The sequence below is a fragment of the Ranitomeya imitator genome, chromosome 7 (assembly GCF_032444005.1).
Source record: "Ranitomeya imitator isolate aRanImi1 chromosome 7, aRanImi1.pri, whole genome shotgun sequence".
Lineage (NCBI taxonomy): Eukaryota > Metazoa > Chordata > Amphibia > Anura > Dendrobatidae > Ranitomeya > Ranitomeya imitator.
Genome location: NC_091288.1, coordinates 207,801,543 through 207,907,108, shown reverse-complemented (window position 1 = coordinate 207,907,108; position 105,566 = coordinate 207,801,543). Strand labels below are relative to the sequence as shown.

General features: G+C 43.4%; 1 protein-coding gene across 1 annotated transcript; it reads right to left on the bottom strand.

The window, feature by feature from the left end:
- Positions 1–47,329: 47,329 nt before the first annotated feature.
- On the bottom strand, positions 47,330–102,985 carry HS3ST6 (heparan sulfate-glucosamine 3-sulfotransferase 6). Its single transcript, XM_069734614.1, has 2 exons — positions 102,179–102,985; positions 47,330–48,236 (listed from the first exon to the last, which is right to left on the bottom strand). The coding sequence occupies exons 1-2, from the start codon at positions 102,934–102,936 to the stop codon at positions 47,618–47,620; spliced, it is 1,377 nt and encodes a 458-aa protein (XP_069590715.1). The 5' UTR covers positions 102,937–102,985; the 3' UTR covers positions 47,330–47,617.
- Positions 102,986–105,566: the final 2,581 nt, after the last annotated feature.

Genomic DNA, 105,566 nt, shown 5'->3' with positions numbered 1-105,566 from the left:
GTTAACTGAAGAGAAACAATGATACCAAGCACCAGCCTCCTTTTAAAGTGTTCAGTGATGTCATTCTTACTTAATCATGACTGATTGATCGCCAGCCCTGTCCTCATCAACACCCACACCTGTGTTAATGGATCAATCACTAAAACGATGTTAGCTGCTCCTTTTAAGGCAGGACTGCAATGATGTTGAAATGTGTTTTGGGGGTTAAAGTTCATTTTCTGGGCAAATATTGACTTTGCAAGTACAGTAATTGCTGTTAAGCTGATCACTCTGACATTCAGGAGTATATGCAAATTGCCATTAGAAAAAATGAAGCAGTAGACTTTGGAAACATTAATATTTGTCTCATTCTCAAAATTTTTGTCCATGACTGTATAGTGTGTGTCCAGAGTGGGGATCTCTCCTTTACTATATGTTCCACATTCTGGACTTCATGTTAGACCTTTTTACCTGAGGATCCTATTGGCGGATTTGGAAGTAATATCGGATCCTGAAAATTACAGTGGATAGAATAATTCAGAAAAAAAATTAAATGCAAACTTTGACATTTATGGTTGTAGTGATCAAATTAGACACAAGAGGGCACTGTAATTGTCAAATAAAAGCAAAACTATATAGTCAGCCCCTTTACACGGCAGAGCTGTCTAAATATATCAGTTATGGAAATCTATCTCCTGCACTATTGCTTTGCTACAATGTGTTGGTACAGGTCAAAAGTATTCACGTGGAGCCCCGGGCGCTTAGATCACAGAGGATTATCTAGATCAGGAAACAATTGTAACAAAGTCTCAGCTCTGAGTAGTATTAGGTCTGTGCAGGATTTCATGCTTCCAGTGTAAATTAAGTTTCCTTTAAAGGGGTTGTCCCCTTTCACAAAATGTTATGCCAAACGCTGAGTTAGTTATTCAAACACAGACTGATTCTTACTCCCCCTCCCCAGGTCCAGCCTCGGCTCTCTGCTGCTGCTCCAGTTTCTGTTGTTTCGTTGCAGTGGTGATTGATTCAGCCAATCACTGAGATCAGCTGCTCATGCCGTCTACATAGGTAGAGCCACTGAGCCAAGTGATTGGCTGCAGTGCTATTGACATGACTTCACCGCTGCAAAAGACCAACAGCCAGATGTGATGTCAGCCAGCACAGTAAAGTGCATACAAAATGTCTCCATGTCCGAATTCCAAGACGTCATCTTCACTAACCCAAAAGTACAAGAAAAATTGCCTCCAATATGCTCAAAGCCTAATAAATAAGTCACAGAAGTTCTGGAATTTGGTTCTGGGGATGGAATGATGAAACAAAACTGGAACTTTTTGGCCCTATGGATTAGCAGAATGTCTGAAGGACTAAGAATTAAGTATACACTAAAAAGAACACCCTGCCTACAGTGAAGAATGTAGGGCTTTCTGAGTTGCCTACAGTGACTCATGGTGGCTTGGTGATGATTACAATGAAGCATGGTGGCGGCTCAGTGATGCCTACAGTGAAGCATGGAGATGGCTTGGTGATGCCTACAGTGAAGAATGGCATTAGCTTAGTGATGCCTACAGTGAAGCATAGTGGTGACTTTGTGTTGTCTACAGTGAAACATGTCGGTGGCTCGGGGATGCCTACATTATAGAATGGCAGTGCCTTGGTGTTGCCTACAGTGAAGAATGGTGGTGGCTCAGTGATGCCTACAGTGAAGGATAGTGATGACTCGGCGTTGTCTACAGTGATGCATGGCGGTGGCTTGAGGATGCCTACAATGAAGCATGGCAGTGGCTTGATGATGCCAACAGTGAAGAACAGCTGTGGCTCGGTGATGCTTATAGTGAAGCATGGTGGTGGCTGAATGATGTCTAAAGCAAAGCATGGTGTTGACTCAGTGATGCCTACTGTGAAGCATGGTGGTGGCTTGGTTATGCCTACAGTGGAGCATGGTGGTGACTCAGTGATGCCTACAGTGGAGCATGGTGGTGACTCGTTGATGCCTACAGTGACGAATGGTGCTCTGGGACTGCTTTGCTTCCTCTGGCACTGGAAACCTGCAGTGTTGGAAGGTCAAGATGCGTTCAATCAAGTGTCAGGAGATCCTAGGAGAAAGCATCATGTCTTCTGTGAAGAAGGTGAAGCTTTTGCATTATTTAACCTTTCAAAAGAACAATGATCCCAAGTATATATCACAGTCCATTAAGGCATACCATTAGGAAAAGTCCTGGGAAATTCTGGAATGATTGTCACAGTCTTCTGACTTGAACCCCAGAGAAAATCTTTGATGGGATTTGAAGAAGGTGGTTGCAGCAGCAAACCAAGAACATTAATGACCCTGGGGCCATTGTCCATGAGGACTTTTCTAGGATTCCTCAGGAATGCTGCCAGAAGCTGGTGTCTGGCTATACATCATGTTTGCAGCAGGTATCCACAATGGAGGTTGAATCATTTTGATTGCAGCTTGATTGTCTATATGTGGTGTAGTATAGATGATGCTTGGCTACTGGATATGTGCAATATAGAGGTTTACTGGAGTTTTGTTGCAAACATTGAGATCTTAATCACTATTGGGCACTTGGCAATGTTACTGTGACTTGTAGTACTCATTTTCCAGATATGACTCCATGTGTTTCTGTATTCATCACTTTGAAGCTAAAGATTATAATAAATATACATTACGGCACACATCTGGAGATGGAGCAGACATGTTTAACATTGTATCACTGGGGACTTGTGATCTCTTACAGGGCTGCTGAGTGATGGCAGCGGGGCCGTGAGGGACATCAGGACATCAGAGTAAAGAAAATAAATGGATGACGTAAGACTTTTTGTAGTTTGCCTCAATATGCAGATTCTGGTCTAGATCCATATGTTTCTTAATTTAGAATGTGAAGTGAACCATATCCCATAGGTCAATGTATGCACTGTATATAGTATGACATGGTATCCATATGACATTGCCTACAAGAAGAAATAAAGCAATGGAGTCACTGTAGAACTACAACATCACAAGATTTATAAAGAATGACCGCATTCTATACCAATTGTCAGGATCTTGCTTTCAGGTGTAACTAGCAGTAAACAAATGTACACAAGTACAAATGATATTGTTCTATTAAATTGTCTAGTTAGGGTCTCGAAGATCCCAATTGAAGTTAATGAAGATATTTAGTGCTGGCAGAAAGGAAATGGCAGGTCCCACCATCAACCTACCACCCATCCATAAAAATCCAGGACCCCCAAAAAAGACCAGAAGCCCCATAAAACTGTGCTTTAGATAGATAGATAGATAGATAGATAGATAGATAGATAGATAGATAGATAGAACACAAGTGTTACTGATGGTTACTGAACACATTGGCTCCGGTGGGATCGGGGAACGCTCTTCAGTGATGTCTCCCAATAAGTGGAGTCTTTATGGGTAAAAAATTGCACTTACTAACTTGCCCGCATCTTCCACCAATTGTATTGGGAGTCTTGAGTAATTGTTGACATACATAGTAACATAGTAACATAGTTAGTAAGGCCGAAAAAAGACATTTGTCCATCCAGTTCAGCCTATATTCCATTATAATAAATACCCAGATCTACGTCCTTCTACAGAACCTAATAATTGTATGATACAATATTGTTCTGCTCCAGGAAGACATCCAGGCCTCTCTTGAACCCCTCGACTGAGTTCGCCATCACCACCTCCTCAGGCAAGCAATTCCAGATTCTCACTGCCCTAACAGTAAAGAATCCTCTTCTATGTTGGTGGAAAAACCTTCTCTCCTCCAGACGCAAAGAATGCCCCCTTGTGCCCGTCACCTTCCTTGGTATAAACAGATCCTCAGCGAGATATTTGTATTGTCCCCTTATATACTTATACATGGTTATTAGATCGCCCCTCAGTCGTCTTTTTTCTAGACTAAATAATCCTAATTTCGCTAATCTATCTGGGTATTGTAGTTCTCCCATCCCCTTTATTAATTTTGTTGCCCTCCTTTGTACTCTCTCTAGTTCCATTATATCCTTCCTGAGCACCGGTGCCCAAAACTGGACACAGTACTCCATGTGCGGTCTAACTAGGGATTTGTACAGAGGCAGTATAATGCTCTCATCATAAAGTCATATCTATGTCTATAAAGTAGATAGACAGACAGATAGATAAAATAACGAAAAGTGTTGAAACTGACATAAATTCTGATCCTGGACCCTAAATGCACTGGATTTAGATGACGTCAGCACTGGTGTCACCATACCATGAAGCAATTAATCAATAGAGAAGGGGCATTTTCATGAAGGACTCAGGGTAATTGTTTTACACACAAGGAAACATGTCTTTAATTCATAACTTAGCATAAATTATACAGTTTAGCTACAAACACAATAGTTATTATCATGTAATTGCCTGCAGGTGCGTGGGGTCCGGTCAATATGCGATTTGTTGATGTCAGGTTCAATTTCTTTCAAATTGTCACTATAAAAACTAAAGCAGTACATTTTGTGAAATGCATAATTTGTGTTTTAAAACTTTTGACCATGACTGTAGATAGATAAATAGACCCGTCTTTTATGGGGGAAAAAATTACACCTAACAACTTGCCCGCATTTTCCACCAATTGTGGAGTGTCGTATAATTATTGACCTTGATAAAATAGATAGATGTGTTAACACAAATTATCATCTCTCAGAAGTGGCTTTTGCACATAATTGACAGTGATAAAACAGAATGATTGTAATTTGCAGACAATACTGGCTGTGTTGGGGGATCTCCAAGTATCTCTCCCGTTCATCACTTCTTCAGGAAGATAAAAGGCAGTGACAATAATGGCCGTAGCTTGTATATGAGCGTGACATTGGAGTAGACAAACTAGAGGGCTCGTGCTGGGAGAGAAGCTTTGTCAGGATGGGGCGGTGGGGTGCTCTAACGTTGTGAATAACACCAGGTGCCCCCAAACTCTCACCCACCCGAGCCAATCTTCAAAATTCCTTCCATCAATGAAACTGTTAAAAAGAAACATTTCACTTGATTTGGCGTTACTATTGTGACTGCCCCAGTGTGACGCCTGTATAATATAGAGGTAAAAGTCACGTATTTCTACAACTCCACGTTTTTTGTACATTCCAAAGAAAAGGAGCTACCGTTGTGACAAAAACATTCCGAAACTTGTCGGTGACCCCGGTTTAAATCCTGTTGACGGCTCTTTGTAAAAGCAGTTGGTAAATTTGCATCTCGTGGAATGTAGAAACTTTTTGTTACTACTCACTGCCAAATAACAGAATAACTCACAGTTTTGAGAGTAACCACCATTTCATTTTTTTTTAATAAATCAACAGAACATGTGCAAATAAGAAATTTTGTCACCTATGATATCAGAGAAATCCACTTCTTTCATCTCCTGAGCTGATCATTCTTTTTCAGAAAGATCAATCAAAGAGGAGAAAAAAGCAACTTTCTCTGACCACTGAGAGAATTTTGGCAGCCACCACTAGGTGGAGCTCAAAAGCTTACTGCAGACATTATATACATTAGCCTCAATGAGAAAACAGTATGCAGTGAGCGCCCTCTAGTGGTGTCTGCAGGAAACTAGAATGTTATAATTTTACTTTGTGTTTGTGTAAAATATTTGGAGTTGTGTAACAGATAAATGAAAGGGCTATTTCTATATTTTGAAGTTATTATTTATTGACAGGATAGTTAATAACTTGCTGATCACTGTGGGTTCTGTCCTTTAAACCACCACTGGTCATGAGAGTGAAGCTCTGAAATGCACCACTCTTACTCTTGTGGCCGTGCCTGGTACTGCAGGCCATTGTAGATCAGGTTTATTGGGTCCCAGCTGCAATATCAGGAACATCTGCATCCACATCCACATGTATGGTGCGTGGGTGGACAGAACTTTGTTGCTAGCTGATTATTGGAGTGCAGTGAGTCGGACCTCCAGATGCCATGCATTTTTGACATATCCCAAAAATTACCTTTAGGCCGGGATCACACATACGCGAGATACGGCCGAGTCTTGCAGATGAAAACCCAGCTCTGGCACCGGCACTCCGGAGCGGAGCGTGTAGCTCCATGTATTGCTGTGCGGCTGCACGCTCCGCTCCAGAGTGCCGGCGCCAGAACTGGGTTTTCACCTGCGAGACTCGGACGTATCTCGCGTATGTGTGATCCCGGCCTTATTAATAAAGTTGCCTCGGTTTTTGTGGTCAGGGAGCTCCCAACTTTCACCTTTACAAGCAGATTTTCCACTTTAGTCTGGCCATGGAATCTGATTTGTTCACCCGAGCTATTCCCAGAAGGGGCAAAAACATTTACTAAAATATCAATGTGTAGAAATCACCTTTAAAAAAAAAAAAAAAACACGCATTAGCCGTCGCACAAGGCCCATTAAAGCCGCCATATGTCTTTACTGGTCAGTAAGCATCCTGACATTTGGAAATGAGGCAGTGACCTTTCATAAATCTACCGCCACGCCATACATTTTTATTTTCTGAAAATGACCTTGTCCTGCGGATAATCGGAATAAATTGCCATCGAATTGTTTAAATTCGCTTTTGTGTATTTCTTCGGTGCTGCGCCGCCGAGACAAGGTTGTGTAAAACAAGAGAAAAAAAACACAAGAAGAAAACAAAATGAGGATAAAATAAAAAAAAAAACAAGTGTATAATGTGATGACATCTCCTTTGTCCTCTCTGTATTGTGTTCCTATATGGTTCCAATATTATAGCAGTACGTGGCTGTTTTTTCCCCTTTAAACTTTTTTTTTAAAGGGGTTGTTTAAAGGGGCTCCAAAAAAAGAACATGGGCTTATAATGGTGACAGTTTCAAAAATAAATAAATGAAGCACAAAACCACCCTTCTTTTTTTTATGGCCCTATATTTAGTTTTCATTGGTAGAATTTGGGGATAGACGTAATTTTTTGATCACTTTTCAATCCATTTTTAATAATTTTTCGCATTTTTTTATCCTTTCAATAAAGGTATTTAGAGTTAAGGGATAAATAATGTTTTCGTTTTATTTTACAGGTTGGACTAGAGATAGTGTGAAACGATTCGCAGGTGGCAGTCCGTCAGCCACGTCAGTAATCTGTAACCATTAGACGAGAACCCTCAGAGCCGCATCCTACATAATGGCATCTGCGGCGCCTCTTTTGATGAAATGATGAGATGTCATTGTTGCGGACATTTAGGTGCCATTGGTGGACCTAATGTCCGCCTAGATATTACACCTCAATGTTTCTGTATTTCGGTGTATTCTGTTGCTCTGTCGAGCCTACGAGGCCTTGCGTCATGGAAGGCCTGGAGACCACGGTGAGGCCTCTGGCTGCCATAGCAACGTATCAACTCTGCAGTGCTGAAAACATAGGGCCTGTATGGTGGCACATCATGTCTATATACGTACATATTAAGGAGCATGACGCCAAATGGTGCCCATGTTTTCTCCCTTATACTTCCATAATATGATTTGACACCTATAATTGGAGATTCATGAGTATACAGTACAATCCTACAGTAGGGAAGCCGAGTGGCAAAGCATTTTGGCCATCTTTGTTTTCACCCTCTGTTCCTAGACACTCTTTAACAAAGAATTGTACTGCTTCTTGCACGTTCCGCCATCCCGTTTAATCAAAGAGGCGAATAAAGTGAAGGGAGAGGAGATGTCCCCTATTCATCATCACAGAGCCATTCGTAAGGTTCCCTATAATTACCATGGAGGATCACCAAGCAATGACCTTTCCAGAACCACTCAGTCGCTAATCATGGCTGATTGCCTGGAACAGATGGTGGAGGACACTATGTTCCCGTTAGATGTTTGCATTAAGAACAGTAATGTAAATTCCCATAATTCATTGCACGGCGACCATATTTATCATCATGTTTATTTTCCTTCTTCGGCGGTGGGGGCAGATCGTGTATGTAGGAGATACGATGTTTGGCTCTGGCTCTCGTCACCAGCTTTATGACCTGGTTTTAGTTATATTTTTACATACATGTACATGGATTAGTTGCAAAAAAGTAAGCGCCCATGATTAGTTAGCACTCAAGATGGTCAGGCTGGACTAGTAAGGATGTCCCAGATGCTTATCTTGTATGTGGCACTATGAGGAAGACATAGACTTAGTTGTTGGCCAGAAGTTATGATTATGACTGCTTGGTGCATGACCATATTGGATATGCCACAGTAACAATGTCCCAAAATGATAGCCATATAGCGCCTCTATAACAGTGTGTGGAGGTAGCCCCAGTGCCCCATGAAATCAGCTACAAAGCCCTGATCCCAGTCCTCATAAGGCAGTCACAGCGCTCCAAGAAGACGGCGTCAATTCCCCCGTTAAAGTGCTTGAACGGGATAGCCACAATGTACCATTAGCAATGCTCCATGAAGTCAAACACAATGTCCCTATACCAGTCTCCATAAGGCAGCCACAATGCCCTTTACCATTGCCCTATGAAGAAAGCCACAATGCCCCTATAAATGTACTTGTGGAAGATAGCCACCAGGCCCCTTTAACAGTGACCAATGAAATCAACAACAATCACACTTTAATTACCACCTTATATGACAGCCACAATACCCTTTTATCTGTGCCCCATGACAACTGCTACAGTGCCCCCATTAAAGTACTTATAGAGGATATCCACCATTCCCCATTAACAGTGAACAATGAAATCAGCAACAATCCCCCTTTTAATTGCCCCCATAAGACAACCACAATGTCCCTAAACAGTGCCATATGAAGATGACCATGATACCCCTTACCATTGCCCTCTGAAGAAGGCCATAGTGCTCCCATGAATGTACTTATGGAAGATAGCCATCAGGCCCCAATTACAGTGACCGATGAAATCGGCAACAATCCCCCTTTAATTGCTCCAATATGACAGCCACAATGCCTCTTATCAGTGCCCAAAGAAAATTGCTACAGTGCTGCCAAAAAAGTTCTTATGGGGGATAGCCATAATGCCCTATTAACAGTGCAAAATTAAATCAGCCAAAATGTCCAAGAGAGGTAACCATAAGACAATTACAGTACCCCATAAAGGCCCCTTAAATCAGCCACAGTTCCCCAAGAACGCAGCTGCAGTATCTAACAAAGATAGCCACAATGGCAATTACCAGTGTCCTATGACATAACCAACAATTGTCCCATAAGGCTAGCATAAGGCAATTTCGGTACTTTAAGAGGTTACCCAATGTATCTAATACGGACAACCACAGTGCCCTATTAGAGTGCACAAATAAGATTTCCAAAATAGCCCTATAAGCAGGGCTGGCGTTAGGGGCAGGCAGACCAGGCAGCTGCCTAGGGCCCCCACACCTCCAGAGGCCCCCAGCTGAGTCAGTGGTGTGCTGCTAATAGCCGCACACCATATGGCTGCTGAGGGGCCCGATGCCGCCCCCCCATCGCTGATTCAACTTATCGGCATCATAGACGCTGATACAGTTTAAAGCAGTGATGGAGGAGAGATGGTTAGCTGACGCTCCCGCTACGATCACTCCCCCTGCCTGTTACTCAGCAGGCACGCAATGATGTCACTTCATCGTGTGCGATGCTGTGCCAGCAGTAGAGGTGATGAGACCGGAGCAGCAGAGCCTAGAGAAGCGTGCAAAACAAGGAAAGCGGTGAGTATTGTGAGAGTGTGTGTATGCATTATTGTGTGTGTGAGAGTGTGGGGCCTGCATTATAGTGTGTGTGTCTGCACTATACTGTGTGTTGGGGAGGGAGCTGCACTGAACTGTTTGTTTATGGGAGGGAGCTGCACTGTACTGTGTGTGTGTTGGGGAGGGAGCTGCAGTGTACTGTGTGTTGGGGAGGGAGCTGCAGTGTATTATGTGTTGGGGAGGGAGCTGCACTGTACTGTGTGTTGGGGAGGGAGCTGCACTGTACTGTGTGTTGGGGAGGTAGCTGCACTGTACTGTTTGTTTATGGGAGGTAGCTGCACTGTACTGTTTGTTTATGGGAGGGAGCTGCACTGTACTGTGTGTTGGGGGAGCGAGCTGCACTGTAGTGTGTGTTGGGGATGGAGCTGCACTGTTCTGTGTGTTGGGGAGGGAGCTGCACTGTACTAAATGTTGGGGGAGCTGCACTATAATGTGTGTTGGGGGCTGTACTGTGTGTTGGGGAGGAGCTGCACTGTACTGTGTGCTGGGAGGGAGCTGCACTGAACTGTGTGTTGGGGGGAGCCTGTTATGAACAGGTGATTCAGAACCACAATGGACCTAGTGGTTAAGAGCACACAAAGTGACCTGATAGTTACTAACATAGGACAAGCTCTGAGACGTGGGAACTCTGCTGACCGCAATCCCTAATCCTATCATACCACACTAGAGGTAGCCGTGGAGCGCTCCTGACCAGACCTAGGCACCTCGGGCACAGCCTGAGAAACTAGCTAGCCCTGAAGATAGAAAAATAAGCCTACCTTGCCTCAGAGAAATTCCCCAAAGGAAAAGGCAGCCCCCCACATATAATGACTGTGAGTTAAGATGAAAATACAAACACAGAGATGAAATAGATTTTAGCAAAGTGAGGCCCGACTTACTGAATAGACCGAGGATAGGAAAGATAGCTTTGCGGTCAGCACAAAAACCTACAAACAACCACGCAGAGGGGGCAAAAAAGACCCTCCGCACCGACTAACGGTACGGAGGTGCTCCCTCTGCGTCTCAGAGCTTCCAGCAAGCAAGAAAAACCAATATAGCAAGCTGGACAGAAAATATAGCAAACAAAAGTAACACAAGCAAAACTTAGCTTATGCAGGGCAGACAGGCCACAAGAAAGATCCAGGAGAGAGCAAGACCAATACTGGAACATTGACTGAAGGCCAGGAACAAAGAACTAGGTGGAGTTAAATAGAGCAGCACCTAACGACTTAACCTCGTCACCTGAGGAAGGAAACTCAGAAGCCGCAGCCCCACTCACATCCACCAGAGGAAGCTCATAGACAGAACCAGCCGAAGTACCACTCATGACCACAGGAGGGAGCTTGACCACAGAATTCACAACAGGAGCCGCACTGTGTGTACTGTGTGCTGGGAGGGAGCCGCACTGTACTGTGCGCTGGGAGGGAGCCGCACTGTACTGTGTGTTGGGAGGGAGCCGCACTGTACTGTGTGTTGGGAGGGCGCTGCACTGTACTGTGTGTTGGGAGGGTGCTGCACTGTACTGTGTGTTGGGAGGGAGATGCACTGTACTGTGTGTTGGGAGGGCGCTGCACTGTACTGTGTGTTGGGAGGGAGCTGCACTGTACTGTGTGTTGGGGGGAGCCGCACTGTACTGTGTGCTGGGAGGGAGCCGCACTGTACTGTGTGTTGGGAGGGAGATGCACTGTACTGTGTGCTAGGAGGGAGATTATTATTATTATAATACATTTTTATAGCACCATTAATTCCATGGCGCTTTACATGTGAAAAAGGGGGCAAATATAGACAAATACAATAAACATGAGCAAAATACAACGTACTAACAGGTACAGAAGGAGGGAGGACCCTGCCCGCGAGGGCTCAAAGTCTGCAGGGGATGGGTGAGGATACACTAGGAGAGGATAGAACTGGTTGTGCGGCGGTTCAGTAGGTTGAGGATCACTGCAGGCTGTAGGCTTGTCGGAAGAGGTGAGTCTTCAGGTTCCTTTTGAAGGTTTCTATGATAGGCGAGAGTCTGATGTGTTGGGGTAGAGAGTTCCAGAGTATGGGGGAGGCACGAGAGAAGTTTTGGATGCGGTTGTGGGAAGAAGAGATAAGAGGGGAGTAGAGAAGGAGATCTTGTGAGGATCGAAGGTTGCGTGTAGGTAAGTACCGGGAGACCATGTCACAGATGTATGGAGGAGACTGGTTGTGGATGGCTTTATAGGTCAGTGTGAGGGTTTTGAACTGGAGTCTCTGGACGATAGGATGCCAGTGAAGGGCTTGGCATAGGGGAGAGGATGGGGAATAGCGGGGAGACAGGTAGATTAGTCGGGCAGCAGAGTGTAGGATGGATTGAAGTGGTGCCAGAGTGCTAGAGAGGAGGCCAGAGAATAGGAGGTTGCAGTAGTCAAGGCGGGAGATGATATGGGCATGCACTAGTGTTTTTGTGGTTTCGTGATCAAGGAATGCGTGGATCTGGGAAATATTTTTGAGTTTGAGATGGCAGGAGGAGGCAAGGGCTTGGATATGTGGCTTGAAAGAGAGGACAGAGTCGAGGATCACCCCGAGACACAGGGCGTGTGGGACTGGGGAAAGTGAGCAGCCATTGACATTGATGGATAGGTCTGGTGGAGGGGTAGAGTGAGATGGGGAAAGATGATGAATTCTGTTTTGTCCATGTTTAGTTTTAGAAAGCGAGCAGAAAAGAAGGCCGAGATAGCAGACAGTCTGGGATTTTGGTGAGTAAGGAGGTGAGGTCAGGTCCGGATAGGTAGATCTGCGTGTCATTGGCGTAGAGATGCTACTGAAAACCGTGGGATTGTATGAGCTGTTCCAGGCCAAAGGTGTAGATGGAGAAGAGTAGGGGTCCTAGAACTGAGCCTTGAGGAACACCGACAGACAGGGGGTGAGATGAGGAGGTGGTGTGTGAGTGGGAGACACTGAATGTTCGGTCTGTTAGATATGACGAGATCCAGGATAGGGCCAAATCTGTGATGCCAAGGGATGAGAGGATCTGTAGTAGGAGGGAGTGGTCCACAGTGTCAAAGGCAGAATACAAGTCCAGGAGGAGGACAGAATAGTGTCTTTTGCACTGTACTGTGTGCTGGGAAGGAACTGCACGTGCTGGGAAGGAACTGCACTGTACAATGTGTTTGGGAGGGGGCTGCACTATACTGTGTGGGGGGAGCTGCACTATACTATGTGTGTGGAGGGGGCTGTACTATACTGTGTGTGGGGAGCTGCACTATACTATGTGTTTGGGGGGAGCTGCACTATAATGTCTGTGGAGGGGGCTGCATTATGCTGTGTGCTTGGAGGGGGTTGTGTTATACTGTGTGTAGGAGAGATCTACTATACTGTGTGTGTGTGGGGCTGCATTATAGTGTGTGTGTGTGTGTTTTGACGCGTTTTTTTTGGACACTTCCCAATGCATTTTGTAGTGGGAAATCCGCAAAAAAAAACGCAAAATTAATGAACATGCTGCGGTTTTTACCGCGATGCGTTTTTTTCACAGAAAAAAATGCATCATGTGCATAAAACATGCGGAATTCATTCTAAATGATGGGATGCTTATTGTATGCGTTTTTTTTGCGGTTTTATAGCGTTTTTATCAGGAAAAAACGCAAAAAAAACGCAACGTGTGCACACAGCCTAAATAAACTTGGGAACAGGTGTCTAACAACTTCAATGCCGTCGATCACGCTTGTTTAATGGACTGAACTCTGCACCTGTAAATACAGCCGAAATGTTTGTGTGATGTGGAATATGTGAGCATTTAGGGCCCCACTTTAAACTTTTGCCCAGGGCCCCACTTTCTCTAAATCCGGCCCTCCCTATAAGGGCCCTCATACAACAGTCACAGAGCAACTAGAAATAGCCTCGGTGTCTGGTAAGGATAGCCACAGTGCCTCTTAAAAGCACAACATGAAAACTGCTACAATACTCCCCAAAAATGACAAAGGATTACATCAAAGAGTTATAACACACCAGGCAAGACAACAACAGTGCGAATAATGACTGCCACTGTACCTCCATAATAGTACCGCATGAAGACAGCAACACTGCCAATAATGACTATAACAGTATCTCCATAACAGTACCACATGAAGTCAACAACAGTGACGATAATGACTATAACAGTATCCCCATAATAGTACCACATGAAGTCAACAACAGTGACGATAATGACTATAACAGTATCCCCATAATAGTACCACATGAAGTCAGCAACAGTGCCAATAGTGTCTGCCACTGTATCACCGTAATAGTACCGCATGAAGACAGCAATGGTGCCTGGAGAAATATTACTCATAATACAGATAAGACTGCCACAAAGCCCCATTGCCTCATAACAGTGCCCTTTTAAAATAGCCACAATTTCCCCTCAACAGCTTTACATATAGACAGCGGCAGGGCTGGCACCCTATAGCAGTGCCACAAAAGGAAAGGTGGTGGACTCCTGCGGACTCTGACCGTCCTCTGTAGATACCAGTCTCCTCTTATATAAGGTCTCATATTCTAGCCCTAATGAAGCCTGTATTGGGAGCCAGAAAAATACTGTAGTTGAGGAAAAATTGGATATAAAAACATATGGGGAGTAAATAGGATGTTCTAATTTCTATATTTCCAGATTTACCTTTGTAACTTATTTGGATCAGCTGATAGAGATTTTAATGGGGTCATCCTGATCATCATTTCCTCAGATCATAGGCTCATATTGTAAATTAGGAGAATTTCCATCCAGTTGCTTCAATAACAGCGCAATACACAGCTGCCTTTGTACTGTGCCTCAGTAGTAGTAGCGCCACGTAAAGTCTGATTAAAAACCACCATATGGTGCAAAAATACCATGGAGTAACAAAATTCAAGCTCTGTACATAAATTTAATAAAGGGAAAAAGCTTCTATTTTCATATACTGTAAAAAAAAACAACTTTTTGATGTCAAAGTAGGAGTGAAACATACTGTCTGAGCAAATACTGCTATATAGTGCATCATATCCTCCGATTACAGTCTCATCGTGTTTGGGTCAATTGGACGATATCTCTACAGTTGACAGAAAAACAAATCCAATACACTACTTTTCGCCGACAATAACTGAAAAAAATACTGTATTGTGTAGCAATGCCACATAATAACACTACCATAAAGTACTCACATAACAGCTACATATATGAATGATATAATAACATTACTATAAAAAAAACTGCCTCCACCATACACTGCGAAATACAGTATGGCAATGATGCATAATGTCTGAGTGAATGCCGCCATATACTGCAAAAATACTTCCATACAGTCCAAAAATAGCAGTTCTACGCAAAAAAAGTAATTTAATAACCATCCTCTAAAAAGCTGCCCTATCACTGACTGTAAAATACCAAACAATGTGTCAGTAAATAACAGTGCTATTTAATGCATTCTTAAAATATTACCATATACTGCGAAAATATTCCATACAGTACCCAAATAGCAGTTCTATAAAGTAATTTATGGTAATAATGCTCTACAAAGCGGCCTCTTAACTGTAAAAATACTGCACAGTGCATAAAAAACTGTGCCATTTAATATCTGAATAAAATACCGCCATATACAGCAAACAAAAAAAAACAGTACCTGAAAAACAGTTATATACATAAATTAATGAAATAATCGTGCTCTACAAAGCTGACACAATAAACTGTAAAAATACTGAATAGTGTGTAAATAACAGTGCCATTTGACATTGGAATAAAATACCGCCATATACTGCAAAAAAAGCTATTATCCAGTATCCAAAAAAACAGTTCTACACATAAAGTAATTTAATAACACTGCTATAGAAAACTACCACCACTACACACTGTAAAAGTACAAAACTGTGCCAAATATCGCCATATGGTGTCGAAATACCGCAATACCGCAACCAAACAAAGGCAAAATAAGTCAAATCTTTCTGGAAAAAATGTATTAAATGTCTAAAAAAGACTGGGGGTGGTGACAAGCCTTAGGTGGAAGACCCTCTATGGCGTCCCAGTTGTGGCCGAACAAGACGCGTACCCCATAGGCGATGCGTGTTATTGGATGTGACATCTGCATTGTTGCATTTTAATTTATTTTCTAATTTTATCTTTACAACCGGTGACAGATGTGCAGCGTGCCCGAAGGCCGCCGTCAGCTGTGATCCCCGCAGATGTTCCGCACGTGTGGCGAAACGAAGACACGTTAGCACTATTTACACTGGGAGAACAATAATTAAGGAAGGCTGCGCATGTGAAGCACGCGGGGCGTCCTGTGCCATCCTCTGCCATCCTCCCACCTTTGAAGTGACAAGAGTCTGTAAACAGGAGAGAGGGGCACAGACCGGGGGGAGGAAGCACTTTCCTAATAAAGCTGTTTGTTTCACTCCATCTACATCCAGACAACACACACGTCAGACTCTTGTGATAGAGACTGGATCCGGCGCCAACAATTAAAAAAGAGACATCTGTCAGAAACATCGAGAATCTACCTTCCATATTAACTCTTTATGATATTTAGCCCCTTTAAAATTATCATGGTATATTGGGTGACAACTCCTGCCACTAGATTTCCCATGGAGGTTCTCAAAACTCCATAATGACATATCAACATATGCAGAGTGATAATATCTATCCTCTTTTCTTCTCCATTGGTGTAAAGGATAAATGAGTTACCTCCTGTATTATACCCCAGAGCTGCACTCACTATACTGCTGGTGCAGTCACTGTGTACATACATTACTAATCCTGAGTTACATCCTGTATTATACCCCAGAGCTGCACTCACTATTCTGCTGGTGCAGTCACTGTGTACATACATTACTAATCCTGAGTTACATCCTGTATTATACCCCAGAGCTGCACTCACTATTCTGCTGGTGCAGTCACTGTGTACATACATTACATTACTGATCCTGAGTTACATCCTGTATTATACCCCAGAGCTGCACTCACTATTCTGTTGGTGCAGTCACTGTGCACATACATTACATTACTGATCCTGAGTTACATCCTGTATTATACCCCAGAGCTGCACTCACTATTCTGCTGGTGTAGTCACTGTGTACATACATTACATTACTGATCCTGAGTTACATCCTGTATTATACCCCAGAGCTGCACTCACTATTCTGCTGGTGCAGTCACTGTGTACATACATTACATTACTGATCCTGAGTTACATCCTGTATTATACTCCAGAGCTACACTCACTATTTTGCTGGTGCAGTCACTGTGTCCATACATTACATTACTGATCCTGAGTTACCTCCTGTATTATACCCCAGAGCTGCACTCACTATTCTGCTGGTGCAGTCACTCTGTACATACATTACATTACTGATCCTGAGTTACATCCTGTATTATACCCCAGATCTGTGCTCACTATTCTGCTGTTGCAGTCACTGTGTACATACATTACATTACTGATCCTGAGTTACATCCTGTATTATACTCCAGAGCTGCACTCGCTATTCTGCTGTTGCAGTCACTGTGTACATACATTACATTACTGATCCTGAATTACATCCTGTATTATACTCCAGAGCTGCACTCGCTATTCTGCTGGTGCAGTCACTGTGTACATACATTACATTACTGATCCTGAGTTACATCCTGTATTATACTCCAGAGCTGCACTCGCTATTCTGCTGGTGCAGTCACTGTATACATACATTACATTACTGATCCTGAGTTATATCCTGTATTATACCCCACAGCTGCACTCACTATTCTGCTGGTGCAGTCACTGTGTACATACATTACATTACTGATCCTGAGTTACATCCTGTATTATACCCCAGAGCTGCACTCACTATTCTGCTGGTGCAGTCACTGTGTACATACATTACATTACTGATCCTGAGTTACATCCTGTATTATACCCCAGAGCTGCACTCACTATTCTGATGGTGCAGTCACTGTGTACATGCATTACTGCTCCTGAGTTATATCCTGTATTATACCCCAGAGCTGCACTCACTAATCTGCTGGTGCAGTCACTGTGTACATACATTACATTACTGATCCTGAGTTACATCCTGTATTATACTCCAGAGCTGCACTCACTATTCTGTTGGTGCAGTCACTGTGTACATACATTACATTACTGATCCTGAGTTACATCCTGTATTATACCCCAGAGCTGCACTCACTATTCTGCTGGTGCAGTCACTGTGTACATGCATTACTGCTCCTGAGTTACATCCTGTATTATACCCCAGAGCTGCACTCACTATTCTGCTGGTGCAGTCACTGTGTACATACATTACATTACTGATCCTGAGTTACATCCTGTATTATACTCCAGAGCTGCATGCACTATTCTGCTGGTGCAGTCACTGTGTACATACATTACATTACTGATCCTGAGTTACATCCTGTATTATACCTCAGAGCTGCACTCACTATTCTGCTGATGCAGTCACTGTGTACATACATTACATTACTGATCCTGAGTTACATCCTGTATTATACCCCAGAGCTGCACTCACTATTCTGCTGGTGCAGTCACTGTGTACATACATTACATTACTGATCCTGAGTTACATCCTGTATTATACCCCAGAGCTGCACTCACTATTCTGCTGGTGCAGTCACTGTGTACATACATTACATTACTGATCCTGAGTTACCTCCTGTATTATACCCCAGAGCTGCACTCACTATTCTGCTGGTGCAGTCACTGTGTACATACATTACATTACTGATCCTGAGTTACCTCCTGTATTATACCCCAGAGCTGCACTCACTATTCTGCTGGTGCAGTCACTGTGTACATACATTACATTACTGACCCTGATTTACCTCCTATATTATACCCCAGAGCTGCACTCACTATTCTGCTGGTGCAGTCACTGTGTACATACATTACATTACTGATCCTGAGTTACATCCTGTATTATACTCCAGAGCTGCACTCACTATTCTGCTGGTGCAGTCACTGTGTACATACATTACATTACTGATCCTGAGTTACATCCGGTATTATACCCCAGAGCTGCACTCGCTATTCTGCTGGTGCAGTCACTATGTACATACATTACATTACTGATCCTGAGTTACATCCTGTATTATACCCCAGAGCTGCACTCGCTATACTGCTGGTGCAGTCACTGTGTACACACATTACATTACTGATCCTGAGTTACATCCTGTATTATACCCCAGAGCTGCACTCACTATTCTGCTGGTGCAGTCACTGTGTACATACATTACATTACTAATCCTGAGTTACATCCTGTATTATACCCCAGAGCTGCACTCGCTATTCTGCTGGTGCAGTCACTGTGTACACACATTACATTACTGATCCTGAGTTACATCCTGTATTATACCCCAGAGCTGCACTCGCTATTCTGCTGGTGCAGTCACTGTGTACATACATTACATTACTAATCCTGAGTTACATCCTGTATTATACCCCAGAGCTGCACTCGCTATTCTGCTGGTGCAGTCACTGTGTACATACATTACATTACTGATCCTGAGTTGCATCCTGTATTATACTCCAGAGCTGCACTCATTATTCTGCTGGTGCAGTCACTATGTACATACATTACTGATCCTGGGTTACATCCTGTATTATACTCCAGAGCTGCACTCACTATTCTGCTGGTGCAGTCACTGTGCACATACATTACTGATCCTGAGTTGCATCCTGTATTATACTCCAGAGCTGCACTCACTATTCTGCTGGTGCAGTCACTATGTACATACATTACATTACTGATCCTGAGTTACCTCCTGTATTATACCCCAGAGCTGCACTCACTATTCTGCTGGTGCAGTCACTATGTACATACATTACTGATCCTGAGTTACCTCCTGTATTATACCCCAGAGCTGCACTCACTATTCTGCTGGTGCAGTCACTGTGTACATACATTACTGATCCTGAGTTGCATCCTGTATTATACTCCAGAGCTGCACTCACTATTCTGCTGGTGCAGTGACTATGTACATACATTACTTACTGTACAGGGATGTCTGCCCTGTGTTACCGTGGCCTATTAATGCACCACAGAATCATGAACACGTCCTCACATTTGGAACAGCACCTGATAATTTGGTTTCAGTCTTCACTTTTGGATGAGATCAGCTTTTAAAAAATGAAGTTGGAGAGGAAGAAATGTCATTATCATCCACTTAACCCGATGTCAGATTTTCAGTTTTAAATGAACCAAGAATATAAAGAAAATCAACATCTCCTTATTATGTGTATGATATGATTGTTGGCGACGACCTAAGAAAAATCCATATGGCTATGTCAACAGAAAAGTAAAAAAAAAAAAGGCGTGGCAGAAATAAAAAATAAAAAACTAAAATGAGTGTTAGCTTGGTTGTTAAGGTCCGAGCTAGCCGCATTCTTAAAGGGTTAAAGATATTTGCGAATTGTGATTTCCAAAAATGAGAAATCGTCTTGGTTTAAACAATGTCTGGGCCCTTCCTTGCGATTATGAAGGATGAGCTAGTAATAAATGACCCTGTAACGCCCCTGATGACCAGTGGCCAGTATTGGTTTTAATAAATGGCTCGTAATGGGCGCTATGGTGGTTAAAAGGTGTCGGGGGGATCATTGACTACCTGACCCCATCAATACTTTATTATACATGCTTATAGGTCAGTATTGATCTTCCTGCGGTGCCTGCTCACCCTGTGTACGGCGTCTAAACATTACTCATAACCTGTCCCCTAGAATTGTGCCGGATCAATCTCAATATGGTGTGAACATGATTAAAGGGAACCCGTCAGGATGATTTTACTACTGAAACTACTGCTGCGGCTGTAAAGGTCCTAGTACACCAAGAAAAATGGTGCCTGTCTTGCAGAAATCCGATGAGCCAGCGCTGAGAAATCAAGCTTCAAAGCACCATGCAAATTAGCTTGGAAGTTGATTGGGGAGGGGCATGCTGACGGAATCCGAGTGCACGGACACGCCCCCAATGCACTTCTAGACCAATTAGCATGTGGTTTTAAAGTTTGATTTCTCAGCACTGACACATCAGATTACTACAAGACAGGTATCACTTTCCTTGTTGTTTTAAGACCTATACAGCCATACCAGGAGTTTTAGTAAGTAGTTTAAGTTGTAAAATTGTCCAGAAGTGTTCTCTTTAATCAAAATTAGGATGTTGAATCATTTTTTTACTTTTAGCGGAGTCAATAAATGTATAGAAATGTAATCATATAATAATAAATAATAATAATAATTTTTATTTATATAGCGCCAACATATTCCGCAGCGCTTTACAAATTATAGAGGGGACTTGTACAGACAATAGACATTACAGCATAACAGAAATACAGTTCAAAACAGATACCAGGAGGAGTGAGGGCCCTGCTCGCAAGCTTACAAACTATGGGGAAAAGGGGAGACACGAGAGGTGGATGGTAACAATTGCTTTAGTTATTCGGACCAGCTATAGTGTAAGGCTCAGGTGTTCATGTAAAGCTGCATGAACCAGTTATCTGCCTAAGTATGTAGCAGTACAGACACAGAGGGCTAATACTGCATAAAGTGTATGAGAACATGATGCGAGGAACCTTTTTTTTTTTTTTTTTTATTATAAATAGGCCACACAGGGATCGTTAGGTTAATGCATTGAGGCGGTAGGCCAGTCTGAACAAATGAGTTTTTAGGGTACGCTTAAAACTGTGGGGATTGGGGATTAATCGTATTAACCTAGGTAGTGCATTCCAAAGAATCGGCGCAGCACGTGTAAAGTCTTGGAGACGGGAGTGGGAGGTTCTGATTATTGAGGATGCTAACCTGAGGTCATTAGCGGAGCGGAGGGCACGGGTAGGGTGGTAGACTGATACCAGGGAGGAGATGTAGGGTGGTGCTGAGCCATGGAGTGCTTTGTGGATGAGGGTAGTAGTTTTGTACTGGATTCTGGAGTGGATGGGTAGCCAGTGTAATGACTGGCACAAGGTAGAGGCATCGGTGTAACGGTTGGTGAGGAATATGATCCTGGCTGCAGCATTCAGGACAGATTGGAGCGGGGAGAGTTTTGCAAGAGGGAGGCCGATTAGTAGAGAGTTACAATAGTCCAGACGAGAATGAATAAGTGAAACAGTAAGAGTTTTTGCAGAGTCGAAAGTAAGAAAAGGGCGAATTCTAGAAATGTTTTTGAGATGCAGGTAAGAAGAGCGAGCCAGTGATCGGATGTAGGGGGTGAATGAAAGGTCAGAATCAAGTAGGACCCCAAGGCAGCGGGCATGTTGCTTTGGAGTAATGGTGGAACCGCACACGGAGATGGCAATGTCAGGCAAAGGTAGGTTAGTAGAGGGAGAAAACACGAGGAGTTCAGTTTTTGACAGGTTTAGTTTCAGATAGAGGGAGGACATGATGTTAGAGACAGCGGTAAGACAATCACTGGTGTTTTCTAAAAAGGTCGGTGTGATATCAGGAGCAGAAGTTTATAATTGGGTGTCGTCAGCATAGAGATGGTACTGGAAACCAAATCTACTGATTGTTTGTCCAATAGGGGCAGTATACAACGAGAAGAGTAGGGGGCCTAGGACTGATCCTTGAGGAACCCCAACAGTAAGGGGAAGGTGAGAGGAGGAGGAACCAGCAAAACATACAGTGAAGGATCGGTCAGAGAGATAGGAGGAGAACCAGGAGAGAACGGTGTCCTTGAGGCCGATGGAGTGGAGCATAGTGAGGAGGAGCTGATGATCCACAGTATCGAATGCTGCAGAGAGATCCAAGAGAATTAGCATGGAGTAGTGACCATTAGATTTAGCTGTTAGTAGGTCATTAGAGACTTTAATGAGGGCAGTTTCAGTAGAGTGTAAAGAGCGGAAGCCAGATTGAAGAGGGTCGAGAAGAGAGTTATCTGAGAGATAGCGGGTAAGACGGGAGTGGACCAGGCGTTCGAGGAGTTTAGAGATGAAGGGAAGATTAGAGACAGGTCTATAATTAGCGGCACAGTTTTGATCGAGGGATGGTTTTTTAAGTAATGGATGTATGATGGCATGCTTAAATGAGGAGGGAAAAATACCGGAAGTGAGGGAAAGGTTGAATATTTTTGTTAGGTGAGAGGTGACAGCCGGGGAAAGGGACTGGAGGAGATGTGATGGAATGGGGTCACTGGTGCAAGTGGTCGGGCGAGAAGATGCAAGGAGCCTGCTTACTTCTTCTTCTGTAACTGCTTCAAAGTCAGAGAGTGAACTAGATGCAGTGGGGGAGGGAGGACAGTGCATGGTATGAAGAGATTGGGAGGTGATTTCCTGTCGAATGTGGTCAATTTTTTCTTTGAAGTAATTGGCCAGATCGTCAGCACGGAGATCCGTGGTTGGGGCCTGCTCTCTTGGGTTGAGTAGGGACTGGAACGTGTCAAAGAGACGTTTAGGGTTATTGGACAGGGAGGTGATGAGGGTGTTGAAGTAGGTTTGTTTGGACATATTAATGTCATGTTTAATAGCGCCATATAGTGCACCATTAATAAGCACGGTATATTCATACAGTACAGCTTCCCGTCCTGATAAAGCAGACAGAGGCTGTATTTATGAAACTATCCCTTTAATTCCTTTGTGACCCATGATCTACCTTCAAATAATGGGAAGGAGCCCATTACCAAAAATTAAAATAAAGGTACGTCGAGGTGACCACATGCACAGGAGCGAATCCCTATCCGCCATCTCCCCCCCAAAAAAACAACATGTGTTTAAAGAGGTTGTCCAATAAATAACGTCCTATTCACAGGACAGGTAATAAATATATGATTGCTGGAATCTGGCTACTGAGATTCCCACGGACCCAGAAAACAGGGGGCCTAAACCACTCTGTGTGAACGAAGCTTTACTGAGCATGTGCAGTCAGACCACCTCTCCTATAGACAGTGTACGGGTCAGTGCTTGCACATGCTCAGTAGTGCTCCATTTACACAGGGAGCTTTGGGACCCTCAGTCTTAATATCAGTGGAGGTCCCGGCAATCAGACCTCCAGCTTCCATACATTTATACATACAATAGGTTATATATGCTGTTAACCCCCTTAAAGGAGAACTGTCATTTACAATAAATCTGTATTTATTCTACCTGGTGTAAATGGCGCTGTTCTTTTCCTTTTCCTCCTGCGCCTCTCCGTTCCTGAGATATGGCCTTTTCCTCCCTGTATGTAAATCTATCCTTTTCATTTAAGTGGGGGTGGGCCTCAACTTTTCCCTGCGGGATTCTTCTTGAGGGCCACACCCACTTGGCTAACAAGGGTAGATTTACATAGCGGGAAGAAGGGAACATATCTCAGGACTGGAGAGGCGCAGGATCAAAAGAAAAATATCGCCGGATTCAGGATAACAGCGGCATTTACACCAGGTAAAAATGTACATATTCATGGCGAGTCACAGGTCCTCTTTAAGGGAGAAATAGGGCTGAGCTGCAATACCAGAAGAAACCTACGAACAATGGTGGCGCTGTTTTCTAGACTTTTTCCTATAACCCCTCATTGGACATGATTGCCTTGCCCATTTTCAGCCTATGTTGGTCATTATTATCGCTGGGAAATGAGGGCATATAATGCACCACTTCTAAGGCTTCCCCCACCACTTTCTCTACTTTCTATCATACTCTCCATTTTCTCTACTTTCTATCATACTCTCCATTTTCTCTACTTTCTATCATACTCTCCATTTTCTCTACTTTCTATCATACTCTCCATTTTCTCTACTTTCTATCATACTCTCCATTTTCTCTACTTTCTATCATACTCTCCATTTTCTCTACTTTCTATCATACTCTCCATTTTCTCGGACCTGTAAATTTACTTGTGAAACGCGGTAATGAGCGAGACCGCAGTTTCCTCTGGGAACTAGGGCCTGGCATGCATTCTGTGCGACTGTATTCTTTTTTCTTCTTTTTTTTTTCGTGAGTAATGAATTTGTGTTCTTCTATGTGAAATGCTGAGTTCTTGACCTTCGCCAGAAACATAAAAGAATGGACTGATTAAAACAGTCTGCGCTGAATGTGGGAATGAAACGCGCGGAGCAGCGCATGGAACCTGCCGAAAACCAGACTCCCTTCATCTACTTTTATTTTTTAATATCCTGGGTAATTTTAGCTACTTCCTTACATACTGTAAAAATAGAAGAAATGGGTGGTCGGTCATGTGGCCGACGCGGCATCTGCTCGGCTGCGTTACTAGCTCCAGACAGCAGCCCCCCCTGCGATTTCTCATAGTAGGAGCCCCCTGGCTATTTGCTCAGTGGTCAGGCTATAAAAAAATGATATTAAAGCTTCTACCAATAGGGGATTGCACAGTAATGGTGATAGGCTTGATGGGATGAAAACATGTATTATCATTCTTACAGGGGATGTCCATCTTTGAAAATTCTGTGCTGATTATTATTATTTGTTCTGGTACAGAGCTCCAAATTCTCTACATAGTCAATAGGTCTTGTTTGTTAAAAATATCTATCACTAAAGTTGTCTTTGTTGCCTATAGCAACTAATCAGAATTCAGCTTTAATTTTTAAACTGCTCTTGGATGCTATGGAAAACAAAGCTTTTTCCTCTTTTCCTCCTGCTGCCTGATGACTTTCTCTGTTTTTCGACACATCTGTTTGTGCACTTCTCTGATCTCATGCCCCCAGAGCTAACAAGCCTATTCAGGTGGGTTCGGGTACAGGGTTCCTGCACCAGCTCTACCTTGAACTCTCAGACAAGTCCAGCTCTGCCTCTGAATAAACTCAGCTGTAATGCCATGCCAGCTCTGCACTGAACTGTCTGACAAAGTCAGCTCTGCCACTGAGTGAACTTTGCTTTATCAGGAAGTCAGCGCTGCACTCGTCTCTCTGACAAACTCAGCTCTGCCACTGAGTCGTCTTGGCTATATCATTAGGCCAGTTCTGCCTTGGCTGTCTGACAAACTCAGCGCTGCTGCGTACTAAAAATTGCTATATTGCTGAGCTAGTTCTTCCTGGACTCTGTGACAAACGCAGCTCAAACCTCTGAGATTATTTTGCTATACTTCTGCGCAAGTTCTGACTTGACTCAAACTACTGCTGTGCTAGTTCTGGATTAGGGTACTTTCACACTAGCGTCGTGTGACGTACGTCGCAATGCGTCGTTTTGGAGAAAAAAACGCATCCTGCAAATTTGCCCGCAGGATGCGTTTTTTCTCCATAGACTTGCATTAGCGACGCATTGCGACGTATGGCCACATGTCGCATCCGTCGTGCGACGGATGCGTCATGTTTTGGCAGACCATCAGCACAAAAAAAGTTCCATGTAACTTTTTTTGTGCGTCGCGTCCGCCACTTTCGACCGCGCAAGCGCCGCCGAAACTCCGCCCCCTCCTCCCCGGACATTACAATGGGGCAGCGGATGCGTTGAAAAACTGCATCCGCTGCCCCCGTTTTGCTTTTCTTTTCACAACATGCATCTACTGGAATGTCGACGAGGCTTCAGGGAAAAGGGAAAACTTTGGTACTTCCTAAAGCGTTAGCAGATCTTCAAGGCCCAGCGAAAAAAAAGCCCAACACCTCACAGAAACCAGCAGAGGGGCAGGGAATAGGTAAAGGTTTTAGGTTACCTGATACACAAGAAGACACAAGTGTAGGGTTTTGAACTTACCAATTTTTAGAAAATACCCTTTTGCAGAATTGTGAGTTTTGCACGCGAAATGAGCCACCAATTTTTTTTTTATAATAAATACACTTCTTGATGAAATCTATGCTCATTTCCTTTTTCTGTCCCCACCCTTTTAGTGCTTGAGTCTGATGGTCATTGCTTTTGGGAAGGCTTCATTAACATCCTTGTTATTTGCCCACTCCTCTGGGAGTCCAGGAGGGTTCCATGATTTCCGAGACAGTTGAATGCAGATTTTGCCTTGATGCTTTGGAGCTTCATGTGAGGCCCCTGCGTCCACGTATGTTCATATAGCCAATCCCCTCTGGTGAACGAACATCAACACTCCCAAGCTTCCAAACTGTCTTGGATTCGGAGGGATAGTCCTGTTGTCCTGAGAGGTCGGTGGCACGTCGCACTTTCATCCGAATCTCCATCATTAAGATACAAATATTTAGACAAGCTTTATTTTTTTTAATTGGCAGTGGTATGGAGTGCAGGAGCACCATTCTGGGGGATAGGGGAACCTTGCCTGTTTTTAGGGAACTCTGTAGAGACAACACATGTCAACACAGATGGGCATCATACTGCGTGTGAGGGAATGTGCTGTGGGAGAAATCATACTGTGTGGGCCACTATGGGAGCATCATACTAAGTGGGGCGCTCTGGGGGCTTCAAACTGTTTGCGGTGACTGTTGGGGTATTATACTGTGTGGGGGACTTTGGGAGCATCATACTATATGGGGCACTGTGGGGACTTCAAACTGTGTAGGGGGACTGGTATCACACTGTATTCAGTGTGGGGTGAGCTGTGGGGGCAAAATACCGTGTGGGGGGGCTGTTGGTGCATCATACTGCGTGGGGAATCTGCGGGACATCATGTGAGGGATTGTATTGTGAGTGTGAGGCACATTGGGTATCATTGTGTGAGGAAATGTACCGTTGGGTCATTATTCTGTGTGTGGGATGCTGTGGAGGTATCAAAATTGGGTAACATAGTGTGTGGTGGTGGGGGGGATTCCATGGGCGTCATAGTGTGTAAGAGGAACTATAGGGGCATGATAATTTTGTGGGGTGCATCACTGTCTAGGGGCAGCATACTGTGTGGGGGCACTGGAGACATCATAATTTGTGTGCGGTGCAGCACATGTGGACATAATAATGTTTTTGTGTGGCACTGGGGGGCATTATTGTGTGTCGGGGCAGTATGGGGGCTTCATAAGTTTAAAGGTAGCATTATACTGTGTGAGGGGCACTGTGTAGGCATTATACTGTGTGTCAGGAGCACTGTGGAGGCATCATACTGTGTGTCAGGAGCACTGTGGGGTATCATACTGTGTGAGGGGCACTGTGGGGCATCATACTGTGTGAGGGGCACTGTGGGGCATCATAGTGTATGTCAGGGGCACTGTGGGGGCATCCTACTGTGTGAGGGGTACTGTGCAGGCATTATACTGTGTGAGGGGCACTGTGGGGCATCATACTGTATGTCAGGGGCATTGTGGGTTGTCATGCATGAGTGCAGGGCGTTGTGGTGGAGTAATAGTGCATGGAGGGCATAAAAGCATTATTAACCTGTGTGGGCTTCACTAGGGGCATTATTTTTGTGAATGGGTTCATGCAATACACTTATTATCACCACACACCAGAATGTGGAAAATTGAAAAAATATATATAGATATTTGTAGAAAAGTGAGTAAAACAGATGAAACCCTCTCCATTTCTGATGATGTGAAGAGAGCGACTTCTGCTCCGTAATCTGCCCGCATCCTCCACCACAGAAGAGCCCGAGTGGTTTCCTGCCAGGCTGGAGGCCGCCGTTGTGTGCGTCCCTTAGGTACACCATCGCTTCTGATGTCTATATAGAAGTTTGACAAGGTCAAATGTCCAGAAATTCAGAGGAAAGTAATGGTTTCTGAGGTGGACATGGCTGTATGACCCTGCAGCAAAGTGTGACTGTAATTGGCAGCTTAGAGCGAAGTAATGCCCTCATCTACCAGAGCTCTGCCGCTATATCATGTATAGGAGGTGGGGAGTAGTAGTGCTGGAAATGTACTGTAATATAATCTACTATATAATTATCTAAGGGTCACTTCCGTCTGTCTGTCTGTCTGTCCTTCTGTCACGGTTATTCATTCGCTGATTGGTCTCGCCAGCTGCCTGTCATAGCTGCAACGACCAATCAGCGACGGCACAGTCCGGAAGAAAATGGCCGCTCCTTACTCCCCGCTGTCAATGCCTGTCGCCCGCATACTCCCCTCCGGTCACCACTAACACAGGGTTAATGCCGGTGGTAACGGACCGCGTTATGCCGTGGGTAACGCACTCCATTACCGCCGCTATTAACCCTGTGTGTTCTCAACCTTTTACCATTGATGCTGCCTATGCGGCGTTAATAGTAAAAAAAGTAATGTTAAAAATAATTAAAAAAAGCAAAAAACCTGCTATACTCACCCTCCGTTGTACGCTGAGCCGCTCGTGCCTGCCGCCATCTTCCTTTCCCAGAGATGCATTGCGAAATTACCCAGAAGACCTAGCGGTCTCGCGAGACCGCTAAGTCATCTGGGTAATTTTGCAATGCATCCTGGGAACGCAAGATGGCGGCAGCCGCGCGCCCATCGGCACAGCGCCGTTGGATCCCAGGAGGCGGAGAGACAGGACGCTGAGGAGCAGCGACCAGAATGGTGAGTATGTTCAACTACAAGGGGCCCTCGGATCGTTAGGTGAGTATATGTTTATTTGTTATTTTTTAACCTGTGACATACGTGGCTGGGTAATATACTACGTGGCTCTGTGCGGTGCTGTATATTATGTCGCTGTGCAATATACTACGTGGCTGGGCAATATACTACGTGACTGGGCAATATACTACGTCACTGGACAATATACTACGTGACTGGGCAATATAATACGTGGTTGGGCAATATACTACGTCACTGGGCAATATACTACGTCACTGGGCAATATACTACGTCACTGGGCAATATACTACGTCACTGGGCAATATACTACGTCACTGGGCAATATACTACGTGGTTGGGCAATATACTACGTCACTGGGCAATATACTACGTCACTGGGCAATATACTACGTCACTGGGCAATATACTACGTGACTGGGCAATATACTACGTCACTGGGCAATATACTACATGGCTGGGCAATATACTACATCACTGGGCAATATACTACGTGGCTGGGCAATATACTATGTAGCTGGGCAATATACTACGTGGCTGGGCAATATACTACGTGGCTGGGCTATATACTACGTGGCTGAGCAATATACTACGTGGCTGGGCAATATACTACATGGCTGGGCAATATACTACGTGGCTGGGCAATATACTATGTCGCTGGGCAATATACTACGTGGGCTGGGCAATATACTACGTGGCTGGGCAATATACTACGTGGCTGGGCTATATACTACGTGGCTGGGCAATATACTACGTGACTGGGCTATATACTACGTGACTGGGCAATATACTACGTGGCTGGGCAATATACTACGTGGCTGGGCAATATACTACGTGACTGGGCTATATACTACGTGACTGGGCAATATACTACGTGGCTGGGCAATATACTACGTGGCTGGGCAATATACTACGTGACTAGGCAATATACTACGTGGCTGGGCAATATACTATGTGGCTGGGCAATATACTACGTGGCTGGGCAATATACTACGTGGACATGCATATTCTAGAATACCCAATACGTTAGAATCGGGCCACCATCTAGTCTACTATATAATTGTCTAAGGGTCACTTCCGTCTTTCTGTCTGTCCTTCTGTCAGGGATATTCATTGGTCGCGGCCTCTGTCTGTCATGGAAATCCAAGTCGCTGATTGGTCGCGGCAAAACAGCCACGACCAATCAGCGACGGGTACAGTCCGGCAGAAAAATGGCCGCTCCTTTCTCCCCGCAGTCAGTGCCCGGCGCCCGCTCCATACTCCCCTCCAGTCACCGCTCACACAGGGTTAATGGCAGCGGTAACGAACCGCGTTATGCCGCGGGTAACGCACTCTGTTACCGCCGCTATTAACCCTGTGTGACCAAGTTTTTACTATTGATGCTGCTTATGCAGCATCAATAGTAAAAAGATCTAATGTTAAAAATAATAAAAAAACAAAAAACCTGCTATTCTCACCTTCCGTAGTACGACAATGCGCGCGCGGCTGCCGCCAGCTTCCGGTCCCAGAGATGCATTGCAAAATTACCCAGAAGACTTAGCGGTCTCGCGAGACCGCTAAGTGATCTGAGTAATTTCGCAATGCATCCTGGGAACGCAAGATGGCGGCAGCCGCGCGCGCATTGCCAGAGGTTTGCTGGATCTACACTGGATCCCGCCGGCGGGTGAGTATATAACTATTTTTTATTTTAATTATTTTTTTTAACAGGGATATGGTGCCCACACTGCTAAATACTACGTGGGCTGTGTTATATACCGCGCGGCTGCTATATACTACCTGGCCAGTGTTAGATACTATGTGGGCTGTGTTCTATACTGCGTGGGCTGTGCTATATACTACGTGGGCAGTGTTATATACTACGTGGCTGTGCTATATACTACGTGAGCAGTGTTATATACTACGTGGCTGTGTTCTGTACTGCATGCTATATACTACGTGGCCACTGTTAGATACTATGTGGGCTGTGCTATATATTACGTGGCCAGTGTTACATACTATGTGAGCTGTGTTATACACTGTGTGGCTGCTATATACTGCATGCCTGCTATATACTGTGTGGGCTGTGTTATATACTACGTGGGCTGTGTTATATACTACGTGGGCTGTGTTATTTACTGCATGGCCTTTATTAACGCATCGGATATTCTACAATATGTATGCATGTATATAGCAGCCACATGGTGTATACCACAGGCCACGTAGTACTCCTATATACTACGTGGCCTGTGCTATATACTATGTCGCTGCTATATACATACATACATATTCTAGAATATCCGATGCGTTAGAATCGGGCCACCATCTAGTACTATTATAGACTCCATAATCTAATGTCACAACATAAAGGAATACAAAGATCAGCGGTGATACCTGGACGCTGCTTATCTCACCCCACAGGCGCAAATCACCAAGTTATTATTATAGGAAGTTCCTTGTGCTGTGCAAACTCCTGATTGGTTGATATACAGTGTCCACTCACTTATTTAAAGAGGTGTATTATACAGTACTGTTACTCAGCTGCTGCAGAACCTCATAATACACACCTCAGTTGCAGCAGGAGATCATGATACACACTACAGCTGCTGCAGCACCTCATAATAAACATCAGCTGCTGCAGAAGCTCATAGTAAACATCTCAGCTGCTGCAGAACACCATGATATTTAACCAATCTGTTGATCAATAATAGATAGAAAGGCCTCTTTTAGTCTTTAACAAGTGGTTTTGCAGCAGTCAATGTGTGTGTTATGAGGTTCTGCAGCACCTGAGCTGTGTATTATGATGTCCTACATCAGCTGATGTGTGTATTATGATGTTGTGCAGCAGCTGAGGTGTCTATTATGAGGTTCTGCAGCAGCTGAGGCCTGTATTATGAGGTTTTGCAGCGGCTGAGGTATGTATTATGAGGATGTTCAGCAGCTGAGGTCTGTATTATGAGGTTGCGCAGCAGCTGAAGTGTGTATTAGGAGGTTCTGGAGCACCTGATGTATGTGTTATGAGGTTCTGCAGCAGTTGAGGTCTGTATTATGAGGTTCTGCAGCAGCTGAGGTCTGTATTATGAGGTTGCGCAGCAGCTGAGGTGTGTATTATGAGGTTCTGGAGCAGCTGAGGTGTGTATTGGAAGGTTCTGCAGCAGCTGAGGTGTATGTTATGAGTTTGTGCAGCAGCTGAACTGTGTATTTGGAGGTTCTGCTGCAGTTTAGGTGTGTATTAGGAGGTTCTGCAGCAGCTCAGGTGTATATTATGAGGTTCTGGAGCAGCTGAGCTGTGCTTTAGGAGGTTCTGCAGCAGCTGAGGTGTGTATTAAGAGGTTCTGTAATAGCTGAGGTTTGTATTATGAGGTTCTGGAGCAGCTGAAGTGTGTATTATGAGGTTCTGTAGCAGCTGAGGTGTATATTATGAGGTTGTGCAGCAGCTGAACTGTGTATTTGGAGGTTCTGCTGCAGCTGAGGTGTGTATTAGAAGGTTCTGCAGCAGCTGAGGTGTATATTATGAGGTTGTGCAGCAGCTGAAATGTGTATTTGGAGGTTCTGCTGCAGCTGAGGTGTGTATTGGAAGGTTCTGCAGCAGCTGAGGTGTATGTTATGAGGTTGTGCAGCAGCTGAGATTTGTATTTGGAGGTTCTGCAGCAGTTTAGGTGTGTATTAGGAGGTTCTGCAGCAGCTGAGGTGTGTATTATGAGGTTCTGGAGCAGCTGAGGTGTATATTATGAGGTTGTGCAGCAGCTGAGCTGTGTATTAGGAGGTTCTGCAGCAGCTGAGGTGTGTATTAGGAGGTTCTGCAGCAGCTGAGGTGTATATTAGAAGGTTCTGCAGCAGCTGAGGTGTAAATTTTGAGGTTGTGCAGCAGCTGAGGTGTGTATTTGAAGGATCTGCAGCAGCTGAGGTGTGTATTATGAGGTTCTGGAGCAGCAGAGGTGTATATTATGAGGTTCTGGAGCAGCTGAGGTGTGTATTAGGAGGTTCTGGAGCAGCTGAGGTGTGTATTATGAGGTTCTGGAGCAGCTGAGGTGTGTATTAGGAGGTTCTGGAGCAGCTGAGGTGTGTATTTGGAGGTTCTGCAGCAGCTTAGGTGTGTATTATGAGGTTCTGGAGCAGCTGAGGTGTACATTATGAGGTTGTGCAGCAGCTCAGGTGTGTATTTGAAGGATCTGCAGCAGCTGAGGTGTGTATTATGAGGTTCTGGAGCAGCTGAGGTGTATATTATGAGGTTGTGCAGCAGCTGAGGTGTGTATTATATCCTATATATTACAATTATTTCCATTATTACTGCAGATTCTCCGTCCCTTGTAGATGCGATGGCTGCAGCGATACCGTATTTCTTAGAATAGCAGTTCCCTCCTTCCTCGGTCTCGTACTTCCATCCATCAGTAGCGGGCTGTGAGCGCTGCAGCCTTTGTGCCCGGCTAATGAAGTGGGCATTTACCCCCGGACAATACAATAAGTGGCTTCTCACTCCTGTAATGAATAGAAATACTTGACTGTCCTGAATTGAGGGCAGCAATTAGTTTTGTTTCTTGTATTTCTTTGTAGGTGAAGGGTTTGTGTAACCCTTGAGAAGTCTTAATCCCCTCCGCCATACATCCCCCCGCTCCGGGCTGGATCCTATTGAGGCCTATTGATGGCAGAGTAATGGGGCCCTTTCTGTTGGCGCGGAGGCCGGTTCACATGGCATAGTCTACATAGAATGGTGTCGCTACAGACGGCTTCCCTGGTGGAATACTAGTGGAGCGCTCATTCATGAGCTGGATGGGACCGCGGCCCGGACGCTTTCCATATGAATGGAGCTGTCTCTGAATGTGGCCGCTCAGCTGATAAATAGGATCTGTTTCACCATTTCCACAGTGATACTGGCACTTGGGAAAGTCTGAAATAAAAAAAAATAAAAACCTCCGGCGGGGGGTGAGAATATTACGGTCGGATGTCTTACTAGGAGACAAAAGAGAGAGCAAGAGAGCGCAGTCCGTTACTTGGGGGAGAACAACAAACCCCTGTGAGCCTGTGACAGCGCACATCGAGGGGGTCGTAGGACACAGAGCTCAGTGACTTTACAGGGGTAATCAATGGGAAGCAATAAGAGACCCTAACATGCATCCGTTAAAGGGGAGATCCGTAATGGTGGTCCTTTTGAGTGCAAAATTCAATGTTGATCATAGTTTGGTGCTCTGATTTTCTGATACAGAAATCCAAAGCTCCTGCATATATAAACTTACATGATAAAGGTCTGCTGCCTGCAGTCACCACTAGGGGGAGCTCACTGCATACTGTGTATACATGGAACTCAATGATACCACAGTACCAGGTACGGACTGGGGATGAAATTCAGCCCTGCCATTTGAAATCACACAGGCCCATGTTGTCCCCATCCCCAAGAACTAGATGGGATATATTACTAATATTAGCCCGGATGGAGGAAAACAAGATTTACTGCAAGACCAATATTTCTAATGAAACCCATGGCCTGCTGGGGTAAGTGACGGAGTCAGCAACTTTGTGCTCCATCACAACTCTTAACAGTGTGGGTGTCTTGACAACACCGATTCTGTTAACAACATAGCAAACAAGGCTGCCCACGACCAAACAGGCCCTTCTGGCATTTGCCAGAATTGCCAGATGGCCAGTCCGGCCCTGCACAGTACACTGGAAGCTGGGACTACACAAGGAATACTAAGCTGCTCAACACCAGTAACAAGATCCCTCAAAGAGTAGACACCCGTGATTAGGACACCTAACCACTGGATGCCAGGGATTAGGACACCAAACTAATAGCCATCAGGGACTAGGACTTCTGTGATCATGGCACCAAACTACTAGACATCATAGTCAAGGATATCAAACCACTAGACACCAGGGATTAGACACATCACTAGACACTGGATAATAAGGTTCCAAGTCACTAGATGACCAACATTTGGCATTGAACAGGGTCAATCAACTTCCGCTAGACACCTGGGATGGACAATAGGGACCGCAAGCTACTGACAGCAGGGGCTGGGGCACCAAACCACTACCTACCAGGGATGATGGACATCAAGTCACTAGACAACAGGGATTGGGGCACCATCAGTGGAGACCACGCAACTCTTCCAGAGAGAAGATAATGCGGATCACATAACACCGTATCATTATATTATAAATGCACACATTCTCCGGTGAGGACCTAACATATCTGGGACGTCATCACTGCTCTTTTTCCCTCTCTTGGCAACGATCCCCCATCATCGGCCTTTCACCAGTGACCTTAAAATAGCTCAGTACTGTTATCAGGACCCTGCTTCATGCGTGCAGCTCGGGACTACAATTGATTTCATGTCATTTGCGCCCTTTATGTTGCTGTAAACACACCGGCCCCCTCTGTCAAACTGAGATAGATTCTCAGGGATCATGCATGATGCGCACCCATTGTTAGAGAGCAGCTGCAGTAGATGTATATGTGGATGGAAATATAACACCTGTCCTGTAATAAGAAGGCAAACTGTTGGAGAACTAGAGGTGTCAGCAAGTCTTCCTGATGTATGCTTGAGGGTGCTCTGCTAGGCGTTGTCACTTTAAGGATCACACAGCATACTAGGAGCATATGTGTCTTATAAGAAACAGGGCAGTGACTGGCTCAGGAAGCTGAGATATGAGGAGCTGTTGGCCAGGTTCTTGCGTTGTTGAGCTACTATGGATGCTGAGACATGAGGAACCATTTAATGGGGTCCTCCACCCACTATACAGCTGCTTCAGCTCGTATTTTTCAGAGTGGTCACCAGCTGAAGAAGCTGGGATATGAGGAATTGTTTGGTGGGGTCCTCCACCCACTATACAGCTGCTTCAACTCGTATTCCTTAGAGTGGTTTACAAGCTCAGAAAGCCGAGATATGAGGCGCTGTTTGGCCAAGTCCTTGTACTGTTGAGCTACTAAGGAAGCTGAAATATGAGTTGTTTGGTGGGGTATTTCACCCACCATACAACTGCTTCAACTCTTCTTCAGAGTGGTCTCCAGCTCAAGCTGAGATATGAGGAATTGTTTGGTGGGGTTCTCCACCCACCATACAGCTTCTTCAACCCTTCTTCTTCAGACTGGTCACCAGCTGAAGAAGCTGAGAAATGAGGAATTGATTGGTGAGCTATTGCACCTACCATTCAGCTATGTCAACTCTTCTTTTTCAGGGTGGTCACTTGGTAAGAAAGCTGAGCTACAAGGAGTGTTTGACCAGGTCCTTGCACTGTAGAACTACTAAGGATTGTTTGGTGGGGTACTCCTCCCACTATACAGCTGCTTCAACTCATCTTCTTTAGAGTGGTCATTGGCTCAAGAAGCTCAGATAAGAAGAGCTATCTTGGAGGGATCTCCATACAGTACATATGCTTCACTTTTTTTCTTTATGTCTTCAATGGTCATGGGCCAAGAAAGCTGAGCTATGAGGAGCTCTTTGGTGGGATTGTCCTTTAGAGTTGCTTTAGCTTGTGGTCTTCTTTCCTTGAGTAACTTGACCCAACAGGTGCGGACTTTTAGGACAAAAATCCCTGGAGACCCTAAGAAAGCTCCAACACTGTCAACAATAAACTGTTCCTCATATCTCAGCTTCCTAGATCGAAGGAATGGAAATTGGGCAGAAATAAATGTTCTCCTAAATATTTTAGGTTCTGAGTGTAGTTAGGCTTTAATGTATGTTTTATTCTGACATCTAGACTCACGCACAAAATACATTGTTAGCGTTAATCCATAATGAGGGAAATTCAATAGCTCTGTCTTGTTCGGGAGATTTCCTGAGATGGATAATTGGCTAATGGAAATTTCCAAGGTGCTAATCATCTGCAGATCATTAGAGGTTAATGAGGTGTTCCTCCATTCATTACACAAATCAGGCTCATTAGGGGCAGAGCTACTAGCTCCTGACTTTACAGATCTATGGTAGCCCCGTGCAGGCGTATAGGTGGCACATTGATAAGGAAACTCAGCACACCTTTAGAGACAGCTTAGAGCATTGGGACAACTAGTGGCTACATGAGATTGTCATTTATGAGTGGCTCTATTGGATTTATTTGCGATTTCCCCACCTTGGTTTTTAGCTTAGGGAACTTTGATCCCAATGTTTGTGCAGTATTCCCAGCGGAGCACATTTTTGTAATAAAAGAATAAAAAGTCAGATCTAGTCGGCACAGTGGTACCCATTCCTGACAGTAGAACCTTTTTTCTGGTGGCACCATTCCCAGACAATAGAATTCTTCCCTGGTGGCTCTCTTCCCTGACAGTAGCATCATCTCTTGGTGGTACCCTTGACAATAGCACCATTTCCTGGCTTCACCCTTCCCTGACAGTAGAGTGCTTTCCTTGTGGCACCTTACCTGAAAGTAGCAACTTTTTCTTGTGGTAACTTTCCCTGAGAGTAGCATTCGTCCTTGGTGGCACCTTCCCTGAAGGTAGCACCCTCTCCTGGTGGCACCCTTCCCTGAAAGTAGAACCCGCTTCTGGTGGTAAGCTTCCCTGACAGTAGCACCCTCTCCTGGTGGTACTCTTCACTGACAGTAGCACCCTCTCCTGGTGGTACCCTTCACTGACAGTAGCACCCTCTCCTGGTGGTACCCTTCACTGACAGTAGCACCCTTTCCTGGCTACATCCTTCCTTGACAGTAGCACCTTTTTCTGGTGGCACCTTTACTTGACAGTAGCACCCTCTCCTGATGGTACCCTTCAGTGACAGTAGCACCCTCTCTTGGTGGTACCCTTCACTGACAGTAGCACCCTCACCTGGTGGTACCCTTCACTGACAGTAGCACCCTCTCCTGGTGGTACCCTTCACTGACTGTAGCACCTGTTGTGAATTCTGTGGCAGAGCTCCCTCCTGTGGTCACAAGTGGTACTTCGGCTGATTCTCTCTGGGAGCTTCCGTTTGTGGAGGAAACTGGTACTGCTGCTTCTGAGTTTCCTCCCTCAGGTGATCTGGTGAGGTCGTTAGGTGCTTCTCTACTTAACCCCACCTAATGCTTTGATTCATGCTTCCTGTCAATGTTCCAGTGTTGGACTTGTGTTTCTCTGGATCATTCCTGTGGCCTGCTGCTCTGCATAGCTATGTGCTTCTTTGCTATTTGTTGCTATTTTTTCTGTCCAGCTTGTCTATTTGTTTTGCTGGAAGCTCTGGGACCCAAAGGGTGTACCTCCGTGCCGTTAGTTCGGTACGGAGGGTCTTTTTGCCCCTTTGCGTGGATAACCGCAAAGTTATCTTTCCTATCCTCGTTCTGTCTAGAATATCGGGCCTCACTTTGCTGAATCTATTTCATCCCTACGTTTGTCTTTTCATCTTACTCACAGTCATTATATGTGGGGGGCTGCCTTTTCCTTTGGGGTATTTCTCTGAGGCAAGGTAGGCTTATTTTTCTTTCTTCAGGCTAGTTAGTTTCTCAGGCTGTGCCGAGTTGCATAGGGAGCGTTAGGTGCAATCCACGGCTGCCTCTAGTTGTGTTTGGAGAGGATCAGGGATTGCGGTCTGCAGAGTTCCTACGTCTCAGAGCTCGTTCTGTTATTTTGGGTTATTGTCAGATCACTGTGTGTGCTCTGACCTCCATGTCCATTGTTATACTGAATTGCCTTTTGTAACAGTACAGGAAGCCAAAAGTACTAATGATTCTCAATAGAGGGAAAAAAGAAGTTCTGAGACCATTTTTTTTTCTTGGCATTGTGTTTTGTCTTTTTTTTCCCCTAGACATTTGGGTGGTTCAGTACACAGGTGTAGCGATGGACAATAGAAGTCTGTCTTCATTTGTGGATCAGCTCTTGGCAAGAGTACAAAAGATTCAAGACACTATTGATCAGAAATCTATGTTAGAAGCAAGAATTCCTATTCCTGATTTGTTTTTTGGAGATAGAACTAAGTTTCTGAGTTTCAAAAATAATTGTAAGTTATTTCTGGCCTTGAAACCTCGTTCCTCTGGTGATCCAGTTCAACAGGTTTTGATTATTATTTCTTTTTTGCGCGGCGACCCTCAGGACTGGGCATTTTCTCTTGCGCCAGGAGATCCTGCATTAAGTAATATCAATGCGTTTTTCCTGGCGCTCGGATTGCTGTACGATGAGCCTAATTCAGTGGATCAGGCAGAAAAGAATTTGCTGGCTCTGTGTCAGGGTCAGGATGAGATAGAGGTATATTGCCAGAAATTTAGAAAATGGTCAGTGCTCACTCAATGGAATGAATCTGCGCTGGCAGCTATGTTCAGAAAGGGTCTCTCTGAAGCCCTTAAGGATGTCATGGTGGGATTTCCTATGCCTGCTGGTTTGAATGAGTCTATGTCTTTGGCTATTCAGATCGGTCGACGCTTGCGTGAGCGTAAATCTGTGCACCATTTGGCGGTATTACCTGAGCTTAAACCTGAGCCTATGCAGTGCGATAGGACTTTGACCAGAGTTGAACGGCAAGAACACAGACGTCTGAATGGGCTGTGTTTCTACTGTGGTGATTCCACTCATGCTATCTCTGATTGTCCTAAGCGCACTAAGCGGTTCGCTAGGTCTGCCACCATTGGTACGGTACAGTCAAAATTTCTTCTGTCCGTTACCTTGATCTGCTCTTTGTCATCATATTCTGTCATGGCGTTTGTGGATTCAGGCGCTGCTCTGAATTTGATGGACTTGGAAACACCGCTATGCGCAGTTATGTGAAGGAATCCCTGGAGAAGGGGCATATTCGCCCGTCATCGTCGCCATTAGGAGCAGGGTTCTTTTTTGTAGCCAAAAAGGATGGTTCGCTGAGACCTTGTATAGATTATCGCCTTCTTAATAAGATCACTGTTAAATTTCAGTACCCCTTGCCTTTGTTGTCTGATTTGTTTGCTCGGATTAAGGGGGCTAGTTGGTTCACCAAGATTGATCTTCGTGGTGCGTATAATCTGGTGCGAATCAGGCGAGGCGATGAATGGAAAACTGCATTTAATACGCCCGAGGGTCATTTTGAGTATCTAGTGATGCCATTCGGACTTGCCGATGCTCCATCAGTGTTTCAGTCCTTTATGCATGACATCTTCCGAGAGTACCTGGATGAATTCCTGATTGTGTACTTGGATGACATTTTGATCTTCTCGGATGATTGGGAGTCTCATGTGAAACAGGTCAGAATGGTTTTTCAGGTCCTGCGTGCTAATTCTTTGTTTGTGAAGGGATCAAAGTGTCTCTTTGGTGTGCAGAAGGTTTCATTTTTGGGGTTCATCTTTTCCCCTTCTACTATCGAGATGGATCCTGTTAAGGTCCAAGCCATCCATGATTGGACTCAGCCGACATCTCTGAAAAGTCTGCAAAAGTTCCTGGGCTTTGCTAATTTTTATCGTCGCTTCATCTGCAATTTTTCTAGTATTGCCAAACCATTGACCGATTTGACCAAGAAGGGTGCTGATTTGGTCAATTGGTCTTCTGCTGCTGTGGAAGCTTTTCAAGAGTTGAAGCGTCGTTTTTCTTCTGCCCCTGTGTTGTGTCAACCAGATGTTTCTCTTCCGTTCCAGGTCGAGGTTGATGCTTCTGAGATTGGAGCAGGGGCTGTTTTGTCGCAGAGAGGTTCTGATTGTTCAGTGATGAAACCATGCGCTTTTTTTTCCAGGAAGTTTTCGCCTGCTGAGCGGAATTATGATGTGGGCAACCGAGAGTTGCTGGCCATGAAGTGGGCATTTGAGGAGTGGCGTCATTGGCTTGAAGGAGCTAAGCATCGCGTGGTGGTATTGACTGATCATAAGAACCTGACTTATCTCGAGTCTGCTAAGCGTTTGAATCCTAGACAGGCTCGTTGGTCGCTGTTTTTCGCCCGTTTTGACTTTGTGATTTCGTACCTTCCGGGCTCTAAAAATGTGAAGGCGGATGCTCTGTCTAGGAGTTTTGTGCCCGACTCTCCGGGTTTATCTGAGCTGGCGGGTATCCTCAAGGAAGGAGTAATTGTGTCTGCCATCTCCCCTGATTTGCGGCGGGTGCTGCAAAAATTTCAGGCTAATAAACCTGATCGTTGTCCAGTGGAGAAACTGTTTGTCCCGGATAGGTGGACAAATAAAGTGATCTCTGAGGTTCATTGTTCGGTGTTGGCTGGTCATCCTGGAATCTTTGGTACCAGAGAGTTAGTGGCTAGATCCTTTTGGTGGCCATCTCTGTCGCGGGATGTGCGTTCTTTTGTGCAGTCCTGTGGGATTTGTGCTCGGGCTAAGTGGGTTGCTTTTGCCCTTGCCGGTCTCGAAGAGACCTTGGACACATATCTCTATGGATTTTATTTCAGATCTTCCCGTCTCTCAAAGGATGTCAGTCATTTGGGTGGTCTGTGATCGCTTTTCTAAGATGTTCCATCTGGTACCCTTGTCCAAGTTGCCTTCCTCCTCTGATTTGGTGCCATTGTTCTTCCAGCATGTGGTTCGTTTGCATGGCATTCCAGAGAATATCGTTTCTGACAGAGGTTCCCAGTTTGTTTCGAGGTTTTGGCGAGCCTTTTGTGGTAGGATGGGCATTGACTTGTCTTTTTCCTCGGCTTTTCATCCTCAGACTAATGGCCAGACCGAACGAACCAATCAGACCTTGGAAACCTATCTGAGATGCTTTGTTTCTGCCGATCAGGATGACTGGGTGTCCTTTTTGCCTTTGGCTGAGTTCGCCCTTAATAATCGGGCCAGCTCGGCTACCTTGGTTTCGCCATTTTTCTGCAATTCTGGGTTCCATCCTCATTTCTCTTCAGGACAGGTTGAGTCTTCGGACTGTCCTGGTGTGGATACTGTGGTGGACAGGTTGCAGCAGATTTGGACTCATGTAGTGGACAATTTGACCTTGTCCCAGGAGAAGGCTCAACGTTTCGCTAATCGCAGACGCCGTGTGGGTCCCCGACTTCGTGTTGGGGATCTGGTTTGGTTATCTTCTAGTCATATTCCTATGAAGGTTTTCTCTCCGAAGTTTAAACCTCGTTTCATTGGTCCTTATAGGATTTCTGAGGTTATTAATCCTGTGTCTTTCCGTCTGATTTCGGTGCTCAGGAAGGATATAATGGAACTAGAGAGAGTACAAAGGAGGGCAACAAAATTAATAAAGGGGATGGGAGAACTACAATACCCAGATAGATTAGCGAAATTAGGATTATTTAGTCTAGAAAAAAGACGACTGAGGGGCGATCTAATAACCATGTATAAGTATATAAGGGGACAATACAAATATCTCGCTGAGGATCTGTTTATACCAAGGAAGGTGACGGGCACAAGGGGGCATTCTTTGCGTCTGGAGGAGAGAAGGTTTTTCCACCAACATAGAAGAGGATTCTTTACTGTTAGGGCAGTGAGAATCTGGAATTGCTTGCCTGAGGAGGTGGTGATGGCGAACTCAGTCGAGGGGTTCAAGAGAGGCCTGGATGTCTTCCTGGAGCAGAACAATATTGTATCATACAATTATTAGGTTCTGTAGAAGGACGTAGATCTGGGTATTTATTATGATGGAATATAGGCTGAACTGGATGGACAAATGTCTTTTTTCGGCCTTACTAACTATGTTACTATGTTACTATGTTACTCTCCCAGATTCTTTTTTCATACATAACGTCTTCCATAGGTCATTGTTGCGGAGATACGTGGCACCTATGGTTCCATCTGTTGACCCTCCTGCCCCGGTTTTGGTGGAGGGGGAATTGGAGTATATTGTGGAGAAGATTTTGGATTCTCGTGTTTCAAGACGGAAACTCCAGTATCCAGGTTAAATGGAAGGGTTATGCTCAGGAGGATAATTCCTGGGTTTTTGCCTCTGATGTCCATGCTCCCGATCTTGTTCGTGCCTTTCATGTGGCTCATCCTGGTCGGCCTGGGGGCTCTGGTGAGGGTTCGGTGACCCCTCCTCAAGGGGGGGGGGGGTACTGTTGTGAATTCTGTGGCAGAGCTCCCTCCTGTGGTCACAAGTGGTACTTCGGCTGATTCTCTCTGGGAGCTTCCGTTTGTGGAGGAAACTGGTACTGCTGCTTCTGAGTTTCCTCCCTCAGGTGATCTGGTGAGGTCGTTAGGTGCTTCTCTACTTAACCCCACCTAATGCTTTGATTCATGCTTCCTGTCAATGTTCCAGTGTTGGACTTGTGTTTCTCTGGATCATTCCTGTGGCCTGCTGCTCTGCATAGCTAAGTGCTTCTTTGCTATTTGTTGCTATTTTTTCTGTCCAGCTTGTCTATTTGTTTTGCTGGAAGCTCTGGGACCCAAAGGGTGTACCTCCGTGCCGTTAGTTCGGTACGGAGGGTCTTTTTGCCCCTTTGCGTGGTTTTCTTTAGGGTTTTGTGTAGACCGCAAAGTTATCTTTCCTATCCTCGTTCTGTCTAGAATATCGGGCCTCACTTTGCTGAATCTATTTCATCCCTACGTTTGTCTTTTCATCTTACTCACAGTCATTATATGTGGGGGGCTGCCTTTTCCTTTGGGGTATTTCTCTGAGGCAAGGTAGGCTTATTTTTCTTTCTTCAGGCTAGTTAGTTTCTCAGGCTGTGCCGAGTTGCATAGGGAGCGTTAGGCGCAATCCACGGCTGCCTCTAGTTGTGTTTGGAGAGGATCAGGGATTGCGGTCTGCAGAGTTCCCACGTCTCAGAGCTCGTTCTGTTATTTTGGGTTATTGTCAGATCACTGTGTGTGCTCTGACCTCCATGTCCATTGTTATACTGAATTGCCTTTTGTAACAAGCACCCTCTCCTGGTGGTACCCTTCACTGACAGTAGCACCCTCTCCTGGTGGTACCCTTCCCTGACAGTAGCACCCTCTCCTGGTGGTACCCTTCCCTGACAGTAGCACCCTCTCCTGGTGGTACCCTTCACTGACAGTAGCACCCTTTCCTCGCTACATCCTTCCTTGACAGTAGCACCTTTTTCTGGTGGCACCTTTCCCTGACAGTAGCTTTCTTCCTGGTGGCACCCTTCTCTGACTGTACAGGGGGATCATTTTGACATATTTACTCTACCCCTGAACTTTCCCATATCCAAGTTGGAGACAGGGTAGCACCAATTAACATTTTTCTTCAGGCAACAAAAATCCCAAGAGCTTTTCTATTCCTGATGCCAGCAATGACAACTTCCAACGTGTCCTCCAAGTGATGTGAAATCCACAAATGAAATTCAAACTGGAATGATGAATTCCTTTATCTTTACATACTTTAATTCCCAGCATGCCCTGGCAGCCTGAGCAATGCTGAGAGCTGTAGCTCCGCTGTTGCGAGAGAGCATCATACGGTGGGCTACCTCCCCACCCTCTATAGCTACACCCCTGATGATGAACATGAGAGGGCATGTATCCTACTGAATATATGTAATATTTTGCAGCTATCCCATTACCTTTCATGTGTCCTGTGTACAGTGCGGCCACCCATCTCCGCTTTCACTGACTCTCATCTGTGATAATATTTCAAAGTGTGGTGATTGAGCAGATGACAGCCATTGTTTTCTGCTCTGGGCCCAGCACTAAATGGCAGCTGGTAATAGTATTGGCCCAGGGTGCAAGAATCAGCGTAAGGTAAGACGGAAGGAATGTGTTCACAGAGATACTGATGTGTTCTAGTTTCTGCAGGTCGCACAGAAGTGGAAATAGGTCAAAAACAGCTGCGGGAGCCTCCGATAATCAGCGGCAATGTCAAGGGTGACCAAATCAAGAAACATGGGAAGATTATTACTAATGAGGACTCCTGTGAGTTTATAGCATTTTTTTTTTCTCATGCGATGGTTTCTCGCTGTAGTACACTGCTCAAAAAAATAAAGGGAACACTTAAACAACATAATATAACTCCAAGTAAATCAAACTTCTGTGAAATCAAACTGTCCACTTAGGAACAACACTGATTGACAATCAATTTCACATGCTGTTGTGCAACTGGAATAGACAACAGATGGAAATTATTGGCAATTATCAAGACCCCCTCAATAAAGGAATGGTTCTGCAGGTGGGGACCACAGACCACGTCTCAGTACCAATGCTTTCTGGCTGATTTTTTGGTCACTTTTGAAAGTTGGATTTACTTTCACACTCGTGGTAGCATGAGATGGATTCTACAACCCACACAAGTGGCTCAGGTAGTGCAGCTCATCCAGGATGGCACATCAATGCGAGCTGTGGCAAGAAGGTTTGCTGTGTCTGTCAGCGTAGTGTCCAGAGGCTGGAGGCGCCACCAGAAGACAGGCCATTACATCGGGAGACGTGGAGGGGACCGTAGGAGGGCAACAACCCAGCAGCAGGACCGCTACCTCAGGCTTTGTGCAAGGAGGAACAGGAGGAGCACTGCCTGAGCCCTGCAAAATGACCTCCAGCAGGCCACAAATGTGCATATGTCTGCACAAACAGTTAGAAACCGACTCCATGAGGATGATCTGAGTGCCCGATGTCCACAGATGGGGGTTGTGCTCACAGCCCAACACCGTGCAGGACACTTGGCATTTGCCACAGAACACCAGGATTGGCAAATTCACCACTAGCGCCCTGTGCTCTTCACAGATGAAAGCAGGTTCTCACTGAGCACATGTGACAGACGTGACAGAGTCTGGAGACGCCGTGGAGAGCGATCTGCTGCCTGCAACATCCTTCAGCATGACCGGTTTGGCAGTGGGTCAGTAATGGTGTGGGATGACATTTCTTTGGAGGGCCGCACAGCCCTCCATGTGCTCGCCAGGTACCGAGATGAGATTCTCAGACCCTTGTGAGACCATATGCTGGTGCGGTTGGCCCTGGGTTCCTCCTAATGCAAGACAATGCAAGACCTCATGTGGCTGGAGTGTGTCAGCAGTTCCTGCAAGATGAAGGCATTGAAGCTATGGAGTGGCCCGCCCGTTCCCCAGACCTGAATCCGATTGAGCACATCTGGGACATCATGTCTCGCACCATCCACCAACATCACGTTGCACCACAGACTGCACAGGAGTTGGCTGATGCTTTAGTCCAGGTCTGGGAGGAGATCCCTCAGCATTACAGAATGCTGTAGATAAGCCCCTGATGCCGGTGGGCTTAGCTCACCTTCCATTTTGGGGGTGACAGGTTCCCTTTAAGGGGGAATTTACCACAATATCCACCCAGGTGACCACAACTTTTTGAGGATCTACCACCCTAACCCACTGCGTGACCTCACACGTTTTCATAGGAATCTTCCACCCCTGTGGAAGGGCATGCTGGGTTAGGCTATGGGTTGAACTAGATGGACTTATAGTCTTCCTTCAACCTTAATAACTATGTAACTATGTAACTGTGTGGCCGCAACTTTTTTCAGGATTTACCACATTAACCCACTGTATAACTTCAATTATTGAGGAGTCTACCACATGATCCCACTGTGTGTTCTCAATTTTTAGGAGATCCACTAAATTATGTGACCTCAACTTTTTGTGAGTCCAACACACTTTCCCATGGAACCTGAACTTTTCAACTTTTGTCAAGAATTCATCATACTATGATATTAGTGACTTTAAAGGTAATCCACCATGCTATAAACCAGTGTGGCCGAAACGTTTGGAGAGGATCTACCATCACACTATCACATTGACTGAGTGCCCTCACGTTTAAGGGGGGATGATTTACATTTTCACCTTCTATGATCTCAGATTGTTAGGGAATTCACCACACGTCCATGCAATCTCACTTTTTGAGGATCTACCATAAACTTGCGGGATCTTAACTTTTCAAAGGAATCTATAATGCAATCCTCTTGAGTAACTTACATTTTATGGAACCCTTGAAGCCTTCCTCTTGTGTGATATCAACGTTTTAGGGAGGGGTGAGCTATCAAACTATACTTTTGTGCAACCTCAACCTCTCTGTGGGATCCATCATGCTATTCACCTGTGAGACCTCAACTTGCAGGGGAATTATCACATTATCCATCTATGTGACTTCAACACTATCTGTCTAAGTAACCTCAACATTTTAGGGGAAAGTGCCATACTATAGTATGTATATATGTCTGTGTGGCCTTAACTTTTTAGGGATCCACTAAATTGCACCTCTAAATAACCTCAATGTTTTACGGGAACATTATCCCACTGTGTGACCTCAACTTTTGGAGGTGATCCACCCTGGGTAACCTTAAATTCTGTGGTATTTACCACACTATTTCTCTGAATGGTCTCAATTTTCAGAAGGATTCACCACAGTATCACCTTCTGTGATCTCAAGTTTAGAGAGGAATCACTGATCTATCACGCTTTAGGACCTACATTTTGCAGAAGAGATCCATCACATTAGCCTGGTCTCTTACCTCTACTTTTAAGTTGATCCATCCAGGGTGACGTCAACTTTTTGAGAGGATCCATCACACTATCCAACCAATGTGACCTCAACCTCTTGAAGGCATCCACCATCGTATTTTGTAAAATGACTAACCCTTGGCTTCAGAACCATGGCCGCCAGGAAGAAGGCTCCATAGAGGCTAGCCAAGAAAAGAGAAGGTCCAGCTAGAGAAGGCAAAGGCCCGACAAGTTTATCAAACTCCTAATATGGGACCTTTTGGGTTATCTCGTTCTCTGGAAAAAAACATTACACTCAGTTGTCTCCATTTTCTTTTTTTTTTTTTATTACTTGTGCTTGAAATATTGGTCTCTACACCATAGTCATATATAACATTCACTCTTATATAAATACTTATTAAAATAGTAAAAAACAAAATGTCTTAACTCGGACCCAACAAAAGGAACAATCCTTCAAATGTGATTGTGATTTTAAAAATTCTAATGGGTATTTACCCTTCCGGAATTATTTTTGGCCCTGTTATGTATCAAATAACAAAAGAAATGCCCCTTTTTTTATATTAAAGATACTAATCCAGTCAATGGCATAGAAAAACATCAGTCCCAACCAAAGTTGTGGCCGGTCATCTGATAAAACTTCATGTTGTAAGGTCGGTAAAACTCCTGGAGACGTAACAAAAGTGTCTTATCTATTTCGGGGTGTGGACGCCCTTTGGATTTGCCTAAACATCTTGGCTTACCCCTTCCCTCCGGCTTCTTCAGGCAAGGAAATCCCTTGGTTTTATTGAAGTAGAAATGTTTATCTGTAATGACCCTTTTTAACCCCAAAAAATCCTGAACTCGGCCCATTTCCCCTGCAGGGTCACTGACCAGTCTCTCCCCGCTGACAAAAAGGAATTTTGAGAGTGGGAAGTATTGGAGCCAGTTCTCTAAGTGCTTAGCATAGATGCCAATACGGATGGCACTCCAGGTAGTATCGATAGTCCCCACGCTGGTGTTTTTGAAGGCCAACGCTTGAAAGGTGGGTAACGATGGAGTTTTTGACAGAGTCTGTGTATAGTCAGAGATGGCCCTGGTCACTGGATTTCTCACCACCACGATGAGCTTTGTGTCCTTGGACATGTTGTAAATTCGTCTTGGCGCCTCTGGGGTTACAAAGTAACTTGGAGTCTTCTCCATTGTGATCTGTCCATCTAAAGTCCGAGGCATCAAGTTCCTAAGTAAAAAAAAGAATAGATATAATGTGTTAGCATTGATTGAAGTTATAATTTATGGAACTTCTAGGAGTAAATCACTGGTAATCTGGTCGGGAAAGCTGGCACTAAGTGTTGAATTCTTCTGCAGCACAACCACAGGAGAAATGAAGTACTACATGTGCCCATTGACATCAGGTCCTCCAGAGGAAGAGAGACACTTGCCTTTATTAACTTAGCATTCCCTAATAGGGTGTATGAAGTTGTTTTTTTTCTGAACATGACAAGCCCTCTAAAGGGTATTTATTGATCCAGCTGTATGGTAAAAACCAAGTAAGAACCAGCAGAAGCCCTTATGTTCCTCTCCAGGAGTTTTTCTTTAATGTTAATTACATAAATAATTCCCCTCACCCCTAAAAAGTGTCTTTTAAGGTCAAGATGTTGTAACTTTTATTAATTAGTTCCTCAGATCTATCTACAGGAAAAGTCAAGTGCCAACCATATGGCCTTCATTACAATGCCAGAAATATAACTTCAACGGACATTGTCATCAAACATTTTAATCTACCATGAGAAGAGATCTGTCCGCTATGTTGTCATCCCCAGATGTCATCAGATCACAACAGCCTGGAATCAACTCAGAATACAAAGGACTAAGAAGATTTACAGCACTGACATTAGGATACCTGGTGATATTAATTCCCACGAAAAACTATGTTTTTTACAATGTTTCCCATAAATTGGGTAGGATTTTCTTAAAAGTTCGAACTGTTCAAAAAAACTATTTATACAAACAAGGTTTTTTTTTTTTAATTTTAATCTGACCATTAAATTTGTTATGAAGGTTTTAACCGTTTTCAGGTTGTTGTTTTCTTTTAAAGCGACCCCAAATTGATCTGAAATGCCCATGTGCACCTATATGATTATCCAATGACACATGGCCAAGGTCAATTCAGGAAAGACTCTGAATACAAAGAAGAATCACGTTTTGTATTTATACAAATGATTAAACCAAAGTCTTGTATTTTCACTTTTCTGTTGCTCTTGGGAATGAAAGATGCCTGAACTATCTGCAGCCAACTAAAATATTGTGGAAATAATAACCTACACTGGGATTTCCTGCTCCAGTAGTGAAGGGTGCATGACAAGTCAATCGTTATTTTCCTGTCCTACTCCTGGAATAAACCCTAGAACTGTCGTCATCCAATACCGGACCTGTCAATCAGAACGTAGACACAGTAATGATGTTTGCATACCATACCCAAGCCGCATTCATATAGTCATCAACAATAACTTGTGCAATACCCAAAAAAATCTAATCTATTACTGTACCTTTATGTACAAGAATATAACTACTATAATACTTCACCCTATGTGCAAGAATATAACTACTATAATACTGCTCCTATGTACAAGAATTTAACAACTAATATACTGGTCCTATGTACAAGAATATAACTACTATAATACTGCTCCTATGTACAGGAATATAATTACTATAATACTGCTCCTATGTACAAGAATATAACTACTATAATACTGCCCCTAAGTACAAGAATATAGCTACTATAATGCTGCCCCTATGTACAGGAATATAACTACTATAATACTGCCCCTATGTACAAGAATATAAATACTATAATACTGCTCCCTATGTACAAGAATATAACTACTATAGTACTGCCCCCCCCATGTACAAGAATATAACTACTATAATACTGCTCCCTATGTACAAGAATATAACTACTATAGTACTGCCCCCCATGTACAAGAATATAACTACTATAATACTGCCCCTATGTATAAGAATATAACTACTATTATACTGCCCCTATGTACAAGAATATAACTACTATAATGCTGCCCCTATGTACAGGAATATAACTACTATAATACTGCCCCTATGTACAAGAATATAACTACTATAATACTGCCTCTATGTGCAAGAATATAACTACTATAATGCTGCCCCCTATGTACAAGAATATAACTACTATAATGCTGCCCCTATGTACAGGAATATAACTACTATAATACTGCCTCTATGTACAAGAATATAACTACTATAATACTGCCCCTATGTACAAGAATATAACTACTATAATACTGCCCCTATGTACAAGAATATAACTACTATAATACTGCCCCTATGTACAAGAATATAACTACTATAGTACTGCCCCCCCATGTACAAGCATATAACTACTATAATACTGCCCCTATGTACAAGAATATAACTACTATAATACTGCCCCCCCCCCCCCATGTACAAGAATATAACTACTATAATGCTGCCCCTATGTACAGGAATATAACTACTATAATACTGCCCCTATGTGTAAGAATATAACTACTATAATACTGCCCCTATGTACAAGAATATAACTACTATAGTACTGCCCCCCCACCATGTACAAGAATATAACTACTATAATACTGCTCCTATGTACAGGAATATAATCACTATAATACTGCTCCTATGTACAAGAATATAACTACTATAATACTGCCCCTATGTACAAGAATATAGCTACTATAATGCTGCTCCTATGTACAAGAATATAACTACTATTATACTGCCCCTATGTACAAGAATATAACTACTATAATACTGCCCCCTATGTACAGGAATATAACTACTATAATACTGCCCCCTATGTACAAGAATATAACTACTATAATACTGCTCCTATGTACAGCAATATAACTACTATAATACTGCCCCCTATGTACAAGAATATAACTACTATAATACTGCCCCTATGTACAAGAATATAACTACTATAATACTGCTCCTATGTACAAGAATATAACTACTATAATACTGCCCCCTATGTACAAGAATATAACTACTATAATACTGCCCCTATGTACAAGAATATAACTACTATAATACTGCCCCCTATGTACAGCAATATAACTACTATAATACTGCTCCTATGTACAAGAATATAACTACTATAATACTGCTCCTATGTACAAGAATATAACTACTATAATACTGCCCCTATGTACAAGAATATAACTACTATAATACTGCCCCCTATGTACAGGAATATAACTACTATAATACTGCCCCCTATGTACAGCAATATAACTACTATAATACTGCTCCTATGTACAAGAATATAACTACTATAATACTGCTCCTATGTACAGGAATATAACTACTATAATACTGCCCCCTATGTACAAGAATATAACTACTATAATACTGCTCCTATGTACAGCAATATAACTACTATAATACTGCCCCCTATGTACAAGAATATAACTACTATAATACTGCCCCTATGTACAAGAATATAACTACTATAATACTGCCCCCTATGTACAGCAGTATAACTACTATAATACTGCTCCTATGTACAAGAATATAACTACTATAATACTGCTCCTATGTACAAGAATATAACTACTATAATACTGCCTCTATGTACAAGAATATAACTACTATAATACTGCTCCTATGTACAAGAATATAACTACTATAATACTGCCTCTATGTACAAGAATATAACTACTATAATACTGCCCCTATGTACAAGAATATAACTACTATAATACTGCCCCTATGTACAAGAATATAACTACTATAATACTGCCCCTATGTACAAGAATATAACTACTATAATACTGCCCCCTATGTACAGCAGTATAACTACTATAATACTGCTCCTATGTACAAGAATATAACTACTATAATACTGCTCCTATGTACAAGAATATAACTACTATAATACTGCTCCTATGTACAAGAATATAACTACTATAATACTGCCTCTATGTACAAGAATATAACTACTATAATACTGCTCCTATGTACAAGAATATAACTACTATAATACTGCCCCTATGTACAAGAATATAACTACTATAATACTATTCCTATGTACAAGAATATAACTACTATAATACTCCTCCTATGTACAAGAATATAACTACTATAATACTGCCTCATGTGCAAGAATATAACTACTATAATACTGCCCCTATGTACAAGAATATAACTACTATAATACTGCTCCTATGTACAAGAATATAACTACTATAATACTGCCCCTATGTACAAGAATATAACTACTATAATACTGCCCCTATGTACAAGAATATAACTACTATAATACTGCTCCCTATTTAAATAAAATTTCAATTCCTTTGGCTTCCCCTAACCTCGGTGCGAGCTGAGTCAGTCAAAGGGTTGACTGTGGACTGTAGGTCTCAGTATGCCAGGGCATCTTTTTAATGTATGAAATCTGGAGATTTTTTTAGGTTTTATTTACGTAGAATTCATATTTCTATAACATATGATTCAGATTAAAAAAAATTTTGTGCATGTAATTATCCAGTTTATAGACGGCTTCCCAGCACTCGTGCACTTCTCCTGTATTTTGGGGAAAAGCAGAGGCCTTTCATGTTTAATAGCAGGAATTATAGTTTGTAAAGCGAAGTTTAGGGGCTTTGCACAATGGTAGACGACATCTGTAGAGCGCTTTCATGGATAATAAACCAGACAAAGCACAGGTGGTCCGAAGGTACATAAAATACACTGTACTGTAACTAAAGCCATGCCAACCTCAGTAAGACTGTGCCTGTATAGTGCCAAGGAAACTATACCTTTTACCCAAGTTAAATACATGGTGCAACCATCTTCTATACTTGTTTAATTACGGTAACTCCTATTTGTCTGAATTACAGGGGTATAGGCTAAACACATGACTTGTATACAGCCTGCAACTGATATATGATCATTGTACCTGCAGTCACCACTAGGGGGAGCTCACTGTATACAAATTTATACAGCTCTTCAATAAAAGCTGTATAAAATCTATATTTAGTGACCTAAACCTAGTTTTTGCTGTATGAAACCACATGCAGTGAGTTCCTCCGAGTGGTGGCTGTAAACATCCATATGCAGTGAACTTTCTCTAGTTGTGGCTGTATAAATCTGTATGTGGTGAGCTCCTCCTAGTGGTGGCTGTATAAATCTGTATGTAATGAGCTCCCCCTAGTGGTGGCTATTTATATCTGTATGTAGTGAGCTCCTCCTAGTGGTGGCTGTATAAATCTGTATGTAGTGAGCTCCTCCTAGTGGTGGCTGTATAAATCTGTATGTAGTGAGCTCCTCCTAGTGATTGCTATTTATATCTGTATGTAGTGAGCTCCCCCTAGTGGTGGCTATTTATATCTGTATGTAATGAGCGCCTCCTAGTGGTGGCTGTATAAATCTGTATGTAGTGAGCTCCCCCTAGTGGTGGCTATTTATATATGTATGTAGTGAACTCCTCCTAGTGGTGGCTGTATAACTCTGTATGTAGTGAGCTCCTCCTAGTGGTTGCTATTTATATCTGTATGTAGTGAGCTCCCCCTAGTGGTGGCTGTATAAATCTGTATGTAGTGAGCTCCTCGTAGTGGTGGCTGTATAACTCTGTATGTAGTGAGCTCCTCTTAGTGGTGTCTGTATAAATCTACCTACAGTGAGCTCCCCCTAGTGGTGGCTGCACACAGGTAGAATGCTAACATTTGAAAAGTCAAAGAAGCAGAGCTCCCTGTATACATATTTCAGTGCAAAATTGTATACCTAAAAAGACTTATATGTATGTAGCACAAGTAGTGGGGCTTTCAATGGGGATGAGACCTAGGTCTTTAGTGAATACCCCAATAGGGAGTTTCCTGTAAATTGCACTGCAATAACATGCAAACAAAAATCCAGGGTGGAGGGCATTGGCTGATTTTTATTTTTATAAGCACGGCCTATCCATAACCCATCACACCCCAAGAGTGCACCTCTGACCACCGGAGATTTGGCATCACAACATTGATAAAGGTTGAAGAATTTGCTGCTTTCCAAGCGGAATCTGAGGCTTCTGCTGTAGACATTTGTAACTATTTTTGCAGTCTGGTAGGTTTTCCCTTGCTCCTGGGGCCTCCCAGATGATCCTCAGAGGTTTAGCTACGATAGTCTCATTCACCATTAGGCCAGTTTCAAACATCCGGTATTCATGGTCCATGTACGAAGTGAGATGTCCAAACCGTCTGCGAGTCACCAGACCTGAACTCAACAGTTTGATATACCTTATGCTTATGAGACTGCTGAGTTGGGAGTCAGGAAACCCATGGCTGGTCCAGACACTGCGGTCCGCTCATGGATTGTGAATGTTGGATGTCTGGAATCCGACCTTGCTTCTATGGACAGTCCATAATAAATACCGCATAGGTGGCTTTCCTTCTTAGGATGCTGCCCTTCCCGTGGTTGTTCCTTCCCGGGGAAAGGCCTGGCTATTCATTGCTTGCGTCGAGAAACACGTGATGGTGTCTCCGCAGCTTCTTTACTTGCATTTGCATATTTCCCATAAGGGATGGGGGCAGTGTTCTGGAATCACTGCGTTGAGAAACACGTGATGGTGTCTCCGCGGTGTTGGATGTTTTGGTCTCCCCGAGGCCAATCATCTGTGCCTTTATAGTCCATAATAAATAACCTCTGCAAGTGGTGGCTTCCCAAATTGGGTCCCGAAAAAGGAGAACTTGAAGGTTATTCCCGCCTCGGGAAACAAAGGTACAATGTTGGTAACAAAGGAGAAGAGAAATATTTTTTGCTTCCTACCTGAATTGACGGCCAAATTTGGACTGTTAGATACAGAACCCAATGTTAAATACGGTTATAAGAACCAGCTGAAAAAATACTATGGAAATAATCGTGGGCTCAGTACTCCGTTCTTCAAGGGAAGAAATTTCAAGTTTTCCTCCCAACGTCCTACAAAGGTCCATTGACGCTCAGGGCCCCTCGGTGGACGTTCTGCTGGGTTTACGGGCCTCTCCATTAGTGTTAGAAGCACTGGGGTCTGGATTTTACAGACCTTTTCTACTTTTTCTATAATTCACCAACTTTTCTAAGTTTCCTCTTTATTGGTAACTTAATACTTACAGAATTTTCATTGATGCCAACAAAGACAAAAGTCGTAATCGGATCCAAAAAGACAGAAAAAAAACATTGTTAAATTGAGGGCCCAGAACCAAAAATAGGTAAGCTGTAAAAGTTATAGCTGCAGAAATCCTGGACGCGTCTGGATACCAGAACTTGTTCATTCAGTATGTAGTATCATTTTCAATAGTAAAATAAATAAAATTTTTAAATAAAAATAATTTATAGGTCAGAATATGACCACCATTTGCCAGGTCACGTCATCACCATGCCCTCGTTATCATCATCACAGGACTGGGTAGGTCACTGCCACCTACAACATCAACTCACTCCTCTTCTGCTGCTGCAAGTATACCAGTGATCTGATTGGTTACGGAATATTTTATTCCTTGGCCAACAAGAAAATTTGATACACGGGAACAATCCCTGCAGCTGAGGATCAATGTTATTCCCTGTTTAGACATCTGAAAATCATATAGTGAATTCTTTAACTTCAGACCCTCTTTTCGGAGCAAGAGTGAGGGCTGGTAACAGAGGAGGTGGATCGGCCATTTATTATCATTTAATGATTTCCAGACCCTCAGACATCAAGTGAGTGCTGGGTCTGCTTTGGCCGAGAATGGGTGGTTTCTTTCATTGACAACACAAGCATAGATCTTAAAAATTGTCCTTAATGAAAGCAAAAAATATTTGGAAGCTACAATGGTTGATGGAGATATTATTTCAGGAGCTGAGTCCACTGCACCCAGGGTGGGTGACAGCTGTGTTATACAGCCAGCACCTGCCCGTAACAGTAGAGACTGGAGAGATCCCCTATCACTGCTGGTTAACCCCCGAAATCCTGCAAAAATTACACAATAAAATATAGTATAATGTAAAAAAAAAATGTAATTCCCCAGTTCAAAATAAAGAAAAAAAAATAAGCACCCATAAAAGCCCGATCTATTCAACTAGAAAATTATTTAACCCATTAAATTAGTGTCATAAAGTTAAAAAAAAAAAAAAAACAATCAGTTTAAATAAAGAAATTAAAAAAATAAACATTTAGAACTCGCATAATTGGTATTGCCACATTCCAAACTATGACAATATATAACATTTTAACCAATTAGGTTAAAGAAAAAACAAATGCCAGAATTTTGCCAAAAAGTTTTTGGCTCAGATAATTTTGCCAAAAAAAATGCAATAAAAAGTCATCAAAATTGTACTACTAATAACTACAGCTCGGCATGTAAAACAAACAAGGAAAAAAACTGTACGAGTTTGGTATCGCCGTACTCGTAGGTAACTATAAAATCATGGTGCCAGGTCATTTTTTTTCCGAACAATTAAAAAAAGAAAGTAGAAACTCAAAAAAGAAATGGAGGAATTGAATTATATATTTTTCACCATTTGGAATTCTTTTTTCTCGCATTTTTTTTCAAGCCATTATATGGTAAAGTGAACAGCGTCATTCAAACCTTCAACTTGTCCAAAACCTAAGGCAAAATAAGGAAAAAAAAAAAGTTATGGCCTTTGGAAGAATAAAATTAAGGCAAAAAAAAACCAATTGTCCGCAGCGGAACAAGGCTGATGATATTTTTTATGTACTTTTAAAAATTCTAAAAACAAGCGGGGGCATTTAGTTTCCCTGTCAATCAGCACACCATTATGGATACGTTGCATGGTTAATATGGCGGCGATTGACGGTTGTGCATTTTTGCCGCATTCCAGGTGCCAATCATCCTTTGTGCCCTCTCCACACTTAGCATATGTTGTTATTTCTGGGTGAGAAAGCGATCTCCGTCACTCCACACTCAGTGATTGTGCTGAATCTTGCAGCCGGGGGATCGGGCATGACCACACACTGGGCCATAATGAGAAAATTAACCCCAGACAGGTCATGCAAGGTGTTGGCACTGCCAAGGCGCAGCTACTGACAGCCCATTACCCTGACAATGTCTTCCTGTGGCCTCTAAGCTCCTAATGGGGCTTCTGTAAGACCACGGCCCTTGCCAGATCCCTTCTCGCTCCTGTTGAGAGGTGGGAAAATGCATCTGTTACACATCTCCTTCCTCCGTCTCTGACTTCCATACAAAACAAAATAAGCCACAAAGAACGCTGGCCAATTTTTTTTTTTCTGTCCTTGGCAAGTGGAAATCAGCTCTTAAAGTTTTAATGACTTCAATATTTTTTAATGGGATTTTTTTTTTTTTCTGTTTTTTTAGTTCCTACTACTTGAAATGCGTTGGCTTTTCTAAGGACATTTTTTTTTAAATTTTGTTTAAATTTTTTTTTTCTGCTTTCGTTTGTAGACATTTTCAAAGCCTCCCTCTCACTTTCACCAGATTATAATTGCCTTAAAGCTCTGGATGCGTATGCTAATGACCTCCCTTAATTAGGAAATGATCCGTCTGGAATAAAAACTGCTCCCGCTGACTTCAAGGCGGTTCAATTAGCAACCGGGGAGGGTGTATGTATGTGTGTGGGGGGGGATCATTTTCCAAAAATCTACCCTTTACCCCAGTCTCCTAATTAACGCCCGAATCAGAGACGACTGGTGCCAGGTAAGCTGGAAACGCTTCTACTAGTTTTAGAAGTGGGGCGCAGGTTGACGGTTTATTCTTCCAGAGTCATTGTAAAGTGGTCTCCGGGCTCACAGGCACGCTGGAGACATTAAATAGCAAAATAAAATAAATTGTGGTATTATGCAGAAATAACGCCACTCTTGCCTACAGGTTGCATTTGGTATTGCAGCTAATGCAAAAAATTAAACTGCCTCAGAAATATTATTTCTACATCACCTTTCAAGGTCAATTCAAGTAAGCTAAAATGTCAGATACACAAAAGCAAGCCCTTTTTATCTCATCATGGCCAACTCCTTTAGGCCCGTGACTAGCAAAGCAGCAAGGGTGTCCTTGCTGCTCAAGGATTCATTTCCTAAAATCAGTTGGCTTTGATACTGATCGGGACCCCATAAAATTGAAAAAAGTTGCCCCAAATTGCACCATCCAATATTTTAAAAGTGGGTCCTAAAATCCAAGTATGCCCCTTGATGTGGTATATATGCATGGGCAGCACGGTGGTTAGCACAGCAGCCTTGCAGCGCTGGAGTCCTGGGTTCAAACCCCACTAAGGACAACATCTGCTAAGAGTTTGTTTGTTCTCTCCGTGTTTGTGTGGGTTTGCCCGGGTACTCCGGTTTCCTCCCACATTCCAAAGACATACTGATAGGGAATTTAGATTGTGAGCCCCAACGGGACAGTGATGATAATGTGTGCAACCTGTAAAGCGCTGCGGAATATGTTAGCGCTATATAAAAATAAAGATTATTATTATATATTTTTTTTTATAGTTTTTGCAATGCTAAGTATTGATTTTCTAGGTATTGGTATTGATTTTACATCCTCAAGTGGAGCCATTTCCTGTGCACCCTTCTGTACTTTCCTTTTGTCTGAGTGGGAGGAGCTTGAAACAAGCCTGTGCAGCATGGAGAGGCAGTCTGCTGCATGGCAGATAGAATTTCCTGTCACTGCTTCACCGGACATAGCGGCTTGCACTCCCCGAGACAGTAAGACAAGTGGTTATTAAGTAACACAGAGGATTTGTCGGACATTTTTTAAAGTGCTATCCCAATTATTTTTTGTACATCCTTATTGTGAGCCCACAAATATTGGGACTTTTTTGCATAAACTCTGAATTTTTGAGGGTCCGTGTAGCAAACCCTCAATCATAACAAATATTAAAGGAATTAGGAAAACATGACAATGTTCTGCCAAAAAAACAGCGCCACACCTGTCCGTAGGTTGTATGTAGAATTGCAAGTTAATCTCCTTGATTTTAAAGGGGTTGTCCAGGTCTGTCACAAAAGTCTGCAGTCACTGCATGTGCTGTCAGGATTCTCAAGTGCTGGCGCTGGGATCTGGCAATCACGTGACCACAAGTGTGCGATATGCATGCTTCCGGACATATTGCGACTAGACGTGTGCAGCGTTGCTCAATTTCTGCCGACACCAGAAAATCCTAACAGCGTGAGCCGTGTGCGCCGCGATTCATAAGTCTACAGTCACATAAACTAACTGCACAGTTTTGTACCAAACCTGGACAACCCCTTTAAGGTAGCCGAGATACAGTACCAGGCATAACTAATTTTGCTCTTTCTGGAAGAAAGTGGCCATATTTTTTATTTTTTTTTTCTAATCCTGTTTTTAAGATACTCCAGTTGTACGCCTATAGAGGTAAACACAAATGTTCCCCTCATAGACATAAAAGCGGATATCCTAAAAGATGACAAGGAAGAATGACAAGAATCACAGAGGGAAAGATTTATTAAAACCATCTAAAAGAACTAAGAACATCTTTGTCACCCATAGCAACCAATCACAGCGCAGCTTACATTTGACCAGAGCTGTTTAAAAAATGAAAGCTGAACTCTGATTGGTAGCTAGGAACAACAGATTTCCCTTTTAGATAAATGAGGCCTACGGTAAATTTGAAAGTTGTACACAGTTTATATACCATGAATAGGCTTCACGGACACCACAATGGTGGTACTCTCAGGGCTCAGAATAATGATTCATGTAAATCATCACACTGGCCTTGCAGTCCATATGGCATCACATGATCTAACGCGTCGCCTTCTGTTACTCATCCCCATGCTGGCTATAAATTTGGCACAAGGTCAAAAAACAGTCAGTTTTCTCTTGACGGATCCCCATAATAGGCTCCTATAATGTGTGTACTCAGCCGTAGTCAGGTAAACAGCCGCCTACCTGAACCACAATATGGCCTCAGTCATTAAGCCTGAGAAGCCCAATAAACAAGTATTAGTATCATCGTGGCCTGTCCTCCAGGTACTACACCCGTCCTCCCCAGGAGACCCGAGAATTGAATTAATCTCATTAACAGGCAAAATACATAAAAGCTAATTACCCTGGATACTGAGCGTCGCTCCACTCGTTACTGATCGACTGTATAAACTATGGGGAAATCCTCGAAAGGGGGTAGAGACGATGTTCATTAAAATATGATTTTTAAGTAGGTTTGGTAAAATATGAATTTCATTAAGCGAGGACTCTGCACTGTCCTGGTAGTAGTAATCATCCGTCTGCGAGGGCATATGTCCATTTTTACTGCAGCGTTTGAAAATTAAATTGCTGCAATTTTTGATTTTTTGGGCTTTATTAAAATCAACTAAATGATTTTTATACAGAGTATATACACTGATGTCCGAGCTGCTCAGCGCCTACTCATGTCCCCAAATCAGAGGTGTGGATATACAGTCATGGCCAAAAGTATTGACACCCCTGCAATTCTGTCAAATAATACTCATTTTCTTCCTGAAAATGATTGCAAACACAAATCATTTGGTATTATTATCTTCATTTATTTTGTCTTAAATGAAAAAACACAAAAGAGAATGAAGCAAAAAGCAAAACATTGATCATTTCACACAAAACTCCAAAAATGGGCCAGACAAAAGTATTGGCACCCTCAGCCTAATACTTGGTTGCACAACCATCAGCCAAAATAACTGCGACCAACCGCTTCCGGTAACCATCAATGAGTTTGTTACAATGCTCTGCTGGAATTTTAGACCATTCTTCTTTGGCAAACTGCTCCAGGTCCCTGATATTTGAAGGGCGCCTTCTCCAAACTGCCATTTCTAGATCTCTCCACAAGTGTTCTATGGGATTCAGGTCTGGACTCATTGCTGGCCACCTTAGAAGTCTCCAGTGCTTTCTTTCAAACCATTTTCTAGTGCTTTTTGAAGTGTGTTTTGGGTCATTGTCCTGCTGGCAGACCCATGACCTCTGAGGGAGACCCAGCTTTCTCACACTGGGCCCTACATTATGCTGCAAAATTTGTTGATAGTCTTCAGACTTCATAATGCCATGCACATGGTCAAGCAGTCCAGTGCCAGAGGCAGCAAAGCAACCCCAAAACATCAGGGAACCTCTACCATGTTTGACTGTAGGGACCGTGTTCTTTTCTTTGAATGCCTCTTTTTTTTCTCCTGTAAACTCTATGTTGATGCCTTTGCCCAAAAAGCTCTACTTTTGTCTCATCTGACCAGAGAACATTCTTCCAAAACGTTTTAGGCTTTTTCAGGTAAGTCTTGGCAAACTCCAGCCTGGCTTTTTTATGTCTCGGGGTAAGAAGTGGGGTCTTCCTGGGTCTCCTACCATACAGTCCCTTTTCATTCAGACGCCAATGGATAGTGCGGGTTGACACTGTTGTACCTTTGGACTGCAGGGCAGCTTGAACTTGTTTGGATGTTAGTCGAGGTTCTTTATCCAACATCCGCACAATCTTGCGTTGAAATCTCTTGTCAATTTTTCTTTTCCGTCCACTTCTAGGGAGGTTAGCCACAGTGCCATGGGCTTTACACTTCTTGATGACACTGCGCACGGTAGACACAGGAACATTCAGGTCTTTGGAGATGGACTTATAGCCTTGAGATTGCTCATGCTTCCTCACAATTTGGTTGCTCAAGTCCTCAGACAGTTCTTTGGTCTTCTTTCTTTTCTCCATGCTCAATGTGGTACACACAAGGACACAGGACAGAGGTTGAGTCAACTTTAATCCATGTCAACTGGCTGCAAGTGTGATGTAGTTATTGCCACCACCTGTTAGGTGCCACAGGTAAGTTACAGGTGCTGTTGATTACAAAAATTACAGAAGCATCACATGATTTTTCGAACAGTGCCAATACTTTTGTCCACTCCCTTTATTATGTTTGGTGTGGAATTATATCCAATTTGGCTTTAGGACAATTCTTTTTGTGTTTTTTCATTTAAGACAAATTAAATGAAGATAATAACAAAGAATTTGTGATTGCAATCATTTTCAGGAAGAAAATCAGTATTATCTGACAGAATTGCAGGGGTGTCAATACTTTTGGCCATGACTGTAATTACCATGGGGTGGTATAGACTCGGCTTCGCTAAAAAGGCTGATAGGGCACACGGGTAAAAATAAAAAATTATTAATCATACATGCTGAACCGACGTTTTGATGATACGAAGATATGCGCTGCTATATAGGTACTGCTGATCTCCTATGGCAGCTCCCAAATTAAGGAGAGGGTATCACCCATGTAATTTAGAGAAGAAAAGACCACAATATGGAGAGAATAGAGTTGTGGTGGCTTATATTTTGGAAGATATTTTGATTAAAACTGTGTGGCTGACAATTAGAGGGTATTTCCCATTTTCATAGATGGGTCTTGTCGGATAGTACATGTAAGAACAAGCACTTTTGCAATTTACTGCTTTTTAAAATTTCCAACCGTCCTTGAGATATTAACAGTTTTCTTTTGTTTACAGCTCGTTGCCAAAGAAACCGACCACCGCTGCTGTCTAGTTTGTAAGCGGCGCTGCACTGAAGCTGGCCAGGATTAGGAGGTAATAGAGGTCTCCAGAGATCCTGCCCAGCTTCAAAATAGTGCGTAGAAGCTGAATAGAAAATAGATTGTAAGCACTGTCCATGTTCTGCTGTCTAGCAACGGTGGTCGGTCTCCAAGGCAATGAGCTGTAAACAAAATAAAAGTGTTAATAGCTCAAGAATGGTTTACATTTTTTAGCAAGAATGAAATTGCAAAATTGCATGTATTTGCAAGCTCTATCTGACAATACCCATTTATGAAGATGGGGAATAACCTTTTCAAGTAACGTACAGTAAATGGTCAAATAAGGGAGCCATGCAATGGAAATTGAGATGGGCATTATAGCTCGCAATAGTAGGGGTGAAGCATTTAGGCTAACAATAGAGGAAACATTGTGACTGACAATAGGGTGTGATTGTGGCTGACAATAGACAGCACTGTGGTTAACAACAAGGGGGAAAATATGGCTGACTAGAGGGGCCATTGTGGCTTACAATAACAGAGACATGGTAGCTTATATCAGGGGCATAATGGCTGATTATAGAAGATTACTATACTGAAAATATGGGGTCCCTGTGGCTTACAGTAGTAGTGTGTTGTGGCTGACATTTTACTTTGAAAAAAAAACCAACCCTTGTAATAAAAAAAGCAATGTTAATACCCCTTTTTTGGCGTGGTGTAAACATTTAATAAATGATCTGATTATAATATATTATGGCTTCCTAATGATGGAGATCTTGTTCGGCCGATCAGGGCTTCATGTCAGCTTTAGCCAATGACAATGATTTCTCATATAATCAGCATCTTTGTGCACTAAAAAAAAAGGAAAAAAATCCATCTGAGCCATCGCAGTAGCCATTTCTATCAGCACTGGAGCGATCATTTAGTCACAGAGTCACCCAGGCTTTATAGCATTGTGCAGCGCCCCAGAGTCCTGGTCGTTGCAGTAATGTCGCTCTGCCAATAAGGGGAGTGATGTTATGTCTGATTGCACTAAAGGAGTTCACCTGACCAGGTATCACAAGCACACATTACACTTCACACTCCGGCCACCAGGGGGAGCAAAAGGCACTATGTATTAGGCCACTCCTCACACTTTGGTAAAACTGGGGGTTGGATAGGAAGTTAGAGAGAACGCAGCCTGGGAGAGCTCCAGGGAGGACCTGTCAGGGGTGGGTTCCTGGCAGATACCTAGCAGAAGGACAGATTGCTACAGAGCCGCGCCTGCACTACCTTGCGGCGGCATCCTAAGGAAGGATACGAAGCGAAGTATATTGTGGAGAAGTGAGAAACGAAATCGCAGCACAAGGAGATACCAGTAGGAGTCGTGCCCCGTGATCGGCAACATCCTACTGAGGCGCGTAGCCGATGGAGGGAACGCTGAGGAAGTAACAGACTTCAAGCACTACTTCAAACAGAGGTAGGACAGTTGATTATAGGTTGGCTGTCTACCTTACATCACCTAAGCAGACATAGGGGGCAAACGTGGAGAGGGGCATCTCTAGGGTCCCAGAATAGCTCCGAGCCTTCCCGTCAAACGGGTGCGTCCTAGCCAGATATACTTGGGGGACGGAGAGAGAAAGAACGAATACGAAAGTTGTGAGGACTATCCCGAATGCTCAGCAGGGAAGAACTACAACACACAGGTGCTAGTTGGTAGGCACTGATTTCCACCTGCAAAGGGAACTCTGGATGTGCCTTCGGACCGGCTGGACTCAGATAGCCCTGTTAACAGTGCTCTGGATTGCGGATCCCGAAGCCTTCAGTAAAAGGTAAAGAGACTGCAAAGCCGTGTCCTCGTTATTAACTGCACCTTACATCATCGCCACCTACACTACTGGGAAGCCCTGGGGACACACTTCACCTGTGGGAAGGTACACCATCTAGCTGCCATTCCATCACCCCAGCGGACCCCACAGCAGCGTCGGTCACCCTGACCGAATACCACAGGTGGCATCACGAATACTTGACAAACTACATCACCCTTTTATTGGACGCCCCTTAGCAGGGTCACGGACCGGGTCCAGCCACCGTGACAACCCCAGCACCGAGACAGAGCGGACCGGTACCGAGTAACCTGTGGCCCTGTGTCTGGAGGCGCTCCAATTGCATAGCCCCTTCTTTCTCCGCCCCTTCCTGTACATGTCTCTGCCTCTTTACAGTGAGATCCTCATAGTGACTGATCTACAAAATTAGGTTTTACCACAGTCTCCAGGGGGACATCGCCACATAACGTTTTATAGCAATGACTGTAGATTCACTTAGAGCGCCAATCCGTGTTACAAAGTGATATGTTAACAATAGGTGGATTGACTAAATTTACATCTCGTCACTGGAAGTGTTCTCATTAAAGGCACAATCGTTACTTCAGGTCAAAGCTTATAATAGACCCTTTTATTAAAAGTGTAAACCCCCAGGAGTCTGAAATCTACATGTCTAAATGTTTAACAGCACTTCATTAAGGAAAGGAGGCGGTTACCGGAGAGGAACTGAGGCATATAAAATGGAGAATTTATAGTGTAGTCTACAGCCGCCAAAAATAGTAAAAACATAACATAGTCGTAGAAACACCTAGAGATCCACAGGGCCGAGGATGTCAAGAAATTTTACATACACTGACACAAGACACCATTGTATCCCAAATTCTTTGCTATTGTAAGACAGATCACCGAAAAATGGAGAGGACGAATAGGATGTCAACTGACATTCTCTGTTATATCAGTCACAATGATCAGCCATGACATTAAAACAATATGGGTCTAAGCATCTCCAAAATGGTAGGTTTTCTGGGGTGTTCCTGGCATACAGCAGGTTTTGTAGAGTATTACTAGTATACATTAGGTCTTGTGGTTCAATTCCAGAATACAAGTCTTTTGTGGTGTTCCCAGTATATGACAGGCCTTGTGGGGTATTCCCAGTATCTGGTATTCCTTGTGGAATGTTCCCACTATACAACAGGTCTTGTTGGGGTGTTCCCAGTATACAACAGGTCTTGTGGGGTGTTCCCAGTATACAACAGGTCTTGTTGGGGTGTTCCCAGCATACGATAAGTCATGTGGGGTGCTCCCAGTATACGGCAGATCTTGTGGAGTACTCCTGATACACTGCAGGTCTTTTGTGGTGTTCCCTGTATGCAGAAGGTCTTGTAGGGTGTTCCCAGTATACACCAGATCTTGTTGGGGTGTTCCCAGGATAAGGCAGGTCTTGTGGGGTGTTCCCAGTATACAAGAGATCTTGTCGAGGTGTTCCCAGTGTACGATCCATCTTGTGGGGTGTTCCCAGTATGCGGCAGGTCTTGTGGAGTACTCCTGGTACACTGCAGGTCTTTTGTAGTGTTCCCTGTATGCAGCAGGGCTTCTGAGGTGAAGATAATGTTTCAATAAAGAAACCAGTTCTGAAGATTGGTGAGTGCTGCCGTATACTTCTTGCTTGCGTATCTACGATTGTTTTTTTTTTCTTCGGCTCAAGCACCCGACATCAGCGGACCAGCTGGGTGGAATCAGCTTGCAGCAGTCACAGGTCAGAAGGCTCAGTGGTGCGGTCAGCTGTTTCTTTTGTGTCTCTTCTGAGGTAGTCCTGGTATACAGTGGGTCTTGTGGGGTGTTCACAATATATGGCAGGTCCTGTGTGATGTTACCGGTACTTGGTTGGCTTTGTGGGATGTTTCCACTATACAACAAGCCTTGTGGAGTGTTCCCAGTATATGGTGGCATCTTATGCCGTGTTCCTGGTATGCGGGTCTTGGGAGTTCCCTGTATAGAACTGGTTTTGTGGGGTGTCAGTAGTATATGGCGAGTTGTATGGGGTGTTCCCGGTACACGGCAGATCTTTTGTGGTGTTCTTCATATATAGCAGGCCTTGTTGGTTCTTCCTGGTATGTGGCAGGTCTTGTGGGTTATCCCCTGCATACTGCAGGTCTTGTAGGCTGTTCCCTATGTATAGCAAGTCTTGTTGGGTGTTCTTGGTATGCCGCAGGTCTTGTGGGATTATCCCGGTATGTGACAGGTCTTTTGGGATGTTCCTGGTATATGGCAGGTCCAGTGGGGTGTTCCCAGTATGCAGCATATCTTGTGGGGTGTTCCCGGTATGCGACAGGTCTTGTGGGGTGTTCCTGGTATATGGCGGGTCTTGTGTGGCATTCCCAGTATACAGCAATTCTAGTGGGTTCTTCTCAGTATACAGCAGGTCTTGTGGGCTGTTCCCTATATATAGCAAGTCTTGTCGGGTGTTCCCGGTATGCCACAGGTCTTGTGGGGTGTTTCCGGTATGTGACAGATCTTGTGGGGTGTTCCTGGTATATGGCAGGTCTAGTGGTGTGTTCCCGGTAAACGGCAGGTCTTGTGGGGTGTTCCCGGTATACGGCAGGTCTTGTGTGGTATTCCCTGTATACAGCAAATCTTGTGGGGTGTTCCCGGTATGTGACAGGTCTTGTGGGGTGTTCCTGGTATATAGCGGGTCTTGTGTGGTCTTCTCAGTATACGGCAGGTCTTGTGGGGTGTTCCTGATATGTGGCAGGTCTTGTGGGGTGTTCCCTATATAACAAGTCTTCTGAGTTGTTCCCGGGATGAGATAGTTCTTTTTTTTTCCCAGTATATGGCAGGTCTTGTAAGGTGTTCTTGGTATGTGGCAGGTCTTGTAGGATGTTCCTTATATAGCAGGTCTTGTGGGGTATTCCTGGGATGAGACAGGTGTTGTTGGTTGTTCCTGGCATACGATGGCTTCTTGTGGTGTGTTCCTGGTATATGGCTGATCTTGGATGTTTCACACAGAAGTTCAAGGAAAGATAACTAGTGAACTGGCATCAGGGTCATGACTGCCTAAGGCTCATTAATGTGTGTGGTCAGTGACAGCTAGTAGCTAGTCCGTCACATTCAATCCCACAAATTGTTGAAAGTCAGATCATGCAGAACATCTCAGCTTGCAGTGTATGGGGCTCAGTAGCCACAAATCGGTCAGAGCGCCCATGAAGACCCCTGTCCACCACTGAAAGCACATGGACATATGAACATCAGACCTGGACCAGGAGCAATGGCAGAAGATGCTGGGTCTGGTGAATCCCGTATTCCATCATGGGGACAGTCGGTGCTTGTGTGTCACTTACCTAAGAAGAGATGGCATCAGGATACACTATGGGGAGAAGACAAGATGGCGGAGGCCGTGGGATGAGCAATATTCTGCTTTAATCTAATGCCAGAAACCTCAGACGTAGGAGGAGATACACAATACGTTGCATGTGGTGCCAATGTTATCTATACATTTTGTACCATACATTTAATGGTTATCTAATATTTTGGAGGATCTTTTAATAATTTAATTTGTAAACCATAGATTTTTATTTCTCTTATCTGGGTCATATGAAGGATTTGCTAATTCCTATCAACAGAAGAATTGTCCATTTGCTGAAAATGAGCTTCTGTGATTAGGTGCGAGGATTAGGGGAGCTGCTCATTTCTAAAATGTTGATTATGACCCTCTGGGACGGCATCCATGGTGTTTTACTGCTGCAATACAAATTAATTCCATAATAACCCCCGATCTATCTTCTGTAAGCTGCGAGCGAAACCACCAGGAGCTTCTCTTTAAATACAGGTCCCCTCTGTTCAGCTCCGACACAATCAAACATGCTGACAGCCTCCATAATTCCTGTCTCTTCCTCAATCAGCACATGTTATGAAAACTCCATCATAAATCCCCCGGGAAATGAATAATTTCACTATATTTGTATATATTTGATCAGGATACAGATTGATACTCTCCACACGTTGCATTCGCTGTGGGCAGAAAACACCGAGGATCTAAAAGCTTAAAAAAGTAATAAAAAAAAAAATAAAATAAAAAATACAAACAATAAAAGCAGGTGATGCTTCAGCAAATCTCTAGGTAAGCAGAGCTTTTATGTTATATCAGTAGGGATATAGGGGATATTAGGGATATGTAACTCTCCCCACCTTAAAGGCAATGGTGTCCTATGCAATCATAGACACAAACTATGTAGAGAGATAGATAAATTAGATAGTAGATAAATTAGATAGATAATAGATAGATGAATAATAGATAAATTACGGTAGTAGATAATAGATGGATAATAGATAAAATAGATAGATAAATAACAGATGATAGATAGATAGATGCAGGTGTTTCACACAAACTTAGAATATCATCAAAAAGTTAATTTATTTCAGTTCTTCAATACAAAAAGTGAAACTCCTATATTATAGAGTCATTACACACAGAGTGATCTATTTCACGTGTTTATTTCTGTTAATGTTGATGATTATGGCTTACACCCAATGAAAACCCAAAAGTCATTACCTCAGTAAATTAGAATACTTTATAACGCCAGCTTGAAAAATTGTTTTAAAATCTGAAAGGTTCGCCTACTGAAATGTATGTTCAGTAAATGCCCTCAATACTTGGTCGGGGCTCCTTTTGCATCAATTACTGCATCAATGCGGCGTGGCATGGAGGTGATCAGCCTGTGGCACTGCTGAGGGGCTATGGAAGCCCAGGTTGCTTTTAAAGCAGCCTTCAGCTCCCATGTGTAGTACGTTATGCCATTACAGACATGGACCTGGCAAATATCGGAGCCTTCATAGTCACCTCACAAACGCACCTGTCAGATCACAGCCAACTTCTTCTATACATGAAATCAACAAAGAAATCATCCAAACAAAAGCCTCAGCAGAGCAGCCTCTTCTACCTACCTCCATCCTATAAATGGTCCAAGACGTCAGCAATAAAATATAAAGAGGCTCCCAGCAGACCCAAAATACAGGAGATTCTCCACCAGTTCTACAATGAGAACAAGCCCAACCCAGAAGGAGTGAGTCAAGCTGTAAAAGACCTAAATTATATACTCTACGCCATAGCCAGATTGTACAACATTAAAAAGGGCTACTACAACAGGCCAAAAGAAAAACAGATCAATGGTTGGTTTGACAGAGTGTAAAGCCCTAGAGAAGACCCCGATAACAGCCTCAAACAAGAAACACAGAGACCCCAACCATCTGGGTCCGAGAGATGCCTATGACACCATGTAAAGGCAGTACAAGACCATCCTCAGGAAGTAGAAACACTGCTACATCTCTACCAAAATTAACCAACTCCAAGATGCCCTCCAAGACAACTCCTCCTGGGAACTATGGAACCACATGGACACAAAAAGCAAGAAAAACAACATCCATATCCAAAACAGCAACATCTGGCTCTAGGAGGGACAGGAGAGGTACCATGTACTGGAGTCTACAGAGAGACCACACATTGGCTCCATATCTGGAGAAACTCCCCGGAAATAGAGACCGCCGGATACTGAGCCACTATGGACTCAGTGCCCACAGTTTGACCATTGAATCTGGCCGGCACTGACCATCGAATCTACCCGGATTTCAGCTCCACGAAGGAGGAAGACAAAACATTTATTCTGCTGGGGGAAGAAGATAGTATGTTGAAGAGAGCAGCGCAGTATGTGAGAGTGGGGGAGAGAGCAGCGCAGTATGTGAGTACAGGGATGATGGCAGCGCAGTATGTGAGTACAGGGATGATGGCAGAGCAGTATGTGAGAGCGGGGAGAGAGCAGCGCAGTATGTGAGAGAGGGGAAGAGAGCAGCGCAGTATGTGAGAGTGGGGGAGAGAGCAGCGCAGTATGTGAGTACAGGGATGATGGCAGAGCAGTATGTGAGAGCGGGGGAGAGAGCAGCGCAGTATGTGAGAGAGGGGAAGAGAGCAGAGCAGTATGTGAGAGCGGGGGAGAGAGCAGCGCAGTATGTGAGAGAGGGGAAGAGAGCAGAGCAGTATGTGAGAGCGGGGGAGAGAGCAGCGCAGTATGTGACACCGGGGGAGAGAGCAGCGCAGTATGTGAGTACAGGGATGATGGAAGCTCAGTATGTGAGAGTGGGGGAGATAGCAGCGCAGTATGTGAGTACAGGGATGATGGCAGAGCAGTATGTGAGAGCGGGGGAGAGAGCAGCGCAGTATGTGAGAGAGGGGAAGAGAGCAGAGCAGTATGTGAGAGCGGGGGAGAGAGCAACGCAGTATGTGACACCGGGGGAGAGAGCAGCGCAGTATGTGAGTACAGGGATGATGGAAGCGCAGTATGTGAGAGTGGGGGAGATAGCAGCGCAGTATGTGAGTACAGGGATGATGGAAGCGCAGTATGTGAGAGGGGGGAGATAGCAGCGCAGTATGTGAGAGCAGGGGAGAGAGCAGCGCAGTATGTGAGAGCGGTGGAAAGATCAGCGCAGTATGTGAGAGCAGGGGAGAGAGCAGAACAGTATGTGAGAGCAGGGGAGAGAGCAGCGCAGTATGTGAGAGCAGGGGAGAGAGCAGCGCAGTATGTGAGAGCGGTGGAAAGATCAGCGCAGTATGTGAGAGCAGGGGAGAGAGCAGCGCAGTATGTGAGAGCGGTGGAAAGATCAGCGCAGTATGTGAGAGCAGGGGAGAGAGCAGCGCAGTATGTGAGAGCGGGGAAGAGAGCAGCGCAGTATGTGAGGGGGGGAGAGAGCAGCGCAGTATGTGAGAGCAGGAAGAGAGCAGCGTATTATTTGAGAGCGGGGAAGAGAGCAGCGCAGTATGTGAGCATGGGGGAGAGAGCAGCGCATTATGTGAGAGCGGGGGAGAGAGCAGCGCAGTATGTGAGTACGGGGATGATAGCGCAGTATGTGAGCGCAGGGGAGAGAGCCGCACAGTATGTGAGAGCGGGGTAGAGAGCAGCGCAGTGTGGGAGGACAGGGATGATAGCAGCGCAGTATGTGAGTGTGGGGGAGAGAGCAGCGCAGTATGTGAGCATGGGGAGAGAGCGGGGAAGAGAGCAGCGCAGTATGTGAGCATGGGGGAGAGAGCAGCGCAGTATGTGAACACAGGGAAGAGAGCAGCGCAGTATGTGAGCGTGGGGGAGAGCAGCGCAGTATGTGACATCGGGGAAAAGAGCGGAGCAGTATGTGAGCGCGGGGGAGAGAGCAGCGCAGTATGTGAACACGGGGGAGATAGCAGCGCAGTATGTGAGTACAGGGATGATGGCAGCGCAGTATGTGAGTACAGGGATGATGGCAGAGCAGTATGTGAGAGCGGGGGAGAGAGCAGCGCAGTATGTGAGAGAGGGGAAGAGAGCAGCGCAGTATGTGAGAGCGGGGGAGAGAGCAGCGCAGTATGTGAGAGCGGGGGAGAGAGCAGAGCAGTATGTGACACCGGGGGAGAGAGCAGCGCAGTATGTGAGTACAGGGATGATGGATGCGCAGTATGTGAGAGAGGGGAAGAGAGCAGCGCAGTATGTGAGAGCGGGGGAGAGAGCAGCGCAGTATGTGACACCGGGGGAGAGAGCAGCGCAGTATGTGAGAGCGGGGGAGAGAGCAGAGCAGTATGTGACACCGGGGGAGAGAGCAGCGCAGTATGTGAGTACAGGGATGATGGAAGCGCAGTATGTGAGAGGGGGGAGATAGCAGCGCAGTATGTGAGAGCAGGGGAGAGAGCAGCGCAGTATGTGAGAGCGGTGGAAAGATCAGCGCAGTATGTGAGAGCAGGGGAGAGAGCAGCGCAGTATGTGAGAGCGGGGAAGAGAGCAGCGCAGTATGTGAGGGGGGAGAGAGCAGCGCAGTATGTGAGAGCAGGGGAGGGAGAGCAGCGCAGTATGTGAGAGCAGGGGAAAGATCAGCGCAGTATGTGAGAGCAGGGGAGAGAGCAGCGCAGTATGTGAGAGCAGTGGAAAGATCAGCGCAGTATGTGAGAGCAGGGGAGAGAGCAGCGCAGTATGTGAGAGCGGTGGAAAGATCAGCGCAGTATGTGAGAGCGGGGAAGAGAGCAGCGCAGTATGTGAGGGGAGGAGAGAGCAGCGCAGTATGTGAGAGCAGGAAGAGAGCAGCGTATTATGTGAGAGCGGGGAAGAGAGCAGCGCAGTATGTGAGCATGGGGGAGAGAGTAGCGCATTATGTGAGAGCTGGGGAGAGAGCAGCGCAGTATGTGAGTACGGGGATGATAGCAGCGCAGTATGTAAGCGCAGGGGAGAGAGCCGCACAGTATGTGAGAGCGGGCGAGAGAGCAGCGCAGTGTGGGAGGACAGGGATGATAGCAGCGCAGTATGTGTGCATGGGGGAGAGAGCAGCGCAGTATGTGAGCATGGGGAGAGAGCGGGGAAGAGAGCAGCGCAGTATGTGAGCATGGGGGAGAGAGCAGCGCAGTATGTGAACACAGGGAAGAGAGCAGCGCAGTATGTGAGCGTGGGGGAGAGCAGCGCAGTATGTGACATCGGGGAAAAGAGCGGCGCAGTATGTGAGCGCGGGGGAGAGAGCAGCGCAGTATGTGAACACGGGGGAGAGAGCAGCGCAGTATGTGAGAGCGGGAGAGAGCAGAGCAGTATGTGAGAGCGGGGGAGAGAGCAGCGCAGTATGTGAGAGCAGGGGAGAGCAGCGCAGTATGTGAGATCGGGGGAGAGAGCAGCGCAGTATGTGAGAGCGGGGGAGAGCAGAGCAGTATGTGAGAGCGGGGAGAAAGAGCAGCGCAGTATGTGAGAGAGGGGGAGAGAGCAGAGCAGTATGTGAAAGCGGGGAGAAAGAGCAGCGCAGTATGTGAGAGAGGGGGAGAGAGCAGCGCAGTATGTGAGCACGGGGAAGAGAGCAGAACAGTATGTGAGAGCGGGAGAGAGCAGCGCAGTATGTGAGAGCGGGGTAGAGCAGCGCAGTATGTGAGAGCGGGAGAGAGAGCAGCGCAGTATGTGAGAGCGGGGGAGAGAGCAGCGCAGTATGTGAGAGCAGGGGAGAGAGTAGCGCAGTATGTGAGAGCGGGGGGAGAGCAGCGCAGTATGTGAGCATGGGGGAGAGAGCAGAGCAGTATGTGAAAGCGGGGGAGAGAGCAGAGCAGTATATGAGCACGGGGGAGAGAGCAGCGCAGTATGTGAGCATGGGGGAGAGAGCAGAGCAGTATGTGGAAGCGGGGGAGAGAGCAGAGCAGTATGTGAGCACGGGGGAGAGAGCAGTGCAGTATGTGAAAGCGGGGGAGAGAGCAGAGCAGTATGTGAGAGCGGGGGGAGAGCAGAGCAGTATGTGAGCACGGGGGAGAGAGCAGTGCAGTATGTGAAAGCGGGGGAGAGAGCAGAGCAGTATGTGAGAGCAGGGGAGAGAGCAGCGCAGTATGTGAGAGCGGGAGAGAGAGCAGCGCAGTATGTGAGAGCGGTGTGGAGCAGCGCAGTATGTGAGATCGTGAGAGAGCAGAGCAGTATGTGAGTACAGGGATGATGGCAGAGCAGTATGTGAGAGCGGGGGAGAGAGCAGCGCAGTATGTGAGCACGGGGAAGAGAGCAGAGCAGTATGTGAGAGCGGGAGAGAGCAGCGCAGTATGTGAGAGCGGGAGAGAGCAGCGCAGTATGTGAGAGCGGGGTAGAGCAGTGCAGTATGTGAGAGCGGGAGAGAGAGCAGCGCAGTATGTGAGAGCAGGGGAGAGAGCAGCGCAGTATGTGAGAGCAGGGGAGAGAGTAGCGCAGTATGTGAGAGCGGGGGGAGAGCAGCGCAGTATGTGAGCATGGGGGAGAGAGCAGAGCAGTGTGTGAAAGCGGGGGAGAGAGCAGAGCAGTATGTGAGAGCGGGGGAGAGAGCAGCGCAGTATGTGAGAGCAGGGGAGAGAGCAGCGCAGTATGTGAGAGCAGGGGAGAGAGCAGCGCAGTATGTGAGAGCAGGGGAGAGAGCAGCGCAGTATGTGAGAGCAGGGGAGAGAGTAGCGCAGTATGTGAGAGCGGGGGAGAGAGCAGCGCAGTATGTGAGAGCAGGGGAGAGAGCAGCGCAGTATGTGAGAGCAGGGGAGAGAGTAGCGCAGTATGTGAGAGCGGGGGGAGAGCAGCGCAGTATGTGAGCATGGGGGAGAGAGCAGAGCAGTATGTGAAAGCGGGGGAGAGAGCAGAGCAGTATGTGAGCACGGGGGAGAGAGCAGCGCAGTATGTGAGCATGGGGGAGAGAGCAGAGCAGTATGTGGAAGCGGGGGAGAGAGCAGAGCAGTATGTGAGCACGTGGGAGAGAGCAGTGCAGTATGTGAAAGCGGGGGAGAGAGCAGAGCAGTATGTGAGAGCGGGGGGAGAGCAGCGCAGTATGTGAGAGAGGGGAGAGAGTAGCGCAGTATGTGAGAGCGGGGAAGAGAGCAGAGCAGTATGTGAGAGCGGGAGAGAGAGCAGCGCAGTATGTGAGAGCGGGGAAGAGAGCAGAGCAGTATGTGAGCACGGGGGAGAGAGCAGTGCAGTATGTGAGAGCGGGGAGAGAGCAGAGCAGTATGTGAGAGCGGGGAGAGAGCAGAGCAGTATGTGAGCACGTGGGAGAGAGCAGAGCAGTATGTGAAAGCGGGGGAGAGAGCAGCGCAGTATGTGAGAGTGGGGGGAGAGCAGCGCAGTATGTGAGAGCGGTGTGGAGCAGCGCAGTATGTGAGATCGTGAGAGAGCAGAGCAGTATGTGAGTACAGGGATGATGGCAGAGCAGTATGTGAGAGTGGGGGAGAGAGCAGCGCAGTATGTGAGAGCGGGGGGGAGAGCAGCGCAGCGTGTGAGCACATGCCATAGGCTGCGAGAAAGAAAACTATGATATGCCATGGACCTCCATAGCCCCCACCCTGGATGTGTCCCATCTATTGTTTCTATAGTCCCTAATGTACATTTCCTTTGGCAAAACTAATGTGCATTTCGTCCTACCAATAAAGCTTATTCGAATTTGATGGCCCATGTCCCATTAAACTGCAGGTGAATCTTTACCTACTGGTGTGCTGCCTTCAATTTTTGGGATTTATTTACAAGACTGGCACATGCCTGGGAGGCTTTTACACCTAACAAGCTTTTTTGTGCTTGCTTTTTGTCTTTCTTTTTTTAGATAGATAGATCAGATTAGTAAGGGGGACTTCAATCAAAATATTATTTATCATTTTCTACATTGGACAAACCCTTTAAGCCTTCAGTTGATATTTCTGATTATATTAGCGGCCCCCACATACACACATTGCAGTATAATTATACCCCCACACCTCTCCATGCATTTGTTGTGCAATGTGAATGTGACCCACCAGTCAAGAACAAGTCCCGGGATTTTTCCGCACATTACCCGAGCTCCAGATGTTCTATAAAGAATATCATGTATCTCCACGCTTAGAAATGAAATCCAAGCAGCACCCTGGAGAAAGGAGCGGTTCTGCTGAGGCGCATAATCCAGGACCGCGCACAAGATAGGATTTCCTAGTAAATTCCTTGTGAGGAAAACCTTCAGGCTTATACACAGTAAAGAACCCAGGAGGAGAGTCTGCCCCCGGCAAAAGGAGAATTCTGAGTAACAAAACAACAAGTGTTCAGATCTCCGACTTCACATACCTGAAATACTAGGAACATGCTGAGATATTCTGCTGAATAGATAGATAGATAATAGATAGATAATAGATAGATAGATAATAGATAGATAGATAGATAGATAGATAGATAGATAGATAATAGATAGATAGATAGATAGATAGATAGATAGATAGATAGATAGATAGATAGATAATAGATAGATAGATAGATAGATAGATAGATAGATGATAGATAATAGATAGATAGATAGATAGATAGATAGATAGATAGATAGATAGATAGATAGATAGATAGATAATAGATAGATAGATAGATAGATAGATAGATAGATAGATAGATAGATGATAGATAATAGATAGATAGATAGATAGATAGATAGATAGATAATAGATAGATAGATAATAGATAGATAGATAGATAATAGATAGATAGATAGATAGATAGATAGATAGATAGATAGATAGATAATAGATAGATAGATAGATAGATAATAGATAGATAGATAATAGATAGATAGATAATAGATAGATAATAGATAGATAGATAGATGATAGATAATAGATACATAGATGATAGATAGATAGATGATAGATAGATAAATAATAGATAGATAATAGATAGAAAATAGATAGATAATAGATAGATAGATAGATAATAGATAGATAGATAATAGATAGATAGATGATAGATAGATAGATGATAGATAGATAGATAGATAATAGATGGATAGATAGATAGATACAGTAGATAGATAGATAGATATATAGATGATAGATATATAGATAGATAATAGATAGATAGATAGATAGATAGATAGATAGAAAGAAAATAGATAGATAATAGATAGATAGATAATAGACGGATAATAGATGATAGATAGATACATAATAGATAGATAATAGATAGATAATAGATAGATAGATAATGGATAGATAGATAATAGACGGATAATAGATGATAGATAGATACATAATAGATAGATAATAGATAATGGATAGATAGATAATAGACAGATAATAGATGATAGATAGATAAATAGATACATACATACATAATAGATAGATAATAGATGGATAATACGTAGCTGCTATTGAACTGAATGTTACATTTGTATTCATAAAGCTCCCCCTAGTGGTGGCAGCACGAAGCCAGATATGTATTCTTTACCTCTTTGTCTATACTTGGAGATGTCACCAGTAGGGGCTGTGTGTGTTACCATATATTTTTGGGTGGGACACCTTCTTAATGTATTATGCCCATAGAGGTACAGCATGGTCCCCTAGCAGTCTATGGGCATAATGTTCTGGATTGAGCTCAGTAACAATCGTGATTACTTTTGCGCTCAGATACTTGGCGGTCCCGTCACCGCTGTCTTTGATTTGTTACAAGCCGTCTCTCAGCTCCGTTTATGTCAAATGCTGGGAGGCAGGACAAATCAATCCCATATGCCCTGATATTTGCTTTAAAAAATAGCAGACATGATCCGCAGCCATGCCGGAGGCAGGAGAACACTGGATGCTTTGAAGTTCAGCAGCGGATTAGACGCCCCATCGAAAAGTGTCGTATCCCATTATAATGCGGGACGTCCATAGACGCTTTAAGAGGTTACTTTAACCACAACCTGCTACGACAAGCAAATGGAGTCTGATCAGCAGCTTTTAGGAAACACAATCCCGTCAATCATCCCACCGCACAACATAACTCCCACCCTGAAGAGGCTGATAACTGAGGACAATAGCTTAAACTCAAATTGAAGATGCATTTTAAATGTACCGTCCCTTTAACAGCTGCAATATCAATCTAGAATTTCCCAATTATTCCTGTCATTTTCGGTATCTCGTCTTGTTCCAATATCGTTCATTACCCTACGATCTATATAGATACAGGACTTCTTCAAACACTTAGCTATAAACTATCACAATTGTACCATTTTAAAAACAGCACAGAGTATTTAAGCAACCCATAAAGATGGCTATATTGATTTTGAATCTGTATTTACTATAGGGTGTTTTTTGGGGGGGATAGTTCTCCTTTAAATGTTTTCTCTTTTTTTTTCACTCAATGTTTTTCACATTGTTTTCCAGGTTTCCTAGATACATATATAAAAAAAGGAAACAGCTCGATATAAAAAAAATGAAGATTTTATATTTGATAAAGTCTTTTTTCTTTGTTTTTAATTTTTGTTGTTTTTAGAACATGGGGCTCAGTGTCAGTTCCTTGCTGATTGTATCCTAGATATGGAAATAAACAAGGAAACGCTTGACGTCAAAAAGATGTAGACTTTGTATAAACTTGTTTGCTTCTTTTCTATAAATTCCTTTTATTTCTTTTAAATGTTTTTCATTTTTTTTTTTCTGTTTTTCATAATTTTTGGACGTTAAGCCTACTGTTAGTTATTTGCTGATTTTTGCTGGCTACTTTCCTAGATATAGATGCAAACATGGAAACAAGTTTACAAATGAAGACCTTCATTAAAGACCTTCATTAAAGAGAGGTTTTTTTATTTGTTAATTTCCATTTAAATGTTTTTCATAATTTTTGGACCTTTTGTAAACTAGTGTTAGTTACTTGCTGATTTTTGCTTACTAGTTTCCTAGATATAACATGGAAACACATTTACAAATGAAGACCTGGTAAACATTCAAGACTTGTTTGTTTGTTTTTTGCCTGTTTGTTAATTCCCCTTTAAACATTTTTTCTTTTTTTTATCTTAAAGTTTAGCTCCAGCTTTGTGTCACCCCTTATTATGGAAATGATGACTTTTATCCATGTTTTCCAGATAGTGATATAAAAAGGCAACCGCTTGACAGTAAAGGGTAAATACCCTATATATACTAAAGGGTGTTATAATTTTATTTTTTGTTAATTCCTCTTTATATGTATTTTCATAATTTTTTGACATTTTGGACACTAGTGTTGGTTGCTTGCTGATTTTTGCTGGCGACTTTCCTATATATACAGGGTGGGCCGTGTATATGGATAAAATGGGAATGGTTGGTGATATCAACTTCCTATTTGTGGCACATTAGTTCCACCAAGATGGATGGTGACCATGGCGGCCATTTTGAAGTCGGCCATTTTGGATCCAACTTTATTTTTTTCAGTGGGAAGAGGGTCATGTGACACGTCAAACTTATTGAGAATTTAACAAGAAAAACAATGGTGTTCTTGGTTTTAACGTAACTTTACTCTTTCATGAGTTATTTCCAAGTTTCTCTTTGTTTACAGCCATTGAACTTTTCGCAGAAGGTGACCCAGATCGGTGCGCTGAATTTGGAGATTGGGCAAAATGAAAATTGGAACAGGACCCTCAGTTTAGACAGAACATTATGTTCAGTGATGAGGCAAACTTTTTTTGTGAATGGTGACGTTAACAAACAAAACCACCACTATTGGTCTGATACTAACCCACAGTGGATAGATCCCTCCAAGACTGTTGGAATACAATAATTGATGGTATGGTATATGGGGTACAAAGATAGTGGGGCCATTCTTCATCAATGGAAACCTCAATGCCACTGGATCTCTGAAATTGCTACATGATGATATATTGCCCTCTTTATGCACTGAAGATGGCACGTCCGGTCCGAGCATTCCTACATGAACAGTTTCCTGGAAAGTGGATTGGCCGTCGTGGGCCAGTAGAATGGCCACCAAGGTCTCCCGATCCGACCCCCTTAGACTTTTATCTTTGGGGTCATCTGAAGGCAATTGTCTATGCTGTGAAGATGCGAGATCTGCAGCATCTGAAACAACGGACACTGGAAAACTGTGCTAGCATTTCTTCTGCAGTGTTGCTATCAGTCTTTCAACAGTGGGAGAAGAGGGTTGCATTGACAATCCAACACAATGGGCGGCACTTATAAAAATTGTGCAACGTGGTCATAAACTTGCAAATAACTCATGAAAGAATAAAGTTACGTTAAAACCAAGCAAACCACTGTTTTTCTTGTGAAATATTCAATACGTTTGATGTGTCACATGACCCTCTTCCCATTGGAAAAAATAGAGTTGGATCCAAAATGGCCGACTTCAAAATGGCCGCCATGGTGACCACCCTTCTTGAAAAGTTTCCCCCACAAAAAGGAAGTTGATGTCACCAACCATCCCCATGTTATTTGGGTGTATCCATATAAATAGCCCACCCTGTAGATACAAACATGGAAGCAACTTTACAAATGAAGGCCTTGTGTACAATAAAGAGTGCCACCCCTTATGATGGAAATGCTGATTACTCTCCATGTTTCCTAGATAGCGATGTACAAATGCAACAGCTTGACATTAAAGGATAAGGACCCTGTGAAGGGCGTTTTTCATTTTATTTTTGTCAATTCTCCTTTAAATGTTTTTTTGTTGTTTTTTGGGCATTTTAGTATATACTTCCTAGAGACAGTTTCTTGTCAAGTCTTATGATGGAAATGGAAACACTTTGATATAAGAAAGATGAAGACCTTGTATATAATAAAGTGATTTTATTAACATCCCTTTAATTATTTTTGATATTTGTTCTCATCTTGAATTTTTTTTTAGTTACAGCTTGGTGCCAATTAATGTTACTCCTTACATTAGACATGTTGATTATTACCCATGTTTCCTAGCTAGAGATATAAGAAGGAAACAGCTTGACACAAAAAAGGACAAAAAATTGTGTTTTTTTTTTTGTTAATTCCCCTTAAAATATTTTTTGTCATAATTTTTTTCACCAATGTTTTTCATAATTTTGTTTGCTGTTTTGGGACACGGAGCACATTGCCGGTTACTCGTCACCTTGCGCTACTATCTTGAAGGGCGCTGATGTAACTCAAGCAGATCCTGTCAATTTTCCACATCAGTTTACAAAAATGAAATCAAATGTCAGGCGGCCGTGCGGCTCCTACTGTGTTCATCAACGTCCCCAAATGTCTGCACAAAAAATAAAATAAAATTACCCAGAAAGCTCAGCCGAGCAGGAAAACTGTATGAAAATGTCATAAGATGCTCAATGCAGATTTACAGATGTAGCAGAGCTGCGATTGTCATATCTAGCGGAAGGACGCCAAGGAAGATGTAGTGCTCATCCTGACAGGTGGAGCAGAGAGAAGTCTTACAGAAGTGACAAAGAAGTCACTAAAATGTAGCAGAGCCAGAGGTAGAAAACTGAGAAATGTTCATTATATGCAGCAGAGCTGAGATTGTCTATGTGTTTGCTAAAGTGCCCAAATTGTCTTGCAGAAGAACTACACAGCTCTGCTACATCTGCAGCAAACAATGGACACATGCAACTAGGTTCAGTTGGATGTAGTAAGTAAGTATGAAAGTTGGGTGTCCATATTACCGAGACAGAACTCGTACCTAGATAGATAGATAAATAATAGATAGATAATGGATAGATAGATAGATACAATCATGGCCAAAAGTATTGACACCCCTGCAACAATTCTGTCAGATAATACTCAGTTTCTTCCTGAAAATGATTGCAATCACAAATTCTTTGGTATTATTATCTTCATTTAATTTGTCTTAAATGAAAAAACACAAAAGAGAATGAAGCAAAAAGCAAAACATTGATCATTTCACACAAAACTCCAAAAATGGTCCAGACAAAAGTATTGGCACCCTCAGCCAAATACTTGGTTGCACAACCTTTAGCCAAAATAACTGCGACCAACCGCTTCCGGTGACCATCAATGAGTTTCTTACAATGCTCTGCTGGAATATTAGACCATTCTTCTTTGGCAAACTGCTCCAGGTCCCTGATATTTGAAGGGTGCCTTCTCCAAACTGCCATTTTTAGATCTCTCCACAGGTGTTCTATGGGATTCAGGTCTGGACTCATTGCTGGCCACCTTAGAAGTCTCCAGTGCTTTCTCTCAAACCATTTTCTAGTGCTTTTTGAAGTGTGTTTTGGGTCATTGTCCTGCTGGAAGACCCATGATCTCTGAGGGAGACCCAGCTTTCTCACACTGGGCCCTACATTATGCTGCAAAATTTGTTGGTAGTCTTCAGACTTCATAAAGCCATGCACACGGTCAAGCAGTCCAGTGCCATAGGCAGCAAAGCAACCCCAAAACTTCAGGAAACCTCCGCCATGTTTGACTGCAGGGACCGTGTTCTTTTCTTGAATGCCTCTTTTTTTCTCCTGTAAACTCTATGTTGATGCCTTTGCCCAAAAAGCTCTACTTTTGTCTCATCTGAGCAGAGAACATTCCTCCAAAACGTTTTAGGCTTTTTCAGGTAAGTTTTGGCAAACTCCAGCCTGGCTTTTTTATGTCTCGGGGTAAGAAGGGGGGTCTTCCTGGGTCTCCTACCATACAGTCCCTTTTCATTCAGACGCCGACGGATAGTACGGGTTGACACTGTTGTACCCTCGCACTGCAGGGCAGCTTGAACTTGTTTGGATGTTAGTCGAGGTTCTTTATCCAACATCCGCACAATCTTGCGTTGAAATCTCTTGTCAATTTTTCTTTTCCGTCCACATCTAGGGAGGTTAGCCACAGTGTCATGGGCTTTACACTTCTTGATGACACTGCGCACGGTAGACACAGGAACATTCAGGTCTTTGGAGATGGACTTGTAGCCTTGAGATTGCTCATGCTTCCTCACAATTTGGTTTCTCAAGTCCTCAGACAGTTCTTTGGTCTTCTTTCTTTTCTCCATGCTCAATGTGGTGCACACAAGGACACAGGACAGAGGTTGAGTCAACTTTACTCCATGTCATCTGGCTGCAAGTGTGATGTAGTTATTGCCACCACCTGTTAGGTGCCACAGGTAAGTTACAGGTGCTGTTAATTACACTAATAAAAGAAGCATCACATGATTTTTCAAACAGTGTCAATACTTTTGTCCACCCTCTTTTTTATGTTTGGTGTGGAATTATATCCAATTTGGCTTTAGGACAATTATTTTTGTGTTTTTTCATTTAAGACAAATTAAATGAAGATAATAATAACAAAGAATTTGTGTTTGCCATCATTTTCAGGAAGAATCTGAGTATTATCTGACAGAATTGCAGGGGTGTCAATACTTTTGGCCATGACTGTAGATATGGGATAGATAGATAGATAGATAGATAGATAGATAGATAGATAGATAGATAGATAGATAGATAGATAGAGAAAAAGAAAACAAAAAGCAGCACCAAAAGAACACAAAGGGTGCAAAAAATCCTTCCAGGTATATACCAAACCTCATGCTATTGTCCAGAAAAACGAAGGCAGCACTCCAGTAGAAAAAATAAAAGTGGTTTATTGGCCCATGTGCAACGTTTCAGTCCAGAGTGTGGACCTTTCTCAAGCTTGAGAAAGGTCCACACTCTGGACTGAAACGTCGCACATGGGCCAATAAACCACTTTTATTTTTTCTACTGGAGTGCTGCCTTCATTTTTCTGGACGATAGATAGATAGATAGATAGATAGATAGATAGATAGATAATAGATAGATAGATAGATAGATAGATAGATAGATAGATATGGGATAGATACACAGCTCTGCCACATCTAATTACTTTGTAGGACGGATACCACATTACTGTCCCAACTTTCCACTTACAAAGTGAACTATGTCGCTCCAAAAAGAAAACCTGTTCATCTCTGCTACATCTGTAATGATATAATAGCGGTGCTGTGTGCTGGGTCTGTCGGGTCATCAGATAGGCCGCTGTCCCCTTATCAGATCCTATCGTGTCCGCCCTTTTGGGGGGCCTGGCAGGATGTGTGGAACACGATGGTGGTTTCTAATTAACACAGAAGTTGTAACCAGTATGGTGCTATGTCCCAGTGCCGCTTTAGTGCCCAGTAACCCCTCACGGCTGACTGGTCATACTTCCAAACAAGAACTGATACATCCAATGTCAAAGGCTCCTGACCGTCACCGCACAATTACCGAGAAGACGAAAACAGATGGGAAGCCATGAAATCTGATAGGAATACAGCAGTGCTGCTCCAGTGCTCCCACTGCCCATATGGCATCATTTATACTCATCCCTGGTGCTAACAAAACAGGATGTGGATCCCCTCTGCCCATCCACTTAAACCCTCAGTAAGACGCTGCCCTGGGGCTGAGGGGGGCGAATTTCCTATGTTAACTGTGATTTAAAAGGACAAGAAGATCATACGATAAAGAAAGTGGAAGCAGCCATGGCATAAATGTCTCCAACAGAACCAAAATAGAACAATACACAGACTGAAATGCTAAAAATTGCTTTTCTTGTGTCTTTGATCAGTCTTTGTGGTAAATAATAAATTATAACACACCTGACATTTTATACTAGCTATATGTTATTTGAGGGTTAGTATCTACTGAGTAGATAAGAAGAGACTGGCTGGGACGCAGCTTCCTGCAACAGAAACCTTTCTTCTATCCTTTGCTTGCAATGAGAGAAAAGTCACACCTCTTTATATAAGCCCTGCCCCTGAGGTAATGTGTACATAAGCCCTGCCCCTGAGGTAATGTGTACATAAGCCCTGCCCCTGAGGGAATGTGTACATAAGCCCTGCCCCTGAGGGAATGTGTACAAAAGCCCTGCCCCTGAGGGAATGTGTACATAAGTCCTGCCCCTGAGGTAATGTGTACATAAGCCCTGCCCCTGAGGGAATGTGTACATAAGCCCTGCCCCTGAGGGAATATGTACATAAGCCCTGCCCCTGAGGGAATGCGTACATAAGTCCTGCCCCTGAGGTAATGCGTACATAAGCCCTGCCCCTGAGGGAATGTGTACATAAGCCCTGCCCCTGAGGGAATATGTACATAAGCCCTGCCCCTGAGGGAATGTGTACATAAGCCCTGCCCCTGAGGGAATGTGTACATAAGCCCTGCCCCTGAGGGAATGTGTACATAAGCCCTGCCCCTGAGGGAATGTGTACATAAGTCCTGCCCCTGAGGGAATGTGTACATAAGTCCTGCCCCTGAGGTAATGTGTACATAAGCCCTGCCTCTGAGGGAATGTGTACATAAGCCCTGCCCCTGAGGGAATGTGTACATAAGCCCTGCCCCTGAGGGAATATGTACATAAGCCCTGCCCCTGAGGGAATGTGTACATAAGCCCTGCCCCTGAGGGAATGTGTACATAAGCCCTGCCCCTGAGGGAATGTGTACATAAGCCCTGCCCCTGAGGGAATGTGTACATAAGCCCTGCCCCTGAGGGAATGTGTACATAAGCCCTGCCCCTGAGGTAATGTGTACATAAGCCCTGCCCCTGAGGTAATGTGTACATAAGCCCTGCCCCTCCAGGAATGTGTACATAAGCCCTGCCCCTGAGGTAATGTGTACATAAGCCCTGCCCCTGAGGTAATGTGTACATAAGCCGTGCCCCTGAGGTAATGTGTACGTAAGCCCTGCCCCTGAGGTAATGTGTACATAAGTCCTGTCCCTGAGGTAATGTGTACACAAGCTCTGCCCCTCAGGGAATGTGTACATAAGCCCTGCCCCTCAGGGAATATGTACATAAGCTCTGCCCCTCACAGAATGTGTACATAAGCCCTGACCGAGAGAATGTGTATGTAAGCCTTGCCCCTCAGTGAATGTGTACATAAGTTCTGCCCCTCAGGGAATATGTACATAAGCTCTGCCCCTCACAGAATGTGTACATAAGTCCTACCCCTCAGTGAATGTGTACATAAGCCCTGCCCCTGAGGGAATGTGTACATAAGCCCTGCCCTGAGAGAATGTACATAAGCCCTGCCCCTGAGAGAATGAACATAAGCCCTGCCCCTCAGGGAATGTGTACATAAGTCCTGCCCCTGAGGGAATGTGTACATAAGCCCTGCCCCTGAGGGAATGTGTACATAAGTCCTGCCCCTGAGGGAATGTGTACATAAGCCCTGCCCCTGAGGGAATGTGTACATAAGCCCTGCCCCTGAGAGAATGTGTACATAAGCCCTGCCCCTGAGGGAATGTGTACATAAGTCCTGCCCCTGAGGGAATGTGTACATAAGCCCTGCCCCTGAGGGAATGTGTACATAAGTCCTGCCCCTGAGGGAATGTGTACATAAGCCCTGCCCCTGAGAGAATGTGTACATAAGTCCTGCCCCTCAGGGAATGTGTACATAAGTCCTGCCCCTGAAGGAATGTGTACATAAGCCCTGCCCCTGAGGGAATGTGTACATAAGTCCTGCCCCTGAGGGAATGTGTACATAAGTCCTGCCCCTGAGAGAATGTGTACATAAGTCCTGCCCCTCAGGGAATGTGTACATAAGTCCTGCCCCTGAGGGAATGTGTACATAAGCCCTGCCCCTCAGGGAATGTGTACATAAGCCCTGCCCCTGAGGTAATGTGTATGTAAGCCCTGCCCCTGAGAGAATGTGTACATAAGTCCTGCCCCTGAGAGAATGTGTACATAAGTCCTGCCCCTCAGGGAATGTGTACATAAGCCCTGCCCCTGAGGGAATGTGTACATAAGCCCTGCCCCTGAGGTAATGTGTATGTAAGCCCTGCCCCTGAGAGAATGTGTACATAAGCCCTGCCCCTGAGGGAATGTGTACATAAGCCCTGCCCCTGAGGTAATGTGTATGTAAGCCCTGCCCCTGAGAGAATGTGTACATAAGTCCTGCCCCTCAGGGAATGTGTACATAAGCCTTTCCCCTGAGGGAATGTGTACATAAGCTCTGGTCCTGAGGAGCAGTGGAGGAAGTGACCACTTGTTTTCTTTACCATATTTCTATAAAATCAATTTGTTCTAGGACAATGAGAAAGAGAGACAGAAAAGAACAATGTGAGACAGAGAGAGAAAAGAAGAAAGCAAGAAAGAGAAAATAAAGGAAGAAAGCAAGATAAAAGAAAGAGAAAAGAAGGAAGTGAGAGATAGAGAGAGAAAGTATAACGGAAAGTAAGTGAAGAGAATGGAGAGAGAAAAAGCAAAAGGAAGCAAGGAAGAGAGAGAGAAAGGAAGCAAAGAAGAAATAGAGAGTGGAAAAGAAAGAAAGAGAGAAAGAAAGAGAGAGGAAAGGAGGAAAAGATAGAGAGAAAGAGAAAGGAAGCAAGAAAGAAAGAAATAGAAAATGTAATTAATAAAGCAAGAGAGAGAGAAAAGAATGAAGGAAGACAAAGAGGGAGAAAGGAAGCAATGAAGAAAGGTAGAGAGAAAAAAAATAAAGGAAATAAAGAAGAAAGAGAAGAGAGCAAGAAACAAAGAAAGAGAGAGAAAGGGAAAAGAAGGAAGTAAGAGAGACAGAGAGAGTGGAAGCAAGGAAGAAAGAAAGTATAAAGAAAAGAAAGAAATAAAGTGAAGCGAGAGAGAAAGAAAGGAAGGAAGAAAGGGAGAGAAAAGGAGATAGAGATAGAGGAAGGAAGCGAGGAAGAGAGAAATCGAGAAAGAAAGTAAGGAAGAAAGAAAGAGAAAAGGGAAGGAAAGAACAAAGAAAGAAAGAGAAAAAAGGAAAGGAGAGAGAGGGAGAAAGAAAGCAAGGGGAAAGAAAGAAAGAAAGAAAGAAAGAAAGAAAGAAAGAAAGAAAGAAAGAAAGAAAGAAAGAAAGAAAGAAAGAAAGAAAGAAAGAAAGAAAGAAAGAAAAAGAAAGAAAGAAAGAGGAATCAAAGAAAGACAAAAAAGAAGGAAAGGAGGTAGAGAGAGAAAGAAAGATGAATGAGATGAAGATAGATGATAGATAGTTAATAGATAGATAGAGAGATAGATAATAGATAGACAGATGATAGATAGATAATAGATGATTGATAGATATATAATAGATAGATAGATAGATAGATAGATAGATAGATAGATAATAGATAGATAGATAGATAATAGATAGTTAGATAGATAGATACGGTAGATAGATAGATAGATAGATAGATAGATAGATAATAGATAGATAGATAGATAATAGATAGATAGATAGATAATAGATAGATAGATAGATAATAGATAGATAGATAGATAGATAGATAGATAGATAGATAGATAGATAGATAATAGATAGATAGATAATAGATAGATAGATGACAGATAGATAGATAGATAGATAGATAGATAGATAGATAGATAGATAGATAGATAATAGATAGATAGATGACAGATAGATAGATAGATAGATAGATAGATAATAGATAGATAGATAGATGACAGATAGATAGATAGATAGATAATAGATAGATAGATAATAGATAGATAGATGACAGATAGATAGATAGATAGATAGATAGATAGATAATAGATAGATAGATGACAGATAGATAGATAGATAGATAGATAGATAGATTATAGATAATAGATAGATAGATAATAGATAGATAGATAGATAGATAGATAGATAGATAGATAGATAGATAGATGATAGATAGATAATAGATAGATAGATAATAGATAGATAGATAGAAGGATAGATAGATAGATAGATAGATAGATAGATAGATAGATAGATAGAAGGATAGATAGATAGATAATAGATAGATAGATAGATAATAGATAGATGATAGATAGATAGATAGATAGATAGATAGATAGATAGATAGATAGATAGATAATAGATAGATGATAGATAGATAGATAATAGATAGATAGATAGATAATATATAGATAGATAGATAGATAATAGATAGATGATAGATAGATAGATAATAGATAGATGATAGATAGATAATAGATAGATAGATAATAGATAGATAGATAGATGATAGATAGATAATAGATAGATAGATAGATAGATAGATGATAGAACACAAGTGTTACTGATTTATGTTAAACACATTGGCTCCGGTGGGATCGGGGAACGCTCTTCAGTGATGTCTCCCAATAAGTGGCGCGGAGGTATTGACAGGGCGCGGGGGCGGCTGACAGTTATTCGCTGCGCACTTGGAGATGTTATTGGCAGGTGCAGGAATGACTGACAGGAATGAGAGGAGATCATTGACGATAGTAATTAATCACGACCCCCATCCTCCCCCCGGGTCCTGGAGGGGCAGTGTGACCGGTCAATGACTGTATTACCCATCAACTGTCCTCAGAAAATCTACAAATAATTCACAATTCATGAACACTGCAGCCTTCTGATATACTCTGTTTCAATTCCTCACCATTTTTAAGCTGTCTGCTTCTTGTGAGTAACAGGAACTCCGAAATATGGATAACAAGTGATGAGCGAATGTGCTTAGATAAGGCGTTATCGGAGCATACTCGTGTGCTAGCCGAGTGTCTGCAGCGTGCTCGGCTACTATGCTCCAGTCCCGGCGGCTGCTCACTGCAGCAACACATGAAGGGATTGTCGGTCTGTTAGGCCATCTCTCCATGTGTTGCAGTTGTCTAACAGCCGCGGGGACTTGAACATATTTTTCAAGCATGCAGACACTCGGATCGCACCTGAGCGTGATAACACCTTATCCAAGCACGTTCTCTCATCACTAATAGATAGATGATATAAAGATAGATAATAGATGCATAGATAGATAGATAATAGCTAGAAAGATAATAGATAGATAGATGATAGATAGATTTCTGTCTCTCACAGACCTGTAACTTCTCCTTTAAGAGGCTCCTCTGTCCTCCACTCATTACCTGTAGTAATGGCACCTGTTTGAACTCGTTATCAGTATAAAAGACACCTGTCCACAACCTCAAACAGTCACACTCCAAACTCCACTATGGTGAAAACCAAAGAGCTGTTGAAGGACACAAGAAACAAAATTGTAGCCCTGCACCAGGCTGGGAAGACTGAATCTGCAATAGGCAAGCACCTTGGTGTGATGAAATCAACTGTGGGAGCTATAATAAGAAAATAGAAGACATACAAGACCACTGATAATCTCCCTCGATCTGGGGCTCCACGCAAGATCTCACCCCATGGGGTCAAAATGATCACAAGAACGGTGAGCAAAAATCTCAGAACCACACTAGGGAACCAGTGAATAACCTGCATAGAGCTGGGACCACCGTAACAAAGGCTACTATCAGTAACACACTACACCGCCAGGGACTCAGATCCTGCAGTGCCAAACATGTCCCCCTGCTTAAGCCAGTACATGTCCGGGCCCGTCTGAAGTTTGCTAGAGAGCATTTGGATTATCCAGAAGAGTATTGGGAGAATGTCATATGGTCTGATGAAACCAAAGTAGAACTGTTTGGTAGAAACAAAACTCGTCGTGTTTGGAGGAGACAGAATGCCGAGTTGAAGACAAAGAACACCATACCTACTGTGAAGCATGGGGGTGGCAACATCATGCTTTTGGGGCTGTTTCTCTGCAAAGGGACCAGTACGACTGTTCCGTGTATATGAAAGATAATAGATAGATAGATAGATAGATAGATAGATAGATAGATAGATAGATAGATAAATAATTGATAGATAATATATAGATAGATAATAGATAGATAGATAGATAGATAGATAATAGATAGATAGATAATAGATTACATAGATAGATAAAAGATACATAGATATATAGATAATAGATAAATAGATGGATAGATAAATAATAGATAGATAATAGATAGATTTTAGATAGATAATAGATGATTGATAGATAGATAATGGATAGATAGAGAGAAGACAGATAGATCAAACTACTAACACTGACCTACAAAGCCATCCACAACCTGTCCCCTCCCTGTATCTCTGAACTAATCTCCCACTATCTTCCCTCAAGTAATCTCAAATCCTCCCAAGACCTCCTACTCTCCTCCACACTGAGGGTACCGTCACACTATACGATTTACCTACGATCACGACCAGCGATATGACCTGGCCGTGATCGTAGGTAAATCGTAGTGTGGTCGCTGGGGAGCTGTCACGCAGACAGCTCTCCAGCGACCAAGGATGCCGAGGTCCCTGGGTAACCAGGGTAAACATCGGGTAACTAAGCGCAGGACCGCGCTTAGTAACCCGATGTTTACCCTGGTTACAAGCGTAAAACTAAAAAAAACAAACAGCACATACTTACATTCTGGTGTCCGTCAGGTCCCTTGCCGTCTCTGCTTCCCGCACTCAGTAACTGCCGGCCGTAAAGTGAAAGTGAAAGCACAGCCGCTGTGTTCTGCTTTCACTTTACGGCTGGCAGTCACAGTGCGGGAAGCAGACGGCAAGGGACCTGACGGACACCAGAATGTAAGTATGTGCTGTTTGTTTTTTTTTTTAGTTTAACGCTTGTAACCAGGGTAAACATCGGGTTACTAAGCGCGGTCCTGCGCTTAGTAACCCGATGTTTACCCTGGTTACAAGCGAACGCATCGCTGGATCGCATTGCTAGATCGCTAGATCGGTGTCACACACACCGATCTAGCGATGACAGCGGGAGATCCAGCGATGAAAGAAAGTTCTAAACGATCTGCTACGATGTACGATTCTCAGCAGGATCCCTGATCGCTGCTGCGTGTCAGACACAGCGATATCGTAACGATATCGCTGGAACGTCACGAATCGTACCGTCGTAGCGATTGAAATGGTATAGTGTGACGGTACCCTTATTCGTTTCTCACACAACTGCCTCCAAGATTTCTCCCGAATATCCCCCATCCTCTGGAATTCCATACCTCAACACGTCCGATTATCCACCACCCTCGGATCCTTCAGACGAAACCTGAAAACCCATCTCTTCAGGAAAGCCTACAGCCTGCAATAACCATTCTGCCGCCTCACCAACCACCCGAGCTGCCGCCTCACCAACCACCCGAGCTGCCGCGTCACCACCGCCAGAGCTGCCGCCTCAACAACCGCCCGAGCTGCCGCCTCACCAACTGCCCGAGCTGCCGCCTCACCAACCACCCGAGCTGCCGCCTCACCAACCGCCCGAGCTGCCGCCTCACCAACCACCTGAGATGCCGCGTTACCGCCACCAGAGCTGCCGCCTCACCAACCGCCCGAGCTGCCGCCTCACCACCACCAGAGCTGCCGCCTCACCACCGCCAGAGCTGCCCCCTCACCAACCACCCGAGCTGCCGCCTCACCACCGCCAGAGCTGCCGCCTCACCAACCACCCGAGCTGCCGCCTCACCACTGCCAGAGCTGCCGCCTCACCAACCACCCGAGCTGCCGCCTCACCACCGCCAGAGCTTCCGCCTCACCACCACCCGAGCTGCCACCTCACCACCACCCGAGCTGCCGCCTTACCACCCGAGCTGTTGCCTCACCACCACCAGAGCTGCCGCCTCACCACCACCAGTGCTGCAACACACCGACCTCCTGTCTCTTCCCCATTATCCTGTAGAATGTAAGTCCGCAAGGACAGGGTCTTCTCCCCTCTGTACCAGTCTGTCACTGTAAATTTGTTTACTGTTAACACTATCTATAACCCTGTATGTAATCCCTTTTCCCATGTACAGCACCATGGAATTAATGGTGCTATATAAATAAATAATACTAATAATAATGATAGTTGGACTTTCCTTCCAGGACTATCATGGTGGGTCTGTAGGACGAGGCTTGCTGTAGAGGACAGGCCTCCTTCCCTTACAGACTGTCGGCTTCTCACCGCTCGGTGGAGATTTCTGTTTTCCGCCATCATTATTCTCTGCGGATTATCTACAATGTAAACTCCTATTAAACTTTATGGATCGGATTTCAGCTCTTGTCAAACAACCCTAAACCTAATGTCACCGGGGTCCGGGGGGCATTTACTGAGCTGCCACTGTCACTGCAGTGAGACAGACAGGGGCCTGGGAGCAGATATTGAGCGAGGCGGGGGGTCTCAATACCTCGCACCGCTCTCAGGAGCATAATTCCATTCATAGACAGTTTGACAGTAAGAATGACAGTTCCCCCCCTTCCTTCTTTTCGGTGGTATATAATGACACAGACAACACTGCACGGAGCGGCTAATCTCGGGATTATAGGGGGGGATCATGAACACGCAGCCTCTTAAACACATCAGCAAATTCTCAGAGATAATGGTCGTCCAGACAGAAAATGACAGAAATGATCACTACTCGAGTTACGGTGAGACACTCGGGTTCCATTTTCCACCAAAGTGACATACTACCGTGTAAAAACTATTACACATGATCTGTCGTTTTGTGTATGCAGCTCATATGCAAACAAACCCCGTGTCGTCTCATGTTACACTCAGGCGTTGTTATTGTCCCTCTGCTCCTTGTCCTACTTCTAGTCGGTAAATATTGAGACACATTGCTTTGCAGCAGAGCTGCATACCCAAAACGGCATGAGCTGAAAATGCAATTTTCTTTTTGGAGTTTGGATACTTTGTGCACTGTTGACCTCTCATCAGGTTCTTGTGAACTCAAGTGGCTCCTTCTGTCATTTCTACTAATCCGCTTATCAGCCACTTAGTGAACGTGCGCACATTGAGTGTTTGGATACAGAAATTTCTGCATCTCACGGCAGGAAAAACGCAAGATGTGCACACGGCCCAACAGCTGCTCCAGGCCGGACACATAATGAATGGAGGGTGCTGGTGGGAAAGCTGCCCTCTATGGAAAGGACCATAAAGAAAGGACCCTAGAACTGTCAGGACACATCAATATTTAGCAGCCGCCATATCTCAGATTACAAAGGTTACGACCTTCTTGTTAGGCCTAATAGGGAACTCTATCCAAAATACCAACTGTCCAAGGAACTGGTCAGAGGTCGCCTGCTCCTTACATAACCATGTCTGCTACCACCGCACTATGGAGCAAAGTCTCAAAACAAACAAATCTTCCCGCTGACTGATCCATTTATCGGGCAATTAATGCGCTAACTATCAGCAGCACACAGCCCTTTATTATGGTATCTGTGGTAAAGGAACACAGCTCAAGACGTTCACTATGCAAATAAACCTTATATATGACCACATGCTAGTACATCAGAAGCACTATTATAGCAGTTATATTCCTGTACTTAGGGAGCAGTATTATAGTAGTTATATTCCTGTACATAGGGGCAGTATTATAGTAGTTATATTCTTGTACATAGGGGCAGTATTATAGTAGTTATATTCTTGTACATAGGGGCAGTATTATAGTAGTTATATTCTTGTACATCAGAAGCAGTATTATAGTAGTTATATTCTTGTATATAGGAGCAGTATTATAGTAGTTATATTCTTGTATATAGGAGCAGTATTATAGTAGTTATATTCTTGTACATAGGGGCAGTATTACAGTAGTTATATTCTTGTACATAGGGGCAGTATTATAGTAGTTATATTCTTGTACATAGGGGCAGTATTATAGTAGTTATATTCTTGTACATCAGAAGCAGTATTATAGTAGTTATATTCTTGTACATAGGAGCAGTATTATAGTAGTTATATTCTTGTACATAGGGGCAGTATTATAGTAGTTATATTCTTGTACATAGGAGCAGTATTATAGTAGTTATATTCTTGTATATAGGAGCAGTATTATAGTAGTTATATTCTTGTACATAGGGGCAGTATTACAGTAGTTATATTCTTGTACATAGGAGCAGTATTATAGTAGTTATATTCTTGTACATAGGGGCAGTATTATAGTAGTTATATTCTTGTACATAGGGGCAGTATTATAGTGGTTATATTCTTGTACATAGGAGCAGTATTATAGTAGTTATATTCCTGTACATAGGGGCAGTATTATAGTAGTTATATTCTTGTACATAGGGGCAGTATTATAGTAGTTATATTCTTGTACATCAGAAGCAGTATTATAGTAGTTACAATGCCTACAAGTAGTATTCAACCCCCTGCAGATTTAGCAGGTTTAATAAGATGCAAATAAGGTAGAGCCTTCAAACTTCAAACAAGAGCAGGATTTATTAACAGATGCATAATTCTTACAAACCAAAAAGTTTTGTTGCTCAGTTAAATTTTTATAAATTTTAAACATAAAAGTGTGGGTCAATTATTATTCAACCCCTAGGTTTAATATTTTGTGGAATTACCTTTGTTTGCAATTACAGCTAATAATCGTCTTTTATAAGACCTGATCAGGCCGGCACAGGTCTCTGGAGTTATCTTGGCCCACTCCTCCATGCAGATCTTCTCCAAGTTATCTAGGTTCTTTGGGTTTCTCATGTGGACTTTAATCTTGAGCTCCTTCCACAAGTTTTCAATTGGGTTAAGGTCAGGAGACTGACTAGGCCACTGCAACACCTTGATTTTTTTTGCCTCTTGAACCAGGCCTTGGTTTTCTTGGCTGTGTGCTTTGGGTCATTGTCTTGTTGTAAGATGAAATGACGACCCATCTTAAGATCCTTGATGGAGGAGCGGAGGTTCTTGGCCAAAATCTTCCAGGTAGGCCGTGCTATCCATCTTCCCATGGATGCGGACCAGATGGCCAGGCCCCTTGGCTGAGAAACAGCCTCACAGCATGATGCTGCCACCACCATGCTTGACTGTAGGGATGGTATTCTTGGGGTCGTATACAGTGCCATCCAGTCTCCAAACGTCACGTGTGTGGTTGGCACCAAAGATCTAGATCTTGGTCTCATCAGACCAGAGAACCTTGAACCAGTCAGTCTCAGAGTCCTCCAAGTGATCATGAGCAAACTGTAGACGAGCCTTGACATGACGCTTTGAAAGTAAAGGTACCTTACGGGCTCGTCTGGAACGGAGACCATTGCGGTGGAGTACGTTACTTATGGTATTGACTGAAACCAATGTCCCCACTGCCATGAGATCTTCCCGGAGCTCCTTCCTTGTTGTCCTTGGGTTAGCCTTGACTCTTCGGACAAGCCTGGCCTCGGCACGGGAGGAAACTTTCAAAGGCTGTCCAGGCCGTGGAAGGCTAACAGTAGTTCCATAAGCCTTCCACTTCCGGATGATGCTCCCAACAGTGGAGACAGGTAGGCCCAACTCCTTGGAAAGGGTTTTGTACCCCTTGCCAGCCTTGTGACCCTCCACGATCTTGTCTCTGATGGCCTTGGAATGCTCCTTTGTCTTTCCCATGTTGACCATGTATGAGTGCTGTTCACAAGTTTGGGGAGGGTCTTAAATAGTCAGAAAAGGCTGGAAAAAGATAATTAATCCAAACATGTGAAGCTCATTGTTCTTTGTGCCTGAACTACTTCTTAATACTTTAGGTGAACCAAACAGAATTCTGGTGGGTTGAGGGGTTGAATAATAAATGACCCTCTGAAAAGACTTTTCACAATTTAAAAAAAAAATAAACCAAGAAATAACATTCTTTTTTGCTGCAGTGCATTTCACACTTCCAGGCTGATCTACAGTCCAAATGTCACAATGCCAAGTTAATTCCAAATGTGTAAACCTGCTAAATCTGCAGGGGGTTGAATACTACTTGTAGGCACTGTATATTCCTGTACATAGGAGCAGTATTATAGTAGTTATATTCTTGTACATAGGGGCAATATTATAGTAGTTATATTCTTGTACATAGGAGCAGTATTATAGTAGTTATAATCTTGTACATCAGAAGCAGTATTATAGTAGTTATATTCCTGTACATAGGGGCAGTATTATAGTAGTTATATTCTTGTACATAGGGGCAGTATTATAGTAGTTATATTCTTGTGCATCAGAAGCAGTATTATAGTAGTTATATTCCTGTACATAGGGGCAGTATTATAGTAGTTATATTCTTGTACATAGGGGCAGTATTATAGTAGTTATATTCTTGTACATAGGGGCAGTATTATAGTAGTTATATTCTTGTACATAGGAGCAGTATTATAGTAGTTATATTCTTGTACATAGGGGCAGTATTATAGTAGTTATATTCTTGTACATAGGGGCAGTATTATAGTAGTTATATTCTTGTACATAGGGGCAGTATTATAGTAGTTATATTCTTGTACATAGGGGCAGTATTGTAGTAGTTATATTCTTGTACATAGGGGCAGGATTATAGTAGTTATATTCTTGTACATAGGGGCAGTATTATTGTAGTTATATTCTTGTACATAGGGGCAGTATTATAGTAGTTATACTCTTGTACATAGGGGCAGTATTATAGTAGTTATATTCTTGTACATAGGGACAGTATTGTAGTAGTTATATTCTTGTACATAGGGGCAGTATTGTAGTAGTTATATTCTTGTACATAGGGGCAGGATTATAGTAGTTATATTCTTGTACATAGGGGCAGTATTATTGTAGTTATATTCTTGTACATAGGGGCAGTATTATAGTAGTTATACTCTTGTACATAGGGGCAGTATTATAGTAGTTATATTCTTGTACATAGGGGCAGTATTATAGTAGTTATATTCCTGTACTTAGGGAGCAGTATTCTAGTAGTTATATTCTTGTACATAGGGGCAGTATTATAGTAGTTATATTCTTGTACATAGGGGCAGTATTATAGTAGTTATATTCTTGTACATAGGGGCAGTATTATAGTAGTTATATTCTTGTACATAGGGGCAGTATTGTAGTAGTTATATTCTTGTACATAGGGGCAGTATTATAGTAGTTATATTCTTGTACATAGGGGCAGTATTATTGTAGTTATATTCTTGTACATAGGGGCAGTATTATAGTAGTTATACTCTTGTACATAGGGGCAGTATTATAGTAGTTATATTCTTGTACATAGGAGCAGTATTATAGTAGTTATATTCCTGTACTTAGGGAGCAGTATTATAGTAGTTATATTCTTGTACATAGGGGTCAGTATTCTAGTAGTTATATTCTTGTACATAGGGGCAGTATTATAGTAGTTATATTCTTGTACATAGGGGCAGTATTATAGTAGTTATATTCTTGTACATAGGGGCAGTATTATAGTGGTTATATTCTTGTACATAGGAGCAGTATTATAGTAGTTATATTCTTGTACATAGGAGCAGTATTATAGTAGTTATATTCTTGTACATAGGGAGCAGTATTATAGTAGTTATATTCTTGTACATAGGGAGCAGTATTATAGTAGTTATATTCTTGTATATAGAGGCAGTATTATAGTAGTTATATTCTTGTATATAGGGGCAGTATTATAGTAGTTATATTCTTGCATATAGGGGCAGTATTATAGTAGTTATATTCTTGTACATAGGAGCAGTATTATAGTAGTTATATTCTTGTACATAGGGGCAGTATTATAGTAGTTATATTCTTGTACATAGGGGCAGTATTATAGTAGTTATATTCTTGTACATAGGGGCAGTATTATAGTAGTTATATTCTTGTACATAGGGGCAGTATTATAGTAGTTATATTCTTGTACATAGGGGCAGGATTATAGTAGTTATATTCTTGTACATAGGAGCAGTATTATAGTAGTTATATTCTTGTACATAGGGGGCAGTATTATAGTAGTTATATTCTTGTACATAGGGGCAGTATTATAGTAGTTATATTCTTGTACATAGGAGCAGTATTATAGTAGTTATATTCTTGTACATAGGGGCAGTATTATAGTAGTTATATTCTTGTACATAGGGGCAGTATTATAGTAGTTATATTCTTGTACATAGGGGCAGTATTATAGTAGTTATATTCTTGTACATAGGAGCAGTATTATAGTAGCTATATTCTTGTACATAGGGAGCAGTATTATAGTAGTTATATTCTTGTACATAGGGAGCAGTATTATAGTGGTTATATTCTTGTACATAGGAGCAGTATTATAGTAGCTATATTCTTGTACATAGGAGCAGTATTATAGTAGTTATATTCTTGTACATAGGGGCAGTATTATAGTAGTTATATTCTTGTACATAGGGAGCAGTATTATAGTAGTTATATTCTTGTATATAGGGGCAGTATTATAGTAGTTATATTCTTGTATATAGGGGCAGTATTATAGTAGTTATATTCTTGCATATAGGAACAGTATTATAGTAGCTATATTCTTGTACATAGGGGGCAGTGTTATAGTAGTTATATTCTTGTACATTGGAGCAGTATTATAGTAGTTATATTCTTGTACATAGGAGCAGTATTATAGTAGCTATATTCTTGTACATAGGGAGCAGTATTATAGTAGTTATATTCTTGTACATAGGGAGCAGTATTATAGTAGTTATATTCTTGTATATAGGGGCAGTATTATAGTAGTTATATTCTTGTATATAGGGGCAGTATTATAGTAGTTATATTCTTGCATATAGGAACAGTATTATAGTAGCTATATTCTTATACATAGGGGGCAGTATTATAGTAGTTATATTCTTGTACATAGGGGCAGTATTATAGTAGTTATATTCTTGTATATAGGGGCAGTATTATAGTAGTTATATTCTTGTACATAGGGGCAGTATTATAGTAGTTATATTCTTGTACATAGGAGCAGTATTATAGTAGTTATATTCTTGTATATAGGGGCAGTATTATAGTAGTTATATTCTTGCATATAGGGGCAGTATTATAGTAGTTATTTTCTTGTGACGAGCAGGCAATATCATACATTTAACTGCACAAAAGTAAGACTAGTTGTAGTCCCTTTAATGTAAGCAGAGAAGCCCACCATAACCCCCTTTTGGACATAAAACTTCTGATTTTGACCAGCAGCCATCTGAGACTCATGAACACCTCTCCGGCACATTCTGCAGATCCAACACCCGATTGTTATCACATTTTTGGCAACTGAAAAATAGGAAATAGTGAAAATCCTGCGACTTGAGTTTAAGAAAATGAATCCAGCTTTCCTGCGGCACAATGACAGTATAAACGTTCAGGATAAATACATTCGCTCGCCGCCATTCATATTCGTATCTGTTATTTCTCCAAAAACTGTTTTATCCTCCTTTCTTCAGCTTGTAAAGCCGCTTGGCAGGAACACACAGAGGATCAAACGGCCGTAATTATTACAAGACACGGGAAACGTTTTATTCTGCAAACGCTTCAAAACTGAGGTTTCCCTTCACAATTCAGAACAGCTGCTGGAGAAAAGTTAAACCAGAGCCCGGACTGTCACTTAGTCTGGAATCTGACACTTTGAAGGCTTAAAGGGAATGTTCATCTTTTAACACCGAGTTGTTTTACGTCCAGCACTCTGTGTTGATTTATTTTTCTTCATATCTTTATGTCAGTCAGAGGTCTGTATTTCTGACACAGAGCTCCAGATCCTCTGCAGCAGAGCTGGAAGCACAATAAAATCCTGGCTTCGTGAAGCAACCACTAGAGGGAGCCTAGGAGCTAGCTGCATATTGCTATGTACCAGACTGCAGCAAGCTCCGTAGCTCCCCCTTGTGGTGATTGCAGTAAGCCACATTTTGATTTGAGTCTATGCATAGAAATTAGGAAAGTGGGAGCTCAGTATGACAAAAGTCTTAGAGTCCCTCATGAGAAACAACCACGTGCCATTATTAATATTGGTGTCATATTTAGCAAAGGGGTATTTTAGTTTCTTCGCCTCTAATAACGCTACTCCCCAATATTGTCATCACTGTTTGATGGTTGTTGAATGATACCTGCATTGAAAATTAATAATTGCCAGGAATAAGAATGTTCCCATTTACTGACAGGATAAAGAGCTATTCAAACTATCCATGGCTAAAAAAAGATTATTAAAGTTAGAGAACTTTGTAATATACAAAGTTTTATCTATTTATCTAAGCGAGACTGGACAGACCCATATAAGAGGCGAATAGGTCCGAATTCATAGACTTCACTGTATCTGCTCCTGTACTGGAAATGTCAGCAAATGGGCGAAACACAAACACGGCAGCTCCGGAGAGAGAAAGTCACATTCAGCTCTGCTACATCCACAGAATAACTACAGATGAGGTGCAATATATCTCATCTATCTATCTATCATCTGTCTATTATCTAGCGATCATCTATATATTATCTAGCTATCTTTTATCTATATATTATCCATCTATTATCTATCTATCTATTATCTATTTATCTATCTATTATCTTTATCTATCTATCTATCTATCTATCTATCATCTATCTATTATCTATCATCAATCTATTATCTATCTATCTATCATCTACCTATTTTATCTAATCTATATATTATTCATCTCTCTATTATCTATCTATTATCCATCTATCATCTATTATCTATCATCTACCTATCTATTATCTATCTATTATCTATCTGTTATCAATCTATTATATATCTATTATCAATTAAATAGCTATTGATCTATCTATTATCTATCTATCTACCGATCTATCTAAGTCCAGAGATTGGAGGCAGCACAACATTGAAGTCAAAAAAGCTTCTTATTTAATGGCCCAACATGGCGACGTTTCGATTCCTCAATGGGAATCTTTATCAAGGCCATTAAGGCACCATGTTGGGCCATTAAATAAGAAGCTTTTTTGACTTCAATGTTGTGCTGCCTCCAATCTCTGGACTTTTAGTGACGGTTTGGTAACTACCTGGGGGCTTTGCACCCAAATAGCTTTTATCTGTGCTGTTCTTATTTTTTCTTTCTTGAGATCTATCTATCCACTGGCAGACACATATAGCTGAGGGCCACTGTGCAAGAACAGTATATGGGTCAACAGATCATCATTTTTCACATTTCACCTGTCTTTGGAGATAGTACTAGCCCCCTCACCTCTTGGATCCCTGTGTGGCTGCACAAGATATGTCCTACTTCGATCTATCTATTATCTATCTATTATCTATCTACCTATCTATCATCTACCTATCATCTATCTATTATCTATCTATTATCTATCTATTATCTATCTATTATCTATCATCTATCTATTATCTATCTATCAGCTATCTATTATCTATCTATTATCTATCATCTATCTATTATCTATCTATCATCTCTCTATCATCTCTCTATCATCTCTCTATCATCTATCTATCATCTATCTATCATCTATCATCTCTATTATCTCTCTATTATCTCTCTATTATCTATCTATCATCTATCTATTATCTATCTATTATCTATTATCTATCTATTATCTATCTATTATCTATCATCTATCTATCATCTATCTATCATCTATCATCTCTCTATTATCTCTCTATTATCTATCTATCATCTATCTATTATCTATCTATCTAACATCTATCATATATCTATCTATTTATCTATTATCTATCATCTCTCTATTATCTATCTATCATCTATCTATCATCTATCTATTATCTATCTATCATCTCTCTATCATCTCTCTATCATCTCTCTATCATCTATCATCTCTCTATTATCTATCTATTATCTATGTTTCTCTCTATTTTTCTGTGTATCCTCCTCCACACAGAAGTGCTATATAGCAGCAGTCCTGGCACAGTCCTACTGAGGTCCTAGATCAGGCTCATATCATAAGTTTGGCATGGGGGGGGGGGTTTACGGTACATCACTGTGAGCATGTAAGGTTATGGGTTGCTGGTACACCTGGCATATGCCATTTTCTCTGGTTTCTCCCATTAAATTAATGTGTTAAGAAGCCGCGGACATGTTTCACTAACCCTAAATTTGCCCTTTATTACACGGGGTTCATTGGCACCCATTGTTCAGCACCTTCTATACTCATCACAGTCACCTGGCACCTACACCCTGGGGATTTCCGCTAAACATCAGCACCTTCCGTCTGACAGGGCATGCTGAGAGTTGTAGTCTTACTACAGTTGGAGAGCCAGACAGTATCATGTACATATAGTGTAACTTTACCTACCTGTACCACTCCAGACCCTTGTCATAGCACCTGTCAAAAAAGTGGGGTTCAGCCCCCAGTGCCCTGACATCTGGGTGTATCCTGAGGAATTCCAGCAGAGCCCGGGTGCCCCCTTTCTTTACCCCCACAATGATGGCTTGGGGAAACTTCTTACTCCCGACATTGCTGTGCAGGAAGATGGCGCTGGGGGTCACTTTATGGTGGGAGGTCTTGTTGCTGGACACTAATGAGTCTACTAATGCCACAGTGCCAGTGTGAGCCCCATCCTCGGCACCAGGGAGCAAAGTGCCCAAAAGTGCAGCATTAGGGCCCAATCTGTCCTCCTGGGCATCCTCGGGGCCCAATGTGACCTCCGGGGCATCCTCGGGGCCCAATGTGTCCTCCGGGGCATCCTCGGGGCCCAATGTGTCCTCCTGGGCATCCTCGGGGCCCAATGTGTCCTCCTGGGCATCCTCGGGGCCCAATGTCTCCTCCTGGGCATCCTCGGGGCCCAATGTCTCCTCCTGGGCATCCTCAGAGCGCAGCAGTTCCCCGGCACCGCTGATCCAGGGCTCCGCAGAGGCAGCGCCGGGTGCAACCGACTGCGCGGCGCGCAAAGCTCCGCCGCTCATCTGCGGGTCACAGCAAGAGCCACTCAGGCAGTAGAAGAAGAAGGTGAACAAGCAGATCATAGTCAGCAGCAGGGAGACTCTGGGCTGAGCCCTCAGTGGCCCCAGGTGCCCAGAAACAAGCCGGCACCTTAGGATGCCACATCCCATGAGTGGGGCTGGGGACCAGGGAGGGCGCACATGGCACAGGCTATCCACACACCGAGCGGCGGAGGAGGAATCCCGGGCAGCAATGAAGACGCTACATCCTTAGGACGAGGCTGGAGAATCCCGGCGGTCTGCTGCGGAGCTGTGCGGAGGGGCTGTCCAGGTGAGATGCGGAGGTGAGTGCTGCGGAGGGGCTGTGCAGGTGAGATGCGGAGGTGAGTGCTCCGGAGGGGCTGTGCAGGTGAGATGAGGAGGTGAGTGCTGCGGAGGGGCTGTGCAGGTGAGTGCTGCGGAACTGTGCGGAGGGGCTGTCCAGGTGAGCGCTGCGGAGGTGAGTGCTGTGGAACTGTGCGGAGGTGAGTCTGCGCGGAGGGGCTGTCCAGGCAAGTGCTGCGGAGGTGAGTGCTGCGGGGGGCTGTCCGGGTGAGTTGCGGGGGGCTGTCCGGAAGAGTGCTGCGGGGGGCTGTCCGGGTGAGTTGCGGGGGGCTGTCCGGAAGAGTGCTGCGGGGGGCTGTCCAGGTGAGTGCAGGCAGCACTGCTGACAGCAGAGGACTGGCAGCTCGGCACATGGAATCACACACCAGGCTGTGCATGGATTGGGGGTTGGGGGAGTGTCAGGGGCAGCGATCGTCTGTCTGAGCTCTCACAGCCCCTCCTATTAGTGCAGGAGAAAGTCTATCCTCATCATCCTCCTCCTGAGGGTAGTAGTGCTCCAGATCTCAGGGGCAGGACAGGATTACAGGAGCTGCTCTGTGAGAATGTGGGGTCACAGGGGGAGAACAGGATAGATCTAAGGCTTTATCAGTAATTAGTTTATTTGTTAGTTATAAAAGTCATTATATGCAAGGTGCAGTATAAGCTTCTATCAATTCATTATACAAATCATCTGTCTCAGAACTATGTCCTAGCTGTCTATCTGCTCATCTATAGCCATGGTATCTATTCATGTAGAATTCTATCTAATATCTGTTTATTTATCAAGACTATCTATTATCTGTCTATTATCTGTCTATTATCTACTGTATTTATCTATCTATCACCTATTATCTATTATCTGTCTATTATCTATCTATCTATCTATTATCTGTCTATTATCTACTGTATTTCTCTATCTATCACCTATTATCTGTTATCTGTCTATTATCTATCTATCTATCTATTATCTGTCTATTATCTACTGTATTTATCTATCTATCACCTATTATCTATCTATTATCTGTCTATTAACTATCTAGTATCTAGTAATTATCTACTGTATCTATCTATCTATCTATCTATCTATTATCTGTCTATTATCTACATATCTATTATCTATTATTTATCTATCTGTATCCATTTCACTCACATCTATCTGTGTATCTTTAAAATATTTATGATAGGGATATATATATATAAATAATAATAGTAGGGAATTCCCTTTAAATTCTTATAGTTGGGGGAGGTAAGGAAGGGAAGCAATCAATCTGGATAACTCTGAAACCTCGCTCACTTTCTGACACATTTGGAGATGTCAACTTTTACAGCATCATGTCATACAGAAGTCAATAAGAAATGACATGTGATTGTGATGGGGTGGAGGAGAACATAATCTATCAATTGACCTCAGTGCGACAGTCAAACCATTCTGTGTAGAACTACAGGTCACGAAAAGCCTTGAAGGGTCATATACCACATGGAAAGCTATCAGATACATAATTTAGGCTATAGGCTGATACATTCATAAACAATACCATTTGTTAGACATTTGGTGGGGGGTGTATGTAATTTTCCTGGTGGTTTACAAGGGTTAACTGGCGATGGTCTATAGGGTATATCTTTTATTTAATATATTTATTTGATCTCGATAAATCACAAATTATGTCTAGGTGCCCCCCTATATACTTCTGCACAGTTATATAGTCCAGTGTCAAAATCAGTCTACTTATAGCCACCACTAGGGGGTGCTCATTAAACAAGGATGTATACATCTCCCAGTAATCCAATATGCAGTGAGCTCCCCCTGGTGGCAGCACAAAGAACTTTATCTTAGTGATTTCCTGAAGGGCGCAGAGACTTGGCACTAAGTCATCTTTTAACCCCTTCATGACCGGGGGATTTTTCGTTTTTCGCTCCCCTCCTTCCCAGAGCCATAACTTTTTTATTTTTCAGTCAATTTGGCCATGTGAGGGCTTATTTTTTGCGGGACGAGTTGTACTTTTGAACGACATCATTGGTTTTAGCATGTCGTGTACTAGAAAACGGGAAAAAAATTCCAAGTGCGGTGAAATTGCAAAAAAAGTGCAATCCCACATTGGTTTTTTGTTTGGCTTTTTTGCTAGGTTCACTAAATGCTAAAAATGATTCTCCAGGTCAATACGAGTTCATAGACACCAAACATGTCTAGGTTATTTTTTATCTAAGTGGTGAAAAAAAATTCCAAACTTTGCTAAAAAAAAAAAAAAAATTGCGCCATTTTCCGATACTCGTAGCGTCTCCATTTTTCATCATCTGGGGTCGGTTGAGGGCTTATTTTTTGCGTGCCGAGATGACGTTTTTAATGATAGCATTTCGGTGCAGATACGTTCTTTTCATCGCCCGTTATTGCATTTTAATGCAATGTCGCGGCGACCAAAAAAACGTAATTCTGGTGTTTC

Coding starts and splice junctions, on each gene's coding strand:
- HS3ST6 (XM_069734614.1), bottom strand. CDS start 102,936: ATGGGATGTGGCATCCTAAGGTGCCGGCTTGTTTCTGGGCACCTGGGG. Junction 48,237..102,178: donor AAGGGTCTGGAGTGGTACAG/GTAGGTAAAGTT, acceptor TTTTTTACTTAG/GAACTTGATGCCTCGGACTT.